This window comes from Marmota monax, unplaced genomic scaffold, assembly GCF_021218885.2.
Source record: "Marmota monax isolate L192 unplaced genomic scaffold, Marmota_monax_Labrador192_F-V1.1 WCK01_AAM20220418_F8-fsc00008, whole genome shotgun sequence".
NCBI lineage: Eukaryota > Metazoa > Chordata > Mammalia > Rodentia > Sciuridae > Marmota > Marmota monax.
In genome coordinates, this window is record NW_026694432.1 from 26,152,633 (window position 1) to 26,290,159 (window position 137,527).

A 137,527-nucleotide genomic window follows, 5' to 3' on the forward strand; every position below is an offset into this window, starting at 1 on the left:
CTCCAGGTACCTATTAGAAAAGCAAAAACAAAACCCAGAGATGACCATGTCTAACCTCAGGGTAAAGTACCCGCTTGGCACCAAAGCTTTGGGGCTGTGTTACAAAGAAGTGGGTTGCTAGTGGTCTGTCTACCTCCCCCTTTCTTGCTACATGTTCTTTCAAGATGCTGAGGGGTGGAAAAAGTTGAGCTAAGCTGTCTAGCCGAGGCCACCTCCTCTACAAACCACACAGATTTCTGTCTTCAAAGGAAATCAGCTTTTTTTTTTTTTTGTCAGCATTCAGTCCTACATAAGGTTCCAATGACCCAAAAGCGGCCTGTGAGCTTACCCAGATGCCTGTAGTGACCATGTTTCTTTCTTTTTTTTTCTCCCCTCTCTCCTCTTCAGCATCACTTTCTTCTTTTCTTGGTGACAGCACCTGGTTTGCCCTATTATCAAGGAAACAGTCCCCTCCCCCATGACTAGGACCTCATTTCTGCCAGCAGCTGGGGTGGCTCATGAGAAGGCTACTGGTCATCGAAGCAGAGACCGTGGATGAGACTCTTAGAGAGTGCGAAGACAGCACCAAGCAAGAGGAGGAGACAACCTGCTATCTGCTGCCAGGCCTGCAGCAACTGCATCATTATCTAGTGGTCCTGGGGAAGAGAAGGTGTGAGCAGGGTACAGAGAAGGTTGCAGACCAGGAGAGTCACATGACGCCACAGACTCCAGTGGAAGGATGTGTCGAGGAGGAGGAAGTGGCCAACCCTGTGGGACACTACCTCAGAGCCACAGGAGGTGAGGGCTGAGAAAGGCCTTTGTTGTCTGTGACAGGGAGGTTACCCGGGACCTTAGGGCAGATTCAGTGGGGGAGTGAGGGAAGAGGATGGGCAGTCACAGCGTCGGGAGGAAATACAGACAATTCTTCAGCTGGGCAAGGCAGGAGATGGGGAGTAGGCTAGAGAAACTGTGGGAGTCCCAACATTTTTTTATTTTAAAAGAAAGTGAGGAGCCAGGCGCAATGGTGCACGCCCAGAATCCCAGCAACTAGGGTGGCTGGGGCAGGAGGATCACAAGTTTAAGGTCAGCCTGGGCAACTTAGAGAGACCCTATCTCAATAAGGACTAAATAAAAAATAAATAGGGCTGGGGATGTGGCTCCGTGGTAGAGCGCCCCTGGGTTCAATCTCCAGGACCATAACAGAAAGAAAGAAAATAGAAAGCACTGGGTCCCCAGTCAGGTCAAAGGGCCAACCCTAAACCAATTGGTATGACCAAGATTATATTTTGGCTTCAGTCAATCAGGATCCTTTCTTCTAGACATGGGGGTGGACTCAACTCCATCCAAACTCCACACCTGAATATGAGGGGTTAAGTGTGAGAAAGAGGAGTCTTCACACCAGGGAGCTCCTCACCACATGGTATTCCTTCCCTCCTGGAACTCGACAGGGGGGAACATTTTCTGTGGTTCTCGAATAGCTCCAAAGTCACAGTAAAATATCTAAGACCATTTTAGATCATTGGGGGTAGAGCTCAGTGGTAGAGCACTTGCCTAGCATGTGGGAGGCCCTGTATTTTGATCGCTAGTACCACAAAAATAAGTAATAAATAAATACCACTTCGAAACTACGATAAGACCCCCAACTCAGGAAGCAAGCTATTCATTAGAGGTGATTTAGGAGCTCAGCAATCCAGAGGCCCTGGGAAATGCATTTATTAACCCAACAGTTCTAGCCATGGGACTTAACTGAAGGAGGAGAGGTTGGAAGGGCATTGGGCAGCCTCAATGCTATCTTCTATAAATGCCCACTGTGATGTTTCTCTGTTAGCTGATGAACATCCACATACTGTGCAAAAGTGTTCAGAGGACCTCAAGTTTCTGGGTGATGCTGTTTTTTGGCTCAAGACTTCCTTCCCACCCTGCCTCAGTTTGGGAAATCTTCCTGGGCACCTGCTATGTGTCAACTGCCATGCTTTGTGCTAGGGGTGTAACTGTGTGTTTCACAGCTACGTATGATCTGTTTGGTGGTTCTGTGAACACTGAGTCAGAAAGACCAAAGGTGAGGATGACCTCATCCACTTATCTGTGTGACCTTAGGCAAATTTCATCTATGCCTCAATGCTATCTTCTATAAAGCAATAATAATTGAAGTTCCTAGCTCAAAGGGTGGTTGGGAGGAGTCACTGAGATAATATACGACAAATGTTTAGCACATAGTAAAGGCTCATTAAAAAGTAGCCACCACTTCAGTAACCTTCTTGCTCTGTTTATAACATATACATCCTAGCATATTGATACTATTATCTTCATTCACATTCCTTCACTGGGCACCTACTATGTTCTGGGTGCTGCAGATCCACAGTGACCAGAAGAAGATTTAAATACAGAGATGAGGGGATCAGATAACTAAGCCTTCAGAAAAGAGGAACAATCAAGGGAAATTCCAAGGACATGTGAAGACCAGGAGAGATGGTGTTGGGAAGGCCAAGATCTGCATGTCAAGGAGGGGAGCCCTGGTTTCTGCAGTATGGAGTTCCCAGGTTGGCTTCAGAAGGGCAATGTCACTTTGTGGGCAGGTGGACAGAGAAGCCTGACCCCTAAGAAGAAACTGGAGACTCCATGGCGAATCAGCTCCTGCAGAGAACTCACAAGGTTGTGATGGGAAAGGGAGCCAAAAGGATCGAGAATGCGAGCAGAGGGACGGCTCTGATGGACGTGAACCCTTCATTGTGAACAGGGAAGTTGAACGTGGGGGTGGATGGGTGCAGAGATGACAGGGCCTGTCTGCTGGACTTGATTGTCTCTGAGAAGTGTGAGGCAAGGTCATCTGCTTGAAGTGAAGGAGGAGTGGAAGGAGGAGAGGAAGGGTATGCGGAGTTTAGTGTGGAGAGTTGACTCTTAAAAAGAAACATGGGGCGGGCTGGGGTGGTGGCTCAGTGGTAGAGCACTTGCCTGGCATGTGTGAGGCACTGGGTTCGATTCTCAGCACTGTGTATAAATAAATAAAGGTCCATCAACAACTCAAAAAATACATATTAAAAAAAATATGGGACAGGCTGGGGTTGTGGCTCAATGGTAGAGCGCTTACTGGCACGTGTGAGGCACTGGGTTGAATCCTCAGCACCAAATACAAATAAAATGAATAAAATAAAGATCTGTCAATGTCTAAAAAATAATTTAAAATATATGAGAGGATTGCTGGGCAGGAGTGAAGCCTCACTTGAAATTTATGGACACCCACTTATGTGGCAGCAGTCACTTTTAATTTTATTGAAATGTTGAGATGTGCTGATTTGGGGGAAATCGGGGAATACCTGGGCTTTGCTAGGGTTGGGCAAGTTAGTTGAAAAGGGAGTGGGTAAAGAGTTTATGGCTATTTGCAAGGAAGTGAGTATAACGATCATTGAATACTTAGGGAGGACCCAATGAACCCAAAGGGGAAGGTTAAGTCTGGCAGGGTCACAGGTTAACAGGTCTTGAGCAGGCTGAAGAAACAGTCCTATGTTGATTCTTTAGCAAGGACATTAAGGTCAGATTTGAGGTCTTTGGGGTTGTTTTCTGAGACAGTGTAATTATTGGTGAGGGTGAGCCCATGGGAGTGGGGACCCAGGAAGAGGGGAAGGAGACCCACTGGTAGGGAAGAAATCAGTGAGAAGTCAATAAGATTTCTGGTGAGGGGCTGGTGGTGGCTCAGTGGTGGAGCGCTTGCCTCACACGTGTGAGGCACTAGGTTCGATCCTCAGCACCACATAAAGATATTGTGTCCAAGTACAACTAAAAAAAATAAATAAAAAAATATTTCTGATGAGTTCAGCTTATAGATGCTGAAGTCATCAAGCAAGGCAGAAGGGCCTTGAGTTTTAAGGGGGGTTGGGTTTTTTAAAGAGGGAGGAAAGAGTATTCAAAATATTATCGCGCCCACACCTCCCCACATCCCCTTTTCAACGCAGCCATGTTCAATGCCACAGGTGCCCGTGCTCACTGCAATAGCTGGTGGGTCTCGGGGTAGATCTGACCTACAGGCAGCCAATCTGTAGAAGGACCCATGACCTGTCACTGAGCTGTCAACATGATGAGCTATGCCAACCAGATTTGGTCTTGGGAACCTCAACCATGAAACACATGAAGTTGTCATTTAATAGAAGCCAATGCAGAGAACAAAGGAGGGACAAAGCCACCAGAATGGACCCCATGTAGAATAAGGGAACAGGACTACATGCAAGCTGAGGATGCTGGTTAGTAGAGGAAAGAGGAGCAGAGGCAACAAAAGAAGTAGAAATGGGGCCTCATGGGCAGAGGTGGTGTTGGGTGCTGAGCCCTCTCATAAGGTAAACCTAAACTTTCAAGTTTTTGAACAGGAAAGCAACATGATCAGACCTGGGTTTATGAGTGTGGATTCCGCTCCCAGATTGTCTAGCACTGAACTCATTAGCTGTGTGATCCGGGACAAGTTATGTAATCTCTGTGCCTCATTTTCTTCATCTGTAGAATGGGAATAATAATGTAATGCCTCCTTAGGTCGTAAGGACTAAGTGAGAAACTACACACAACGAACTTTGAACCATAAGGCTTCCTTTTGATCCCGTTTTCTTCTTGTTTCTTAAATAATTGAAACTAATTTCAGAAAACTTTCCCTTGGGCCTACTTTTCCTTCTGGGAGGGGGTCCACCTTCTCTTGGTTCTCTCTACTCTGCCCCAGGGACAATTTTTTTTTTTGTCTATCTTTTGGTCTCTTCTGTCTACATTCTTTCCCTATGTGAATTCATCCAGCTATCTTGTGCTTTTAAATACCTTTAAATGTCATTTACTGGCTGGTTCTTTCCAGTTTAACCCTAGCTCTGACTGCTTCCTCAACTCCAGACTTCCATATCTGGTCACTTACTGGATATCTCCACTGAAGCCTCCAATAGTCATCTCCAAAATAACTTGCTCCAGGGCTGGGGTTGTGGCTCAATCATACAGCGCTTGCCTAGCATGTGTGAGGCACTGAGTTCGATTCTCAGCACACATACAAAATAAATAAAATAAAGGTCCATCAACAACTAAAAAATATTAAAAATAACTTGCTTGAGTTGAACTCATACTCCCTCTTCCCTGAAAAAACTTTGTTCCCTCTACAGTCTCCATTCAGTAAATGGCAAATCTTTCCAGGGTTGATTCAGCTTAAAAACTTAGCATCCTCCTGGACTTCTTCCTACTTCTCACTTATCACCAATACATCAGCAACCATCTAGAATACTTTGGAGGGGGAGGCTTCTTGCCTCTTCCAATGCTACTCCCCTGGTCGAAGCCACCTTCATCTCTCTGCTGCATGACCTTGAGCAAACTCCTTTTCAGAGAGCCTCTGTTAGGAGGATTCAATGAATTGTTATTTGTAAAATGCTTCACAGTGTCTATTATATAGGTAGACATTTAAAATAAATGTCTATACTATAGAAATAGCTTGCTAAAGCCCCAGTCCCCCTACAGTCCGTCCAGAACACCACAGCTGCACGAGCCTTTTGGAGCCCAGGTCAGAGCTGGTCACTGCTCTGCGCTTGAGCTCCTGCCACCCTCTGCTTACCAGACCAAGGCTGTCCTCTGGCCTCCTTACAGGGTATGTGTGCCTCTACTAGTCACATGGCCCTTCCTTTCAATGGGTTACTTCTCAGTCAGACCCTCCTTGGCCTCCCCACAAACAGCCACACTGTGCTAGCCTGCCTACCTGCTCTCTCACTGATTTTTCTCCACACCTCTAATCATCCTGGACATTATCCGTTCTTGGTAACTGACTGTCCCCCAGTCAGCATTCAAACTCCATGCCAGGGGCTGGGGATATAGGTCAGTGGAAGAGCAAGCCCAGAATGCAGGAGGCTCTGAGTTGAATCCCAGTGGCAACCCCCCAATAAAAGCTCCACACCAGCACAATCTGTTTTGTTCCCAACTGTATTACCTGGCACTACTTGATAAATACTGGTAGCAACTTACTAAGTGCCAGTCCCTTCTCTGAACTCTCTTTAATATTTCCTTTTTAGTTGTATTTGGACACATACCTTTATTTTACTTATTTATATGTGGTGTTGTGGATCGAACCCAGGGCCTCGAATGGTGCATCACTGAGCCACAACCCCAGCCCCTTCTCTGAACCCTTATAATCCCATCTATACCATTCTTTATATGTCGGTGCCTTCACACATTATGCAAGCTTTATGAACTCATTTATGCAGTTACTATCCCCTCAGAGGTGACCCATTTGATTCCAAAGAGGGCAAGAATGCCAGGGAGAGTTGGTATTATTAGCAGGATTTACTTTCCAGGTCTCCTGCATTCTAAACCAAGCTCAACAAATATTTGTTGAATGAAGAAAGGAAAAAGAAGGAAAAAAAATTCTGAGCTACTGTGTGGAGGAAGGCAGTCCCATAGAGCTGAATCTCTGTAGCAAATGTAAAAGGTTGCATATGACCTAGTATTTATTGAGCCCACATTTCTAATCTCTTCACCTGTGTCATCATAACTACCCTGTCGCAGGTGGACAGCAATCTATGTCTTATTCACCTCTATCATCTTTTAGTGCCTAAAACAAGGCCTGGTATATAACAGGTGTTCAATAAACGGTGCAGCCCAAAGCTCTTTGATTCTGGAGACCAGGTTCAGGTGCAGTGCTGGGCTCCAGGTCCCACGAGGCCCCACCGGTAGCAGGCGGCAGCGCTGGGATTCCATGTCGGGTTCCACTCGCGGCGCTCCCTCTCGGAGTTGGGCTGGGCTGGGCTGGGTTGGTCCGCGGTCCTCACCAGTTCCGGGTCCACTGACGGCTTGAACGCGTGCATCGGGTGGGGCGCTGAGGGACAGTCCCCTCCCAGCCTAGTACCTTCCGCATCTTCGCCTGGGGGGTTCTTCGGGCGGGTGAAAGCGGTCCCTCTGCAGCCCCGAGCTATGCAGCCACTGACTAGGGGCCCGAGCATCGCAGCCGCAGGAGACCCCAAGTCCCCGGCCCCCAGCCCGGCGCCTCGCCCGGCCCGCACGGCCCCGCCCCGCCCCGCCCCGCCCCGCCCGCAGGCCCCGCCCCCGCGCGCCCGGCCGGCGCTCCGCCCCCCGCGCCGCGCTCCATACTTGGCGATCGCCGCGGCCCCGCGCGCTCATTGGCCGGGAGCTGGCGGCGTCGGGGGCGGGCCCGGGCCCGGGCCGGGGCGGGGAAGGAAGGTGGCGGCGGCCCGGCGCGGGGGGAGGGGGGCGCTGACCCGGATGTTCACTCCTGGGCACCCGGGGAAGTGGAAGCGCCGGGCCCTGCTGCGGGGGGGAGAGCCACAGACGCCGGGACCGGGACCGCCGCCGCCGCCGCCACCATGGTAAAGGCCCCTCGGTCCCGCCCGCGAGCTCGCGTCCCCCTGCCCCGCCGAACCCCGGCTCCGGAGGGTGGGTTCCCGGGGTGGGGGAGGGGCGGGGTCCCGGGCCCTGGGTGCACACCTTCCCTCCGGCCCGGGAGGGGCTGCGGGCCGCCTGGGTGGCCGGTGACTTTGCCGCCCCCGCCGTAGGTTCCACCTGGAGTCCTACTCTCCCCCTGCAAGTCCAGGAGAGTCTCCCCCAGAGCCCAGGCTGGACCTGGAGAGTCTCCCCCATGGGCCAGGCCAGGGACCCCTCCAGTGACCCAGCCATGGTCCCCCTTATTCTTCCCTTGCCCGGGCTGGGCCCTCTACCCGGGCCCCTGCGGTCCACGCCAGTCCGTCGCTTCTCCCTGCCTTGGCCCAGACTAGGCCCCCCTCCCCTCACACTCCTTCCCTTCTCCGTGGCCTCAGTCCGTACCCGCGACAGCCCTTCCTTAAGTGACCTGAACCTAGATTTGTTTCTCGTCTCGCACATAATTCTTCTTTTTTCTCCTTGGTCTTCAGTGTGGACCTCTCCTCCTCTGCTGTGGCCCCCTCTCGGGCCTCCCTGCCCACAGGACCCCCTCGATCAGGTTTCCCGGACTTCTCACCACTCTCAACGTAGCCTGCGTCAGCCCCCCTCTGTCCCCGGCCTTACCTTCCCATCAGGGACCTGTCCCCGACCCTTCACCTCCAGTGCCCCTTCTCAGCAACCTCTTGGAAGCTGGGGAGACGGGGGTGGACACCCCGGTCAGGGTGGGGGTGCCATCCCTTTTGGGGCTCCAGGGTTGCCTCTTCTGGTGAGCGAGCCAGGGAGGGAAGGATGGACGTCTGTGTGCCCGGAAGGCAGCGCCGGGCCGTTCCTGCGGCCGCCGATTCAGTGTGATGCTAGAGCGCGCCCCAGCCCAAGTGGGAGCAGAAGGGTTGAGGGTAGGGATGAACGCACAATCCCCCTTGTGAGGCCGCAGCCCTGGGGGAGCCACCGGGCTCAGAGCTCAACATATGGCCTGGACACAATGCACCCTAGCAGGCGCAGCCTTCCTTTCCCCCTAAACTGTCAGCTTGTAAGGGTTGGAACTGCTGATTATGGAGGTGCTTCGGATCAGGTGAGCAAAACTTGAAGCAGAGATCTAGCTTCACTCGTGGTGTTTGTTTTGGTAATGAAGGCAGGCGTTGTGGGCTCTAGGCAGCAGGCTTCACATAGGCCCCCACAGGTAGGCCTGCCACTTAACCAACTGTGGAACCATCTGTAGGGGAGACCCAGGTTGGAGGGTCAGAGGGCTTCTGCCTCATGTGGTCAAGGAAGCTTTGAAGAAGGAACTGCCAGAGCTAAGGCCATCCACCTCCTGCATCAGGGTCCTGTGCTGGTGCCTCCTGTCCAGTGCAGGCAGTTATTTGCATGTGAACTTTGGGCCCCAAATGGTTTTGAGGATCTCAGTTCCTTGTTTAATCAAAGGATGTTGCTGTAGAACTAGGGTGACTAATTCAGACCGGCTTAGTTTTTTCTTGATGCTTTCCTGTATATTGATTAAGAACAGAGGCGTTGTCATTTTTAATACTATTGCTACAGGCTGAAACCTGGCCTATGGGGGGAGGGTGGGCCTGGCTCCCAGCTTGACCAAGAAGGATTTGTCCGGGATAGTTTTGGGTGAGGACTTTAACTGAAGTTTTCTAAATGTGCTCTCAGGGCAAATCAAGGGAGGATGGGTGGAGTGGCCAGATGGGGTGCTCAGGGCGGTAGATCAGATAGGGAGGGGCAGTTCTCTGAGTGTGATGGAAAGTGCCAGTAATGACCCAGGAGGAGCATATGACAGAGAGTCCTGGCCTTGGCTCTCATCTGATAATCTGAAAAGACTGGAAGGGGTGGAGGAGAGGGCCTACCTTGTGCCACACACTGCGTCACCTGAGTGAGCTTATTTAATCCAGATTTGGGTATATGCTGTCCCCATTTTACAGGTGAAGAAGCTGAGGCTCAGGAGGAGGAGTCACATTCAGGGCATTGCTATGTCAGTGGAATAACATCTGGCCAGTTCTAAGCTGTGTTTTTTCCCATTGTACCAAGCTGCTTATATGTCCAAAGATATAACGAAATTGTTTAGAAACATAATAATGGGATGCTCAAATGTGGCAGGGGAGGAGCAGCATTTATGGTCTTTGGATTATGTGCTAGATTCTTTACATAGAAAGTCTTATTTAATAGAGAAGTCATGGGGTCATGCAGGCAATTTAGTGTGGGCCAAAACCTGAGCTCCTTGGGGGCCAGGATTTTTGTCTTGTGTTTTCCATGGCTGTATCCCTCCCTGCGGGCCAGAACAGCATCTGGCAGTGAGAGAAATGGTTTGGAAAGCTGGGTGCATTGGCCTGTGTCTGTAATCCCAGCTAATCCCTGCTACTTGGGAGGCTGAGGCAGGAGGATCACTAGTTCAAGGCCAACCTGGGCAGCATAACAAAATGCAAAGCCCCATCTCAAAAGAAAAGACATGACTTGGAATATGTCTGTGTTCATGTTTGTGAACTTAAGTCACTTGGATTTCATAGTCATGTCTTTCAATAACTTGTTCTTGGTGTCCTGTAGGCTCACAAATAGTTTCTGACTGCTTATTTTTAAATTTATTCCCTATTTATATAAGCTGATAAATCAGTATAGATAGCTGGGACAGGACGGAAGTGGTAGTGTGGGTCTGCATCAGAGGCAAATGAATTAGACCAACATGGTCCTGGCCGCCCCCCCTTCACTGGTGGGGATTGAATCAAGGGGTCACTTGCATGTTAGGCAACAGCTCTGCTGCTGAGCTACATTCCTAGTCCTTAATTTTTTTTTTCTTCATTTTGAGATGGCTGGTTAAGTTGTTCAGGCTGGCCTTGAACTTGCTGCAATCCTTCTTCCTCAGCCTCCCGAGTAGCTGGGATTATAGGCAAGAGACACCAAGGCCCAGCTTTTCAGTAGTCTTGATGTTAGAAAAAACAGATCTCAGTTTTCCATTGAGGAAAATATGGGTTTGAGAATCTAAAATGCATTTGATTTGGGGGTGAATTCCATGATTTTTGTTGGCATCAGTTTCACCTTCCTTGTTAAGAATGTATAGGCAAATGAAATTTATTTTCATTGCCTTAATAGGTAATAATCTTACCACTGTCCCTAAGTGCTTTTCAGTTTCAAAGCACTTTTCCTAACACAACTGTAGCTTCTAATTTAGGGATTATTCTGAGAGCTATAATTCTGTACTTGATGGTAGGGCTGGAGGGGGCCACTCCGGAATTGTCATGCCAACCCAGAGGTGGTTTTGCCTAACAGGACCTGATAGGAGAAACCCCTCATATTATTACAAGGTAGAACAATAGAGTTGACACTTGTCTTGGTGGTCTTCTGGTGTGGATAAGATACATAGTTGTACTTAGACAGTCCTGTTAAAGCTGGCCACTTTTTGGTGAAATGCTTCTGAAAGTAGCCAAGGATCAATAGTTTGAGAATAAGAAGATGATAAGCCATGCTTTTGAAGCAGGTCTCCTTATTTATAGAGAAGTCCTATATTTTTACATTCTGCGGGGGGGGGGGGGCAGATAACTGATGGCACAGGGATGTGGTAGCAGGGCAGGTACCTGACCATCCTGAATCCTGCTTGTCAGGCTGGGAGATTTTACTGTTGGCAGATACAGAGGTGCGGCGGTGTGGCGGGGCCTGAAGTATGTATGTGTGAGGTGGCTACTCTGTGCTGCTTATGTGCCAGTGATGAGCAGGATAGACAAGGCTATGCACCCTCACAGCTTCCACGTTGTGGGGTTGATCACTGTCACTCTTACATAAAGTTTAAGGAGGAAAAAGCCCTGTTTAGTGTAACTGCAAGCACATGAGCATGAGCTATGACAGGAAACAAGATAAGGTTGGGGCTTGTGCCAGGCTCCAGTCCCAGGCATTTTGGGGTGTGCCTGCTCTTGGGTCTCCCATTGCAGTGGAAGTGAATTGCAGATGCTTGCAATTGGTTCCTCTGCACATCTCACATACTCTCTCACCAGATGTGCAATCTCGTAGTGCTGGGGAAGTCCCGCCCTTCCAGCCTGGTCTCTGCCATTGACTGAGGATCTGCTGTGATCCTAAACCGTGATCCAGGTTATAACTCAGTCCCTGTTTAACTTAACAAGGAACCTGAAGCTCCAGGGGTTGGGTGACCAGTGTGAATGGCAGGCGTGGGATTCAGATCTGGGGCTACTTGATTACTGTGCAGGACTGTGAGAGGCAGGGCCCACAGTACAGGATCTTGTTCCATTCCCCTTGCTGCAGGTCCGTCCAGTAAGGGTCGGGGTGGAAACCTGAAGGATGGCACTGCAGGAGCACCTGTGTTGGAACCAGCTAAAGCAATGCCATTCCCAGACTTGGGCTTTTACAGGTTAATATTTCCATGTGAGGAGGTGGAGACTTGGCTACTCTGCTGCTTATGTACCATGGACTCAGAGATGAGCAAGACAGAGAAGCGTGTGTGCCCTCCCAGCTTCCATCGCTTGGGGTTGGTCATGTCACTGTGCTGGGTGCTTTGGCCCCCTGGATCATGTGCCAGCCATGAGCAGGATAGACAAGGCTATGCACCCTCACAGCTTCCACGAGCAGCCAGTGAGGAAGGCTCAGCCTTAGGTGGGAGGCAGCATAGTATAAGAAGTTATACTTGGAGTACCTCCTTATGAGGAAGATTAAATGAGATAGCATGTCAAGTGATTTGACTTTACCTAGTGCCCATAATTGTGTAGAGAGTAACTTATCATCATGGTGGCAGATAAGGTGCAAAGGAGTATGTGGTTAGTCCCCCTGTAGCTAATGGAGGAATTGGGTTTTTCAACTCTAGACCCTGGCCCCTTGCCTGCACTCCTTACTGCCAGCTGAAGGCTGCTTTGAAGTGTGCTTAACTTTGGGCTGGGCTGGGTTTTGAACAGAGATCTTCATTAATTGAGCTTAAGACTTTGCATCCACAAAAGATAGTATTCCTTGAGCCGAGTATGCGCTCTTCTCAGTCCGGTGCTGTGTCTGTGCAAATGGGGCCTCTTTTAAGCAGAGGATCCTTGCCCTCTTCCAGTCTTGGAAAAAGAAGAGCAAGACTGGGGCAGAGCAGATGAGCTGTGTGAGAGGAGGGGCCCTGTCTGCCGCACCCTGCACTGGCTACCTGTCACTATTAAGTGCCTCATCAACCCCGAGTGGGTGAGGATGAAGCTGAGAGGGGGCTGCCTTTTCTCTTGTCGCCTGTGATACAGGACATGGGCTTTGGAGGAGGGCATCTGTGAACTGAGTCCTGTCTGCCACAGAAGATCCCATCTCCCTTAACCTCGGTTTCTTGAACTGCAGTGTGAGGATATCATTTTATAGGGATACTGGGAAAAGGAAATTGAAAACTTTAATGTCCTTAATCCAGCCTGGCACACGGTATTAGCAGCTGTTATTACTTGTTTTATTCTGTGTCCTCTAGTGTAAGGGACACAAGTGGAAGATATAATCCCTAGCCTCTAATTCAGGGGGGTGGGGGGGAAGATAAGCATGAAAAGTGAAGTGCAGCCCGAAGGAAGCACTAATGGAAGGGGCTTGTGAAGGTCTGTGTGCATGTAGGCGAGGTTAGCATTCCGCCTCCTTCAGGGATTGCCACCCACCCGTCCCCAGCCAGCTTGAGTGCTGGGCCTGAAGCTTGGGCAGACCTTGCCCAGGCAGAGGATGGGGTGGGGCACAGTGAGAGTCCACTCCACAAAAGCCAAGGTCAGGGGCCGGGTTAGCCTTGTGAGTCTGAGGATTGCAGAGTAGACCAGAGTGAGGGAGTGCGAAGCCTGAGTTGCTAAGCTAAGGAGTTTGCATTTGATCTGGGACAGTGTGGAGTCAGTGACATTTTTGACAGGGCAGGTAGAAATTTGAGGAGGTGGCAGAGTAGTGGTATTTTAGGAAGAGTCCTCTTGCTGTGGCATGCAGGAAGGACTAGGGAGGTGAAAGAGACCGGAGGGAGCAGGCATTCTTGGCCATCAGCCTGTGAGGTTATGCGGGCTCTGGTCCCTGTGGCTGTGGGCTTGGAAGGGAAGGAATAGGGAGAGAGAGATAAAGATAGGAGGCAGAGTGAGACACAGAGATTTGCCACCTCTGGGTTGAGGAGCATGCTTCTGCCCCCAGCGCTCCCCTGTGTAGACGTTCTGATTGGACAGTTTATCGTGGACACACAGCTATTTCTGGTCAGTTTAAATCCTAGATAGTGATGCCTGTGAAGGCTTGATATCTTGTTAACAACTGAATGGGGATTCCAGCCTGGTTAGCCCAGTGATCATCCAGACGCCAGCTGGCTCTTATCTGCCGGTTTCACCATGTCACAGAGCTCTAGTCTCTAGGCACACCGAAGCACCCGAGACCCCCAGTCTGCTGGGGGCGACTGCAGGGCAGCTGTAGGAGTGGCAGGAGCTGGTTTTCCTGGCTGCCTGTTAATGTTATCCCATGCAGCCCTTCGAGACAGATTCTCACACTGTCCCCTTACGCACATCCCCGCTGCAGACTGAGTGGCCTCTGGTGTCTTTTCTGTCATTTCATGCACCTGCCGAGCAGTCAGGTGGACCTCCGATTGGTCTTCAAGTTAAGTAGAGGAGACAGGGAAAGCAGTGCACCTAAGGTTCTGAAAGACCAGGGACAAGGGCAGAGCCAGCATGGCGAAGCTGCACCAGGGGACACTTCCTCCTGCTGCCACCCTGCCTGTTTCTGACATCTTCAAAACCTGTGGAAAGGAGCCTTCACTGCCTCTTTCTAGTGATCGGTTTCCTGTTCCCTAGTCCTCTTTCTTCCAAGGCAGCGTCCCCGGGCTTACCATTCACCTGCCACAGAGGAGTTGTGAGGATTGAGTGAGTTCACAGGTGAGCGGTGTAGACAAGCCTGGTGCCGTGTGAGTCAGAGAGGAGTGTGGGTTCCTTAGTGGTCTTACTAACACGGGTCCATGGCTAGTGTTTTGTTGAACTTCCCAGCCATTCTGGAGGCAGTGCTGGCCCTTCGGAGCCCCCTGGAGGTGAGTCCCTGGTCTGAGAATGGCAGTCTTAGGAGTTAGTCTGGTTAAGCCAGAGTGGAGAAGAACCCAGCCCCATGTTCTTCCCACAGTGGAAGTTACAGGCTGTTGCTTCCACGGGCTCTGAACTTCTGTTAATCTGCTCTGTGACGCTTCCTCTTCTTGGCTCACAGGACCCTAGTGAGTAAGGATCTGCCCTGAAACCATTATCTGATTTCACAGTACTGGGTTTTTTTTGTTGTTTTTTTTGTTTTGGGGGGTGGGTATTGAATTCGGGCACTTGACCACTGAGCCACATCCCCAGCCCTATTTTGTATTTTTTAGAGACAGCATTTCACTGAGTTGCTTATCACTTTGCTTTTGCTGAGGCTGCCTTTGAACTCGAGATCCTCCTGCCTCAGCCTCCTGAGCGCTGGGATTATAGTTGTGCACCTCCACGCCTGGCCACATTACTGGTCTTATAAACAAAATCCAGACCTTACATTTGTGAATTAAAATATCTTTAACCAAAAACATAGCCTGTGTATCACTTAAGGATAGGGACACATTCTAGGGAGAGTCCTTAGACAGTTTTCATCGGTTTGGGAACATCATAACAATGTACTTAGACGAACTAAGATGGCTACGATGTTGCTAGGGGTATAGTTTTATGGGACCACCATGGTCTTTGTAGCCGTCCTTGAGGAGTCATGCGGCATGTGACTACTTGTAAGGATTTGAAAAGATGCTTTTGCTTCTGCCCGTTGTGCTGGGGCAAATGCAGGGCAAGCAGCCCCCAGCTAGAACCGAGCCTGTGGCATTTCTTGGTGGTCCTGAATGCCCTTTTCCCTTCTCGCTGTAGCTGTAAGTGGCAGGTGGGGAGTTCGGGGCTGGCTTGCTCCTGTCGTGCTGCTCCTCCAAGCTTCTGCACTGAGGCTCAGGCCCTGATGTGCGACTCTGGTTTCGTGGGTGCAGCTTCCTGCATTGCAATTTTGTGCTCAGAAACTGGGAGGAGGAGCTCTTGTGTGCCACACCCTCTGGGGGAAAGCACAATCTGAGGGCAGTACAGCCACTGAAGGACCACTCTGGAATTCTCCCTGACCCATCTCCAGTTTGTTTTGATCTGTCCTTTGCTTCTCTTATTGCTTGGTGACCTTGGCAGGCTTGGATCAGGTTGTCCTTTAGAGGATTTCAAATGTGAGTGTCACTGCTCCCTCAGGGTGCACCCCGAAGACAGCACCTCACCTGAAATCTCTCTGAGGCACAGTGGGTGCAGACCCTCGTTGCCCTGTGACTTTGAGCCTCTGACTTTGTCTTGAGGAGTGCGCTGGCGGTACTGGCACTAGCAGTTGCCTTGAAACATCATCCTTTCTTCCAGGGGACACTCCATGTTCACCTTTGGAGTCTCCATTAGTCCCAGCAACATCTGCTTCCTATGCCGGGCGAAGCCTACAGACAGCTCCCCTTCTCTCAGCCCCAGCCCTGGGAGTCTGTTTCCTCCTTTCGCAGATAAGGAAACCCAAGCTCAGAAAGGTGCACTGGCTTGCCCCAGGGCACCAGCCTGGTAGTGCCAGTTACCTTGCAGCCCATCCGGCTCGAAAGCTCATGCTGGTTGAATTCTGTCCTGCTTCACTGGGCTGCTTACTACAGATGAGGAAGCTGTGGCCAGGAGGTCTCCCTGGAGGTCCAGCCGCAGTGGCTGAAGAGGTCTGGATCTGGTCTGGAAGTTTGCTTTGGTTCAGGTGGTTGAAATGCAAGCAGTTGGATCTTGGTGGGCTGCAGTGTTTAGAAAGACACCTGCCGTGTAAGAGCGTTGGCTGGGTCTTGGCCTCCCACCAGAGGGGTGCGCTTGGTGGTGTGGCAGCACAGGTCTTTGTGCAGGAGTGCCAGCATCCCTAGCTTCTGCCTGTGACATGAGTGCCAGCGCGTTGTGTACTCACTGTGACAACCCTTATTGGGGGACTGTTGGTTGACAAAGCCTTGCAGGGTTCCGCTGCCTTTTTTTCTGAAGCCCCGTCTCAGCCCTAAGCAGCTGGTACGAGGCACAGGGCTTCGGAGGGGAGAGGCACGGTGAGCTGCTCTAGTGATCATTGACCTCAGGCAGGTGAAGGGTTCCCCTTCTGCCCGGTAAGTTTGTTTTTTATTATTAGGAGGGAAGTTAAATGATGATTCCCCTCAATCAGAGCTGTGACTGAGGTAGCAATGGCCAGTGTCCCCGGCACAGGCCATATTTCTCCCTTCCTGTATCAGGTTGAACCATGTAGGTCAACCTACATGATCATTTTTGTAGGTCAAAATGGGTTTTTTGTGTGGTTTGATCTAATTGAAAACACTAGCGTGAGCCCCTTGCAGCACCCATGTGTCCTTTCAGGCCTGAGCTGTCCGCTAGATGTGGCTTTTCATGAGGCCAAACTAGTCATAGTGTCGGGTTGTTGGTCAGGACAGAGGAGCTAAGCAGGGTCTGCCGAAGGGATGAGGCCAGAATGCTTGTAGCTGTTTGTGCCACTCCTGGCCTCAAGGACCGTGGCATTGGGGCCTCGGTGGAACCGAGCTGTGGTGACAACAGTGATCCTGAAAGTGGCTAACAGAGTGCTGAGCGCTTGGCCTGAAGTCCTGTGACCAGCCGCTGTGGGGTTTCTCAGTGGTCCCAGGCAGTCTCCATTCCTGAGTCGAGGACAGCAAAGGGAGGAGCTGGAACTGGAAAACCTGGGATCACGTCTGAACCATGCAGGCTTGGGCAGTTCCTTTTCTCCTTTCCTGGTCTCCTTGTTCATGAAACGGTAAGAATAAAAGTGATTGCTGTTTGGGGCCGTGTTTCATGGTAGAGTGCATGCCCAGCGTGAGCAGGGTCCCGGGTTCAGTCCCCAGCACCATACACAAAAGAAGCTATCTCTGATGAGTTTTATGATGATTGAACAAATTAATATATGTAAAACCAGATTTGTGGTGGTATTAGCTATCACTGTTAACACTGATAATAGCACTGTGTTATTACTGGTGACATGGACTCTCTGCATCGAATTAGAGCCAAAAGGACTTCACATGTGAATGCCCCTTTGCTTCGTGCTGGAGGGAGTTTGCCCTGGTGCTGATGCTGTGTGTCCGGGTGAACTGCAAACCCTCGCTGGCTTTGTGGAGTGCATGCCTGCCACTCCAAGAGCAAGCTGTTTGAAATGGGACTTTTGTTCCAGGTGATAAAATAAACCACTCTTTTTGGAAAATGGCTTGATTTTTTTTTTTTTTTCTCCAAGAGCAAGTGGCCAGCCTTGGTGTGCCAGTTGTATTTGGTACCCAGAGCTTTTGAGGGGTCCAAGGCATAGAAATTATGGGACTCCTTGTGACCTCCTTCCCCCATGACGGGACAGTGCTTACTTTGGAGTGCATTTTCTCTCCTTCTGAAGGTGGCAGTTTTCATAGGTGCCCTTGGCTTCTGCTGGCCTGTGTTGTGTTTGTCCACTGTCACAGATTTCCTTGCCTCAGGGGTTTGTGCATTCAAGTTGTAGACATGCGTTTGATTTCAAGGTGTGTGGAGTGTTGGGGCTCAGGTGTATGAGGAGGGGTAGGATAGAGGAAGGCGAGGACAGAATCGGTGCTGTGGAAGCAGTGGGCGCGGGAGAGCCACGCAGCCTGACCGCATCCTTCACCCCTCCAGCCTCAGCCTCCCAGTCAGGCAGATGAACACACTGTGGTCATCTTCACTGGCAGGAGAGAGGATTAAGTAAGAATGGTGTATATAGAGGGCCGGAGCTCAGGCCGCACACATGGACACCTGACATGGGCTCTTTACTGTCCTTAAAAATTCCATCATTTGTCACGTGCAGTAGCAGCACTGGATTGGCTCTAAAAACCCCTGGATTAAGGTACACTGTAAATCTACAGGTCAGCTTAAGGAGAGGCCCTGACCTTCCGGTTTCAGTGTTTGCTCTTGGCCACGCCTCTGCACATTGCCCACAAGGGACTTGCCCTAGGCCAGCCTCTGGATACTGAACATCCTGGACACCAATGCATGGAATCATTGCTGTAGCCTTGTCTTGTCCCCATTTTGCTGATGTGGAAATGGGGGCTTGAGAGGTGGAGAGGTATCTTGGACGAGATGACATAGCTGGTGAGAGGCAGAGGTGGCCTCAAAACACAGTCCCTTCTCATTCCAAACCTGCCTGGAGACTGGTCCAGGAGTGCCTGCCTCGCAGAGGAGGCTGCTTCATGTTGAGGATCGCAAGGGTGTTCTTTAGTGTTTGTTAAACATCTGCAGCTGAAAATGAAGTGTGTTTGGTGGCTGTCCCTGGCTTTGATTTGATGACTTTTTTTTTAAACTATAATTTAGTCTTTTATTGATTTCTTCCAATTTTATTGTTATTTATATTTTTAATGGGCATGAAAATTGTAAGTATTGATAGAGTACCAGATGATGCTTTCATACATTTATATGTTGTATAACATTCAAATCAGAGTAAGCATATCTACTCAGAGGTTTATCATTTCTGTGTGGGTATGGTGAAAACATTCAAAATCCTTTCTTCTAGCTTTTGTGAAACCTACCATACAAAATGGTTATCTTTAGTCACTCTCCTAGGCAGTAGGACACCAGAACTTACTTCTTATACTTGACTGTAACTTAGCACCCATCCACCAGCCTTTTCCAGCCCTCCCTTCCTGGGAGCCCATCTTCAGATTTAGGAAGAATGGGTGTGTTCAGTAGTTGGGTCTTCATTTGAAAGTAGCCTTGTCTTCCACAGTCACCTATGACCTGCACTGGGGTCTGGAATCCCCTTTGAGGCCACGATTCTCTCTCCCGCTCTGCCTTTCTCTTCCTCCTCAGTGCAGGTTCAGGTGCTTCTGAGCTAATGGAGCCTACTGGGGAGAGGGCTGTGGTTGACCAGGCTGGCATCTACACGCGGGACCGACTTACTTCATGCCCTGGCTGTGCCATACTTGCCAGAAATGAGCCAGGGTGTAGCAGGTTCATCCCCAAGGATGAAGCCATCCAGAGGTACTGAAGGAGACCTCTGATCTCAGGAAGCTTGGAGCTCCAGGCTGGATGACCGCGCCTGCCCACAAGATGGTAGGATCTTAGCTCAGTTCCTGGCAGCCTCTGTTACTTCTCTTCTTCTTTTGCATGAGTGATATTCCTGGGAAATAATAGGTCCAGTTGTCACATTTTCTTAGCCACCCTGATTTCATTATATCATCCTTTAAAAACTTGCTTCTGAGGCAGTCATCCAAGGCTAGAATTCCCTTGTTTTGCCTCCCATGAAACTGGTTTTCAAGGCATTCTCGTGTTTCTGAGCTTTCTGAGTTCCAGGTGGGGAGCGCAGAAGCATCCTGGGAATTTCCCCAGGATTCTGCATTTGCTTTGGTTCTACTGTATCCTCGTGGTGCACATTGATTATTGAGAAAAACTGGTCATCATGGCCCCCAAGGAAGGGCCTTCCTGCCATGTAACCAATTGGCAGGACAAGACATAGAGTCAAGTCCTACACCTTTGTACAGTGAGCTCAAAGGACTTGGATCTTACTCCAGCATCTCTAAGGAAAGGAGACGAATGGGGAAAATGGTTTCCAAGTCTCAGATGATGGGGGTTTGGAACAGTGCTGGTGAATACTCACAGCACCCATCAGGCCCCAGCTCTCGGCCAAGTGCCCTGCTCCTGTGCGCTTTAACTAGCGTTTTACATGCACTGAATTCTCCTAAGCATGGGCTTCTGTGAATTTAGGACTTTATCTTATGAATTTAGGAAATTAGAAATTCTCTAAATTTACAGATTTTATGTAATTGCTAACAAATGGCAGTCATGTTTTGAACCCAGCTGCTCTGACTTGAAAGCCTTCCGCAACCTCTGCCATGTCATGGAACTTTGCTATCCTAGAGTGAGGGCTTGTCCAAGAACCCAGTGTAACCCCTAGAGCATCTGGGATTAGGACCTAACCCTGTAGAGTCGGTGTCATGCACTCTTATCTTTTTTTGCCACATAAACTCAGGTACAGGTGAAAGCTCATCTTGGACCTGGTCTCCCCAGTGACACTTGGAAAGGACCACATTTTTCAATGTGGCTTTATGAGAGAGCTGCGTGGCAATTGGTTTGACCAGTCCAGGATGCCAGTGGCTGAGATAAAAGAAAAATCTAGGGACAGGCTTGCCAGGCTCAAGCCTGGCCTCTGTAACCAGTAGTAGCTCCTGATTTGTCATCATGCACCTGGGAGACAGGGACTGCAGTGAAAAGGTTCTGGACAAAGTGGACGTCCGCAGTGGGCTGAGGGCACACTGCACCAGGGTGTCAGCAGCCAGGGAGGTAGCAACGTGAAGACCAGAAACAGCGTGAAAAGCATGTGTGATGGACAGTGTTGAGCAGATCAGAATCCACAGGTGGTCTGTATTCTGCAAGAAATTCACATTAAGAGCACCTGCCTTGGTGTCACGAGGATTGAATAAGTGGAGTCGTAGGCCCTCTACTGTGCAGCTAGTTAGAGCGGCATCTATCATCTCTATATCCCTCTCTGCTCCTTTTGAATCCCTTCCTTGAGCTGAGTCCTCAGGAGTGGTTATAGGGCTAAAGGGAATAAGCATTTTTCTCTCCATTCCTCCCGGGCACTTTGCCCTAACAGGAGTACTCCGCCTCTCTGTCTGTGCCATCCTTGGGGACTCTGAGCTGGTCTCATCCTCCCTCCCCTCCCTAGCTGCACTTCCTGGTCAATTCGAGAGGGCTCCCTTCTTACAGGATGGCCTGTGCTAAGGTTAGCCTTCCTAGTTTTACCTATCCATCACTATGCCAGAACTATCGTCAATTTTTCTTTAAAATTAGCCCCCCTTTGCCTGCTGTCCCTGGAAATGTAACCCAGGTACCCTGGCACCAAGCCACATCCCCAGTCTTGGTCACAGTGTCTTTATCATCTGATTATGCATCACCTGTTGTTGTTGTTGTTTGTGTGATGTTAGGGGCTATTAGGGATCAAACCCAGGGTGCTCAACTCTGAGCTACATCTTCATCCCTTTTTAATTTGGGGACAGGATCTTAGTAAGTTGCTGAGGCTGGCCTCAAGTTTGCAATCCTCCTGTCTCAACTCCTGAGCCACTGGGATTATAGGCAGGGGTCACCGCACCTGGCAGCATAACTTGTTTTATTTGTGTTTCTGTTTGAGGCTGCTTTATTTAATATATATTGTTGATGAATTAATATGGAAGTCAGGGACAACACACTGACACCTGAACAAAGCAAGTATTTTCTAGATAAGTCACATCGAAGCCTTATTGTGCTTAGGGACACTAGGCAGCTGTTCAGAACTAAGCTTAGGTATCACAGGTAAACTAGAGTGGATTTGAAGTCCACAGGAGGGTGTGTATAGGGTACATGGAAATACTAGCTGTGTTCTATAAAGGACAGGCATCTGTGGAGTTAGTCTCTATGGGGGGTGGGATGGAGTGGAGAGGTGGGTGGTTCTGGAACTGATCCCCCTTGGATACTGAAGGATGACTGTATTGGTTTTGGAGTTAAAAATAAGTTGTATCAAGTAGGCGATTTGGAAATACAGAATTTGCATATAACAAGTGTCCAGAAGCCTGTCCTGGGTACCACTCACAGGTAGAGGATTTACAGTGATGGTGCATTAAGCATAAGATTTAAATGGATTCTTCCTTGAATCAACTGGTGTTTTGTGGGGAGAGGCTGGGGGAGCATGATACCTGTATTTGCTTTTCTAGGAAATGCGGGACTCTTGCTCAGAGGATGTTTGGGGAATCACTTTATTCCTGTCTTCCAATAGCCCAGGGCTCCTCCCTCTGGGGGGTGGTCCGGCTCCATGTGGCCAGGAGGACGGAGGTGTCCCTGGTGATCATATGAGGGCTCGTTCCCCTGTGGGCCCTGCCCTGCTGCCTTTTCAGGATCAAGCTCCCATGTCTGATGCAGATGTGGGGAGGCCTCGTGGGATGTTACCAAAACAGTCGTGGTAATCTGGACTCTTGTGAACCAGGACCCTTCGAGGCGGGTTCTGGCTTCTCTCTGTAAGGGAGTTAAAGGAAGAGTGCAGCAAAATACAGTCTGCTGGTGACATCTGAATCACTGAGGCCAGGAAATGGGTCGAACTCTTATTGCTGGCTCAGACTTTGCCGTCAGAGGGAGCATCTATGACAGCTTTGAGATGGGGTGGGGAGGGGGGCCTGGGACCTCGGACTGCTTCCGGACCTCTGAAGTTTGGTCTTCAGAATTTTGGACCTCAGCACATGGGGGGTGCCAGGACTGTCGACTTAGCCTGCACTAGCTTGGGCAGAGGACGGCAGGCACATCCATGACCTGGCTGCCCGGTCTCCTTTCCACCAGGGTGAGGCTCCGCCCCTCTGTTGCTTCCCTCCCCTGCCCGCTCTTCTTTTTCCTTTTATTATTCCTCGCTTTAGCTGCTGCTGGAGCAAACCCAGGGAGTTGCAGGCCATGTTTGCCGACTTGGCCATCTCCCAGCACAGTGTTTGCTGGATTGGTGTGCTCCCTTTATTTAATGTTTGGCTTGAGCCTAGCACCACAATCGACTGTAGCCTCTTCCTAAGCAGAAACATCTGCAAAATCACATGTTTAATGTGCCAGCTAAACTTTATGTGTACATATTAAAAATAGGTAATGATAAGCTTCATTTACCCATGTCCCCCCGAAACCTCTCTCAAACCCCAACAGTCTGTCTGCGCAGCATACCCTGAAAACGCTGCAGGGGCATAGAGCGCACTGTGCAGGTGTCTGGAGCTGATGTGCCGTGGGGTCTTGAACTGTCCCCTCCTCCTCTGCACCTCGATCTCTTCTGCATGTTGGACATGTGAACACCAGGGTCCCTCCAGGGTCAAGAATTGCAGGATGTTCTTTGGTGGTCCCTTTGTGGTTGGGTCCCTGGTTGGTCTGACAGCATCTGGGTCATGAGGGACCTTAAAATTCTGACCTGGATGTGTAATTCATGGCTCAAAAGGTAAGAGATTTAAAAATACTGCAGATCAGCCTGGGTGCCTGTAATCACAGTGACTTGAGGGGCTCGAGGGGCTGTGACGGGAGTAGCACAGGTTCAAGGCCAGCCTCAGCAACTTAGCAAGGCCCTCAGTGACTTAGTGAGAACCTGTCTCAAAACAAAAAGGGCTGGGGGTGTAGCTCACTGGTGAAAAGCATCTCTGGGTTTAGTGCCCCCCACCCCAAACTGCAGCTCAGGAGCAATTTGTACATGTGCTTCATGTTTGTATTTGGGCTTCAGCTGTCGCCACTTACTGGCCAGCAGCTTGGTCCATGTAGAGAGGAAAGGCTCTGGGGCCAGGCAGTCCTGAATCCCTGCCTCCCTTTGGCTCCTCCTTCTAATGTGGGGGAGGGATGACCCTCTTGGAAGGGCTGCTGTGGTGGTGGCAACCAGGAGCTCACATCGGCCTGGTCTGATGTGGACGCCCCGGTCCCCAAGGCTGGATGATGTAGTGGTTGGTGTTGGACGAAGGTGTAAATCATGGTTTCCGGAGCCAGATGGGTTGGGTTAAAATCCTGGTCTCTCCACTTGTAGATGTGTAGACTTGGGCGTGGCTCCCTGGCTTGGGTTCCTCGAGCTCTGACAATGCATGTATGCGCCACACCTGTCAGTTTTATCATTATTAATGAGATAATAATGAGTAATAGCACTTGGGGTGTATTAAGTGCAGAATAAATGGCAGCTTTTCTTTTTCTAACATGGTGCCCAAACCCCAGGACAGGGAGTGCTGGCTTCTGGACAGAGAGCAGATTTCAAAAATACATACGTGTCTTCGTCCCTTTGGACTCTTACAACAAAATACCTTAGATTGAATAATTTATGCATAGCAGAAATGCATTGCTCTCAGTTGTGGAGGCTGGAAGTCCAGAATCAAGGTGCCAGCAGATGGAGGGGCTGGGAGCGTCCCTTCAGCCTCTCTTACAGGGATGTTAACCCTGCTCACGTGCGAAGAGCCTGCATGGCCTCCTCACCTCCCCAAGCCCCACCTCTTAACTTGCATTGGGGGTGCAGATTTAATGTGGATTTTGGAGAGACAGCAACATTCAGACCATAGCATACCTGAACACTGTATAAAGAAAAATCTCCTGACCTTTTTCCCTCCCTCATTGCCTGCCCCAGCCACCCCAAATCCCTAGAGGACCACTGTCAATATTTCATTTTTATGTTTATTTTTAAACATTTTGTTTTCCATTAACATAATAATTACCCTATAAATGTTCCCTCATTATTTTATTAAGGTATTACATAATAAAATCTACGTGTGTGTGTGTGTGTGTGTGTGTGTGTGTGTATTGAACCCAGGACCTTGTGCTTGCAAGGCAAGCACTCAACCAACTGAGCTATATCCCCAGCCCAGATCCACTAGTTCTAAGTGTCCAGTTTGATGAATTTCGGTAATAAACATGTAGTTGCCACCATGATCTAATTATAGAATAATTCCCTTGCCCTAAAACATTTCCTGTTGCCCAGTGTGGTGGCACATGCCTGTGAACCAGCTGCTCGGGAGGCTGAGGCATGAGGGTGGCAAGTTGGCCAGCCTGGGCTACTTAATGAGAACTTGTCTCAAAATTAAAAGGCTTGGGTGTGTGGCTCAGGAGTAGTGTGTTGGCTTCCTGTCGCACCCTTGAGGCCTTGGGTTTGATCCCCGGTTCAGCAAGACAGAGATGGCAAGACCTGTGCCTCCGCACCTGCTCTGCATTCTCTCACCTGCTCTGCATTCTCTCACCTGGTGCTTGACAGCCAGGGCCCGCTCTGTCGCTGTAGTTTTGCTGTTTTATGATTTCATATAAGCAGAATCATACAATGTATGGCCCTTTGTCTTACCCCCCCCCCCCGCCCCTTTGTTGTTACTGGGGTTGAACCTAAGGACGCTCTACACTAAGCTGCATCCTCAGTCCTGTGGGAGACAGTCTCACTGAGTGGCCGAGGCTGACCTCCGACTTTTCATCCTCCTGCCTCAGCCTTAGGAGTGACAGGGATTGTAGGCATGAGCCACTGCACCTGACTCTTCCATTTTGTGTGAATTCTTTCAGATTCAAGTGGCAAGTGTTCATATTTTCTTTTCAACTGTGTTTTATTTTTTAATGGATACATACTAGTTGTAATTATTGGCGTGCCCTGTAATGTTTCTGTCAGTGTGTCCTGTGATGTTCATGTCAGGGAGCTCATCTGTCTCCTCAAACATGTATCATTTCTTTTTTGTGAAAACATTCAGAATCCTTTCTTCTAGTTTTTTCAAAATGTGCAGTACATTGTCAATATCTATAGTCACCTTACTAATACAGTAGAATACCAGAACTTATTGATTTACCTAACTCTTAAAACCTGTCCACCAACCTTCCCCATCCTTCCCTCCCCTAGTTCTCCAGGTATTAGTATTGTTTTTGTTTTATTATTTTTTGGTGTTTCATGATATGAATGTATCACTTAGCAATTGGTGAACATCTGTCCAGCAGTTGATGAACATTTGGGTTGATTCCAGTTTTAGGATATGATGAAAAATTTTGCCATACATCTTCATGGCTGATTTTGGTGTGGACACGGATTGCTTTTTCTTTCCTCATTTCTTAAAGCATAACAAGCAAATACAAATGAAGTCTCTCTCCCCCTTTGTTGGGTAGAGTGAAATATTTCACACCTGCCTCTTTACCTTCTGTCCTTTAAAGGGCCTTTCTACTAAATGAGAAGATGCATTTAAGTCATGTATCTTAGAAGGAGCCAAGGTGCCAGTGGCCTTCTGGCTCCTGGAGGGGGGTGCCAGGCTGCTGGGACCCCAGAGGAAGGTGGTGCAGGTGGACATGGTGGCCTCGTGTCCTGGCAGAAGGCATTGCTTTCTGGGTCATGTTCTAGCTAGCAGGGTTTCTTGCCTTCCAGGCCATTAAAAGGGTGAGGATGAGGCTGTGCTGGTTTTAGGTGGGGTGTAGGAGTATTTTTTGGCATCAGAATTCAATTGTAGAGGAAATTAGCTTGTTTACCAACTTCTAAGAAGTCACATCCTGTTGCAAACCACAGGTGCTTTGTAGAGGTAAGAGATCCAGCTTCTTCGGGTACTTTGATGGCAGCAAGTCTTGGTGAGAGAGTGGCTGCCCTGGCTAAGTGTCCAGTGTGCTGATGAGGAGAACAACAGTGCAGGGGCTGCAGAGAGGACATTTTATCGGTGTCATATTGACTTTCATCCGTCCTCAGTCCCCACGGCCTTCTAGACCTCAGCCAGTCTCCAGTCATAACGCTATTTTGAACTTTCTGAGGGAGGTTGTACCTGGCAAGAAAATTCAGTTTTGTATCAAAAAAAGAAGGCCAGTGAGGTCTTACCATTCTTGTAGTACTACTAATGGGCAGGAGGATTTAGGAAACCAAATCTGTTGTTTTTAATTACTAGGCACCGTGGCACACACCTGAAGTCCCAGGTGACTTGAGAGGAGGAGGCAAAAGGATCACAAGTTCAAGGCCAGCCTGGGCAACTTAGCGAGACCCTGTCTCAAAAAATACAAAGAACTGGGGATGTGGCTCATTGGGAGAGTGCCCTGGAGTTAGTCCCCTATGCCAAAGTGGGGTGGGATGGGTGGAGCTGTTTAGTGAAATCTTCCCTATCTGTAGCCACATGTGGCCCTTGAGCCCTTGAAGAGAAGCTCATATGATTGAGAAATTGAATATTTTGTTTTATTTAGTTTTTTTCTTTTTGCATTACTGTGGCTTGAACCTAGGGCCTCCTGCATGCCAGGAGCTGCTAACACTGAGCTGCTACACCCCTGACCCATTTTTTAAAATTTTGAAACAAGGTCTAAGTTGGTCATCTGGCCTGGAGCTTGTGATATTCCTTCCTCAGCTTCCCAAGGAGCTGGAACTACAGGCACTGTGTTCAGCCTTAAACTGGACCTGTTTTTAATGATTTTTTAAGCATATTAGTTAAATATAAATGTCATTTTCCATTGTGGTATTTTATGTCGCATGTACTGTCTGGGTCCTGCTATGTATGAGGCATCATGGTAACTGCTTCCTAGAGAAGCGGAAGTTACCCAGCATACTTACCTTCCCTAGGCCTCAGTTTCCCCCTTTGTCATGAGGATATTGGACTAGATGGGCTTTTTAAAGCCGCCTTGTGTAGTAATTTTTATGATATTGCCTTTATTGGAACTAACAGACACAGCATCTATTGATTGATTGCCCTGCGTGCCCTGAGTAGTACTCAAGACACTAACAAAACCATTAGCTCATTTAAATATACTGATTTAATCTTCATTCACCCTAATGATCTAGATGGTTATTCTAATGTTTTAGATGAGAAAAATTGAGGCTCATTGAGGTTACGTAATTTCCTTCTAACGTTGCCAGTTGACTGTCAAGTTCATATTTCTACTCAGGTTACCTCAGTTCAAGCTCATCTTCAGTTAAGTCTTTCTTTTTGCAGTGGCTATTTAAAAAATAGGTTGTTTCCTGAAACATTTGAAAGTCTTATTTTAAGTAAAAATTCACTCAGGTTTTTATTAAAAATAGACTGACGACCCAAGTGCTCAAGTTGGGGGTCAGGGTCCCGGAGGGTTTGGGATTGGGAATGAGGTGAGCAGCAGGCCAGCTCAGCTGACACGGAGGGCTGCTCTGTGAAGCACACCCACAGCCACCACCACCCCCTGCCCATGCCCCCTAGGTGCCAGTGCCCAGCTCAGATGGGGTGAAGCCTGGCTTCTGTCGGGAGCTTTGGGGAATGGGGGAGGGCTGGAGGAAGGAAGAGGCAACACTTGATCTCATAGGCTTCTCTTGTTCCCCGTGTGCCCAGAGCAGCAGAGACCATGGTAAACCTGACTGTCGGGCGCCTGAATGTCGACCCTGCTACCTGTGCTTACTGCCTGGGTGACCTTGGTGCGAGTCACTTCACCTAGGAGCCCTGGGGATTCATTCTCATACCCACTAGCAATTCTTCGAGGCTTGTGCTGTGCTGGGGCCCCAGGAGTGAGAGAGAGAAAGTGCTGCTTGCTGGGTCAGTCCAGTGTCAAGTGCTACCTCCTGGGACTGTTTGAAGAAAGAATGAGGTAAAGGCCAATATAGCTCCTGGTGCTCCCCTCCAGAAAGACCAGTAATGCATTTCAGATCACATGCTGTACAGATTCAGAGCACTGTGGACATCATTGACCAACAGTGGGTCTTAGTCAGGGTCCTTGGCCGCCTGCAGATGGCTGTAGAGGCTCTCCTGAAGGAGGGGGCTATCCTGAAGAAGTAGCATGTCCGTCCCCTGAGAAGAAGTGTGGCTGGCTGTTAGGTGAGGCTCTAGTGCTTTGCTCAGCCCTAGTGTGGGTTTTGAAAGCAGTGGTGTTTCTCCCACCCTTTCCTTTTTCCAATGAACTCTGCCACTTGGGAATTGTAAAGTAGGTCCTGGGAGGCTGAGCAAGGGGTGGTAGGGAGCTTAAAAGAATAAATCTATCAAAATAGGTCTCTTATTTTCTCTTTTAAAAAATACTCTAATTTCTTTATAGTGTTTCTGACTGCAAAAGTAATATTTAGGTGGGCATAGTGGCACACACCTGTAATCCCAGCGGCTTGGGAGGCTGAGGCAGGAGAATCCCAAGTTCAAAGCCAGCCTCAGCAATTTAGCTAGGGCTCTGAGCAACTTAGTGAGACCCTGTCTTTAAATAAAATACAAAAAAGATCTGGGGTATCAGGAAAAAAAAATAATACTTATTCTATTTATTTGATTCCCCCCCCCCCCCAGTATTTGAGACTAAACCCAGGATACTACCGAATTACATTCTCTTTCCATTTTTTTATTTTAGATAGGGTCTTGCTGAGTTCCCAAGCTAGTCTTGAGCTTGCAATCCTCCTGCCTCAGCCTCCTGAGTCATTGGGATTACAGGCATGCGCCACCATGCCCAGCATATACATATTCTTTGTAAACCTTGGAAAGTGGAGGACCCTCCCCCCACCCCAGTTCTATCAGAGAGATGGCTAAGTGTCTGATGCACGTCTTCATCCAGGTGTTTCTGTGTATGTGCTAATATTATAAAGAGATTCCACCCAAACAGATAGATGTTTATTCAGCCTGCTCTTCAGTGTTCCTTCCTCTCTTCCTCTAAGCCCCTTTTCTGGGTACCAGGAATCGGGGTACTTCATTAATAAAATTAGTCTCGTCTCACAGCCAGAAAAGGAAGTGGACTTCCTCTAAGATGCTGGCTTGGAAAAGTGGGACCTGGTTGAAGATTTGAGGAGGCCTTTGGAAGAGCGGGCAGAAGTGAGAGGGAAATCCTGTGGGTAGAACTTCCCAGGTGGCGCCCCCCACACGCTGCTCTCTGGGCTCTACGCGCTGGCTCTTCTGTCCTGCTGAAGAGGTTCTGCCCTTGGGATCTGAAGTGTGGCGATGCCACCTCCACTTTGTAGCTAGTGGAGCCTGTGCCTTTCAAAATTGGGCTTAAATACTGTGTGGTGCAACCGACTTTCACTAGCTGTTTTCCTATCGGCTACTTTAAATCCTTTTAGCAGGATTTCTCTACTTTTTTGGATTACAAAATTCTAAGGATGACTTTAAGACTGATTGTGTACCCACGTGTATGTGAGGATTATGTTAAAGAGTGGTGGTGATATACAATAAGGATGAATTCTATGAAAGCCTGAGGTTATCAGAATTATTTTAATTATTAAAATACTAGGTTGAACTACACAAAATTGCCATTTTTGTAGCCAGAAGTGGTTGACCACTGGCAATTTCATATGATTCATCTTAATAAAGCTTCATTATAAAAAAGCTTGGGTCATGGAAGGAAAAAAAAAAGTTGTAACAGTTTGATATTTTATAAGTCCTTTCATTTCTCATATACATGTGGTTTTTGGTTAGTTATAGCCATAGGCTCTATCTAATTGCTTCTTTCTTTTAAAAAAATAATGTGACCCCAGACTTCCCCGGTTATTAGAATTCTTCCTGGCCCTCTCTCCTACCTGCTGGCTCTCCTCAGGGTGGGATCGAGCAGCCGTTCCCGTGATGCTTGGCCTTGGGGTTGCCCCCTGGAGCTCCACTGTGCACAGGTTTTCGGTGACTGTGGTTCTTTCTGCGGTTTTCTCTATCTTTGGATTTTTTTTTCCTAGGACGGATGAATAGAAGTAACATCACATGTCAGGGTGTGCACACTTTTCCAGCTCTTGACAAACACTGTCAGGTTGATTTCCGGGTGTCCTGCCCGCTCACAGTGCTCCTAGCAGCATGTTAGTTCATTGCTTTTTTGTCAACATAGGGTGATTTTCCCCAAAACTTCTAATTTACTAAGCAGTAAATATTTCCTCGTTTTTCATTTTTATGTGTTTGGTTAATAAGATTGAATATTCTTGTTCACGAATGGGTTTCCTAGTTGTACTCAGTGTCATTTCTCCCCACCTTTGAGCCGTGTGTGTATATATGCTTCTACCCAATTAGGGAATTAAAGTAAGACTATAAAAAAGAACTCCTGTGCTGGGTGCAGCAGTGGCGCACACCTGTAGTCCCAGCGACTCAGGAGACTGAGGCAGGAGGATCACAAGTTTGAGGCTAGTCTCAGCAATTTAGCAAGACCCTCAGCAACTTAGTGGCACGTGTCTCAAAAAATCAAAGGGCTAGGGATGTGGTTCAGTGGTAGAGTTCCCCTGGGTTCAGCCCCCACTACCAAAAACAAAAGAAAAGAGCTCTGTGAGGGTGCAGAATGCATTCTCCAATGTCCTTTCAGTGCTGTTGCTTGGGGAATGAGAGGTGCCTAATTAGTGCAGATCAAGACTGAAGCATACACGAGGGTCCTTGTCTGTAGTCCTAGGGGCTCACTGTGATTTCTGTGCCATCTTCCACTTTGAACTATTCTATGAATTTGGTTGAAATTTGATCACATTACAATATGGCTGAGGGCCTAATTAGCCATAAACCTCAGGAAGTTCAAAAATTAAGAGTCCATTAATCCTAATGCCCCTCCCTTTGTGAGTGGCTCTGATTCCCCTTTGGTTTGCTTGACTTTCTGCTGAGCTGCTTTTCTGACAAGACTTGGGTGGAAGGACGGCATTTTGCTTTGCTATGTGCCCTCTAGTCCTCACGTGCTGACCCCGCCCCCTCAGGGTCTCCTTCTAGTCCGAATGCTGGTTGTAGTGCCCTGTCCAGGTGAGCATGGGGTCCTTGTCAGTGCCCGTGCCTTCCATAGTGCAGCAGCCCCTGCTGTCACAGTCCTGTTGGAGGTGCAGTGGCGTTCCCTGTTGGGTGGCAGATTCCCGTGGCCTGAGCAGTTCCCCTTTCCCAGGCAGACCAGCAGGTACGCCTTAGGAAACAGTCCGCAGGTGTTCTGCAGCAGGGGTGGCCTGTGGCTCAAATGAACCCCTGCGTGCTGGGGCGCCTTGTCTGAGTAGGGGTCTTCTGTGTTCCTTCCGGGGCTGCCCAGAGCACCTGCATTAAAGAACGCAGGACTGCGCGAGACCAGGGCAGCAAGGTGCCAGCCTTGGTGTGACGCCAGCCTCAGTTGGTGGGGTTTAATTTTCTTTTTAAACTGGTTTCCAGCAGGCCACCTGATTTGTCATTTGACTTGGACCTGCCCCTCTTTTTCGAGGTGTTGTTAGTATTCAGGGGTTTGTTTTGTTCTAATCATATTGTATTATCTTATCCAAAGACCCCTCCATCGAGTCACCTCGAACCCACTGCTTTCTTTGGGTGCTTGTCTCTCTCCAGCAGTGGGGAGGCTGATTCCTTTTCCTTGGGGAAGAGAATCTCTCGGTTGTTGCCTTTGCCAATAACAAAAATGTTGGCGAGCCTGGTGGCAAAGCTTTTTCATTGGATTTTTCACATGAACCACATCAGAAACGCCAGGACTTCTCTTTGTGTCCGTGATCACACCAGTTCTTCCCAAGTCAGCACCTCCTCATCACTCTCAGGTTACCAGTGTCAGTCTTGGTGAAGTCAATAATCTTGCCAGGCTCCACATCAGTCTGGAGGGTGTCATTCACCTTGACCAGGGCCAGGCAACGAAGGGCCTAAGCATTGGGGTCACCTGATGAGGGATTCCTTTGGTGCCCATAGGATCCTTCACACTTTGCAGAGCTTGTAGTTGACTTTCTCAGGGGTAAGATGATGAGGAGCACAGGATCCCTGGGTGTCAGCGGTCAGGTGGAAGCTCTCCCTGGTCCCGTCAGTGCTAATGACGTCCATATAAACCAGCAGGATAGCTTGCATCAGCTCGGCCCTGGCCATCCATCTTAGCCAAATGCTGCCTGCGAGTCCTGTGCTTCATCTCCGTTGGGGCATACTTGGGTCTGTTCCTAAAGACAAGGATGAGAGGAAGCCATTCTCTCATGTGCCTTCTCCTTTACCTGGTTCCATTTGTACAGCTGCAGATTGTTGTTTGCTGTTAGAATTAAGTGCCTTGCATTTAAGAACCCTGTGAAGCACAGGAAATTGGTCTTTATTTTTCCCACATAAATAACTTGCTCTGAGATTGTGATTTCTCTTCCCTGGGTAGCTCTCCAGGACTTTGATCAAACAGGATTGCTGATCTAAAGGCCCACAATGGCTAGTAGATAATAGGAGTAAGTCGGCCAGACCAGGGGCCCAACATGTGGCAAGCCTGTGACACAGGAGGGCGCCCGTCATGGATGTGCTTCTTGTCATAACCACCACTGTGTGACAAGATGAACTAAATCATGCATATTGAGGAATAGTGGCCCCGGCCATAACAGGGTGGGGGGTGGTCAGCGAGGGAGGTCTGCTTTCTGACCCTTTAGTGGCCATGCAGAAATCCTCTCAGATTGCCTTATAGAAAATAAAGCTTAGTTTCATTTTTTGAGTTGAAAAATAGGGCCGGGCACAGTGGTGCATGCCTGTAATCCTAGTGGCTTTGGGAGGCTGAGGCAGGAAAATCAAAGCCAGCCTCAGCAACTTAGTGAGGCCCTAAAGCAACTTGGACTGTCTTTAAAAATGAAAATATAAAAAAGGGCTAAGTGGTTAAGCACCCCTGGGTTCAATCCCTGGTATCCCTAAAAAATGACTGTCACCGTAGTCTGTGGTGACATGAGCCTTTGGGGATCCCAGCTGTCCTGGTGTTAGCAGTTGGTGGGGTCAAGTCTTTGGATGCTCTTACTCTCTGGGCACAGATGGGCCTTCCCTATTTTTCTTTTCTCTCTGGAGCTGGGGTGGAGCCTGGAGCTCTCCACTGGCTACACCCCAGCCCCTCCTGTTTCTTAGGTGGATCCCTGTGTTCCCTCTTGACCTGGGTGCCCTTGCCCTCTCACCAACAAAGGGCAGATTTGCCTGTGGGTGCTGCTGGGCTCCGTCCTTGCCAGGCAGCCTCCAGTGGAGCTCAGCTGGGCCCTGCCCTCGCCACTGCTTCACTGCGGCTTGACTTCCTCTCTGCAGGATGGACGTCCCATGATGTCAGCGCTCTCCAGCCTGGTCGGCCGATCTTCCCTTGACCAGAGTTTGGCTTTACCCTCTGGCTCCCGCAGATGCCACCATAGGTGCTGTCATGCCCTGGGGCATTTTAAACACCATCTAGAGGACTGGGCAGTAATTTTTCAGGTGCCTCATCCAAAAATGCTTCTGCCCTTGACTGCAGCTCTGGGGTTCTCCTTCTGAGTGAGTGCATCTGAGTAGTTTTGAGAACTTGGTGACAATGGTGTTCTGCAGTGAAGCTGCTGGCTTCTTGGAACAGGTTGCAAACTTGCAGCAAGGCTGTGGGCAAGTCCCCTTGAATCACAGAGCCTCCATCTCCTGGCTGTCAGTGGGGGCCGCTCACTAGTGTGGCACACAGTGAGCACTCAACTAACAGTAGTCCTGGTGACCCCACCCAGTGCTGGGGTGGAACTGGGGGCTCTACCATGGCGCCACCCCCTCGCTCCTTCTCATTTTGTTTTCAGGCAGGGTCTTGCTGACTTGCCCAGACTGGCCTCTCATTTGCAGTCCTCTTTTTCCACCTGCTGTGAGTGTAGCGGGAACCAGGGGTGCCGCAGAGGTGTGCTGCTGCTGGTCCTGCCCGCCTCTCCTGGGGCTTTCCTAGCTGAACTTCTGCACTCCTTAGTTTACTCCTGATTTTTTATCCAGGACCTCCCACTCGAGTCCCTGGCCCTAGAAATCAGTGTATCTAAGACATGGGGCCTCTCCTCCAGGATCCCCTTCCCATTCTGGGAGAGAAGTCTGCAGTCCAGCGAAGCCATGACAGCAGCTTGGTGGTGTGTGATTGTGGCAGGAACACAGACTTGTGCTGGCCGCCTGGGTCTGAATCCAGCGGCCCTGCCCATCAGCCTCTCGGCCCCTCATTTTCCTCCTCTGTGAAGTTGCAACAGCAGGTTGTCGGGTTCAGTTCGCCCACCTGACTTGCTGCCACAGGGGCCAGCAGCTGTTTACTGTTAGCACAGGAGGAAGGTCAGTTTAGCAAGTGCCCACTGGTCCAGTGAACAAGACCAAGCCCTGCTTTGGTGGGTGAGCACCACCAAGTGGATGTGCGTCTTGTACCACCACTGTGTTTGTAAAGAAACACCCTCCCTCCTGGTAAGTGCCCCGAGGGAATAAAGCAAGGTGACATGACCGGACTTGGGGAACTCTTCCAGGTGTGACCATTAAGCCAGCCCTAGGGAGGTTCAAGGAAGCTTGGGAGGGAGCAGAGGGGAGACCCCAGCGCAGAGCCAGAGAGCCTGTCAGGTGGCCAGGGCCAGGTGCTCGGGGCCTTATGCATCATTTGTAATTCTGATAATAACAGGAAGCCCAAGGCTGGAGCAGGAGCATACCAAAATCTTATTTATGTTAAAATAGGTTATTTGGACAGCCAAGCAGGATGCAGAGGCTGGAAGCAGGACCCGTGTGGAGGAGGGCAGAGCCGCCGAGGTGAAGGGCAGAGGTTTGAGTGGGAGTCACGGGGCCTGTGCAGTAGGAACAGCTGGCAATAATGAGAGGAACAATGGAGTACATTGGTTCCCAGGGGACGACATCTGCCCCTGGGGTTTGTTTGAGGTTGAGGAGTTGCCAGAGCAGGACTCCAGAGTTGGACCAGCTGACTCCCTGTCCAGTGCGCTTCCCACCCCACCCCTGCAGTCCCTCAGTGTGAAGGCCAGGCAGAAGGAACAACCTCAGCAGAGCTCTGGCAGGAAGGAGCTTGGGAGGGGTCCAAAGAACAGGAAGTCTGGAAGAGCTGGTGTAACAGGGTGGAGGGGGCAGGCCCTCCTAGGCCCAGGACTTAGGTTCAAGGGTGGACAGGGGAGGGGTTGGGACTGCTAGGGGGTGGCTGTGGTGGGGGGGGGTAGTGGGGATTGGGATTAGGGTGGAGAGATACAATGATACAGTAATCACCACAGTCGATTAAAATGTTTTGCCGTGTTGTATCTGGCACATGGTAAGGGCTCAGAATGTGGGCGCTGTGTGCATTGTAGCTGCTAGGTGTTGGTGGGAAGACCCAAGTTTGGTTTTGGATTTGTTGAGGACCAGGCCCTTTGAGTCATCAGAAACAGGCCACAGGAATGAGATGATCTGAGGACACATTATTTGCTAACATTTCCACACTGCCAGGTGCTGAAGTGTCCTCTCCCATAGCCCCCACCTTGCAGTGAGTGGCCTCCAGGACTCAGCTGCCTCCCTTGCCTTATGGGAACAGCAACGTCCTGGGGCAGCTTGGTGAGGGCCAGGCTGTCTAGGGTTCACTGTGTCAGGTGATGCGGCATCTTGGCACCTTCCTCTCCGTCCTCCTACCCCATGCTGGATGACAACAGGAATGGAGCTTTCACCATTTGCCAGCCACAGGGTCGTCCATTTCCACCCAGTGCCACCTGTGCTGCTGATCTCTCTCTCCCTTCCAGTCTTCCCTTCCCTGTCCTGTCGTGCCTCAGCCTCTGCTTTCTGTCTGTGACTCCCATCTCCAGGACCTGCCGTGGGTTCTCCTTGGCCTTTTACAGCTGAGCTTGCTGCAGTCTTGGGGTGAAATGCCTTTAAAGCCTTCCCGTGCAGTAGGAACAGCTGGCAATAATGAGAGGAACAATGGCAGTCCCTCCGTGAGGTATTTGGGTTTGCCCTGGAGGGTTGCGAGCATTGGTCAGCGATGACTTTTGCAAGCTTTGTAATTCAGCAGGCTTTCCTTGGCAACAGATGAGAGCAGCCCTCGCAGGCAGGAATGAGTCATGTAACAGCAGAGATAATTCTTACAAATAATAAACATCTCTCTCTGTCATTCCAGAGGCAAACATTGGTGGTGGTGGTGCTGGGGCTTTTCATGACCCCTATGGACTCTTGACTGGTCCTTTCCAAAACAAGTGCGGTCTGTGAGTCTGCGTCGTAGATGCTTTTCCCCTCTGCAGCTTTGTCCTTCAGAAGCACAAGACTTTCCAGTACAAGCCTGGATATCAGGTGACGCTGCAGAGGGATCATTTTAAGGGTTTTGCTTCCAAGGGCTCTTGTGCCAGCTTCTCTTCTGGATTCACTTTTCCTGTTTGTGAAAGGATGAGTGACCCTTATTGGTTTCCACCGGCCCTTCCTCTGCCTGCTTTACGGTGGAGCTACTCAAGGCAGCCTTTGCCCTCAGACTGACCAACTGACCACGAACACCACTTACTATATGTGCGTGAGACCCACATCTTTTTTCTTTGTTTTTGTTTTCTTTTTTCTTTTTGGTACTGGGGATTGATTTGCCACTGAGCTACAGGGTCTCACTAAATTCTGAGGCTGACCTCTAACTTGTGATCCTCTGCCTCAGCCTCCTGAGTTACTCGGATTACAGATGTGTGCCACCATGTCCAACCATACCCACATCATTTTTTTTTAATATCTTTATTTTACATTATGTGGTGCTGAGGATCGAACCCAGTGCCTCAAGCATGCTAGGTGAGTGCTCTACCACTGAGCCACAACCCCAGCCCCCATACCCACATCTTAAAGGACAACACAGTTACCTTTAAAAGCATTCCAAAAGGGAAACATTCTCATGCCACATGTGATGGAGCCTAGCAGGAGCGCTTGGGAAGTGGAGGGACCAGGATGCTCATCAGTCTGGTTATTTAGAGCAGGATCTAGTTCTGCCCGTCAGGACCATCATCAAGCATGTCCTATTTTGCTAGGGTTAGTGTCAGCCTCTGTAAGAGCACCTGTTTACAGGTGTGCTGGGGTCCAGTTTTGCAAGTGGACACTTGTCCTCCAGTTGTCCAGATTCATCCATAGAGGTGCTACTGTCTTTACTCACTAGGGCCTCCTGAGGTTGAGCTTTTGGCCCGTCTTGAGAGAACAGTGCCATTGTCCCCCATCAGAATGCGCTGTTGTAGACCACCTTAGCACACTTACCTCCTGGATCGCACATGAAGGTTCAGGGAAGCAGGATGGACCAGCTCCAAGCTCTGCTGCAGTGTGCTGTAGGCAGCAGTAACATACAGACCACGGAAAGGCCCATCTAGGGGGCAGGTGTCGGGATAGGTGGTCCTGTCCCAGCAAAACAAGAACAAAACCCAAACTGGACAAAACAAAATGGCTACCACAGTGATCTTTTTCTATTGAATTTAATGCTGAAAGGGGAGGTGATCTTGCTCCCCAGATTATATCAGTCTGCTATGAACTTCTCTGAGCTGAAGATAGTTGGGATAATTGAACCAGGAGGATCCGCTTTCCGGTATGAGCAAAGGTACAGGCCCCACGTTGAGACGTAGTGAAGTGAGCGGGCTCCTTCCTCCAGGCTCCAAGGAGTCCTGCAGCCCGTAGAAAGGAAGGGGGCAACCCAGACGGAGGAAGTGTTGAGGAACCTGGCCTGTCTTTGCCTGCAGCTCCAGCTGGAAGGGAAGCAGGCTTGGTGAGGGAGTGGGCCCTGGTGCTGGGCAAACCTGGCTTGCATCTCATTCAACCTCTTCCAGGCTGGTGACTCCAGGCAAGTTCCTGAGCTCAGTTCACCTACCAGGGAGTCAGTGAGAGTTGACTGTATTTTAACTGTCTATTTTAAGTGTCTAGAGGGTGGCCTTAAAGCAGCAGCTGTTATCAGGATGAATAATGTTTTTTTTGGGGGGGGGGGTGTCTCTGGAAAGGGTCATTGTTTGATGCCAGATTCTCACTGGGAGTTGACCAGTACCTCAGCTGTCTTCACAGTTCCTGGGGTTCAGTGGTGGCGGCATGTTCCCTTCTGCAGCCCAGAAGGTGTGTGTGCCTGCTGGCTGGGCCGGGTTAGCTGCCCTGCAGCAGTTTCCTGAGACCTGCCCGGCACTGATGACACCAGCCCTGATGCCAGCAACGAGTGCCTACCTGTTCCTGAGGACTTGAACTTGTGATAGTGATGGTCTCCCTCAGATTTTATAAGTTGTAGCAAATTAGGAAAACTAGCAGTGCGTGACAGAGAAAATATTACCTTTTTCCCATGACCTAAACAAAACATTTATTTTAAGTATTTCTCTTTCACCTTTTGTTATTATTTATTTTGGTGACCGTATGTACACAAAGAAAACATTTTTTCTCTTTTTTTGTGTTGCCGAGGGAAAACCCAAGGCCTTGCACATACTCGCAAGCCCTCTGCTGCATATTGAGGACATAGATAGTGCTTTTCATATTTAAACCTGTATTGTGGGTGGCAACACAGCAGGTCATATTGGTTAGGATCATGGCTCTGGAGCGGGCTGCCCAGGTTTATGTTTCAGCTCTGCTACTCGTTAGCTCTGTGACCTTTGTAAGTTCCATAACTTCTCTGTGTTTCAGTTTCCTCATCTGTGAACTGAATCAATACTAGAAGCTGTGTTCCTAGCACGGCGTGAGGATTGAATGAGGTAACGGACATGATGTGCTTAGAGCAGCACCTGGCGCGGGAAGGCCTGGTATTGGTACAGCTGCTCTTACAGTCACATCACCATCTTCATGTGTTTCTGCGTTTCTTTAGGAACCTGATTTCAGCTGTTCCATACTCTGCCATTGCAGGGACATTCCCTGAGGCCCTCTTGCTTCCCTGAGCATGCTAGTGCAGGGTGTGGAGCTGAGGCTGGGTACATGATATCCTCAGTTTCAGACAAAAGACGGAATGTTGAGGACCATCTTCCTGTTCCTCGATGCCATACCTAAGGGTAACTCCTGGGTTGTTTTTGTTTTTTTCTGGCTGTCAACAGAATTTCCAGGCATCGAGACCCCACTTTGTTCCTGTAGCCCTAGTTCCGGCTTTGGAAGGTGTGACCTTTCAGTTCTGCTCGGTGGTACACAAGCATACTTTGTGCACATCGGCCTCACAGAGGCTCCCGGGTCAGGAGTTCTTGTGGTGGTGGAGCCGCTGGGGTTTCATCTGCAAATGAGAACCACCTGGCCAGCTGCGCGGGTCAGATGGAAGCCAGATGGGAGAAGTCAGGAGGGGGTAGGGGCAGCCTAGGGCCACATCTGAGTGGCCTCTGTCCGCTTCCCCTCATCTCTTCAGCCTGCAGATGATTGCTTTTAACCCTTTGTCTCCTCCAGTGCCAGATATTTGCAGGATACAAGGCTCTCCCACCCAGGCTGTGGCCAGCCCAGATGATGTGACCCAGAACCTTGAAAGGTGACACACATATCAGATCTGATGGGAGTGGAGGAGCAACAGGTGGCCAAATGGCCATCAGGTTAAAAATGCTAATTGTCCCGGTGAAGGGAGATGGGAGGAAAAGTAAATAGCAAGCTGATGGAAGCCACACGGCCAGGGTAGGAGTGATCTTTCGTATGTGAGAAGGCCAGTGATTAAAGACAGACTGAGAACAGTCCCCCAGGAAATGTGTTGGCCAAGTGACAGATTGTTGTCAAACTAGGGAGCAAAGTTGGTCTCGTCACCAAGCAACTTCTAATGTGAGTTATCTGCTGTCCAGTGGGGAGAAGACCGCAACAGCGTTCATCATAGGTGAGAGGGTAGGACGCTTTGCATCTTTGATCTGAATGGTTGCAACTGCAAAGGTTTGAGTCGTGGTTTAGAGAGGAAAGAGCCTGGGAGATTCGGCCTCTGGACGGTGTGGATCAAGGAGGCTGTCTGTAAATACTCTTCCACTCAGGGCAACTAGAGTAGAAAAATATTAATCAAATGCTTGCTTGTAGGGTGCAGGGGAGAAGGAGATGGCCCATTCACATTGATTTACAGCTGGGAGCAAAGTTGTCCCCCTTGGAAAGGGAACCCCCATTCCCGGTGGGAGGTGCCTGCAGAAGATAGGCCTTCTCCACGCGGGCTTGCCCTTGATGCTGCCCAGGTCTACACCGCCCATTTGCTCCAGGCCCCTGTCTTTCTTGGTTACTGAAAGAGGTTTTGGCTTCCATCTATGGCCCCTTGGTGCTTGATTGACAGATAGGTTGGCTGGCTGTTTATTCTCCAGAGGAGAAGCCAGCCCACCCCAGACCAGTGTTACAAGCTGGAGCTTCCCAGGTCCCGAGCGGTCTACACCCCTCCTCCCCATATTGAAGAAGCTTATTAGAACTCAGGGGGGCAAGAGTGGCATAATTAGAGAGCAGCACCCGCTCTGTTCTGATTCTTAATCCACGCTGGATGCTCCACCTGCCGTTAGCTATAGGTGCTCATCCATGCAGGGGCATTCTGCTGAGGCCACTGAGATGGGAATGGTAGCTTGCAAGTGGCTGCAGCTGTGTTGGACGGGGCCAGTGAGCCCTGCAGAGGGAGTTGTGGCCCTGATCTCGGGGAGGCTTCCCTGGGGGCCCCTCTGTTTGCTTAGCCTGCCAGCTAAAATTTTGTCGCATCCACAGAGCGCTTCTGAGCACGTGCGAAGGCCTATGATTCCTGCTTCCCCCTAGACAGGGCCAGCTCCCCTCAACGGTGAGGTTGAGGGCTGCCCAACCACTGTCCAGGCCAGCTTTTCAACTTTTCAGTAGTTTTCCTTTATTACTTTTAAAACAAAGCATCCATACTACACAGTCCTTTTCCCAGGATGGCAGGTGTTTGACAATCTCCTACCCAAGGTTGCTCATAGTGAGGGCTGGAGTAGGGCCCACTTCCCGGGCCCCCCAGCACCTCGAATGTGGCGGTTGTCATGTTCTGGACAGTGGTAGTCTAATTTGGGAAAACATACTCAGAATTTTATGTCTGGGAAATAAAGTCTAAGTTTTTACACAACACAAACTCTAGAGGGTAAAGTTGACAAAATCCAATTGGCATATGGATTATGGACTTTCAGAGGTTGAGAAATGTGACAATAAAAGAAACTTGAAGTTCAGAATATATATGTTAAAGGAGGAAAGAAAACCAGTCTTCCCACCCAGAGGAAAGCACGGTGAGCATTTTTGCATATGTTCCTCTCCAGGATCTGGGCTTTTTTTTACTCAGTTGAGGTTAAATTGTTAGATTCAGTTTTGCTAGTTTAGTATAAAATAGATATTTCCTCTTTTTGCCCATGTAATGGTTACTGAGTACCTGGTCGTCTCCCTGTGTGGCAAGGCCAGTTCCAGGATGGCCCACAGAGTGGGCACCCAGCCTCAGCCTGGGACTCCGTAGGGTGCATGCTGGCAGGGAAGGACGTTCTAGAGCTGCTGATAATGTAACTGCCAGTTTCTTTCTAAGAGGATTGTCACAGTGTGCACCTTTTCCAGGCGCAGGTAACCTGGCTTCCTCTCCCACTCCCCCCAGGTGCCTGACTGCCATGGTACTCATTTGAGTTATTGCCTGTGTTCCCTCCTCCCTTGTGCAGCGCTGGGGGTGGAACCCTGGGCCTTGCACATGCTGGGCAAGCGCTCTTCCACTGAGCTGCAGCCCCGGCTCATTTTTTTTGAGACAAGGTCTCATTCCCCAGCCTCCGGTGCTGGGGTTAGAGGCGTGTGCCGTGGCGCCTGGCTGTCTTTTCCTCTTTGAGTACTTGCAGGAAGTAACATCTTGTCAGGGGTGGCAGGGGTGGAGAGCAAAATGTTCCGTTTTTCGGCAGATGGAACATCCGGAGCTGTGTAGAACAGTTGGGCACTTTGGCCAGTGGTACCACTTGCAGGGAGCCTGGCAGCTCAGCAGCACCTCGTAAGCGCCCCCTTCTGCACCCTGGGTAGAGTGAGCTGACCTTCCCACCCACTCGCCCAGGTACCTGGCAGCATGTCCAGGGCCACTGTCCTGCCCATGACTGAGTGGCTGCCAGCTTCCCACGTTCCCACGACATGGTCCTGCGTGTGCTCTGGGGAACAGAGGTGCAGAGTCCCCGGCTCCTCCCTCAATAGCTGTCCCTCTCTGCCTCTGGTCCTGGGGTTGTGTTTTGTTTTATTTTTTCAGCTGCTTTTTGGGCGGTTGCTGGTTTATTTATTTCCCCAGGTTAAGCGTCCAGTGCAGTTTGGCACGTTTTTAATGAAGGTAGAGTCCACCATGGCCCTGACCTGCTTCCCCCTGCAGTTACTCCTCACCCCACCCCTGCCCCGCCCAGCCTGGCCTGCCATGTCACATGTGCCGAATTGTGCAGATTGTTTTTTAAAGAAACTGATTCTGAAAGCAATGCTTGTTGGAAAACATCTGGAGGCCTGGGACTACGCGGTTACCCACGGGTGTCTTTGGAAAGTCTCCGGATGGCATTTGGGGCATTTTTGTAATGCCTGTTTGTCTTGTTTCCTGGCTGTTTTACAGAGGGCATGCCTGGTGTTGATGATCAGGGAAAGGGGAGGGGGCATGTGTACTATCCGTGGAAATGATGCTGAAAAATACAAAGAGAAGAGAAAAATAAGCCACTCAGAACTCCCCTCTTGGATAAAGTCCCTTTTACCTTTTGTGGGTTTTTACCGTCTTCCCTGAGCGTGTTTCTGAAACACGGCCTTCGTTCTTCACGTTCGCCCCTGCTGCTTCCCGACAGCGCCACGCACGGTCCTTTGTGAGCCTCCGCTGACAGTTGTGCAGTCCCACATTTTATAGTTGGACTATAATTTACAAATGTTGGACTTTACAGTTGTTTTTTTCTTGTTGCTGTTATAAATAATACTAAAATGTCTTTGTGTCAAAACCTTGTGTAAGACCTTTGCAGAATTCCTGGGTCCAAGAGTTTGAGCCTTTTAAAAAAGTTTGTTCCCTCTCAATTTGGAATGTTTTGCAAAATTTCTTTGTAGATGCCTCTCTGAATTCTACCTGCTCCTTGAAATGACTTGTTTTGACTCCAGGATTGGGTCTGGGTTTCCAGGAGGTGGCTGTGTTCTGTCACATTGAAGTATAGAGTAGATAGTGACAGGGCATAAGCAGAAGTGCCAGACCCCAGGGGTCATGAAGATGAAGGTACCCTTAGGAGCCACTGTGGAGTTTATTGTCACAAAATCTTACCTTTCAAGTCTACAGGGTGTAGGCCTGTTTGTTTTATATAAACAATCCCTTTGTGTTCATCATTAGTTTCCAGTAAAGTTTTGTTTACAGGGTGAGAGGATTTTTAGTTGTTTTAGGGCCAGCACAGAGAGATTTTTGATCAGATTCAATCCAGAGTTGTTCAGATAGAAAAGACGGCAGCACGGGTGTCAGTGATGCTTAGGTGCTGGGGTTGCAACCCTGTGGACGTGCAGCTTGCGGGAGGAGATGGAGGCCAGTTGCGCCTGCCTTTTCTAAGGGAGACTCTCCTGCCGAAATTCTTCAAGGATAAAAAAACCCTGAAGTTTGTAACCCAAAGTGTTGGTCTCTGAACCCACTGTTTATTCTGACTTTCATAGGGCCTTGCATTTCTTTGAGACCATAGCTTTCATTACAAAGTGCCCTGGGGCCTTGGGCAATGTCTGGCACATGTCCCCATACACTGTCACCATGTGGCCTTGTCGAGTGACCTGGCCTTTCTGCATCCCAGTTTTCTCCTTCATAAACAGCATAACAGTGCCTGACACATTGGAGGTACTCAGCATCTCACCAAAAGTACTTGAGCACAGTGGTGCACACCAGTAATCCCAGCTGCTCGGGAGGATCTCAAGCTCAAGGCCAGCCTCAGCAACTTATAACCAGACCCTGTCTCTAGATAAAGTATTATTGTGAATTATTATTTGAGCCTTGGCTTACACAGTTTTGCAAGGAAGTGCTGGTCCTGAGACTTCCCCAAGTGGATCTGTATCTACTTAAAGTGAAGCCCATGGGCTGGGGATGTGGCTCAAGCGGTAGCGTGCATGCCTGGCATGCGCACGGTGCTGGGTTCAATCCTCAGTACCACATACAAATAAAGATGTTGTGTCCACCGAAAACTAAAAAATAAATAAAAAGAAAAATAAAAGTGAAGCCCTAAGTCAGGTGCTTCTGTCATGCAGTAGGGTAGTGTTTTAAAATAAAGAATGAATTTTAAAAAATACTTTCTATAAGACAGGCTTTTTGAATTCCTTAGCCTTTCTTATGATTGAAAGGGTAGGGCTATTATACTTGGGAATCACAAAGGTTTAAAGGTAACAAAGCCTTTCCTAATCCAACTGTCAGCAACACCCTGTGGGGATTGGAAGGCCCCTTGCCTTTGCCCCCTGTGCTTTTGAGCATCGCAGTGCAGCTGTTTTCTGCCTTGTGCCCTGGGGCCCACACCCAGCCTCATGTGGGGATGGTGTGGAGCGCCCTCTCTGCAGTTCCTGATTCTGAGCACTGGGAGCTACTACTTGTGTAATGTGCAGAAGGGGTGGAGCTCCCCATAGCCACACCCACCCTCGCTGGACCAGACCAATAGAGCCTTCCCTTTCTGCCTTTAAGACTCTTCCCATGCTGGGCTGGCAGCCGCTGGATCCCAGTAAATGCACTGTCCACCTTCACACTCACTTTACTTCCAGGAAGAGCCCACAGGCATGAGTTCCTGAGGTGCTCAGGCCATCAGTGTGCCACATGTCTCCTCCCTGCAGCTGTAGCTGGGACTCAAACTGCAGTGAACTAACAGGGACTCATCTTTCAAAAGCGTTTTCAGCTCTGCTTATCGTTATATTATTTATATTTTCTGGTTTTTAGTATAATAGTGTGTCTTAAAGGTGGAGGGAGTTGGCAGAGTGGATACACCACTAATGTCCAGTCCCAGATGGCCTGTCCCCCAAGGGGTCCTCCGCAGGGGTGTCTGTAGATGCTTGCCATCCATTGCCATAAGTGTACAAACAAATGGCAGGGCTGGCAAAGTGGCGGCTTCTTGCTTTGGGTCCTGTGGTCGCCATTCAGAATGATCTGAAATTCATCTTTCCATGCTAAGAATGAGCCAGAAGAATTGGATTTCAAGGAAAATGCTTGGTCGTCTACATAAAGAGCCAGTTGTCTTCCCATCCTCCCTGCCAGTGTGTGTTTTTAACGCAAACTCATCACAGAGGTGTCTTATAAGATGCTTATGAGTGTACCTCCCAGTACTGCACAGGCAGTTTATTGGACTTTTCAGCGATGCCTGCATGTTTTACTTCAGCTATGGGAAAAAAATCAGTGTCCCCTGCCCCCCACACCTGGCCGTGCTTTGGCCCCGACCTGTGTGGCTTGTCATCTGGGCCAAGAATGTGGGTGGCAGCTGGAGAAATTACTGCGGAAGTACTGGGTGTTAGGAAGTTAGGACCTGATTCCCTCAAGACACACACACACACGTGCACAAGAAACAGACCGCCAAGAACTGACGCTCACAGGAGTCAGATGTGGTTTCTGAAATGAGTGACGCATGCACCTGGGAGCCAGTGGATTTACCTGGGAGCCGCCCAGTAGGGAGTGGCCTGGGTCTTGTCATATGCAGGATCAGGCAGAGCTGGGCATGCAGGGAAGTCCAAGGTGGCTGCTTTGGACCTTTTGGGAGTGCCATGTGGCAAATAACTGGCACATCTTGGGCACAGCCCTGGAAGTCAGAAGGCCAGTCATTGGGCGGAAGGTGCACCTGGAAGGAGCCGCTTGGACAGGTGCTGGGACACTGTCAGCAGAGGCCGAAAGGCCCAAGCCTGCAGGGATTTTGAGGGAAAGTGAACGCCAGGCTTGCTAAACTTGATAACGTCTAATTCTTTAGGAACAAACCCTTTCAACTCCGAAACTTGACTATTGATTCTTCTCTCCGTACAGATGTAAGTGTTCATGGTTGTTCCACAGGAAGGGCTGTGGCTGCCTACAGTGGCTCTGCATCTTCCTGTAATATAGGACGTTCAGGGAATGGGGCAGTCCTGCACTTCCTGGGGAGTTTGGGTCACCTTCCGAGAGGCACCTTGTTCCTTGTCTCTCGGATGGGCCAGCCCAGGACCATAGGCTGCTTTGGCAGGCAGCTCCTGTCCAGGATGTGCCACCGCCCTCCGTACTGCCTTGAACTTTTGTGGTCTGGAGTGGAACTTGGTGATTTTTACAAGAAGCAGGAATGAGTCCCTGCTGATGAGTAAAGCTGTTTTCCATCATTGATTGGACACGGATTCCTGCTCCTGCCCCTTGCTCTGGATTTAATCTTCCTATGAGAAGGAACTAAGCTATTTTCCTCAGCCAGAGGACGTCAGGGAAACCAAAAGAAAAAGTGAACAGCCCTTGCTGACGACCGTGAAGGCCTCCTAGGCCGCCAGCCCTGGTAGGGAGTCCAGCACTGTACCTGGGGAGTGGGGGTGCTGACCTGGGCACCCGGCCCAGTACTAGGGTCCTATGCTGAGTCTCACTGGAAGTGGCACAGGAGACAGGGCAGACCAGATCAAGCCAGAAGGCTTCTGGGGCCTTCTGAGCTTTGGATGTATAGAGCGGTGGCCAGTTTTCAGACTACCTTGGTGTATAGCTCCACCGAGACGCTTGGGAAAATATTCCACTCAGTACGCTCCAGTGGTTGCCTTAAGTTTGTTTCCTAATTGAATTTTCTCCTTAAAATCTGTTTTCCCCAAACTGGTGGGCAGCCGTACACTCTTGAGGGCTGGCTCCCCCAACGCCATGAGGGTTATAGAGGCCGCTCGTGGCAGCGACCGCCTGCAGCATCGCCTCCCTGCTTCCCGGGTCAGATCCTCCCCTCCCTCATTTCCAGCTCTCCCTAAGCGGCCATTCCAGCTGGCCGAGCTGTGACAGGGGTTTCCGTAAGCATTCCCACGATCCTGTAAGTGAGGAGCGTGACCTCGGAGCCATGTGCCCAATCCATCCCTGTCGCAGAGGTGGTGGGAGGTAAGAACAATACTTGGATGGATGGATTCCCATCTGGCTGAGCATCTGTAGGCCATCCACACACCGTGTTCCCTGGGGACTGTTGGGTTAGAGGGGAAAGTGGATTGATTTCCACCTTCTTGTTAGAGGAAGGAGCCTAGCAAAACAACCTCTGCTTTCCTGAGCTCTCCTACGGTGCCTCCCATTAGTTTTTGTCACGGAACTTATGAGCAAAGTATAAAAAAATTGGCAAACTAAAGCAGAGATGTTTTCTCTTTGTGTCATGAAGCTCTCCCGCTGGCGAGTTTTGAGACTGGCTTTGTTGAGGTCCCCCGTAAACAGTTTCTCTAGTTTCCTGGGCTGGGGTTGGGGGCATCCAGGGAGAAGCATTTAGTCTCTGGAACACTGCAGAGGCTTCTCACTGCGACAGGGCTGGAGACAGGGCCCAAGTAGCCTCGCTGCCCAGTGTTTGCATCCCGATGGCTTTTCCCAAAGAAGAGATTCCCTCCTCCATCTGGGTCTTTCTGACTGTGTGGAAGGTGCACACGCTTCTCGGGCTGCCCCGGCCTTCTGTACTTCCATGAGCAGATGATCTATCAATGGGGTGCATTTTCTCCGTTGGAAATTTGCAGGTTCCCACTCAGACACCTGTTGGGGAAGTGTGTCTCCTGGGGCCCAGTTATATACTGTGTGTGGCCTTGACCATCGTTTTTGTCTGTGAGAATGTGCTGCCTGGAGGTGATCAGGGTGACCGTACTGAGCTCTTGAGCCAGTCAGCACCTTTTCCTCCAGTGTATTCCGCTCCTGCTCTCAGGTAGCTGTGAGGGCCTGTGACATTTCTTTTGTTCTTGGAAGGCCATGCTAATTCAAAGTCCCTTGCCACTGGCCTGTTTGACTTATTGAAAGCTCTCAGGCCCTTGGATGACAAACATCATCCACCACAGAATGAGAAAACGCCATTCTGAGAAATTGAGCACCGGGGTTGGTAGAGGTGCCATACAGGCCCTGCCTGCGCTGCGGGGAGGTGTGTGGAGGTCTGCGGGGCCCAGGGGCGCCCCCACCCCTTTGGTGGAGCTCTGGAAGAACCCCTGCAGCCTTGCGCTCTCAGGCCCTTACAACACTGGCCATGCCGTGACAAGAGCGGAACGCTGTCTCCAGGGTGGGCAGCAGGCCGGGGGGCTTTATCTCAAAATGTGAGATTACGTATGCTTTTCTCTTTTCTTCTTCCTCCCTGTGGACTTCACAGGTAAAATACACAGAGCAAAGTCTTGAGTCCCAGGAGTGTGCTAGGTGCTAGGTAGGAATTACCCCTACTCAATCTTTAAAATAACAGTACAGTTTATGTGCCATTAGGACCCTCATTTTACAGATGGAGAAACCTGAGGCTGAATTTAGTGACTCGTCTGAGGTCCCACGTGGGGGCGTGGTGGGGTCAGGATCCATGTGCAGATGGTCTCACACCTGCACCCTCACCTGCGGTCAGCTGCGGGGATGAGTAGGCTGAGCAGCCAGCTGCTCTTCTCTGGAGACTGTACCACAAAGAATTGGCAGCAGCTCTTGGGACAGGAGTGGACAGTGGCAGCACCATGCTGTGGGATCAGGCACAGAGGCTTTGGAGCAGGAACAATTGCCTTTGAATCCCAGCTCCATCATGCTCCATGCCTGTTTCCACAGCTGAGACTCATACCAGCACCCCAGGGCCTTACACATGCTAGGCAGTACTCTGCCCCTGAGCTCCATGCCCACCCCTAGGATCTTTTTATTTTTAGATTAAACATGGGACTCGGGGTGCGACTCAGTGGTAGAGTGAATGCTTAGCAGGTGAGAGGCCCTGGACTGGATGCCCAACACCAAATAAACAAAGATTAAATGTGATATGGGCATGTAAAAAGGACTTAGGGACAGTGACTTTAAAATTTTGAGCTGGTATTTCTCACGACCCTTCCTCAGCCGTGGAGCACCTGCCCAGGAAAAGCTGTCAGCAGTGGCCATGTGTATGCTGTCATTGCAGGGTCTGCCGCAGAGGGGAGTGATACCTGGTGGCCATCTGCTGACCAGGGCCGGGTGCAGTCCCTGGTTATCAGAAAGCTGTTTGGGGGCTGGCACCTGTCTGTCACATCCCTTTCTTTAGTTCCCTCTGCTCACCGAGGATGTTAGGGTCCTTGCCTGGCCAACCTTCTTGAGACATGGCACACAGCCATCAGCTGAGGCTAGGAGGGAAGCACGTTCTGAGCTTCTGGAAACATGTCTAGTGGGCAGGACAGTCCCCAACTTGATGGAGGAGTAAATTTCCGCTTGGAAAGATGACTTCTGTCTAGCCAGAGAGAACCCAAAGGAATGGCCTCGACTCCTTGGATTTTTAGGCCTCTTTCATGGCTCCCCACTTGGACGCCTTCAAGTCATGTCCACTATTATCAAAGGGTGGAGGGAATTTTAGTTCCGTGCAGGAATGTTGAGCGCCTGTGCCCTCTGCAGCACAGCTCTGGGTGAAGAGATGTTTAAGAGGGTGCTTTTTATTGAGCACTTAGATTGCTTTAGGAACTCTGCTAGTTTCTTTACATGATTATGATTATGATTATTCCCAGTAAACAGGTGAAGGAGTTAAGGCTCAGGAAGGTGAGACTGCCTGCTAAGATATGGCAGGTGCAGGTTGGAAACCTTCATATGTTTTAATTTCAGGGACCTTTCTGCCAGTCAACAGCCTGTAAAGTAGTCTGTCTTAGGTCTTAAGAATACAAGCCAAGAGTTGTCTTTTTTCTTTTGGCATCTGCCTGGCAGGGCCTGGTGATAACTAATAGAAGGGAGCATTGTGACAGGTCTTGGATCAAGCTTGCAGATGTACTACAGATTGGTAATATGTTGCATTGTACGTTTCTGTCACCAGGTATGCTAAGGCTTTGGTTACATATCTGAGGGTGTTTGGGGTGCACACTCTGCTGTACCTTGCTGTGAGCATCTGTGGTTGACAATGTTGTGTGGCATCAGGATAGAGTTGCCCTTGAGCTGAAAGGGGCAGCAGACAGGGATGCACAGAGGCTGGTGAGGTTTTCATATTTATTCACACATAGCATCTGAAATAGAACCCAGGAACCCAGGAAAGAAATAGCCAAGTGCAGGGGTGCCATTGGCTAGGAGGAGTCTAATCATCTAGAGCACAGGGACAGCTGTGGTTGTCCTGAATATTTAACTGAATATTTCAAAATATCCAGTGGAAAAGATTTTGAATATTCCCAACATGAAGAAATTTTATCTCTATCTTATATATATAGTGACAGATATGCCAGTTACCCTTATTTGATTATTGTACTTTTTATACATGTATTGCAATGTCACACTGTACCCTATAAACATGTACAATTACTGAGTTCCAATTAAAAATCAAAAGGTATTTTAAAAGAACAAAACTGGGCATGGTGGCCCACGTTTTATAAATTCAGCAACTCAGGAGGCAAAGAAGGCAGGGGATCACATGTTGGGGGTCAACCTGGGCAACTTGGCGAGACCCTGACTCCGAATGAAGCTCCGTGGTAGAGCACCCCTGGGGTTCAACCCCCAGCACAACAAAAGAACAGAGAAGGCAGAACTCGCTGTGTGCTTCATAAGCACCCTGTGCTTTTCCTCAGGCCCCCCTGTGGGTGTACTGCAGAAGCATCCTGGCCTCTTTCAGATGAAATACTTGGTTTGATGGAGGCTTAACTTGCGCCCCCACCCCCAAATCTTTCAAGTCTTGCTCTTTTTCATCAAGACTTATCCTGTGTGCTGTTTGCTGGCAGACCCCTATCTCCCCACCTCTGGACGCCATGCACAATGCTTTGGTGGAGGGAACCCATGCCCAGGTGTTGCAGATTGCATCGAGGCCATCTTGGCAAACTGGGAGAAAGTTCATGTGGGTTGGCTGCTCCTGCTATGTAAAAAGTTAATTCTCTTGGCCAAAGAACATGTGGATGACATTTTCCCAAACTTTTAGAAGATCGTTACTTGGAATATAGGGACACTTTGTTCTAATTGTCTTCAAATTTTGAGAAAGGCTTCTTGAGTTTATTGTGCATTGAGGTGGACTTGGACAGCACGTATGGCACCCGTTGAAGACATCTTGGGATTGCCCCTAATTATGTGTCTAACTGCCAGTTGACAAAGTGGAGGGATTAGTTGCTTGTTACATGAAACCAGCCAGGATTGCTGCAGAGGCAGCAGCTGTGGACATCTGTGAAACATGAGTGATCAGACCATAGGTGATGGTGCCTTGCAGATCTTCTAAAGGGGTCCACGAAACCATCACTTAGAGAAACTGTGGGAAAAGGCTTTAGTATTTTTGAGAAATCCACCTATAAGTGGTAGTGCTCATGAGGACAGAGTCTGTAATTCAAGTGACAGATTTTAGAATTTGGTGGCAGAAGGAATTGCCCATAATTTACCCAGCCAGGGAGGAGACACACACTATGCCCCGATTGATTTTTGTGGCTAAGCAGGTTGTTCCCAAAAAGGAATTAAAAATTAGTTTCATTGTACTTTAGGGTGTTTTATAGTCTCTGGAGGATGTTTGGGCATGGAGGCCAGCCTGTATCTTTCAGTGCTGTGGCTCTGGGCCAAGTTGCCTAACATTCCTGAGCCTCAGTTTGCCTACTTCTGAAACTGGGGTTAGTGGCCATGTGAAGCAGCAAACTCCTTCTGGAGTTTGACATGGAGCCATATGTAGGTTGCTAAGTGTCCCTCAGAACAGATACGCTGGGGAGAGGCACATGGAAGCTCCTGGCTGGGTGGTGTCGGGGCCACTTGGGCATTCTCCTGGGACTATTCACTTTGTCTAGTTTTGATGGCCTCAGTGGATTGGGAACATAGGGAGAAGGCTCAGTGGGGGAACTATTCCTGGTTGTGTCCTAGGCTGGGAAAGTGGATTTAAGAGTTTCAGAAAGCAGCTGAATGGGGGGATCCCTGGAGCATAGAAAATCCAGGGGACGAAGACCTTCCATGGATGAATAAGGAGTTGCTTGGCTCTTGCTGGTCTTCTGTCCCTCTTCTCACGTTGGCTTGAGGGGCCTGGGACCTGTGCTCTGTGGCCCTCAGGGTGGGGGATGGTGTCGTAGGGTGCTGTGGAAGGCCCTCCTTTGCTTAAAGACGGTGAAATAACACCCGCCTACCTTTCTAGAGACTGCGGCAGCCTGAACGGAAAACCTGTGTCAGGTGGGGAAATCACGGAGCAGCGGGCCTCCAAGCACCCAAAGAATGTTATATAACAGGCCAGGCAGGAAAGCCATGTGCTGTGGCTCTGGGAGAGTCCTGCTACACGGAGAGGATGTGCTGTGAGGACATTGCAGGCCGGGCATCAGTCCCCATTGTCAAGAAAGCTGAGGCTGCAAGGGACCAAGTGGTGACCTCCTCACTTCCACCTTGTAGGCTATATGTGAAAGGAGGAATTATTATTATACTGTGTCTTAGAGTCTTAGATTTCTTTGAGATAAGGATGAAAAATTGTGTGCCTGCACACCAGTCTGAGTATTGGGTCCAGGTATTTAGAGACTGGCCGGTGAGTCTGGGCCCCAGGTCGTGCCCTGTTTTCTTCCTGTCTCAGTGTTCTTGTTGCAGCAGGAATGGTCTCCCAGCTTTCTGGTCTGCTGGTCCAGAGCAGGTTAGAAGCATCGTGTTAGGTGAGGAAGTGTAGCTCACAAGGCCTGGCAGAAGAAGCAGAAAGATTTAAAACCAGAGGTCTGTTCTGGGAGTGGCCGCTCCAGTGGTGCTTTTGGGCTGAGGAGAAATGGTTTAATTGTGTCCAAGGCTTTCTTCATTTGGATTGGGTAAGAACATGGAAAACACTGTACTTTTTAAAGAGACTGCTCTTTTAGGATTAAAGAAAAGTTAGTACTTTGGTTACCATCTTCCATGGTCGGGGGAACTGGGGAACAGGTTGTCCAGGTGTAGAAGGAGCGTGGCATAGTTGTCCTTTCCTGCTGTTTTCTGGCTTTCATCTCCCTTGAGCCATCTGCTCATTGCAGGCAAGAACAGGGTCTGCTGACCAGCAGCTGTGCCTGCCTGGCACCCTCCCAGTTGCTGGGTGGGTGAATCCAGCGGGGAGATGGCAGGGCGGTGCTCGGAACCCCATCACCCAGGCACAGGATCAGAAGCTCTTCTTGCTGGGTCTGTGACCTTCAATTCTTTCTGTACACCTGTTACTCATCATAAGATGGGGGGCAGGACTGAGATGAACTTGAATGGCCCATCCAGGCCTCGTTTTTGTGATCCTGACAAGGTTTTTTAAAAGAGAGAATTATAAAGCAGTTGTTTTCATGGGGATCCAAATGACATTGACACAACCACTATGGCTGTCGCTTTAAATGGTCCATTTCTTCCCCCAAGTGAGGCCGCAGCTTGCTTCCTGCACACCTGGTCAGTGGATCATTCACCTTCTGGGCCTGTCCTTGTCTGCGTGGGCACAGCCAGGCCTAGCAGGATGTATTTATGTTGTCTGGTTTCTCTTCTAACTTCGGTGGTAAAGAATGACGTTGACCCAAGCTCTGTGACACATAGAAGACCCTGACAGGTTCAGGGAGGCTCTGGAACTGTGACTTTGACCTGCTGGAGGATTCATGGGAACGAAAGTCATCTGGAGGGTGCAGGCACTTGTGCCTCTGCCACTGTCTTCGCTGTGCCCTTCCAGAGGGCGCTCAGTCAAGGGATGGACTTTTTCTTTTTATTAATATAAAATGGGCAGTTTTCTGGAATGGCCTAAAGAGGAGTTGTGGCTGGGCTTGTCCTCACATCTTTCCCCAAATAGCCCTCAGCACAAATTGTTCCCAAGCCACAGGCAGAAAACAGATTGGCTTTTTAACAATAACTCATTTGGGTCACAGATGATACGAGACAAGCCGAGGCTGAGCTAGACTCCCCGAGTTTGTGGTAAGCCAGTCCCGGCTCCAGCAGAGTTTACCTTCCTGCTGTGTGTGGAGCGAATATTTGCTAAGCCTCTTGGGAATGTAAACCTTCAGAGGCCTTGGTGAACCTCAGCACAGACTGTAGGCCCCAAGGCCTCAGAGCATTGCAGGGTTGTTTATGTATGGACCCCCCCCCCCATGGAGTTTAGATCTGCCCTGACCAGTCCTGGGGCAGGCCAGGCAGGGCTCCTGCTGGGAATATTAGCATTCTGAGTTGCTGCGTGTCCTTGGAATTACAAACACTGTGTTTTAAAAGGATAGACATGAACCACATGCACCCTGAGAAGGCCCCCCTTCAGCAGGTGGCCCCAGCTAGGAATCCATTCTGGCCCTCCCCTCTCTGGGAAGAACCACTCCTCTCCATTCTGCCCCCTAGATTGCCCCTCCACCCTTCCAGCCAGAGGCTCCCGTGCTGGCCCTCCTGCTCCAGTCTCTTCTCTAGTTGAACTGCCTTCCCAAGGTCGCCACAGGAATCCTTCTGTGTCAGTCTCTGTTGCCATCTAATAGTCACCCCAAGACCTAATGACCTCAAAGGACAGGGATGGTTTTATTGCTTCCATTAGTTCCCATGCTCCCACCCCCCACAGTGTACTCCTCCCATCTCTCTCTCCCTCTGCCCCCAGTGAGTGGTGTGCTCTGACCAGGTGCCCTGCGTCCTGAAAAGGCCCCTGGCACTGCCTAAGGCACAGGGAGATGGTCCAGATCCTGTGCCTGCTCTTGAGAAAATCTCCTAGGCTTCCCTGTCCCCTCGCCGGGTGCCTGTATAGCAGTGCTCATCAGTACGCGATGGTGGGTCTACCCTGTTACGTCGAGCTCATCACGGCCTTGGGTGTGTTCGCACCCCACCTAGGAGCTGAATGGGGTTTACCTGCTGGTGGTTTCTGTGTGGGATTTGTTGCATAGACCTGGGTTTGCTGTCTGTAGATGATCTGTGGCTTTGTCCGGTGTCTGAACTCTTCAGCAGATATTTTAGCCTGAAGCATTTTACTTAATTTTGTTCTGAAACATTGTTCTGGTCCATGTTAACTGTATTTTACTTGTCACAGGATGACTTAAGCAGTTTTGTGCTTTAAGTCATATGTAAACCAGCAAAAACAGAGCATTTCCACCTGTGTGCGCTCAAGAGGTTTAAGGTGGGGAAACAGCCTTTCTCCCCTGCACACCCGCACATGGACTCGCCCTTGAGTTTTTTCCCTATTGACTGTGACCATATCAGAAGCTCTGGTACACCATAAGCTCCAGGGACTTCACGTTCCCCACTCAGCATCAAGCACAATGCTTGTTACCTAGGAAACATTCAACAATAATTATCGAATGACTAATTGAATGGGCAGAGATCCTGGAGGGTGAAGTGAAGTGGCCATTCCTATACTGTTTTTCAGCCCAGGGCACCAGTGGGAGGCAGAACTACAGGAGCAGTTGACATTTTGAAGAAGCTGTCCTGATCAAGGGGTGACAGTTTACAAGATAAATAGGAAGCTGGTTAGGAGGAGTGACCACAAGGGGGACCCTAGGAAAATGGTTGCCAGAAGGAAGTGCAGATGTGACTCCCTGTCTCGGGGCCTCCACATCCTGTGATGTTCCACTTGTCCACATCACACGGCCTAGTGACTGGTGATCATTTGCTGTTTTATGGCTGATCGGTTCCTGGAGGGTCAGGATGTGGCCTGAGTGTAGCACTGAACGCCTGGTTGCTGAATTGTCAGCTAGTTGCTGGCCTGCAGGAGGTTGAGTCCAGAACGATGGTTTTGTTGAAGGGATGATGTTTTTAGCAGTGTGAGCCACTGCAGGGCGGGTGGCACCCAGTGGTGGGCACATTTGCACTCCCTACAAGATAGAGGGCATTGCCCATCTAGAAGGAACCTTAGAGGCCATTGAGTCCAAGTCCCATGTCACACTGTTAAATGAAGCCCAAATCACAGACATCTAGTGACAGGAAAGACCTCCACCCTGGACTTAACCTAAATCCTGCCCTCACTTGATCTTGTTTGTACTTTAAAAAACATTTAGACCTCTGATAATGATGTAGGAACATACTGGTGTAAGTTTTAAGCATCATGATATAATGAGTACCCTTGATTTTACCATTCCATGTAAGACCCCGGCAGAATAACCTTCGTCTTCCCCTGGTGGTTTCCCTGGTAACTTCTCGTTCTTCTGAATTTTTTATTTATCATTCCTTTCACTTATCTTAACAAGAAGCAAGCTCTGCTCTGTCAGTTGAAAGTGCACATGTCCATCTAAATAACAGAGATCACCGTCGTTTGTTTCTGAGCCTCGTAAGAGTGGTGGCATCCCAGGTAGTCTTCCCGAAGTCCTGTCACCGTCCCATCTCCAGGCTCGCCGTGCCATTGCGTGTGCTGTAGATCAGCCGTGTTTTCTCCATGCTGTTTCCCGTTAGGACCCCGTAGGGTATGAGATGACTCCTGAGCAAGGCTGCAGTTGACTCTAATTTTAAACTTTTTACAAGCTGCCACTAAGCCTTCCCATGTTGCTTCACTTATGGGAAGCATTTAGTCATTTCCTAATTTAATGATAGTTAAACATCCTTAGCCCTAGAAATTTGTTGTGAAACATTTCCAATTAAGATTAATTGGGATGAGTACAAAACATGAGCTCAATGGCCCTGGGAGTGTTTAGTGCTGCCAGCGAGGCGCAGCCAGACCGCCTGGAAGGAAGCCCTCCTGCGCCAGCACCCTCGCGTGGGGGCCTATTGGTGTGGGGGCTCGGGGTGTGAGGCGGGGACCCCCAGAGAGAGGATTAAAATCATGTTCCTCTGGCATTGACCTTCTCTGGTCAAGATGTGGCTTTTCCCTTTCTGAAGAACACTGCTAAATTTCCAATTGCTCCCTCCCGAATCCCAGCATGTTCTGGATTACAGTTTCAAGTTAGCTGGGCTTGCTTCTAAGTTTGCCTAGGAGTTCAGAGGAAGATTGTTAAGATCTGCTTATTTTCCAAAAACCAGAAGTTTTTAGGTCTTATGAGTGGTATGTGAATTAGAACTGTTATAAAAGGTTTCTCTCGTGCTGGACAAGTTTTTTTTTTTTTTGACCAGATTCTAGGAACCAGAAGCCCCTGACACTCCAAAAAAGAAACGGATTATTTTTGGAATAGGGTTTTTCAGCATTGACTCCTTTAACATTTAGGCCAGGGAATCTTTGTTATGGGGAATCTGTCCTTTTCATTGTTGGGTGTTCAGATCATCCCTGCCTCGTTGAATGATGGCAGCTTCCCCTTCCCCAGTTGTGACAGTCAAAATGTCTCCCTAGTTGGCCCCACATCTCCTGGCAGCAGGTTGGCTAGAGGGGTGTGTGCGTAGGAGGAATCATCCCGAGTGGGAAGGGCTGGTTTATAGCTTTTAGTGAGTTCCGCTTGACTTGAGAACTTGGGGTTTTCATTCTTGCACAGGCAAGAGAACGCACAGCCTTTTGTGGAGTTTGACTGCCTAACTCTAGTTCAAGGCCACAGGAGAGGTCAGGCAGGGTAGGTTGAGTGTATATTGGGAATATTTAAAGTACTTACTTTAAAAAGTATTTTTAGATCTTTAAAACCTGTATGTATATTTGCATGTGGTCCCCAGTCGTGGACCACATCCTGTGATGTTTGTTACTTTCCACATGAATTATCCAAGTCACTGTAACTCTCCATGAGAGAGTCATCCATGGGCTTGCCCCCGTCCTATGGGTGGAGGCTGGCAGAAGCTTGCCCCAGGTCGCCGGGTGATAAGTGCAGCCCTGGGAAGTGCCTTCTCTAGGGACAGGTCAGCTTACCTGTGTCTCCCTAGACATGGTATTAAAATTTCTTTCTGAGCCACCCCATGCCCCATGGCCTCAGCTGACACCTGCTGGCATAGGGCCGAATTAGGCAGAGCTGGTGGCCAGGTTTCTAGCCTGGGGTTGTTTTAGGTTTTGCAGGGTAGCCAGATTGTTGCATGTCCTAGAATAAAGTGTCGCTGATAACCACCTTGAGCAAGGGACAGGCCTTAATTTTGACCATCCTGATGCACATGCCATGTGAACATGTGAAAATGGATTGTGTCTGCCGTGGATATAAAATGGGGCCTGGCCCCACGGCCTGCTGATGGTTAATAGGCCTTGGTGTCTGTCGTACAGCCAAACATGGCATTTTGAGGATTACTTTGTATATTTTATGAGACTCTTAGTTTATTGATTTAGGGCTTTCAAAAGTCCTGAAATTAGTCTGAGCAGTGCAAGCTTCAGATACAGGTCAGACGGTGCCTCTCTGGTGGCAGTGTCAGGGACTCCACCTGCCTTGCTTGCAGTCAGGGGTCTTTGCGTTATTCACCTGGCCCTTCTTCCTGCTCCTCCTAGAATCTGGCCTCTTGTGCTGCAGTGCCAGCCATCATCACCCCGCCCGCCACCCAGCCTTCACTGTGCACTTTGCCATCTGCCCGCCTTCAGGCCCCGCCCACCTGCCTTCTCTTCCCTTATCGTTTTGTGTATGTTTACGGTGACTGGCACCTCGTGGCGCCCCATAAGTCTTCACAGTAGCAGTATTAGGAGAGGCGGTGTTGGGAAACACACCATGCTTTAGAAAGGCGCCCAGGGAGTGAGAGCACTGCCCATCTCCTGTCCCACAGCTCACGGCACTTGTGCCCTCCGCGGGGGAGTGCAAGCTCTTCTCTGAAGCTTGCTTCAGGCCTACTCCAGTGCACACAGGACCTGAGAGGACTGGCTGAGTTTCAGTTGGGAGAATGAAGCACTTTGACTCTCTCTGTGCCTCTTGCCACTCACTGATTCCTCGCCTAGTTTCTCCCCTGACTCGGCTCCGTTACCTGCCACTCATATCTGGGTTACAGGCAGGGTGACCCTAGCCTGCAGCCTGCCCTGCTCTCCACAGAACCAGCTGGGAGTTGATGCATCTGCAGCTGCCAGGTCTGCCGAGTTGTTGGAGAGCCCTTGGGGGCTCTGCACTGGAAGGGGGTGACACCCTGTGCAGTGTCTCCTCTAGCCTGCAGGCTCAGGAGGGCCGGGCCACTGTGGGTCTCTCTGGGGCTTAGAATTCCCCCAAGCAAGCAGCAACTGCAGGAATGGGTTTTGGAACGAGTTTTTGATATTGACAAAAATTACTTAGTGCTTCTCTTTTCCTTCCACAGAGTGATCAGCAGCTGGACTGTGCCTTGGATCTCATGAGGCGCCTGCCTCCACAGCAGATCGAGAAGAACCTCAGTGACCTGATCGACCTGGTACGTGCCTTCTTCATGTGGTTTCATTTGAGGCTGTTGCTCGTAATTGCCTGCTTTTGTGTAACTTTTTCTGTGTGGAATTCAAAACACAGGAAACCCTTTCTCTCCTGAGCCAGACAGCACCACTGGGCTCCCAGATTCTTCCGGACAGAGAGAAGATGAGTTTCATATGGTGGTCTTCCTTTGAGACCATCTGTTGATAAAGCCCATGATAAGCATTCTCAGGTTGATTACGGCCTGACCCCTTCCCCTGCTGCCTTGTCTTAACGTTTCTAGAAGTTAGACACCCTGAGGAAGAGGCTGCAGGCCCAGCAAGGCGTCTGCCTTTTTGGTATCTCCAGCCAGTGCCTGACCAGCATCTGCCCTGTAGAGTCCTGTAGCAGCCTCACTCCTGTGAAAGAGCTCAGCACGTCTGTGTGTCAGATATTCAGTTCATCCTTGAAGCTCATTGAATACTCCAGTGATTGGTCTCAAGATGATGCCTCTGAATAACTGGTACTGTGACATGAGCTGAAAAGGCAGGGATGTTAGAAAACATTTGTAAGGAAGAATTGAAGAGAAATAAAATGAGATTGAGTCTCAGGAGGCCAAACGACCCTCCTAGACCACTCAGCCCTCGGCCCTGGCTCTCACAGGTCGGGAAGCCAAGTGTACTCTCTTTCCCTGGTGCCCTGGGTCTTCCTGGGTGTGATCCCCAGCAGCCAAACAAGGCTCATCAGCAAGGTCTTCTAAAATAGGGGATTAAAAACTCGTTCTTCTGCTGTGGCACTTTATTTAATTCCAGTGCATGGATTCAGAACAGTTTTGGTAGGAGACTGTGCCCTTCACAGGCAGCACTACAGTCTGAAAGTCATCCACGATGCTACTAATGTAAACTTATGGGCACACGAATTCCCAGTGAGAGGCAGGCATGCGACTGAGAGGAGCTGCAGAAAGACCTGTGAGCTTGCCGTAGTTCACTTGTAGATGGGCTTTGGGAGATCAGGAGGACGAAGGTCCTGAGATTGTGGCCCTGTGGTATAGAAGTGACAGTCCCAGGTTAGTCAGAAGCACATTTTAGAGGAGCATTGAAGGATGGAAGATTGAATCGTGATGCAAATGAATCACTGTAAGCCCAGGGCCAGACCAAGATACAGACCAAGAACCAGCAGGGGAGGAAGTCACTGAAGTGGACATGCTGTAGGGAAAGGGTGGCAGAGTCTGGGGACAGGCCTCACCTGGGAGAGCACTTGTGCCCTTTTGGAAGCATGATCTTCTCACCTGTTGCTCATTTTCAAGTTTTCTGGAGCCATGCATTTGGATCGTTATGCAAGATATCCTGATTTGTAAATGTTGGCGTAAGCACTGGGTGGGCTGGGTCTGATGTGTGAAGCCCTGAGCCTACCAAGTGGGTGGACTTTGTTGAGAAATAACGTAAAGGTGGGTGGGTAGTGTCCTTGGAAGGTAGGAGGGGGACTTGATGTAGTGTAATTGTCCCATCCACCCACTTCTGAACTTGGTGTGCAGTGAGTGCTTTGTGCTAAGCTACTCTCCTGGCCTCCAGGGCCCCAGGATTCCATAAAGCAGCACTGCAGCGCAGGTCTGGGAAGCACGGCACGTCTTCCCTTCTTGGTCAGGAATCTGGCTGCCTGTGGAGAAGAGGTGGCTCGGAAGTAAAGATGTGCTCGGTCTCTGCTCGGCTTGCCTGCTGGGGTCTCTTTTCCTGTTAAACTCAAGTGAGTGTGTGCTTGGCTGAGTCTCTTGTTCAGTTATCCCTATTTCAGAAATAAACTAAACATAAGGCCCAAGGAAGGATAAGCACATTTTTTCCCCTCAAACACTTGGTGTCGAATGGGCTGCTTTGTTCTGTGGGCAGCTGAAGCTTTGTACTTTCTTCAGGATTCATCACTCCATCTCCTTGAGATTTGTGTGCATCTGCTTTTATGGCAGTTTTCTTGGGCTCACAGCATTGACAGGAGAAAAGGAGAGAATCAGAAACGGTTTTGCACCAAATACTGGATAGGAGAACTCAGCCTGCGGTTCAGTGTGCAGGCTGGTGCAGGCTGGTGCTCGGGTGCAGGTTGAAGTTCCCAGCTGCATTTGTCATGGATGCATGACTATAGCCTGGGGCATTCTGTAGGATGCTGTCAGAGCACACCGCTTTTCTCTTTTCAGCTCTCCAGAATGTGTACCCCAGAGTACACATTTGTTGAATACATACCATTACAGTTTGGATCTAAAATGTCTCCCAGGGGCACATGTGTTAAAGGCTTGGTCCCCAGCCTATGGTGCTGTTGGGAGGTGGTGGTACCTTTAAGAGGTGAGGCCTGGTGGGAGGAAGTGAGGTCATTGGGGGCATGCCCTGGAAGGGGATATTGGGAACCTGGCTCCTTCTCTGGGCTTCACAGCCACCATGGAGTGAGCATCCTTGCTCTACCATGCTGCGCTCCCCACCGTGAGATTTTGCCTTTCCACAGGCCCAGAAGTAGCAGGGCTAAGACCCCATGAAACGAACCCTCTGAAACTGTGAGCCTAAATGAACATTTCCTCTCTGAAGGTTGATTATCTCAGGTGTTTTGTCATAGTGACAGAAAACTGACGTACCTTCTGTGTGCCCTCTGCCTGGCACTTCTCTTTGTGTTCTTAGCCCATCGGATTTTCCCAATACCCATCCACCTTTTTTTAGATGATTTAAATTCTAAGAAGGAGTTGAGATGCCCTGCAGCCCCCGGAGCCCTGTCTCTGCTGCCTGGATGGCTCTCTGTGTGCTCGGCTGCTCTGGGGAGTCACATTCACAGCAGCACATTGAATATGGTGCCTCGTGGTGTGTCAGTTTTATCTGTTTGAAGAGAAGGTGTTAAGTAATTTAATTCACTAGTAATCTGAGGTGCTAGAGTATAGATAGGAATGTTCTGAGGATTTTTTTCTTTTTTGTACCAGGGATTGAACTCAGGGGCACATGACCACTGAGCCCCATCCCCAGCCCTTTTTTGTATTCTATTTAGAGACAGGGTTCACTGAGTTGCTTAGGGACTTGCTAAGTTGCTGAGACTGGCTTTGAACTCCCAATCCTCCTGCCTCCCACGCTGTTGAGATTACAGGTGTGCACCCCTGTGTCCAGCCTGAGGAATAATTTTAAATTCACATAATAGAAAAACAAAAATTAGGGACATAGAGGAAGTTTCCTTCTTAGAGTCAGGCCATTCACCTGCCCAGGTAGCTTCTGGGCGGCTTGAAAGGCACAGGCTTCACCTGGCTGGAAACAGCCTGGGGGCCATCTCCCTCTTCAGGCTGAGCGGGAGGCCATGGGAGATCCTGTTGTGGAATGGGTTGGGGAATTGGGACTCATTAATTTTTTAATTGAAGTATGATGTATGTCAAAATGGAAATGGAGCATGGCCGCTCAACAAATTAGGACCTGGTAGAGCACGCCTCATTAAAAGCACTGACATGCTGCGAGAGCCATCTGATTGATGGTGGCCGTCGGGCCTGGCTGCAGCTGGCCTGTGCCGAGGGCCGTGGGGCGGCCTCCCGTCAGACCCTGGGACAGACCTGGAAGCGCTGGCATGGCTTCCTTTTCTTATTGCAGTTTTTCTGCTGTGACACTCAAGAGAGCAGTTTTCCTTTCTTCCATAAGTGGACCCGGGCCGAGTGTCCTGTGGTGGCTCTGAGTTCACACACAGTCTTAGTCTCTTCCCACAAAAGTTGTGGTTTCGGAAAATCCACTGTGGAGCCTGCGTCCAGCCTGGGTTTCCCAAGCGGCTGAGGCCTCGCCCCGCGGGCATCGGGCCACTCCTCCAGGGTTCACCTGCCTGGGTAGAAGAGGAAGCGGTTGTTTTTAAGAAACGTCTCCAGTTTTCAGACTGACAGGAGTGTTAGGATTTGCCAGCCTTACCCCTGAGGGGAGTGGCCTCGCTTAGATGTCAGAGCCAGGGAACCGCAGGGGGACTGAGCCGGTTCACCCGCGCCCCGTTACAGAGCCGTGTCAGCGAGCACTGTGGTGCGTGCTTGGCAGCCGGGCCAGGCTGCCGGTTCCCCATGCCAGGGCAGCGTGCTTTTTTCTTTCGGGCATCAGAGCTTTTGCTGTCTTGGGATTATGATACGTGTTCTGATTGGTGGGGAATGACCGTCCTTTCCCGATGGCCAGAACATCATTTTATTACATGTTCATCCCACTGTGCTGGCGGGAGCCTGGCTGCACTTGCTGTTAAGCTGTTTCAGAAATACCCACTGGTCCTTCTGGGCCGAGAACCGGGTGATGTGAAGGTGCTCCCTTGGCTTCCTAAACTCTGACCTGCTGTGGCCTCCCTCTGCACACTGGCAGCCAGAGTCAGGACATCTTGGCTGGGGTATATTTTGAGCCCTGAGCTGAGGAAGGAGTTTGTTCCTACAGATTGGCACCCAGCGGGCCATCCTTTGCCTTTTTAAGAGCAGATCAAAAACAGCCATAAATCCGTTTAACCAGGCTTGGGAAGGTTGGTCACTTCAGTTTTTGATTCCTTCTCTTCCTTCCCATCATTCCCTGAAAGCTTGCCTCTTAGGTATCCCCTGGCTTTCCTCCAGCAGAGGGAAGACCTCAGAGCTGGGAAAGCTGCCACTCCTCCCCAGCCAGGCCGTGGGTGCAGGTGGAGGAGGCATCTGATGCTTCATCAGGGAGTTGACCACTTGATCCGTGTTGGTTTCTGCGTATCTCCTTTAGCAGCAAGATGGGCCTCCAGAAATAGAAAGGGCCAGCTGGGCACAGGGGTTTGCCCCACCAGCCTCAGCAGTACCTGAGTTTTGAACAGCTCACAGAAAGTGTCCCCCTAGTCCATGTAGCATGACGTGTGTGGAGAGCACAGTGTGACAGTAGGAGGCTGGAGCACAGGTGCTCTACCCCCCAGACCTCAGCAGATGTGAGCGGAGACCGCCGCCCGCACCTCAGGCCTGCTGTCCATGGGGCAGCCTGTGCAGCAGCCCACACACCTCTGTGACTGGTGGTGAATGAAGGCTAATACACTATTAGTGGTTCATTAATAGTGTGGATTAGCAGAACAGCCAATATTTGTGCTAAGCACTATTATTCAATTTCTGATTTCTGGTAGTTTAACCCATAAAATCTGGAAATTATCTTTCCAGTATAGCTGTATGGGTTGGCGCCTAAAATTCAGTTCTGTCTCTAGGTGTTGAGGTGTTGCTGCCATGAGGACCCCTTGTGGCCCTCGCCTTCTTGGGGGCCAGCATGATCTGTTTCCTCTGTATTCTAGAGTAGACTGGCCTTCTTCTTGCTAAGTTTTTCTCTTTGCATTTAAAACAGCATTTTTCCTCTTTTATCTCACAGTACCTTCTCCTTCCTGAAGGGATCTTTAATGTAAGTTGAGGTGAAAGACTGATGGGTTTGGTCAACACGGATCTCAGCATCTCCTAGGACTTGGGCACTGTGTGCCTCCCCTTCCACAGGGAATTCCACAGCTGGATCACTGAAAAGTGTGAGGCTGGTAGGATTCTCTGGGACCACTGGTCATTCATCAGTTAATAAGCTCTGAGAATGAGCGTGAGCGTTGAGGACTGCAGAACCAAATGGGATCCTAATTAGAATAAGTTATTCTCCGTGTACGTATAATGTGGCAAAATATACTCTACTGTCATGTATATCTAAAAAGAACAAATAATAAAAAAAAAGAACTGCAGAACCAAATGATTCTTTCTGCAGCTGTTTTTTTAACATCTACTATGTACCAGGTGCTATTCCAGGTTCTGAGGTTACAGTGGTGACCAAGATGAAAGGCTCTGCTCAGTAGAGCTGTGTAATGGGGGATTTCTGGAGGACAGCTTGGCAGTGCTCAGCTCTGCCCTCCTGTGTCTGTTGAACAGGATAAACAATAGAAGCCTACTTGTCTTTACTCTTGTGAAGGTGTTTCGGCTGTGATAGCCATGCCACCTCTTGTGTGTTTGTGCCCACTCTTTACTTCCTGCCTCCACCTTTCAACCAGACTGTAGTGACATGCACCTCAATGCTTCCCAGCTTCTGTGCCCAAAGTTCCTGACAGCATAGGAGATCAAACCGAAGCTTCTGCCTAAGGGAGAAATTTTTCTGTTAGTCCGTTTCATCATAACATGCTCACACGAACAGGCATCTGAATATGAAATCACGTCTTCTCCACCAAGTCCTTGAGTCTGGCTGGTGCTCCCAGGGTGGGCCCTGACTCCTTGGACCTTGTTCTGCCAGCCTAGCACTTGGCTTTCTCCTGTGCCTAGGGAGGTTCCCTGGGGGCTTAGGTCTGGGGTGGGAGAACCTGGCTTCCACTGTCCTATCCTTGTTAGGGTCTGCCAGGAAGTTTTCTCTGCTGGACCTGATGCTGTCTCTGGGGCAAGGTCAGGGAGTAGATGGAATTATTGCAGCACGCATCAGCCCTGTCCAGGCTGGCTGTGCTGACGTTTCTCAGCTGATTCTGGGCTTTCCTGCAGGTGACACTGTGCTGCAGTCCCTCTTTTACAAGGGAGAGAAGCATTCCGGAAGGCCTCCGGCAGTGCTGTAATGCACTCCACCCCTGGGGGGTTGTGGTCTGCCTCTTCACCCCGGGGTCCTGCTTTCTGAGCAACTAGGTGGGGTTAAGTGAGGTGGGGAGGACAAGAAAGCAGACGCTGGCCCTCTCTTCATGCCAGGGCTGCTCTCCAGAGGACAGTGGCCTCTAACTGCTGGCAGCCCTTACAAACCAGGAAGAAACAGCCTGATTTGCTTGGAAGGACCAGGACTTCCTGGGGTGCCCTGCCTGCTCTGCTCCTCTACAAATGTGGCTGGAAGTGATTTGGAGTTCTGAGGAGTTCTGGGTGCAGGACAGTAGCCCCTCATCCAGTCCCATGAAGAAGAGATGAGTTGCCACCTTGAAAACTGAAGAGTTCAGAGGCTGCTGGCTTGTGGGCCCTCACGTGCGTGTGTGTGTGTGTGTGTGTGTGTGTGTGTGTGTGCGCGCGCGCACGCACGCGTGGTTCATTCCTCCGGGAGCATACAGGCTTTCTGGGAGCCCACGATATGTGCATCAGTCCTGAGCAGTTCTAGAACAGTAACAGGTTCTCATCACGGCCAGGGATTCAGAGTTCTCCACAGCCAGGTATTTTAAAAGTTCACTGTCCCCCTTCACCTGAATTTCAGATGACCACCCAGAATGCTTTTGTTGTTTTTCAGATTATGAAGTTCAAAATAAGAGCTATTTTTGTTGGTCTCCGATTTATAATTTGACTCTGCCCTCTTTCATTCCCCATAAAAAGTCTTTGTACAATGAATGGCATAGAAAGATAAATGTCTTTAATGGAGGTCTAACACCAGGTGTTAGAAATGCTCATATATAGGCTTTATTATTAATACACACATTCCATTTCCTTCTTTAATCTTCACAGCTGCTCTGTGAAGGTGACCAGGAGGGTCATAGATGGGGATTGAGGCATAGAAGGCAGGGGCTTCCCAGAGTTCCTTACCTGATACTGATGGGTATGTCCAAACCAGCTGTCCACTCCTCTGAACTGCTCTTTTTTTTTTTTAATATTTAGTTTTTAGTTGTAGTTGGACCCAATATCTTTATTTATTTATTTTTATGTGGTGCTGCGGATCGAACCCAGGGCCTTGCACATGCTAGGGTGAGCCCTCTACCACTGAGCCACAACCCCAGCCCTGGACTGCTATTTGAAAATGAAAATAGGCTGGGCACAGTGCCACATGCCTGTAATCCCAGCCACTTGGGAGGCTGAGGTAGGAGGATTGAAAGTTTAAGGCCAGGGCTGGGGATGCAGCTCAGTGGTAAAGCACTTGCCTCACATATGTAAGGCACTGAGTTTGATCCTCAGCACCTCATAAAAGATATTGTATGTCCATCTACAACTAAAACTAATAATAATAATAAAAAGACCCTGTCTCAAAATAAGAAATAAATAGAAAAGGGCCTGGGAGTGTAACTTAGTAGTAGAAGGACTATGGTTTCACCGCCTAGTGCCACAAAAGAAGAAAACAAGAAATTATAGAGTGCTATTTCTTATGCATCCTGCTAAAATTAAATCAAAGGCAGGGAACTTCTAAGTACCTCAGGGTAAAGGACTTTTATTCTGTTACTGGGAACTGAACCTGGAGCCTTATGCACATGCTAGGCAAGCCTTCTACCACTGAGCTACATCTCCAGCCCTTTTTATTATTTTGAGACAGGATCTCACTAAGCTGACCTCAAACTTATGTTCCTCCTGTCACAGCCTCCCAAGATGCTGGAATTATGTGGATGCCTACCATGGGGCCTGGCTGAATGTAATTGTATTTCTAATGGACCAAAGAATTAACTATTAAATGAACATGAAGGAACCAGAGAGAAAAATATAATTTTAATATTGACCTAGGGGAGCCCTTTATATAAGGCATACATGCTAATGCCAAAATGATAGCTTTGACTACATGCAATTTTTAAAACATTCTTTAATTTTAAAATAGGCACAAAATGAAATTAAAGGGCAAAGAACACATTTGAAAATTTTTTGCACCTTTTGGCAAAGAACTTCTCTCTTGAAATGGTCAGAACACCATCTGAGGTCAGTTCTGTCTCTGTCCACAAAAGAAGCAGAGCAGTAGCAGCTTGGCCAGGGGAGCCAGGCCTGGGGCCCTCCTAGCCTTAATCCCCTGGGAGGGTTTTTTTAAAAAGAGGAACACAAAGAGCTGGTCGCCAGGGGAGAAACATGGACATCTAGTACACCGGCGCCTCACCTGCAGCCGTGGTCAGAGTGCAGGATGAGGCCGGCAGCGGCTGGGGAAGTGACTCAGGGTACTGCCCTCCTGCCGCAGGGTTCTGCTTCCTCCTGGACTGTGGCCTGCAATTTCCTGGCTTTCTGATGATAGGGGTCCCCTCCCCTTGGCGTTGAGTCTCCTGAGGGATAAGGACAGTGAGTGGCACTGTCTCTCACCATCTAGGAGCTTCGTATTGGCTTACTAAGTGTCTGAGAAGTCCTGCAATTAGAGAAAGGGAGGAAGGAGAAAAGGAGAAGAACCCGTTTCCCCAAGCGTTGGTTTCCTGGGAGGTCTGTAACCTGCACTTCTGGTGAAGTAGATTCTGGGCCCTTTTTGACAATGGTCCTAATGTGATGTTAGCTGAATGTTTTGTTTTCATAACTCTTGGGAAAATGGGGAGAAAAACTTGGCTTCCTTGGATTTTTCTTTTTTCTTTTTTTTCCCCCCCATTTCCTTGCAAACAGAGAACTGCTTTGAAACCCTCTGTCCTGGTGCCTTGGATCTGGCTTCCTCAGCAGGAAGGAGAAAGGCAGGCCCTGTGTCCGATAAAATAACGCTGTGGCATGTCTAAAGGAAGGTCCGGAAGCACGGGCAGTACCCTTGGGTCTGCCTCTAACTTATCTGTGCTGGCAGATCTCTGGGTTCGTTCTCCTCTGTGAAGTGAGGGCCTAATGGTCTCTCATCGTCTCAGATTCTGAGTTCCATGGCCTGGAACTAGAGCATCACCATATGCACCTTTCTATGAGACTAATACTTGCAGGATCCCCTTTGCTGGCAGAAGAGGCAAGCCTGTTGATCTCTCTCAGGTCTGTGACCACATAACCTCCCCTTGTGGTGAAGGAACACAGGCAGCAGAGCCGGTGGGCCTTCAGCAGCCATAGCGAGTACACCGTGTGCACATCCCACTCGGCCTCCACACCTGCTGACGCAGGAAGACCGAGGCTGACTGGGACTCGCTGCTGGTGCAGCACCTTCCAGCTTGAGACCCTGGGCACATCACTTCACCCCAAGTTTACTCCATCTGAAAGATGGGGTAATAAAACTGAATCCAGGGGGTCGTGGCTTGGGAGTGCACATCGAGTGCTGACAGGTGCACAGCAGACAGGTGCTCGGTGCTGCCAGCTCATCTCTTCTGGCTTCCTAGGACCCTTGGCTCACCCCTTCCCTGTTCCCGGCCTTGGGAGTATCTGATAACCCAGTGTGAGATGGTGAGGATTCAGTGTATTTGACCTGGGAGGGACACTACAAGGACTTCCAGTGAGGCCTGGTAGACGGTCGTGAAAGCTGTCCGCCCTCATTTTCCCTTAAGTGCCAAGTCAAAGAGTGGGAAGCTGCCCCAGCCTCAGAGCTTGCAGAGGTCAGAGGTCAGCGTGGAGGCTGCAGCCTGCTGGTTTTCGTTGTGCAGAGATCATGTGGTCACACCGAGCGCCTGGTGGCCTGGGTCTTTTCCCTGCTCTTCCTTGGTAGGCACTTTCCCCCAGGGAACTTGTCCAGCTTAGCAGCTCCCTGGATGCGCTGGGGCAGGGCAGCTCAGAGTAAGTGGGTGGACGGTCGGACAGGTGGCAAGGGGTCAGGCCCATCTCAGAGTCCGAGGACGAGCTAGCTGACACTGTGGCCTCATAGGTCATTTGCCTTCCCACCTTACCCCCCAGCCCCTCTAGGTACCAGGCCACCTGTGAGGTCAAGACCTACAGGATGCCTCCTGCCACATCCGGGCCCGCCTCCCGCTTCCCAGCCTTCTGCAGCCTTCCCTCCCCCCTTTCCAGGGCTGCTAATCTCTTGCCCCATTATGTCTTCCACATCTCTCCCTCTTGAACCCGTATCACTGATCTCCCCACCCCACCTCCTGCTGCCAGTGTTACCCCCTCCCCTAGCTGGAGAATCCCCAAGTCCAGTTCTGAAGGTCTCTCACAGTTGCCCAGCGATGCTCCATTGGTAGCTCCCCCCACCCCCCATCTCTCTGTTTCCCACGCAGGTCATTTGAGCAGCTCATCCGCGAACATGGATGTGGAACATACCTGTAGGGGCCACTGGCCAAGGAGGGGACCCAGACTCGACTCAGGGTGCCCATTTGTTTTGCACCCAACCTGGGAACAGATGGGCTACCTAATGGTTGCCCTCCACATACTCCACTCCTGAATTTGCTAGCTAGTGAAGCCTGCTGGGCATGCTTGGGGATCAGGCTAGGCTGCCAGTCTGAGCCCGGGTGTCTGAGGTGTCCACATAGGAGCACTGGGTGTGGGATGTTTGGCTGCCTTGACACTGATGGGCCAGTCGAGCCCGCTCTTATCTTCACCATGTCTTAACCTGGTGGCCTCTGAGCCTGATGCTGACCTCAGGAACCAGAGGTTGTGGACATAGAGCTGCTGGCGCAGCACTTGGCTTGTAGTAGCCAGAGTTTCTGAGGTCACCTCAGATCTGTCCACCACGCCCTGCTGGTCTGCTGGTTTTCCACTAGCAGACTGCTGTCTACCAGGTCCTGTTCCAGACCCTTTACGTATTAGCTTATTTAAACCACGTACCAGGGCTGGGGACGTAGCTCAGTGGTTGAGTGCTTGCCTAGCACGTGAAAAGTGCCCTGGTTCATCCCCACTCTGGCGGGGAGTGCGGGATTAAATGACTGACCGCACACCACAAGGTCAGTCTTCATTTCACAGTTGAGGAAGCAGACGCTTGTTTCATGGTTGGTCACAGCCTCATAGATAATTGCTAAGTAGTGGGGTCGGGGTCCCCAGGCCAGGCGACTCTGAAGCCTGTCCTTCTCCAGCCTCCCCCTCTGGACCCACAGCCCCTCCAGGAATAGCTTTCTCCTTGGTCGGCAGGTCACCAGCGAACTGCTGACTCGGAACGCGGGTATCTTCACAATAATTAGTGCCAGCAAGAAGTTATTCAGTCTTTGTAGGACGTAGTTTCCCCTTTCCCCGCTGCAGGGTGTCCTGTTCTGGCCTTCCATCCTTAAAGATGAAGTGCTGATGGAGATGAAGGCGTCTGTGGTAATGACATGGGACCCCGAATCCAGGTGCCACTCCATGGTAAACCCCGTGGGGGTGGGGGCACACCCAGAGGCTTTGCATTGCATGTGGAAAGGAGTCTGGGAGTTCAGAGGCACAGGGTGAAGGGTGTCTGCCCAGTGAATCCACCCTCCTCCTTTTTTGGGTCATTAGACCCCATCAAGCCTGACACTTTCTTCACTGACTAGGCGGTTTGCCGTTGCCCCTTTGCCACCTCTGTTACTACCTTTCTGGGCCTGTTGAGCTCACAATTAAGGCTCATGAGAGAGCCTGTCAATCACGACACACACACGTCCTGCCTCAGAGGCCTCAAGGAGGCCAGAGTGGCCCCCATGGCAGGGGCTGTCCAGCCCTGGCACCCCTGGAATTGGTCTCTTTCCACATGTTTACTGGCCACATTTTGGATGCCTCCCGAGCAGCTCTCAACCCAGGCCACCAGGACCTGTGGCCCATTGCCATTTTTGTAACTGAAGGCTTCAGGTTCAGGTAGTAGTGGTGGGAGTTTTGTCCTGTGGAGGTTCTGCATGAAGATCTGACAGCAGGCCGCTCCCAGGAGAGGTCCTGAGCCAAGAACAGAGGAGGTTTGTCCACGGTCTCCCTCTCCCCTCTTTCTGGAATCTGTCCGACACCTAATTACTGTGGACTAGAAGCTGAAATCACACTCCTGGTTCAAAACAAAACCCCTTAGGAGCCTTGCCCCAGGCTGGAAACGAGGACCCTTCGTCAGGTGGATTCCCCCTCTTTCTGACTGTGGGACGAGACTCGGGTGGATGTGTTACTGTGGCTTCTTGCTCTTTCACCCACGTTTTTATACCTGCTGCACCAGCCTTCCTGCTTCCATACCACTTGTGCCAGGGGCAGCCATCTTCCCAAACTGAGTCGCTCAGAGGGCTTGGTGTAGGGCCCCAAATGACTGGCTCCTGAGCCCCCTTGGAAGATGGTAACGCTTGTCCACGTCCCTGACCCCAACACACTGCCTGGCCACATGCCAACCTCAAACCAGTCTAGTCGCCCCACACTTTGGGAGGAGGGGTATCTGCGCTGAGCTTCCCAGGCTGTTTGAGGACCCGGATGCCTCGTGTAACTGGGCTATGGCTCTGGAGACCTCTGCCCCCAGGTGGCAGTACATGGCTGGGCCCTGAGCTGGGTCCTTATCTACAGAATGGAAGGATGCAGGCCTTCCTTGTTCCCAGAGGGGCCATTGTGAGCCCTGAAGGAAGCTGCCCTGGCGCAGCAGTGCTGCCTCCTGTGGTGGGGACAGAAGTGCTGGGAGCTTGGCTGGCAGGTTTGCGTGAGGGGGGCGGGGGGGGGGTGTTGGGGGGAGCCCAGCGGGGCAGCACGAGCAGCATGTCTGTTCCGCTGGCCTTACAGGCCCTCTTGAGCCTCTGATGCACCCGCCATTGGCTTTGATCTCCCTGGGCCTAGGCCTCTGGCTCTGCCTGCGGTTGCCCTCCCAGTGCCTGTCGCCGCCTCTGCAGCTCTGTGCAAGGAGGTGCTGTCTGGAGGGACTGAAGCCCTTGATTTGCCCTCTTTTCCAAACTTCTAGATTTGGACAGAGGAAAAGTGTGGAGGGTGCAGGCCTTTGTTCCCAATCCTGTTGCCTCTGTAATCTAAGATATGGTTACCCCTTTCATATCTGGGGGGTGGGGGCATGTGTTGCACAAGGTGCTTTCAAGAATAGAGCTAAATTAACCATTTTAAAGAGAGTGCACCAGGGATTTCACTGAACGTGGTCATATCCCAGAAAGAAAAAGATCATAAGGGTGTGTCAGCTACTTGGGGAAAACCACTGCTTCCATTTCTGCCAGCTGGGGGACAGACAGGGGAGATGTCCCCTCAGGACTTGCCGAGCAGGGGGAGATAGAATTTTTGTGTGCCATTACAGATCATCTGCCATGTGTGGGATATCAAGACTCACTGGAAATAACATGTGGGAATGCCCCGTAGCACACAGCACAAAGTCCCGCACGCAGATGTGTGAGGCTGGTTGGTCTCCCCGAGCTCCTTGTCTGCCTTAAGACGTCACACAGCTCTCCTGCATGCCATCTGCAGTGCCCGAGGAGAGTCTCCAGCCTGGCTGCTCCCAGGCCAGGCGGTCCTCCTGCTTCCTGAGCGATCACCTGGGCTGCTGAAAGGTGGCAGGGCAAGGACTTGTGCCCCGTTCTTGGCAGGAGTGCCCAGCAGAGCCTGACTTGTGGACTGCCTGTTGGTTTCCACATTCTTTCCGTTCTGGATTTGCCCACGCTCCATGGGTTTGCAAATCTTTCCCCAATTAAAAGGCCTCCCAGCTGTGTGTGCAGGGCGCTTCTGCCTCCCGTCTCTGCCCTTCTGTGTTTGTGTTTAAAATTCCATCTTTCCAGCATGTTTACCACTCAGCAAGTCTCCTTGAAAACCCCCACTTTTGTTTGGAGCAAGTTTTTTTCCCTTTGGTTTTTATTCTGCTTATGTGTGGGAAATTTAAGTTTGAGGAATTCATCTCGTTGCTGCATTGTGAGGTGGCTGGGGGTGCTCCATGTGTCCCTGCTGTCTCAGCTGGCATTGAGGAGCCTTTAAATGGACATGGAACCAGACTAGCATTTTGGCAAATGAGCAAGAGAGCTTACCCTTTAGTTCGTGGGCAGCGGCAGAAGGGATCTGTTAGGAAGGAGTCGCTAGGAACAGGTGAGAATCGGGGTGAGCAGCAGGAGGCCACCGTGCCCCAAGGTGAGGAAGGTCCCGTTCTCGTCACCGAAGCCAGGGTTCACCTGCAGTGCACACAGAGCCGCCTTGAGCCCCGCTGGTGGAGTCTGCTCAGGCAGGGTCTGCCCGGCTTCGGTTCAGGAACTTCATGGAACCTCTTGCTCTTGGAAACCAAAGGAACCGTGTGTGGCTTCAGCTGAGGAGCGGCTGGCAAATACTCCTTTTGGCTGGGTTCTGTCTCTGGTTGGTGAGGAACATGGAGAGAGCTCCATTTCCCAGGGACCAGGGGGCAGGCAGCATTTCCTCCCCAGAGCTGCCAGTGAGCCACCATCTTCCAGGTGGGCAGGCACCGGCCCTGGGTGGGGAGGGCCTGGGTCCCCTTGAATACATCTGGGTTTGGAAACAGGTTAAAAATATGTGGGGAGAGCGTGGCACACTGCCTGCCTTCCCTGGTGTTGAACCAGGCCCTGAGCCTCTGTCCATGGGGGCTGGAGCTGGACTGTCTGACAGGAGCCCAGGGCTTCTGGTGGCTCCCTCCTACCCGAAAAGCCGACATGCTGACTGCCAATGACTGGGTGCACCAAGGGCATCCTGGAATTGATAAAGACTTGTGCTGTGGGCAGTAGGAAGACCAGGCCTCCCTTTAGAAAGAAGGATTGACAGTGGGGACTTGGGACCAGGGGCTGGGCAGCAGATCTGTCCTGGAGCAGAGAGAAGGGGGGGTGGTGTGGATTTGTGTACCAACCTCGAAACTTTCCAAGAGGCTTTTTTACTGATGTTCGGGAGCTTAGGTGGTCACAAACCTCCCCTCCTTCCCCACCCTAGGAACAGTTCCCTGCAGTGCTAGTGCCCGTGTCCCACTGCTGGGAGCAGAGGGCAGTCATCCCAGACCTCACAGCGCCGTGTGGGGTAGAGCTTTCATTTTAGGAAGAGTATCATAAACTTCTGATCAGCTCTTAAAGCCACATCCTGGGGGATTGAGAACGATAATAAGTAAATTATCTAAATCTTGACCATGATTTGTGGGATCCCAAACTGAAGTGAGCCTTGCTGATCACCTCAGTTAGTGGACCCTTCTTTTCAAACAACCCTAGGCCTGGTCAGGGTCTCAGAAAGGTGTGGGCCTGGCTTCCTCCCCGCTCCTGCCAGCCTGCGCCACCACTGTGTGCTCACAGCCACAGCACATTCCTCTCCCTCCGCTTCAGAGAACCTAAAACCCATCTTGCTCTGTTCATTTCATACACAAGGAAACTGGGGGGCTGGGGCTTGTCCAGTGTTGTGAGGTTTCCTGGCAGAGCCAGCTCTGGTGTCTCAGCCACAGGTAAGACACAGAGACTTCCTGTGACACCAGTTTACTCCCGTGCTGCAGTCCTGAGTCATCAGGGTGAACAGTCAGGTGGCTGCAACTGAAAGTGAAGAGGAAGATGACCCTGCCTGGCCACTCCCACTGTCCCAGAGCTGGCCACATGGCACACTGCCACCTCCCCTGCGTGAGCTCAGTTCCCCGCATAGCCCTGTGCTCTCGGGTCTGGGCTGGCCTACCTGGAACAGCCTTCTCTCTTGACTTACCCTCCCCGTAAAATACCAGCTCTGTGAAGATAAAATTCATGTGCCGTCAAACACAGTTTGAGGGGCACAGCCAGTGGGGTCATGGTGTCTCCACGGGTCGTGGGTGTTCAGGTTCTCCCTGCCCTTCTTGACTGGCAGGCGCTCCTCCCGCACCCTGTGCCCATGGGCATGCTCTGTGGCTGCACTGCTGTAGCGCAGCTTGGGTGTGAGCTTCCAGGACACCCCTGCACCTGCGCCACCTCCAGAGCAGCTCCCCGGGCTGGGACCGCGTCCACCCCCACACCCAGCACCTTCCTCCTCTCTCTCCGGAGCACTTGTGATTGTTGACACTCCACTTGTGTCCCTCTTTCGCCTTAGACTGGGAGCTCTTTGGGGTGGGGACACTGACTTTATTTTTAATCCCTAGTAAATGTAAGTGGAATTTTTTCTTGAGCTACAAATTTGGGTTTTACTTCCTAATGAGCCAGAGTGAAGACACAGAGGAGCCCTTGGTGCTAGAGGTAGGGACACATGACTTGCCCCTGAGTGGAGTTCACTGCATCCCCAGCAGGAAGAATTATGGATGTTTTCTTTGTCTGATAACCGCAGATGAGCCACAGGTGATCTTAGGGAAAGGACAAGACCCAGGGAGACACCTTCCAGGGGGGAATCCAGCGTGGGATGTTGTGTCCAGCTGGGACAGTTCTGTGCTGAGGAGGGAGGACAGCCACCCACCTGTTCCCTGCTTGCCTCTGTGCCTGCTTCCACCAGACTTGGGCACAGATGCACACACAGTTCTGCTGGGAAGGAAGCAGAGATCTTGCTGGAATGTGGAAGGCTGTCGTCATTTAGAAGTCCATGGTCTTGTTCCTAGTAAGGAGGACAGGGATAGTCCCAGGAGGCTCGGGGGACAGTCCCTTCCTGCCTGCCTGCTGTGGGTGGCTGCAGGCAGTCCCCAGCACTGTCAGACCACCTACGTCCTCTTTGGGAACTCAAAGGTGCTTGGGTATCGTGCTTTGTCCTCAGACACCATCCATAGTTCTTAGTAAAGGCACAGACACCTTAGAAAGGCCCATGGCTTCTTCCCCCTCAGGCGGCGACCCACCCCTGCCCAGGAAATAGTTAACTTAATTGTGCTCCAATTCCTGGGCTGTCCCCGGGGAAGCCGAGGTCTGACCGTGGACAGCAGGAGCTTCGTGTGGACCACTCCAGTACACAGATTTTAATTTCTCCTTTCAGTCTGTGTTCCCTGTGTCCTGCCCACTCTTGACCCTTCCTTCAGAAAGCTGTTCTAACCTCTTATTCCAGTCTTGGGTGTGAATGGCTGGAACTGAGCCCAAGGGTTTGGCCTGTTTATTTAATTTATCTCAGGGATGGTTTGGGGCACCTGCCTGAGAAAGGTGGAGGGGGCTTGATTATTTCTTGAGAAAGTTCTTGGTTGTTAATGCCTCGTGAAAAACTCATTTCTAAGTAGAGTAAAAGATTTGTTGGCCCAAAACGATTTCCCGGTGTTGGCTCTGTTGACCAGCTTTATTTGTGTGGGACCCTCAGTCACAGAGCCCCAGCCCACGACTATGCCCCCCAGGAGCAAGATGGCCCTGCCAGGTGTGCTGCGAGGCCACCTCAGAGCCAGGCTCAAGACGAGTGCACTTGCTGATTTCTCTGAAGTGGGGAAATTGCCTTTTACACTTAACAAGATTCTAAGTAATGGTGTGTCTCACAAGTCACAGTCCTCAAATGAAGAGTAGGGCCTGAACTTCGTACTCACAGATGAGCATCCCCAGAGCCCCGCGGTGCCCTGTGAGGGTGGAGGCTGGGCCCAAGGAGCCGGGGCGCCCCTGCTGCATGGCCCAGGTGCACCCCGGGGGCCAGGGGCCTGTTTCTTGCCAGGTTCTGCTCAGTGGTGGGTATGTGCCCCTGCCCACATCCTGGAGAGCCCAGCCCTGCTTCCTACAGCCCCCGGCTTGCTCCAGTCTGCTCTAGTTGTACCCCCCACAGAGGCAGCTCTGGTCTTCAAAGTCCCGCAGTGCCACCCCACCCCACATACATTCCCTTTTTCTCTGGTCCTCTGAGCCCAGCTGGGGTGGGAGCCCCTTGCCTTGTGGGCCCAGAGGGTCCCGCACTTTGGAAGAGCTGGGTGGAGTTCAGAGTCAAGGTCTTGGTCCTCGCCACCTGGGGAGAGCTGGGCTGGCATCCACCCTGCTCAGAGCCATCACCCGCGACTGAGAGGGTGCCGTCTGCCCTACCTCAGCAGGTGCTGGATTCCACCTGCAGCACCTGCCCGTGTGGCTGTCATCCCACGTGATGGGCTTCTGTGCCTGGGACCCCCGCTGACTCAGGCCCCCCACTTCCTGGATCACTTGGCATATCTGCTTCCCAGCCCAGGCAAGTCTTGACCTCTGGGTCCACAGACAGGCCAGGGTGGCCAGGCCTGCAGGCCCTTTCACAGCAGCTTTGGGGGAAATTGGTCACAACCTCCGGACAGTTCACAGGAACACTCGCTTCTGTGGCAGCATTTCTGCCTCAGACTCAGGTGCTTGTAACCAGCCCGAGTCTCCTTCCCACTGAGCAGTGGCACGGGCGTCTCCTACCCACCCCCGTGATGGTGCCCACGAGCCGGCTGGTGAGGGGCCCCCCACGTCCTCTACCCCTGGGTGGGAGCAGCCAGACTGTGGCTGGGAGGCCGAGCCCAGCGGCCGGCCGCTCTGCCCTGTGTTCCCTTCCTCCTCCAGCTCCCACTGCAGGGTGCTGCACACTCTCCCGCCCGGAGGGCCATTCCTGCGCAGAGATGGTGGGCCCCTCCTCCTGGAGCACCCCTTATTTCCTCCCTGTCAGGCTGTCATTCATGTAACCCCTGCCACCTCCTAGGTCATTGGGGACATCGGTATCCTCGGGTTCATCCCGCACTCGCCACCCTGAGATGTCTGTTGGACCTGTGCCTGCATGTCCACCTTGTCTGTGGCAGAATCCTGGGACTGAATTTGTCTTTGAGGCTGGTGTTGTGACACCCCCTCCAGTCCCTGGGATGTGGGAGGGTTACATTCCACCAGGAGGTGGCAACCGGGGTTTGATTTTACACCGAGTGTTGTTTCTGATACTGGTGTGTGTGCCTCTAGGAACACTCTGGTGACTTTATTTTTAACACAAGGTAAGTAAGTTTGAGGACTTGGGAAAAAAATGAGACTAAGCTGTAAACAGAGCCCTCTGCTGGCCAGCGGAGTCCCTGCAGCCTTCAAAGCTAAGACAGCTGTTCACCTGGGGCCCTGGGACCCTCTGCCCATGGCTTCACCAGGTTACTCACCTGAGCGTCACCAAGTGAATGGGGCTGTTTTCGATTCTTATCTCTCAGGTGGCTCTCGACCAATGGCCGATCAATGACCATTTTTTTAAAAAACGAAGATACTGGGTGTACTTCTTAGAGACGACTCCATTGGTCGGATTATCCGTGGAGCTGAGTGGGTCTGGCTTTTGTGCCTTTTTGTTTTTTTTAAAGGGTTCATCTCAAGTTTCTTTTTTCTGGTTGAACAATTTTTTTCAACATTAATAACTAATGGAGAAGAGGAAGAGGCAAAGTAGAACCATATGGCAGCACAGACACAGCCTTCCTTGTGGCCGGAAGCTTCTGATTTGTATCTCCTTTCATGTGATCAGCTCTTGGGTTAGATAGTTTGTGCAAAAGAAGAATGATTTTTTTTCAATCCAGCTGGACTGCATCTCTCATGTCCTTTCCAAGCTTGGCTGGTAGCTGTGACTTTGGGTGACTTCTCTGTGGCCCTCGTTTCCCCTGCTTTACAATAGGACCTGTGTAGAGCGGTCTGCAGGCTGGAGGGAGTGGGCGCAGGGAAACGTCAGCTCTGTGCCTGGCACTCGGCTTCTGCTTCTTGTTATTGTTTTGGAGATGGGATCTCACCATTGTCCAGGCTGAATTTGAACCTGTAGCCTCAAGCCATCCTTGCGCCTACCTCCTGAGTAGCTGGGTCTACTGGCGCATACTAGATAAATGCAGCATTCTTTTAAAAATATTTTGCGGTGCTGGGGATTGAACCCAGGCAAGTGCTCTCCCCCTGAGCCACACCCCAGCCGTGCTCATTGTCAGGAAGTGTCATGGAGGCCTGCCCTCTTGCTCGCCTTTTGCCTTCTGGCTTCTTCCTCCTTAGCCCTTGCTTGCTCTATCCCCATCCCCCTGTCATTCCAAGGCCCCGCCCCAGGTATCAGGAAGCTAGGTGGGCATGCCAGTGGCGAGGCTGTGATGGCCCTGCCCCCTTGGGTGTGTCCGTGATCCCTGGTGGCAGTGAAATAGACCCAGCCCTGGACTTGCCCTCCAGAAAGACAGTGGGCACTGTCTGGCCAGCGTGGTGCCGTCCAGCAGCCTGGGTCAGCCTGATGCCTTTGGTGTTTCCTGACTGTTCCTTACAAAGGCCAGGAAGCAGTTCAGAGGGGCGCTTTGGAGAGCAGCCCAGCCAGAGCCCTGCACACCCAAGTGTGGACAGTCAACTTTGCTTGGACCTGTTCTTTTCAGTTAAATCACTGTAGAAACTCTGGGTCCATGACACACACTGTGATTTCTTCCGCCGTACTAAGCCTGCCACAGTGGAGGGTGGGGTAAGCCTGGAGAAAGAGTTGTTCGTGGTGGACTAGATGACAGGGGGGTAAACTGCCATCGTCTGGTTCCCAGTGATACCTCAGACCACAGGGGGATCATCCACCCCCGGGGAATAAACACAGACTGAACACTGGGGCCGCATGTGGGGCATCAGGGTCTGCAGAGCCTGCCTTGGCTTCTGTGGACGCAGAATCAGCTGAGGATGAAACGTGAGAGGCACTGGGCAGGAGAAGAGTGCCTGCCCACGGCAGCGAGGGGAAAGCCACCCGGGAGCAAGAGGGTCCCTGCAGGCGGCCTGGTGGAGAAGTTGGAGCCTGGGCTGGGTCAGTGACACTGGGGTTCAAGAGGCAAGGGGCTAGGTCGCCAGATTAGCAAATAAAATACATGTCCCATATGACATTTGGGACATCAGGTTAAAGTATTCATGTGTATCTGAAATTCAGATTTAAACTGGCCGTCCTGTGTTCTATGCATCAGACCTTAATGGGGGAGGGTCTTTAGGTGGCAGGCGCATGTGCACACCTGTACCATTGAGTGAGCAGTGAGTGGGCCGGTGTTTGGCCAGAGCGGAGGGAGGGCAGATCGTAGGGCAGGACTGGAAGTTGGTGCCAGGTCATGATGGTGCACCTTTGGGTACCTGCTCTGGCACATATCTGTGGGCACACCACAGGTTCACACTTTCTCTTCCCCGCAATGATGATAGCATCGTTATTCAGAGCAGGAAAAGAAACGGGACTGGTAGCAATGGAACACCAAAACGTGGCCCAGCTTGAGCGTTTATGCTAGAAGTGATACCGTGTGGATGGAGAAGAGCCAGCGTCCTTTTGATAGTGGGGCAGATCATAAGCCATTCATGAGCCCCGGGCCTTTTCTGTGTACTGCCACAATCTGGGGGGTTTGTGTAAATGTCTGTTATGTCTGAGATTTGTCTGAACCTGGCTGTGGACTCTCAAAAGCCTAGGCTCAGATCTTCAGGGGTGGTTAGTCTCTGGTGTGGCTCACACTGTGTTTGACGAGTTCATAAGCCGAGCAGAGGCCAGAGCCCAGGTCTATGAGTTCTCAAATCTTTGCACCATTGCTGTGGCTGTACCAGGTCAGGTATTTAAAATGCCAGAGTTGATCCACGCACGGCAGCATGCACCTGTAGTCCCAGCTACTCTGGAGGCCAAGGCAGGAGGATCATCTGATCTTGGGAGTTTGAGGCCAGCCTGGACAACATAGCAAGACCCTATCCCTTTAAAAACAAAACCAAACCACCAGCACCTGGGCACAGTGACTCATGCCTGTAATCCCAGCTGCTTAGGAGGCTGAGGCGGAGGATCATGAGTTCGATGCCAGTCTGGGCAACTCGGTGCGACTCTGTCTTTAAAACCTACACCCGGGTCCGCTGGCCCCCGCCCCAGCCCCCGGAGCTTCAGTGAAGGCTCCTCTCTGCTGCTGTCCCGCTGGGTCAGGCCTGAGGATGCCCAGCTAGAACCACGGGTGGAATCGGTTGTTGACATCCATCAAAATTTTAATTCTTTTTTAATTTTTTTAGTTGTACATGGACGCAGTACCTTTGTTTTATTTATTGTTATGTGGTGCTGAGGATCGAACCCAGGGCCTCGCATGTGCTAGGTGAGCGCTCTGCCACTGAGCCACCACCCCAGCCCCCAAATTCTTGACAAGTAAATTTTAGTTCTTTGGTGTGCCGTCTATTAATTTAAAAATAAAGCCAGTCAGAGCTTAGGAGGCCGCGTGTGGTAGAGCTCCTCCCGCTGCCTGCCTGCCCGTCTCCCCCTGTGCCCGTGTCACATATAGTGTGGGCCCTGGGAGCACAGCAGTGAACAAACCCGCAGTCCTTGCCCAGGTGGAAGTTACAGCCCAGTGAGGGAGACCAAAAAAGAAAGACCAATAAACAAGTAGTTTGAGTTCGTATAAACGTTAGGAAGACATTGCTGAAGTACCTTTCGTGGCTTCCCTCTTGGGTGGGAGTGGAATCAGCCTCTTCTATGCCAAATCCCATGTCTTGTCGCCTCAGTGGGGAGAAGGGGGACGGCCGCCTCTGGCAGAACCGGGTGAGGAAGCAGCCAGGGGTGGAGCGGAGGGACGGCTTCTGCCACGGTCGAGGCTGGTGTTGCCATCTAAGGATGGCAGCCAGGGAGGGCAGGGGTATGCCCTGTGTGCTCACCCCTATGACCGCCACCGTCCTGAGGACTGTGAGCCTCTGAGTCACCCTGTGGTCTCAGTGGGAAAGTACATTCAGTGACTTGCCCGGGAGGGAGGCCTCTGTTCGGTGGTGGAGTCGGAGGCCTGTCCCCAGGGCCTCAGCCTGGTGGAGTGACCGCAGTTCCAGGCACCAGCTGGGGCCCCAGGGGAAGGAAGCTTGGGCTCCAGCCTGTGGTGCAAATGGGGATATTAGGTTCGGGCTGTGACATGACAGGTGGACACCTGTGGTGGTTTTGCTGGCCCTGGGACAGAACAGCCAGCCCCCCCTCCAGACCTGCTCCTCTGAGGGAAGCTGTTAGACACCCCCTCCGCAGCCAGGACTTCGCAGGCCGAGGGCTTTGTAGCCATAGCTGAGCAGCAGCGGGCCTGTGGGGGTGCTGTTGGTGCCTTTGGCATGTCGTCCTTCCCCTTAGAATTCAGGGGTACAGAGTGGGAGGAGCAGGGACTTTGGAGTCACGTAGCCCTGGATTTAGTTTCTGCCTCCACCCCTTACTTGTGTGGCCCTTGGGCAACTTAATGATTCTGGGCCTCAGTGCTCTAGTCCATAAAATGGGGGTGACATACACACTTCACAGCACGAGTGTGAGATTTCAAGTATGCAGAGCACCAGCATGGTGTGTGGCACGCCTGGCACCTGGAAGTGGCAGTAGGGGGATGTTGTCTCCAGACTTGACCTTGAAAGTCACGCCGTGTCATCAAGGCTGGAATCCCTATGAACCTCAGGGCAGGCTCCTGGCCTCCAGTTTTGCCAGGTAGTGCTTTGCACTCTGGATTTTAATGTACCTCGGTGTGGCTGGTGGCCCGAGGCCGGTTGTCTCAGGTGGCAGTAGTCATGGCCTGTCTTCAGGGGGCAGGGCCTTCAGGAGGAGCACGGGAACCACCTGCTGTCGGTGGCTCTGCTGCTTGTCTGTGCCCCAGGGTTCCACTTTTTCACTGGGAAGGGTCCTGGATGCAGGGTCATGGTCATCGTTACCACTGCGTGGTAAGTGACACGGTGAACCCCCACAAGCCCACCTCTGAAACGAACCTGAAGGAAGCTGGCTCTGCCCAGCAAAGTGCTGCCCCCCAACCCCCACCCCCAGAAAATTTGGGTGGAAATGGATGTTTGGGTTGGAGGGACAGCCAGCGGCCTCCGCACCAGCAAGGCCCTGGTCAGAATCGGCAGCACGTGCCCTGAGGTTCCTTCCTGCCTGGCCCCGGCCATGGGGTTGTCCTCAGATGAGCCAGCTGCAACTCCGCCGTAGGAGGCCACTGCGAAGCCACCTTCCCACAGCTAGGACTGACTGCAGGAGCCCGTCGGTGGTGCTTGGCCAGGCGCCCGGAAAGTGTTGGAAACCCCAGCCAGCACGGCCCGTGGGAGTGCTCCAGCAGCCGGGGCTGCTCCTCTCCGCGTTCTTTGGATTCCTGTGTGTTTGAAATGTTTACCTTCTTCTCAGGACTTGAGCTTGTGCTTTGCCCACCAGAGACCAATACCACGCAGCCACACGCTGCACTTCCTAGACCACCCGGTGACCCGGTAATTAAAGCTGCACAGGGCTTGTAGAAGGAGGTCTGTGTTGGAAATCACGCTCCACTGTAATTCAAGAGCAGGTTTCTTTATAGAGGGACACAGTTGGTTTCAGGCACATGTGGAAAAGAAAAAAAAAACAGGCCTGTAATTTTGGCAGGGCACCAAGGGCCAGATGTTAAACGTACTGACCACAAGATGGCTACGGTTATTGCTCTCCCACCTGAATTCAAAGTATTATTTTAACCACTGTTGCTGTCTGTTCCTTTCTTTCTGCCAGGTCCCCAGCCTATGTGAAGATCTCCTGTCTTCTGTTGACCAGCCACTGAAAATTGCCAGAGACAAGGTGGTGGGAAAGGATTACCTATTGTGTGACTACAACAGAGATGGGGACTCTTATAGGTGAGCTTACACCCAGGAGTGCCACAGGGCCTCCATCGCCACCTGCTGCTACAGCTCAGAACCCTGGACTCCACCTGGCTGGCTGGGGCCCAGCCACCCCTCTCTCTGTCTGTCTTTCTGTCCTCTTATTTCCTCTCTTCCTTCTCCCTCCCCCCTCCCTGGCTCCGTCTGGCTCTTCATCCTCTCAACAAGCAGGTGTGTGCAGAGTGCCTCTGTGATCGCCTCACGACTCTCACAGTCTGATGGGAGAGGGGTGGTGTGCAGGTGATGGGTGCCCTGAACTTGGGGTCCGTGTTTAAGGGATCCAGCTCTGTCAGATACGCACCTCTCCCTCCTCTTCCCACCACCAAGCTCTGGGCTCTAAATAGCCAAGTTGACATTAGCCCCTGTCCTGGGAGACACAGGCAGCCTCTGGTGACTCTGTGGGTTGACCCTGTAGCCTGTCCAGAGATTGGAGGTGGCACAGAGGAAGCCATGGTCAGCTCCAGGAGAATTTGACAGCTCCAGGAGGACTTGTTGAAGGAAGCGGTGAGCTCTAGCCTTCTTTTTGGTTTTTTCAGTGCTGGGGATTGAAACCAGGGCCTCAAAAGCACTCCATCACTGAGCCACATCCCCACCTTTTTTAGTTTTTATTTTGAGAAAGGGGCTAAGTTGCCCAGGCTGGCCTTGAATTTGTGATCCTCCTGCCTCAGCCTTCTGGTTGCCAGGATTGCAGGTGTGCTGCATGCACCACCATGCTTGGCTGATCTGGGTTTTTAAGGGGATGTGGAAGTTATTCCTAAGAGTAGGAATCCCTAACGCAGTCCCGTATCTCCATGCTTCGAGAACGGTGGAGGACACAGTGTGCTGCAGTTTTAGTAGAGACCACCTGGCCTCAGTACTGGGACTTCAGCGTAGTGCTGTTGCTGGAGGGAGTGCCAGGGGTGTAAGTAGAAGCAGGAAGAACGACTTGCAGTCAGCCTGTGTGGGCTCCAGGCCAGCACTGCTCCCCAGGGCACCGGGACTTTGACAAATCAGTTGTTGTCTCTGGGCTGTTTTCTCATCTATAACACAGTAATAGTTTAGTACTCGTGTGTGCAGCAGAACGAGTGGTGGCATCTTTCTCTGAGCATGTCCTGTGCACCAAGCACTGCTCTGAGTCTCTCTCCTGTGGCGTGTGGATCCTAGTGAGGAAGCCAGACAGCACACGCACAAGTAATACAGACTCTGAAATTGCTGCCAAAGAAAGCAGAGGACAAGACGGCTGCAGAGGGAAGACTCACCTGTAAGGAAAGAATTCAGTCACACACAGGTCAGCCGAAGAGCTCTGCTGGCATTAAGGCCCTGGGTGGGGCTGGCAGAGGACCCAGAGGCAGTGAGGGTGGGAGATGAGATCAGAGGCATGGTGGGGCAGGCACACAAGACCTGGAAGGCAGGCCGAGGCTTCTCGGGGAAATCAAAAGAAATAGCACACAAACTGTGGATCAGCGTAGAGCTCATCATATATTTAAAAGGTTTAATTTATATGTATTTCCTTCTTATCTTCAGTGGAAGTGAGTCAGAGTGTCAGTTGGCCTATTTCAGGCTCCTGATGGGGAGCAGGATGCAACTGAGATGGGTGCCATAAGGTGGGCAGAGGGTGGAGAGGGTGAATGTGAAGGGTGGTGCCAGGCTTTGGGCCTGGGCAGTTGGAAAGTGGGGCCACTGTTGCTAGAAAGAAAGACAGCTCAAGCAAGAACAGGTCTGGGGACACTTCATGCTTGATGTGACCTTGGATCGAAGTGGAGATGCCAGATGGGCACACATACACGGTTGAGTTTCCCGAGAGGGTTTGGGGCTGGAGAGAAAACTGTAGACGTCCTGCATAGAGCTGGTGACGTAGCCCTTGGCAGGTAAGTTCACAGCACAGTGTTCAGGGGCAATCCTCGGGAGCCTCCAAGGAGATGGGAGGAACAACCCTTGGAGAGAGACGTCCAGCGGCCGTGGTGGGTGGTCTGAAAGGCCGGGGAGCGTGTGCTCCCTGGCATCTCCTGAGCCCTGGCACTGGGCTCAGAGACTTCCTGGGAGAAGTGGTCCTTGAGCTGAGTCGTTTGATGGTTATGTATGTTTCCACCGCAGAGTCCTGCATAAGGTAGTGTGGGAACCTGTAAAGCATGGGGTGGTGTCCGCTCCCAGCTAGGCTCCAGCCCAGCAGCCCCTCCAGGGTGCCCCCCATGAGGCACCAGTGGGCTCTAGGGAGCTGAGCCTTCATAGAGGCTGTCTTTCCTCTCTCCCCTTCTCAGTTTGAAACTTCAAGGTCTTCTGATTTTTCTCCACACATTTCCATCCTGTGTTTGATCGTTCGCTTAAATAAGATCCTTATGGTGTGGCTGCTGCCAGCAGCGCTGTTTGAAACCTGTTAGCTGAAACAAAAAGCCTTCTCGGGGGGAAATGAAAGGCCTGACTTTTGAAATCTAAGCGTTCCTGTCCATCTGTCTTTTCTCAAATGGCCTCCATTTAAGCTCTTAAATGTGTTCTGAGTGCCCCTTCCACTAAGAATATGCTGGGTAATGTTATGATTTTTCCCCCAGCTACAATTACCCTGGCTCCAGGACTGACGGCTTGAAATGCTGTCGTCTGTGAGCCGCAAGAACTGTGAGCTACAGACCTCTTGAAAATTGCAGGCCCCCGTCTGCAAGAGGATGGGCTCTCATGTCTCCTCACGTTGCCATAGTGGGCAGGTCTTCAGGCCCAGGGACGGTGACAGCCCTTTAACTGTGGGAACACCCAGTCATGAGGAGAGTCTCAGAGGAGCAGGCGGAAGTGGGAGTTCAGGCTCCCACTCAGGCTCTCGCCCGCTGTGCCTCCTAGGGGGACCAGGCCTCGTTTCAGGCGAACAGTGGTGGCACTGACAGCTTCACCTGCACCCTTGTCTCTGAGATCTGATAAGAGGCTTTGAGAGAGGCCTCACAGTGTTCCTTGGCTGGTCCCATCCTGGGCTTCAGCCATGGGCATGCGCAGCCATGCCCAGTTTTGTTTTGTTTTTAGATGCGTGTGTGTCCCTGAGCAGAACAGATAGCCGCTGTCTCTGTTGGCTGGGGGACTGTCTGCAGGGCTCTGCTACAGGGATCTGGCAGCCTTCCCTGAAGCTAATGCAGTGGTGGGTGCTGGAGCAGACATCCCCTGCCCTCTTTCTCAGAGACTCCTGCGGTCCAGGCAGGGCAAGGGCCTCAGTGACAGTGACAGTCCACATCTGGGTGGAGGGAGTGGTCCCATCTGCTTTTCAGGGGAAGAAAGTGCAATTCTTCTATTAATGCTTTTTAACGAGCATGGGGTAGAGGCCAGGCGTGTTCTAGGTGCTGAGAAACCAGTGGAGAACAGAACAGGAGAGGCCTCCCCCTCGGAGCTGGAGCCCAAAAGTCAGCTATTAGATTTAAGCTCATTCAGATGGAGATGCAGCCCCCTGGTATCACCAGCCGCGTTTCCAGTACTTGGAAGCCTTGTGTGGCTCCTGGCTGTCTTGTCGGCCAAGGCCGATATAGAACATTCCCGTCCTCACAGTGGGCTCCATCTGGTGGCAGTTTTCCAAGGATGAACCAGCAAGTCCCAGGACAGGAGCCAGCATATCCACCCAAGCTCAGGAAGGGAGAGGCGCCGTCCCTGTCCAGGCCACCTGGGCCCCGGCTCGTATGTGCACATCCAGTGTGACCGTTAGCTCGTGCTGGTCGTAGGGCTGGTCCTGGGGCAACCACGGAGTTTCCCATTGTGCAGAGTCTCCACCAGCTCTGTGAGCAGGGCGGGATCGGCAGCCCTAAGGCTCTTGCTCTGGGTGGTCAGCAGCTGCTGCCTGGAGACCCTTCTCTTATGGTGCAGCCTCTGAGAAGGCAGCGACTCTGCCTGAGGATGCTTAGTCTAGTTCTGTTTTCAGCAAGATTTGCTGACATAGCTTCCTGGCAGAGCCTCAGTTACCAGGAAGAAAGACTTGTACATAGAATTCCTTTTAACTGGGGCTCAGAGGTGATAACACCTTTCCTTCAGGCATCAGACCCTTCCCACATCGGCAGGTGGACAGCGTGGTTCCTGGTGGCAGGAACATCATGGCATTCCTGCTCAGGAGCTGAGAGGCTTCTCCCCAGCTCCCTCCTGTCGTCTCCTCCTCCTCCTTCCTTCACCTTTCTAATTCCATTCCTCTCAACACCCAACCCTGTGAATGCCACCTGCAGGAACCTTTTCCTTAAGCCCTCCCAGGTCTCTGTCTGACTAAATGCTTTCCTGATGGGGCAGAATACATTCTAAGAAGTGCTGTAAGTCTTTGGACTGGGAAAAGAGAGGCTGGCTCTCATTTCATCCAGTCTTCCTGTGTGAGTAGCCCCTGGGTGCTGGGAAACTGCCTCTGCCACCAGGCAGCACCTGCGCCCAGGTTTTCTAACGTCTGCAGCATTTCCCGGTTGGATCTGACTCTCTTGCCTGCTGCCACCTGACGGCTCTCTTCTTACTACTTACTCTCTTCTTACTACTTACTATGTAAGAAGGTCTTGGGAGCAGTTTATCTAGAGCCGCCAGCAGGTCAGGGAGGAGGGTTTGTCCGTTGATGAACAAAAAGGAAACTTAGTGGGAAGGGAAAAGCTGACAGGTGAGCACTTCCTGTAGGCCAGGCTGCCACCCAGGTTTGACACTGAGAGTCCCTCGCAACATCCCTGTGAAGCAGCCCTGGTACGTGAGGGATGAGGTTCAGACCAAGTAACATGCTGCTGTTACGCAGTTGCAGGGGGGCCTCCCACTCTGGGCCTTTGCTCTGCACACCTCTGGAGAGCCCTCTTGGATGCCAGGGCCTGGAGACATCTTTGCTGTAGGTAATGGCTTTGCCTCTGAAATTTCAGGCAGCTGGGCAATGGCAACTTCTCCCTGGACTGATCAGTGACCACCCCTCCTTTCTTCCCTCCAGGTCACCATGGAGTAACAAGTATGATCCTCCTTTGGAAGATGGGGCCATGCCATCTGCTCGGCTGAGAAAGCTAGAAGTGGAGGCCAACAATGCCTTTGACCAGTACCGAGACCTGTGAGTGCCCCTGCCCTTGCACCTCACTCTCAAGGTTAACAAGTGGCCAGGTCAAGCCGTCTCCCCTGGGTCTTTTGCCTAAGTGAAGGTCAGGACCACCCATGGCAGGGTGCGGGCACCATATTTTTTTAATTGAGTCAGCTCTTGACCACTCACCACAGAATGCCACCTTCTGCAGACTTGTGTGTCACTCTGTGTCACAGTTCATAACCACAGCAAGCACCATTGAGATATACCTGTTGCGTGCAAGACACAGCCAGATGTTTTGCATACATATGGTCTCAAGACCTCACAATGTCACAGCTGTGTTAGTCCCCATGTTTCAGATAAAGAAACTAAGAGGCAAAACTGTTTAGGTACTTGTCCAAGGCAAGTGGCAGAGGCAGGACTCATCCTTAGATGCAGTTCCAGAGACCTGCCTTTTACCAATCGCATGCTCAGGGAGCTGGGAGGCCTGCTGCCATCTTGACTACTGGGCAGTGGAGCTGCGGCATCCCACTCCAGACTGACAGCTGAACCCCACTCCAGACTGACAGATGAATCTAGCCTTGGCCCCTGCCTTGAGAAAGTGTGGTTGCTGATCTGTTTAGATTCCCTTCTGCTCCTGTCTGATCTTTCCTACCACCACCACACCACCAGAACGATGGGTCACTTAATCAGGCTCCAGAGGAGACTGGCTGTCCTCTCACATGGTAAATTCTATACCAAAAATATCATGAAACCGTACAACATGCAGCACTAGCTCAGTCCCCGTCCCTTCCTGGAGGATGGCGGTCGGCATGCTTCCTCCCGCAGGAGGCTGGACAGAGCCTTCCAGGCTTTGTAGGACACCAGGGTCACTCTTTGTGTTTTTTTTTTTTTTATAACCCATAATAAATTTAAAAATTACCTCCGTAGCTCTGAGGAGGGTGGGATTTGGCCCTGGGTCTATAGTTGACTGACTCTGGTCTCAAATGTAGGCAAGAAAATGAAAATAAGAGAAATGGTACATCGGAACAGCTGAACCTGTGTCGGCGGTTGGGGTGCTGAGGGCTGCACCCAGGGCACGCTACAACTGAGCTGCACCCGGTCTTTTTTCCTTTTAATTTTTTGGGGGTATTGGGGATTGAACCCAGGGGCACTTGACCCCTAAGCCACTTCCCCAGCCCTATTTTGTATTTTATTTATAGTCAGGGTCTCACTGAGTTGCTAAGCGCCTCAGTGTTGTTGAGACTGCTTTGAACTCACTATCCTCCTGCCTCAGCCTCCTGAGTTGCTGGGATTACAGATGTGGCCACAGTGCCAGGCTAAAAAAATGTCTTTCAGAAGCTAGTTTGGGATGGAAAGGGATACTTATCAAGATCTGACACACAGGCCAGGTGTAGTGGCCTACGCCTTTATTCCAGTCACCCTTTCACATTGGCAAATGGGCTCAGGCAAAGGAAAAATCCTTCTGAGGGAGGAGGCAGCTCATCCGATGCCGCCTCATGCCTGCTGGCCATGGTCACTCTGGGCAGCTACATGAGAGCCAGGCCTGGTGGGAGATGCCAGATCCTCAGGCAGACTCACCCTGCCAGAAAGAAAAGGCATGACTGAGAGTCACCGCCGCTGCCGGAGCAAGACAGACCCAGTGCTGTGTCACGAGGGCTAAGCAAGCGAAGCTGCTGTTCCCAGGCCAGCTCCAGACTGAAACTGGCCTGCGCCCCACCGCCTGGGACAGTCCCAGTGCTTTGGGATCCCTGGATCTTGTAGATTAACTAGAGTTAAGACCACGCATGGCTTGTGCTGGGCCCCTCGACCACCCATCAGATGATGGGGAGCAGCCAGACTCAGCCCTGCAGGACTCAGAGTCCTTCTTGAGGGGGAAGGGGCTGCATGTTTATGGACTACACTTCCCTTTCAACCAAAAGGCCACACTGGACTTGCTCACAGAGACTTCGCATGCACACGTGCCCCCCTCCTCCCCCAGACAAGCAACAGCAGCCCTGACCCTGCTGTCTGTGGAGATGGCGGGGGTGCTCCAACAGCATGTTGTGTGCACAGTGGAGTCGAGCTCCAGGCCTCTCTCCCTGTCCCTTATCATAAGCCCTTTAACCTTGTCTTTACTTGAGGTTCTCTGTGGAAGGAGGTGGCAGTGAGCCCGGGAGACATGGGGGGGAACCACGATGCACACCAGGCAGCCTCGGCCCACGCCACCCCTCAGAGACAAGGGCTGCTTGCTGTCTCCCCGATGGCCTCGCTTCAGGTCCCAGCTTTGATCTCTGTCAAGGCTTTGACTTTGCAGGGAATTGGAGCCAATAACCCGCATGTGGAATCGGTATGGTCAGTGACGCGGTTGGGGCTGGGGACAGCTGGCTCTCAGGCCCTCTGGCTTGTAATTCCTGTGGGGATTCCTATGGATCCTCCTCTCAGCCTGTGCACAGCATTTTCAGTTGTGGGCTGAGGCTGGCAGCTGGGAGTGTGGCTCTTCCCCCAAGTGGACAGGAGGCAAGTGGGAGCCCAAGAAGCTAAGCCGGGTGTCCAGCATGACTCCTTTAAAGCCTAGGAGTTCTGGGTCTCCGTGCACCTGGTGCCCCCAGCTCAGTCAGTCCCGGGCAGAAGGAGCACATGGTCCTTTCCCCGTGAGGGCATCTGTCAAGCAGCTGTTGATGGCACTCCTCAGTAAGAGGGTCAGGTTGTTCGAAGCTGGGAGACGATGGGTGTATTTTGTAGAGGGTGAGGCTTGGACAACAGAATCGCCTACTCTGAGTCGTCTTGAATTTTGTTACTTCCACCCTGGTCCCAGCATCTCTGCTGTTCTCACCCTGTCCCCCCAAGCCCCAGGATGGCTGCCACATCACAATTTGCTTGTGAGGTCCAAGCATGGTGTAGCCCCTTGGTTGTGGAACCTCATGCTGTGACCTGAGTGAGGGAGAAGGACCTAGAAATGGAGCTTCCAATGCAAGCCACGTGCTCACAGCTGCCAGAGAAACCAGAGGTGAGCCACGGGCCTGCTACGAGCCCCAGGGTCAGCACGTGGACACTTCCAGTTCCAGGGAAAGCAGGGAGCCCGGTTGCTCCAGCTTGCTCACTGGGTCTCTCCTGGCCTCTGTTGGCCAGGTTCTGCCTGGGATCAGATATTCTAACCCAAGGGGCTGACACCGCTCTCTTCTAAAGATGACAGCTGCCATCCTTGCCAGCCATCGTGCCCCATGCCCTGCAATCCTTGGCCCTTGGCTTGGAGCAGATAATACTTTGAAACATGTGGATGTAATTTATTGGCCTTCTGAGTTAATTTTAGTGGGTGTGTGTGCAATTGATTGAAATCAAGACTTAATGAAGGCCAGAGTCTGGGGGTGGAGGAGCAGGGCGGGGAGGCGTTTGGTGTGGGGTTTGAGATAAACTTCAAAAGCTTTAATTAGCTTTTCTAATCTACCCTCCTTGTCTGGAAGAAGTTTATAGAGTAAAACAAAGCTGGTATCCCTGGGGCAGTCCCAGAACCGGGGTCTCTCAGGAACATCCAGGTGCTTGGTAAATGGGCCTTCTCAGGCTTCCACCTCTCTGGTTTAATGACATTTGAGCTACCCTGGCCCAGGAGAGGTGGGACACCCATATTAGTATGTGAAGTTTGTCGTCTTGGTCTCGCTGGGTCCCTGAAACTGTATGTTCCCAGCCCCTGGGTACCTAGGGGTGACATGAGCACTGTTTCAGGACTGTGCAGAATTGCAAATAGTGGGTGTTCGGGGAAGGGGTCTGAGGAAACCTGCAGAAGCGTGAGAGGCAGTAGCTGAGGTGCAGAGGGCCTCCCATGCAGGAGGTCCAGACCCTCACCGTGATCTGAGACCTGCCAGAACAGGCAGGACCTTGGCTTTAAAAGAGATTTGGACTTTAGGCTATTCTGCTGAGTGAGTGGCTTTGGTCACCCTCTCTGAGCTGCTTCTTGCCTTTTCTGTGAGGCTGGAAGGCTGTCGTGAGGTATCTGCCACTGTAATCCCTCACAGTCAGGTGGCACCCTCGGGCTGCCAGGGTGGCAGCATCGTGATTCCGCAGCAGCTATCTGTAGAGATGTCCCCCTCTCTCTGCTTACAGTGGTGGGTGTGGGGCTGTTTGGGCAGCAGACTTGGTGAGGTGGGCCACTCGTGTCGCTGGCCGTGCTGGAATGCCGTGTTGGCCACCAGCCACAAGACCTCGAGTAAAGCTGTCCAGAGACTGGAGTTCTGATTCCTGCTGGGTCCACCCTGGGGCACGGTGAGGACGCCTGCAGACCGCCATGTGTGGATGAGGGGAGCCACCTTTCCGTAGACTCTCGCAGGGACGGGGCCCCACGCTGCAGGTGCAGCCTCGATGGCATCGACCTGGCCCTGCCCTCCCAAGGCTTCTCAGCAGAGCTGAAGAGGCGTACGGAGGAGAAGAGCCAGTGGCGAGCAGGGGGCTGCGGTAGGAGGAGCAGTCAGGGCACGGGGGAGGCGGCTGAGGTGGCCCCACAGGTGAGAGCGGGCTCAGCAGGCCTGGGACACTCCTTCCAGAGGCCTGCGGGCAAGGCCTGCCTGCTTGATGAAAGTGGCTCGCAGATGGGGGTCAGTCTGAACTCGTCTGCCTTCCAGGCGTCTCAGGGTTTAATGCATGCGTAAGTTAATACGCAGAGTCCTGGGCACCCGCCCTCCACGCAGCCTCTGCTGCATAGCCGTAGTGTCACACGCACTGGGTGGCTCCTGAGGAGTGTGCACGCTGGTGCCTGGGTTCTCTGGCTCCTGCCTGGGTGTGCTGTCCCTCAGCGGATTTGGCTTTGTGTCCTTCATTTCAGTTTCTTGGCCCTGAGGACAGCACCGTGCTGGTCCTGTGCTTCCTTATGCATCCTCAAACCTCAAGCGCTCTTGAGGCCACACAGCCACAGACCTGGCGGGGGTGGCCAGGGCAGTGCTCTGGGCAGTAGAGAGCCCACGGGGATGGTTCTAGGTGGTTGTGGTCTAACAAGTAAGGCCACAGCGGGGCTTGGGTAGTGGGAGACATACAGACCTGGGTGACATTCTGAGGCCTCAGGTTTGGTGCTAATGTCCAGAGCCGAGAAGCCAGGGCAGGAAAGAGTGGTTGGTGAAGAGCTGAGGTTTGAGGCCTGAGGCTTTCCACCTCCAGGGACCTTCCATCTTGGGAGGCAGAGCCCCACCTGGGTGGGGGAAGCCAGGAGCAGTCACACCAGCCAAAGGAGAATATGCGGGAACGTTCTAGAGCTGGAGAGTCCACTGGGCATGGCACATCTGCCCTCCTCTGCCCCTCACATTGGCATGTGTCCTTTCCTAGCCCAGAGATGGGACCTTCTTTTGGATCTAAAGATCTCCAGAGCGATCTCATGACAGGTACCACATGCTGTCCCCTTGTGCCCCAGGGACAGCAGGTGGAGCCCGTCGGGTCATCTCTGGCTTTCAGCTTGTGGGCTGTCTGATTGGTGGTGGTTTGTCACGTGCTGTTGATCTCCAGCCATGCAGAGGCCTCAGCACTCCCTGCCTGCTGTGGGCCTCTGCTTGTCTCAGCTGTGGGCCTGCACAAAAGTCCTGGAAGCAGCGGGACCTCAGACTCACTGCACTTAATGTCAACTGAGCACGGAGACCATCCAGAGAAGCTCCCGGCCTGGAGAAGTGGAGGGAGCCTGCCTCCCGCTCTCCAGTGAGCTTCAGCTTAGAAAGTGAGCAGCTGCTGCGGTTCCCAGAGCTAGAGGGAATCTAGGCAGGAGAAGCCGCGTGTTGCCCTCTCTGGGGACTAGTGACAGCACCCACTGTAGCCTCCGCAGCTGGCGTCCTGAGGCTGCCTTGGCTGCACTGTGTGCTTTTCATCTGCTAAAAGAAAGTTAAATGGAAAACAGGAGTGAGGAAAACAAGTTCTCTTGTAAACATGGTCCCCCACATCAGCAGGACGCGGATTTCTCCAGGATTCCTGGGTTCCTGTGATCATATGGCACACAGTCGCGTTTGGGTTTCTGCAGTTTTATGTGCTGTGACAAAAATTCTTCCCGGAAGCAGGGACCAGTGCCCTCCTGTGATCAGGTCCTAGTCCTGCCAGAGCCGCTGCAGTCCCCTAGCTAGGCTGCCTCCCAGACTCCTGTGATGAAAGGCCACTAGGTGGAAGTATCAAGGTCTTGCAGAGGCTTTTTGAGGTGGAGGCTCTCCTGTCCAGAATTTCCAGTGGGGGTCAGTGGTGTGCTTGGCTTCCTGGCTACCCAGCAGACTCCTCTTCCTCCTCCTCAAGGCCATGGGCGTGCATCGGCTGTGTATGCACATTTAACTTGCAGGCCGAAGCTGTCCTGTTGCTATGGTGTGCCCTCCACTGCTGGCATGTCTCACAAGGCGGCTCAAGTGTGGGGCTGGTCCATAGGCCTTGGTCCATAGCCACACCAGACGCCCTGTCCCAGCCGCCTGCTCCTCAGCTCTCTGACTTGGGCAGGTTCCCTTCTATCTCTGGCCTACAGTTGTCTTAACTCTGAAATAAAGTGTACATGGCTCCTGGTCCAACATAGGTCCTCAAAAGTGGCAGCTTTGGATGATAGTGATGGTTTGAAGCCCCAGAAGTCTTCCCTGTGGACTTGCTGATGGATGGCTAAACGGGGCCAGAGCCTTTCCACGTGTTGTCCACGTACAGGGCGCTTGTGGTGGTGCTGGTGCTGGGTGTGGGTGCTCAGGCAAAGCACAGAACCAGAGACCAGAGCAGAGCGACGGCCCGTCCAGCCCTGCCATTGTTTCCAAAGAGGCCTTCATTTTTTTTTTTCCTTTAAGTAAAAAAAGCCTCATAAAGAGGCTGTAAAGAGCGACAGCCGTGGTCCAGATGTGCGATTCTAAGTGCAACTGGCATTAAAGTCGCACATGCCTAAGCCGGTCGGTATGTTTGCTCAAGGGATTGTTGCACCTGTGTGCGCTGGAGGAGTTCTGCACAATACCTGTCCCGTGTACATGGGCAGCCTCGGGGGCACGTTTCCTGGTGAAAACAGCTGGCCTCAACACACACACAAGGGTGATCAGGTTTCACCCTCAGGTGTGGACAGGGCAGCCCGAGGCCCCGTGTTGCTCTGGCTCTGTTTGTGTGGAGCCACGCCTGGCCTCCCGCTGTGGAGATGGGGACCCTGCTCACCTCACGCAGCACCTTGGGTTTCTGATGGACACTTCCTGGCAGTTCAGAACACGTCAAGGCTGTCGGTGTCCCCCACCCGGCCCGGAAGGAATGAGCCTGATGAAAATAGACGGGCACCAAGGCCAGCACTTCTTGGTCACCTCCCTCCTGTCTCAGGGAGCTCGTTTCCTGGGTGCAGCCCTTGCTCGGGCACCTGCACAACCAGCATAGGAAGAGAGCCCTCCGTCCAGCCGTTTGTCATCGTGGCCTTCTGCTGGTAGTCAGTAGCCAGGCCTCAGATGCCTCTCCAAGCAAGTTGGAGGTTTTTCCCTTATGTTGTAAGGGTGTTTAAGATGATCAGAAGAAGCAACTGCTGCTGTAGCCGGAGGCTGGGAAGGCACCAAAAGGTACTGTCTGAGCCAGAACCTCAGCCCGCAGTGGGTGGCACTTTCTGGGTTTTGTTCTCCCTCTCTGCTATGAAATTGGTCCTCAAGCCTGGGAGTTGTGCCTGTGTGACCCTGTCCTCACCATGTCCACAGTGAAAAGTCCTCCATGACCACTTATCACGGGTCTTGCTCCTGCTGTTTGTTTAGGGAAATCTCAGAAACAGAAGAGACCACATCCATGACCCAAGGACATGGATAGAAAATGGGGCAATCTCATGGGATCTCCCAGCTTTAGACCTCTTGAGAGCTGGGACTGTGAGCTTGGCACCGGATGACAGAGGGTTCCACTCGTGTGGATTTTACTGACAGTTTTAGTCTGGACTCTTGGCTGGCATTTCAGGTAGCCCACCTCATCTGTTCCCTGGTGTCTCCCTGAGGCAGCCTGGCAGCCCCTGAATCCTGTCAACTTGAAGGAAGTGCGGAGGATCCACGCTGCCTGGACGTGGCTGTATTCTTTGTCTTGACTCCTCCCTGCACCTCTGTTCCTGAGCCCCACAGCCTGCGAGGAAGGTGGCCCGGCTAGGGTGACAGCAGATATGGACAGAAGACAAGTAGAAACGGTGGAGCCAGGTCTGTGAGAATGATGTGGAATGGACCTGCGTGGAGAGTGATCTGAGGTCCAGTCCACCAAGTCCTTAAGTTGGGATGGGAGACAAGTCCCTGGCGACACGTGGGGAAACGTTCCAGGCTCGGCGTGTTGCGTAGGCCGGCTGTGGCTGCAGGAATGCTATCTGGGCCGCGTCCGAGGAGCAGCAGCACCCCCTCCAGCCAGGTGCTGGTGCGCGAGCTTCAGGTGTGAGGGCGGTCCTTGCCTTCTGTCACCCTGGAGGTGCTGAGGAGGGAGAAACCAGAGTAGGCACTCACTGTCCTGGCTCATGAGGGGTGACAAAAGAGTAGGAAGGTGACAAAAGTAGTAGAAAAGAAAACTCTTGGGGTTTTTATAAGCCATCTTTAGATATCTGAAGAAACCTTTGAGGAAAGGGCGTCAAGTAGTTTTGTGTGGCTCTAGAAGACAGAAGGTAGAAGTTGTCATTCAAGCCCAGCGAGAACTATTTGAGCTGTTCAAAACAAATGTTTGCCTTAGCAATGTGACGAACTCCCCATTGCTGGAGGTGAGTGAGCAGAGTTCTGACAGAGGCTTGATTAAGATGTTTAGAACCTGCCTGTGGCGCTCAGGGTCTGCTCATATGGCCCCTGGTGCAGCCACAGAGCTTGGTGGGACTCTCTGACCAGCTCCTTGATTTTATAGATGAGAAAACACGAATCAGCCCTTGTACTTACCTCTTGCTGTGTTTCATAAAGCTGATCCCAGAGGAGACCCCTGTCCAGCATCTGCAGAAATTACCTCCCATGTCCCCCCCTTGTCTAGGTCTGTGGGCCTCTGCAGGCAGCCTAGATGTCAGGCTGGCGGTCCAAGTCTACAGAGCCTCCTGGCCTGAGCCCAGCCTGTGATGGTGGCCCAGCCAGGTAACAGCTGAAAGGCTGCGTCTGGGTGAACCCCAGAACTGTGGGGTTGGATTCTAGGCCAGTGCTCTAACGTCCTTCCCAGCACGTCTGTCCCTTTGGTTGTCTTGTGGCGGCTCTAGCATTGCACTTACTACCTGCCAGGAGCCTTTTTATGCAAACCTGGAATCCAGCCTGTAAGTACCCCAGGAGGCAGCTTAGGGAGGAGTGGAGGCCAGCTTCCAGGCCCACTCCAGGCCCATCCATCCGACGCATTTGCAGCCTGGCGTCGGCCAGGTCTGCAGATTGGCTGATCCCTGATACAGCTCAGGTTCCCAAAACGAGTTTCCATCCAAGGTCTCCACACTCCTCGGCTGCAAGCACTCCATAAAGCTTTTGGGGCCAAAATATTTTCTTCTTGCTTTTATGAAGTAGGTAATTTAAGTGTGAGGTATTATGTTTTGCTTTTCCCTCCATTCCCCACAAGTCCTGTGCGGGAAGAGCTATGGGCATGGACTCTCTATAACATTTGACTGGCGTTAATCAGCTAGAAGAGCGATTTTTAGGGGAAAATGACCCAGTCCTCTGTTGTTCTTATTGACACGTCAGGCTCTTAGCTGTTGCAGGGCCAGGGATCTGGGGATGGTGGAGAGTGAATCCAGCCCAGTGCCTAGCAAGGTCTTGCCTTGTGCCCCCAGCCCATCTGGACAGAGGAGCCCCTGGTGACCTGCTCTTTGGGGGCTTGTGAAACCTAGTTGTAATCATCGTCACAGTATTTTCAAGTGGTGGGACTTAGAGCTGCAACCCCAAGTGGCTGGTCTCCTTCATCCCAGCTCCTGAATCCTCTGCCAGTCCGTTGCCTTAGCCGATGTCCATCTTTGCTGGGGAGGTCTTGGGAGTCACCAGGACTCTGCGGAACTAATGACGCTCGGTTGGTGGAGGTCACTTTCTGTGGACAGCAGCAGCGGGTGGCTCTGCATTCCACTTCCAGTTGTGCCCGGCTTGCGCTGTCCTTCACCACTTGGGGTTTTCCTGGAACTGTCTGAGGCCCCCCACAGTCTGCTCCAGTCCAAGGTGACTTTTCCGAGGTCTTGTGAGATTGTGCTGGTCGTCCTGCTCACGGCGAGGAGGTCCTTTGAGAAGGTCCTTCGCCCTGGACTCCAGCCCTGAGCTCCCTGACGTGCCACCAGGAAGGGAGGCCAAGAGCAGCCCCACTTTCATCTTGGGCCTCCACGTCAAGCAGACGTCTTCATGCCACCCACTTGAGCAGAGACCCTACTGCTGGAACTCTGGGCTGTCCCCGCAGGCCTGCTCTACTGAGCTGGGTAGTCTGCCCAGGGCTGTGGGGAGCTGGGGATCCAGAATTACCCACCCAGGGCAGAGCCACACGGCCTGCTCCGCGCCCGGCCACATCGGATCCCTCATTCCCGTTGAAAGGCCCCAGAGCAGGTCGCTGGCAGTGGCAGAGCCACCTTGTGGAAATAGCATGTTAGCATTTAAACAGTACTAATGCTGTTTGACTCATTAAAGACACAAAGGCCAGAAAAGTGCCTCCATGTGTGTGCTGTTAGTTCTGGCGAGCGACTCCTCAGATGGCTTCATGTGGTTTCAGACAACATTTTAGCACATTCTTAAAATACCCACAAAAGCCTTTATGTAAAAACTCATAAATGTGAACCACATAAAAATTATTTTTTTCCTTGTTTCATGTCATTGTGATCAAAGTACAGTAGGTAAGAATAAATCTTCAAAACCTTGTTGAGGTCCCTCTTTAATTAATGCTTCACGCGCAGAACAGAACCATAAACTGTGTAACGGGGGACGTCTGTGCCCTGCAGACACCCCACCCCGCCCTGCCACGCAAGGAGCCGCCCGGACAGTTCTCGCCAGAGAGGCTGGTGTGGCCCTTTCTGATCCCTCTGTCCTCACTGCTTTGTCTTAGAACATCACGTTGAGACTTGTGGCTGCTGGAGTCCCTGCAGGTCCCTTTTGGTACATGCACAGGTCCATTCCTGAATTGTTGAGATGTTCAGGCCATAGCTGAGCGGGCTAGGTCCTGGCACGCCTGCCACCCCCACAGAGCGCGCCCGATGCACTCAGGGAGGGTGCACCTTCAAAGGCAGCGGCTAGCAGCGTCGCCTCCACCTCCGCTGCCATCAGTTCTGTATTAAAAGTCAGATGTGCTGTAACGAGGATCCTGCCGTGGATACTGTCCCAGCTGTTGCTCACGCAGCTCTGTGGGAAAGCACTAGTGATGAGGTGCCAGGTGAAGAAGGCCGAGCTTGACACGGTGCCGTGGCCGTGCGGATGTCATGGAAAGATTAGGCCATGGACAATGACTGGAAGGGACTGTGGAAAAACCAGGTTTATGGGCTTGTTGATTTACGGTATTGCGGGTTAATTTTTAAATTAAATTTTGTAATGTGCTTGTAAAAAGTATTTTGGGGGATGGATAGTAACCCACAGGCGGTCACAGTTGGGCTTGCGTGTCACCTCCTTCATCTCTGGCATTTGGAAACGAGACCTGGTCTCTGTGGCCCACAGGGAAGCGGAGGTTGCCGGAGAGAAGCTGCCCAGCGCGGGAGCCGGGCCACAGGCTGGGGTGTTGGAGTGGAAGTGGCCAGTTCCACCTTATCAAATATTAATGCTGCTGTTTCATTTTTTTCTGGAAGAAAGCAGAACACTAAGGGATGGGTGGAGGGGACAACCTTAGGCCACCTGGTGCTTTTTAACTGGTCACCAGATGATGTGAACAGGGCTATCAAGCCACCAGGGTTCCTCCTAGTTCCCTTCAAGGGCAGCCCGACCCTGCCACTCCGCAGTCCCCAGCACACAGAGGAGCGGCCCTCCCTGAAAGCAGATCTGGTGGGGAAACTGTTAGAACCAGGCCACTTGTCACCAACAGGAAGGTTCCCAGAAGGCTCCCTCCTCCAGCCTCTTGAGTTGTTAACTTCTGACCCAGGAGAGTCACCAGAACGCAGGGGAACAAGCCAGAAGATCCTAGCGCATGCTGCCCGAGAACTGCAGAACTTCTTGTCCAGCAGAGCTCCGTCTAGAGCAATCTCCACATGACCCAGGAGCATTCCAGAGTGGCCTCGTGTGTGCCCATTGCAGAGCTGGTCCCAAGGAGGATGGCTCCACAGAGGGAGAGGGGACCTCAGCCCTGAACCACAGCACTTCTCTGCTTGATTCACCCACTGGGGAAGGGGAGTTGGAGAGAGATTAGGAACATTTGTGTTCCAGAGCAGGGTCCCTGTGCGCCCAGTGTGGGCTGGTGTCCCAGGCTTTGTCCCTGCATGCTGTACTTCTCCCAGCCCACACTGTCTGAGGCCTCCTCCGCGGCGCAGCTAGCACTGAGCTCTGTGTCTGGCACCTCAAGGTACACCCAGTGGGTGCTCACTGAGGGGACAGGCCTGCTCTCTTCCACCCATGCCAGTGGGAGGCAGGCCAAGAATATGACCACGTGACCCCACGCAGGAAGTGGGATGAAGAAGTAGTGACAGGATGTGGTCCTGCAAAAGAAGGCTGGCCTCTGTCCTGAGGGACTCCAGAAGGGAGGGGCAGGTTGCCCCCCTGGGCAGGAGGCTGTGTGGGCACTCACAGGTCAGCGAGGCGCCCTGTGGTGTGAGCATGTGCAGGAGGTTCCCGCCTGGGTGGAGCGGCTGCTCCCTTGGTCTGATCTGCATCTATTGTGTGCTGACCTGTAGAAGAAACATTGTAGTTAGAAATAGTTTTACACTTAGGTAAAATTGCAAACAGTGTAATGGGCCCTTGGTGTCTGCAGTGGTTTGGTTCCAGGACACCCTCACCCCACCCCACGGAGTGCTCATATGCTCGTGTCCCTCATGTAAAAGTCCATACATCTCAGTACAGATGCAATTTTTCTTTTTTTGAATATTTTCAATCCAAAATTGGTTGAGTCCAAGGATGGGGAAGCTGTAGCTACGGAGGGCGACACACCAGAGCTCTGCACACCTCCACCGCTGCACTCTGCACACTGGCACTTGCCACATGCGTTTCTTTATTGTAGAACAGTGAGTCGGGGTGTAATTCACAGATGCGTGTTCAATTTGGGTACTTTTATTTTAACGTCAGAAACAACAGTGATTATTTGTCGGTTATCTACTTTCCTTTATTGTTTTGATTTCTTCTCTCAACAGTTCTGTAAGTAGATGTTTTCCCCATGGTCCAAGTTCACATAGCTGCTCCCCAGTCGCCCTCAGCAGGTCATTGCTTGCTGAGCACCCCACAGCTTTGGGCTGTGTCTTGTGCCTGCTGTACACCTGCGGCCAGCCTGTGGGCTGCCGGGCCTGAGGTCCCGTGGTGGTGCCACCCCTGCTGGCCTGCTCCCCGAGATGCCTGCTCTACTGTTCTCTCAGGGCTTCTGTGGTCCCACAGGCCCTGGGCTTTCTGGTAAAAAGACCCGTGATTCTGACTTCTCAGGACAGAGCTGTTGGCTGCAGAGCTTGCAGTCGCATGGCAGCTGGTTCCGCCCTCCAGATCTCTTCTCAGGGAGCTCCTCAGCCACAGCAGTGGACGTGGGCCCTAGGGCTTGGGATCCTGGCTCATTAGCTGTCCTCCCGGCCTTTTCTTTCCCTCTTCCCTTTGGTCATAATTAGAGACTTCCCATATTGACTTGGAGCTGAGGAGGAAGCTCTTGTCCTGAATTTAGCCTTCGATTCTGGTTGGGGTTTTGTAGCAAGTTGTTTTAAAGAACTGACAGGAGAGCCTGGGGTTTGGCTCAGTGCTAGAGCACTTGCCTGGCATGTGCCAAGGCCCTGGGTTCAATTCCTAGCAGTCATACCAAAAAAAAAAAAAAAACCCACCACTACCACCAATAGGAGCCTTGGCCTGCCTGGCTGTGGAGGCAGGGGTGGCTGTGTTTTCCCATTTTCCTTCTCAGAGAGCCTTCCCATCGAATATCAGACAGAGTCATCTGCAGTAAGCAGCAGTGGCTTCCATTGATGGTGTACTGTGATGAACCCTTTATCTGGGCAGAATCTGAAGCCCAGAGACGTTTAGTAAGATTAACAAAGACACAGAGCTCAAAATCAAGTTCATCTTTATGACTCCTAAACCCTTGCTCTTTCTGTTACCCCATTAAGGATGCAGCACCCTCTTCTAACTAAAGGATGATCAAGATACATCCAAGGATGGGCCCTGGAAGCATTACAGGGAGGGTCCTTAATCCCAGACAGTTGTCTAAGTGTGTCCTTGCCAGGTGACAGCCCAGGACTCAGGCTGATGATCTGTTTCTCAACCTGGCCTCTCATGGGCACACGGCTGTCTCTTGCAGGTATTTTGAAGGCGGTGTCTCATCTGTCTACCTCTGGGATCTGGATCACGGCTTTGCTGGAGTGATCCTCATAAAGAAGGCTGGAGATGGATCCAAGAAGATCAAGGGCTGCTGGGACTCCATCCATGTGGTAGAAGTGCAGGTACAGCCTCCCCAGCAGCTGGCAGCCAGGGCCTCAGCACAGGTGCCACTGCCGGCAGTACAGCCCCGTTGTCCAGCAGGTGTTCCCCTGAGGGGCCTGCTGTGATCCATAACAGTGCCTGGACGGCATTTAGTCAAGATTGCAGTGGTCATTGAAGGTAAAGACCCTGAAAGGACCTACTATGTGAGACTGTAGGTCCTGCCCTTCAAAAGCCATGTGGGATTTTTTTTTAATATATTTTTTAGTTTTAGGTGGACACAATATCTTTATTTTCTTTTATGTGGTGCTGAGGATCGAACCCAGTGCCTCATGCATGCCAGGCGAGCGCGCTACCACTTGAGCCACATCCCGAGGCCACCACTTGGGATTTTTAAGGAAGGTAGTGCTGCAGCGGTGACTCAGAAAGTGGCACATTAGGGTGACCCTGAATTCAGGGGCCACTTGAGGCCCTCCTCAGCTTGGTTTGCACCCCAGTTCTGATCTCTGTCTCATCCCCCCAGGAGAAGTCCAGTGGCCGCACTGCCCATTACAAGTTGACCTCCACGGTGATGCTGTGGCTGCAAACCAACAAATCCGGCTCGGGCACCATGAATCTCGGAGGCAGCCTCACCAGACAGGTAGAGTTCCTGTTGGCAACCTCTTGCTGTGTCCACGGTGGCCAGCCTCAGAGCTGACCTTCTGCGGGACAGGCAAGCAGTTCTCACTTGGGTTGGGCGGATTTGACCAGCTGTAAATGCTCGTCAGTTTGCAGATCAGCGCTCAGAGCTACATGCACCGCACACTCCTGCCCTTTCCCAGCTGGCTCCCTGCTAGTAGGACAAGGCTCAGCCATGGTTTCTTCTCACTTACCAGGGTCACCTCACCCTGTGCTCCAGGCACATGTTGTGCTCTGAGACGGGGTACACTGCTCCACTTGGCATCCCTGTGGTCAAAACTGGCCACCAAGTCAGGTCACCTCAGCTCTGAGTCACTCTTCAGCAGCCCAGGGTCTCTGCATCTCGCTGTTCAGTCCAGTCTGAGGACCAGCATCAGTGTCATTGAACAGCTTGTTAGAAATGCAGGAATCTGGGCTGGGGCTCAGTGGCAGAGCGCTTGTCTGGCATGAATGAGCCACTGGGCTCAATTCTCAGCACCACATATAAACAAATGAATAAAATCAAGGTCCATCGATGTCTTAAAAAAAAAAAGAAATGTAGAAATCATGGGCCTCATCTATACCTAATCACCTCAGGATCTGGCATTTTAACAAAATTCTCCAGGGAATTCTTTATAAGCAATAAATTTGAGAAATGCCTCTTGTCCATTTCTCTCATCTCTTTTCTTTGGGTATCACTAGCAACCAGGCCCCAGCCTGTGTCTAAGGTGAGCTTGGAGCCTGGACTACAAGGCCCCGCCTGTCCCTCACACCGGCTGCTCTCAGTGTCAGCATCAGACACTGCTGGAAGAATCTAAGTGGGTTAAGACTCTACGTCCATTCGAAGGGAAATTCCATTCTAACTCCTTGACACCTTCAGGAGCCTTCCATGTCTGTCCCAAGAGAGGACTTCACCTGGGCCCATGTAGTGCAGCAGGAAGCTTTGTGTAAAGGGGAAAGAGAAGGCCCATGGGGAGCACAGCTTGGCTCAGACAGGTCAGGACTGGCAGAAGCACAGCAGCCTGGAGGGCTTCTGGAGGGAGCCTGCTGCTTCTCCCCTCCCATTCTGGAGCTCCTGACTTTTCAGTGTGAGGATCCCCTCAGCATCAGGAAATTTTCTATCCATAAGAAAACTATCCTTGGGGCTGGGAATGTGGCCCAGTGGCAGAGCACGTGCCTAGCACCCCACATACACAAAAGATAATTAGATTTTTAATAAGTTTGGGGGCGGGCAATACTAGAGATTGAATCCAGGGTGCTCTACTACTGAGCTAGGTCCCCATCCCCTTTTTATTATTATTCTAATTAGTTACACATGACAGTAAAATGCATTTTGACACATCATACAAAAATTCTTCTGGTTGTACATAATGTAGAATCACATTGGTCATGTAGTCATATATGTACTTAGTTTAATAATGTCTACTTCATTCTGCTATCCTTTCCACCCCCATACCCCCTCCTCCTCCTGTACTCCCATCTGCGTAATCCAAAGTACCTCTATCCCCACCCCCTTATTGTGAAATAGCATCTGCATGTTAGAGAAGACATTCAGTCTTTGGTTTGGGGACATTGGCTTATTTTACTTAGCATGATATTCCCAGCTCCATCCATTTACCTTCAAATGTCATAATTTCATTCTTCTTTAAGGTTGAGTAATATTCCTTATTATTTTGAGATGAGGTTTCTGTATGAGTTGCCCAGTCTGGCCGCAAACTTACAATCCTCCTGCCTTAGTCTTCCAAGTTGCTGGAAATACAGGCATGTACCACTTATTTTTTCCCTTATTTTTTATTGGTTTATTATAATTTTACATAATGGGAGCTTTTTGTTACATACCCATACATGTTTACAATATAGCAATGTAATTTGGCCAATATCATTTCTCAATATTTCTCCCTCCCTCCCCTTCTATCCCCTTCCCCCGCCCCCACTTTCTTCCTCTATTGGTCTCCCTTTGATTTTAATGAGATCCCCCTCCCCCCACACACCTCTTTTCTTTTCTTCTCTAGCTTCCACATAGGAGAGAAAACATGACCCTTGACCTTCTGAATTTGGCTTATTTTGCTTTACGTAATGTTCTCAAATTCCATCCATTTTCCTGCAAGTGACATAATTTCATTCTTCTTTATGGATGGAATAAAAACTGACTGTGTATATATATCACACTTTATTTACCCATTTATTGGTGGACCCCTAGGCTGGTTGCATAATTTGGCTGTTGTGACTTGTGCTGCTGTAAACATGGTTGTGCTTGTTGTCACTGTGTATGAAGAATTTAATTCTTTAGGATAAATACCAAGAGTGGGGTAGCTGGGTCATAAAGTGGGTCCATGCCTAGTCTTCTGAGGAACCTCCGTCTGGATTTCCATAGTGGTTGTTCTGATCTACAGTCCCAACAGTGTAAAGGTGCTCCTTTTTCTCCACATTCTCTCCAGCATTTATTATTGTTTGTATTCCTGATGGCTGCCATCCTGACTGGAGTGAGATGAAATCTCAGTGTAGTTTTGATTTGCATTTCCCTGATCGCTAAGGATGTTAAACTTTTTAAAATATATTTATTGCCATTTGTATTTCTTCTTTGGAAAAGTGGTTAGTTCATTGTGTTCATTGGGTTGGTTTTTCTGCTGTGAAGTTTTAGTTTTTTGTATATTCTGGGTATTAATTCTGTCCAAAGAGTAGCTAACAAAAGTTTTCAGCCTTGGTTTTGGGGGATTGGCTTTGATGCCATCCTGTTTATGAACTCTTGGCATTATATCCTGAGCTTTGGGGGTCCTTGCCTCTCTGCTGGAGTGTTCACCCTACGTTTTCTTCTTAGGGGGTTGCATAGTTTCTGCTTTGATTGCGAGATCTCTGCTCTATTTTGAGCTGACTTTTGTGCAGGGTGAGAGGTAAGGGTCTGCTCTCCTTCCTCTATGTTTGGGAACCAGTTGTCCCGGCCCCATTTGCTTTAAAGGCTGTCTTTCCTCCAGTGTATGTTTCGGGCACCTCTGTCAAGGATCGGAAGACTGTAGATGGATGTGTTTGCTTCTGTGTCCTGTTCTGTTCCCTTGGTCTGGTGTCTGTTTCACACCACTGCCGCGTTGCTGTAGCTCTGTAGTACAGTTTGAAGTCAGGTTGTGATGCCTCCAGCATTGCTTTTTTGGCTTAGAATTGCCTTGGCTATTCTGGATCTTTTATTCTTCCAAATGAATTTTAGGACTGTTTTTTCTAGTTCTGTGAAGAATGTCATTGGTGTTTTGATGTGGATTTTATCTAATCTATATATTGCTTTTGGGCGTATGGCCATTTTAACAATATTGATTTTGCCTGTTCATGAACTTGTGAGGTCTTTCCTTCCATCTTCTTGTACCTTCTTTGATTTTCTTTCTGCAGTGTAGTGTTGTATGTTTCCATTATAGAGGTGTTTCACTTCCTTGGTTAATAGATTTATTCCTAGGTTTTATTTGTTTTTGTTTTGAGGGTTTTGTGAATGAGATTGTTCTCCTGGTTTCTTTCTCTGCAGATTTATTATTGGCGTATAGTAACGGATACGTTGATTTTGTTCCCTGCTGCTTTGCGTTATTAGCTCTAGCAGACTTCTGGTGGGGTTCTTTGGATCTTCTAGGTAGAGGATCATGTCATCTACAAACAGTGATACTTTGACGACTTCCTTTCCTGTTTTTATCCCTTCTCTTGCCTAGGTGCTCTGGCTAGAATTACTAGAACTGTATTAAATAGGAGTGGTGAGGGTGGACAGCCTCATCTTGTTTCAGATGTTAGAGGAAATGCTTTCAGTTTTTCTCCATGCATTATGACATTGACTTTGTTTTGTACGTGGCCTTCAGGATGTTGAGGGAGGTTCCTTTTTCCCTAGTTTCTTCAGTGTTTTAATCATGCATGGGTGCTAAATTTTTTTGAAGGCTTTCTCTGCATTTATCGAGATGACCAAGTGATTTTTGTCCTTAATTCTAATTATGTGATGAACTTCATTTGTTGATTTGCATATGTTAAACCATCCTTGCATCCCTGGATAAAACCAACTTGGTTGTAATATACAAACTTCTTAACATGTTGTTGAATACAATTTGTTAATATTTATTAAGGATTTTCTCATCTAAGTTCATCGGGGATATTGGCTGTAGTTTTCTTTCCTAGATGTATCCTTATCTGGTTTTGGTATCAGTGCGATACCAACTGATGGCTCTTGATAGAAAAAAAATATGGCAGAAAGGGTCAGTTTAGTAAATCTTATAAGCAAATTTGTATTCTGGGATGGGGTTGTGGCTCAGTGGTAGAGCGCTTGCCTAGCATATGTGAGCACTGGGTTCAATTCTCAGCACCACATATAAATAAATAAAAAATAAAGGTCCATTGACAACTAAAAAAATTTGTATTTTACTAGTGACAACAGCTTCATTGTGCTTTTAAAAAGCAATGGCAGTGTAGAAGCTGGCCGGCACTCCCAAGGCTGCACATGGCCCTCAGACCACCTGTGGGCTTCATGCAACCCCCGCCACACACTCACACCCCCACACCCCCCGCTGTGTCAGGGTGTTTGCTATGTTAGGGAACCAGAAGCCAGAGGGAGCTTGGGAGCTTGGGATATCCTGGTCTGGCCTCTGGGCAGGGCTGTCCCCACCCGGTCCCAGCAGGAAGCACTGGTGTGCTCTGGGGTGGAGTCCATCTTGCTGCATGGAAACAGACCTTTCCCTTCCAGGAGCCACTTACTGGCAAAGCCAGTAGAACCCCCAGGGAGCCAGCTCCAGCACAGCCTGCCTGCCTACCCCGCCACTTGGGGAGTGGGTGGGAAACCCTAAATCTGTAGGAGACTGCTTCCTGCATCACTTACCGCTCTGAACCGTTTATAATTCCACCCGGTATACAGTGACCTGGACAAATATTTAATCCTCAGCCTTCCTAATAGTCTCAGTCAGAGCTGTCAGCCCATGGCCAGCGTCTGGTTCCGGCCTGCCTTGTGCAGGGGCTCGTGCCAAGCCACACGGGCCTGATGAGTGGCTGTCCTCGGCACACCTGGGCGGGGCCACAGGCCTTGTTTGCATTGCCTTTTGCTCTTGGGGCTTAATGAGGAAATGATGCTTCTGTCATCATTCTTACAGCCAATCCCATAATTCATCTGGGTGCAGCAAAGCTGGGGCTCCTTTCCAGTGTAAGTAACTATGAAAGGGGGGAGGGGAGCAGTGAGATAGACAAATCTAAGTTAATGATGTGCAGCTTCTGAGCAAGCAGGGAAAATAAGAGGTGAGGGGTTTAGCTACAAGTCCCGGATGAACCCTGGAAAAATGTCTGCAGTTGCTGTGGATGCGAGATGAGGGGTTCCAGGAAAGTTGAGCAAATCAGTCATTCATAGTAAACATGCGCGGTTGTGCAGGCTGACTCTGGTTAGACTGTAAGCAAGGTAGAGTTATCCTTCCCATTTAACAGATGAGGAAACTGAGGCTCGAGCTGCTAAATAGCTTGCCTGCCATGGCTTGACCAGTAGTAGGCAGAGAGAGGATTCGAACCCAGATTGGTCTGACAAAAAAATCCATCTGTGCTGCTTTCTACCACACCACACTCTTGCTGTCAGTCTGCCCCCCGCCCCCTGCCTGCCATTCATTAGTTGCTAAGTAAACACTCAGATGGAAGCATGCTGAGCAGTGAGCTCAGTGTGGGCAGGACACTGTCCTCTGGGCTTCTGAGAAACCAGTTGACCCCAGGAGGTGCGCTTGCTGCTGGAGGGAGTGAGGAGGGAGGGGGTTAGCATGAACAGATCTGCGTTTTCAGGCCGTGGCCCTGCCAGTTGACATGGAGGCCAGGTTGACAGGAGAGGGTGATGGCCAGACTGGGCACCCCTCAGGGGGCTGGAGGAGATGAGCCTATGGCAAGGAGGTCAGTGAAGAGGTGGGTGGCAGCTGGAGCCAGTGATTAGGCCACGGAAGGAAGGGGGTCAAGGAGGAGCCTCAGGATGGGAGGTGTTGGGAGCAGAGCCGTCAGGGCCAGGTGACCCCCAGGGTGTGAGCAGTGGGGTTGAGGGGGCTTCCTCATTCCAGCACTGCACAGTCCTCAGTGACCAGGCTGGGCCCCGTCCTCCTCAGCAGCATCCCACGCTCAGCCCCCATCAGAGAGAGGGAGGCCCTGTGTTTGGGGAGCTGCCTCACCAGGACCTTGGTGCTGGGCAAGGGCCTACAAGCCGTCCTGGTCATCCGTCAGAAACACCCCAGAGTACGGCCAAGCAGTGTCCCCATCCTCCTGTCACACTCCTCCCCCAGCAGCAGCGGCAGCAGCAACCTGTCCCGGGCCCTTGCCTGTAGTGTGACCCAGGCACTCCCAGCCCTGTCTGCAGCTTTCCCATTAGATGGCTTATGGGGCGCAGGTGAATGAACTGAGAGCCACCCTCAGTGGTGCCTGTCACTGTGATGAATGGCAGCTCATTTCCCAGCTGGCCAGGACACTCCGAGTGGGAGCTTGTGCCCAACCCACCGGCACAGTGGCCTTTCGTTACCTCCACCAGAGACATCTCAGGGACATCGGTTAGAAAGTGCTTTGGCAAGTCCCCGCAGCTGTGGGCTGTCAGGGAAGGTGAGCTACAGGCCTCGTGGAGGCTCGTTACGGCCTCCTGGAGCCCTACTGCCAGGGCCCGGGGGCGCATGTGAGGGCAGGTGGGCAGAAGGAGCCCCTTGGCAGGCTTCCAGAGGCCCCAGCAGGAAGTCGTGGAGCAGGTAAAAAAAGTGTTGGCTACAACAACAACAAAAAATTTTTTTTAAGTGGGGGCGGCTGGGGTTGTGTCGGTGGCAGAGCACTTGCCTGGCATGCATGAGGCCCTGGAGTCGATCCCCAGCACCACATAAAAATAAATAAAGATGCAATGTCCATCTACAACTGAAAAAATAAATAAGACAGTGTGGGGCGCCAGGTACCAACGTGGTGAGCAGGAAGCTGCACTGAGGGACCCATGTGACGGCAGAGACGTGGGAAGGAGGCAGGCTGAGTCTCTGGAAAGAGATCCACAGTCGCCCATCTGGGGAAGGGCCTGCAGATGTTCAGTTGATATTTTTTTCAGATTGTAAATATTTAGACACAGAGGTGGGATGTTCTGTCAGATGGGGCGACCAGGTTGGGCGTGTGCAAGCAGCAGCCCTAACATGTCTTTGGGACAGTAAAACCCAGCTGTGGCACTTGTCTCTAGAGCCCAGCAGGAAAGCCCTCCCAGACTTGGGCTGGTGGTTAAGCCAGGCGTGTGGTTTCATAAGGGGGACAAAGCTCCAGTCCTTCCTTTCAGCTGGAGGGAGCCCACGGTGAGCCAGGCCAAGCTCAGGGCAGGTCTGGGAGCTCGGGCTTGCTGGGGTGCGGCTGCAGCAGCTCCTGTGTTCATGAGGTCACCTGGGTGGTGACACTCTAGCAGGGGGGCTTCTGAGACTGGTTGGGCATTTGTCCAGTGGCCTGGGTGGGCTGACCCAGCCCCAGGCTTCCTCCCTGCACCCTTCCCTGACTGGAGGACAGGGCGGGAGTGGATGAGGTGGGGAGAGTGGATGAGGTGGAATTTCTGAGCCCAGCTTGTGGTTTGCTCTCAGCTCTTCTGGTAAAGAATGTAGATTAAATGGCAGCAGAGGGGTCTCTGGGAAGGTAACGGGCTTGGGAATCATCCAGACTTGCGTTCAGGGCCTCACCCTGTGCTTTCGAGCCATGTGACCGGATAAACCACTTCACCTCTCTGAAATGCAGGGTTTTCACTGTAGAGTTGGCGATTCTACTTTGAAAGCTCTTACCATGTCAACACATTTTCTACTCAATAAAGAGCAGCTCTTACTGCTGCTGCCACCAGTCTTCTAGAATATGTGTAGTTTAGACTCTAGGTTTTCCTACACTGGGCAGTCCTGGCCTCCAACCAGTCTCGTGCCCACAGCACAGCTTGGCAACCGGGAGGACACCAAGGGCCAGAGGGTCGGGGTAAAGCTTTGTTCTGACGGGCCCTAGAGCGGCCACTCCGCAGGCTTGACTCTGTTTTCTGTGGTGGCTCTTCGTGTGAGGTGAAGGCGAGGAGGTCAGAGCCTAGACAGCCAAGGCCCCTGCTCTGCGCACTTGTCCCAGGGGCCTCCTGGCCTGATGGCAGCCACTGGGACTGAGGGGAGCTGGCTTCTTGCAGGCTCTGCCTCCGAGTGTGCTGGCTGAAAGGTGCCTTGCGACAGAAAAAGACTGTCCCCCCTTTCCAGGAGAACAGCTATCATGGTCCGAGTGCTTGCCTGTTTCATCTCCATCTCAGGCCACGGAGCAGAGGGGAGGGTCTGGTTGGGGTTAGGCAGCCTGGCTCTGACTCCAGACTCAGTTGGAACCACCTTGTGGAACATCTGCGAGGCCACAGCACATAAAAATGTTTGCCTTCTGGCAACCACTTTTATAAGGATGTAATAATGTGTGCATTACAAAAATAGGTCTGTTTGTGGTGGTCAGCACTGCCAGCAAGCCGACCCTGGCCAGGTGTGGAGGGGCGTCAACGGGGTGGCAAGGGGGCCATGGAAAGAAGTCTGTGTGCCAGGTCCCGGCCCCACTGCACACCATCCCGCCGCCCTCCCCTCCCCCAGGCCTCAGGCTCAGGTTCCCAACCTAAGTTTAAGGGCCCCTCTTGTGTTCCTGGGGAGTGTATCTGTCCCCCAGCCCAAGCCTTATATTTCCTTTGATTGTCCAGTGGTTTCAACTTTTGTCAGAAGGTCGCTCTTGAATCTGAAGCACAAAGATGGGAACCAAGAGTCTGAGTTGCTGGCGTGACTGGACTTACCTGGTGATGAGCTCTTGGCCCTCTCCTTGGACTGCTGGTTCTCATTTAAAATGGGGCCTTCAGGCTGGGCGTAGTGGTGCAGGAAGATCGCAAGTTCAAGATCAGCCTCATCCTCCAAACTAGACCCTGTCTCAAAACAAAAGGGGGGCTAGGGATGTAGCCATTGGAGAACACCCCTGGTTCAGTCCCCAGTACTCCTCCACACACACACACACACACACACACACTGGGGCCATCAGTGGCTCAAAGCCCTCACCCTTTCCCTGAGGGGCAGGGAGAACAGGAATCTGCCCTCTGTGTAGAGCTCTGGGGCAGGAGAAAGATGAATTTGCTGGAAGGACAAAGTTCATTTGGATCAGTCCCCTGCAGGCTGCTCCTGAATGGAGCAGCCCCGGATCTGGGCAGTGTAACCATTTCCATGTGGAGAGAGCAAGCGCGCATCCAAAAAGTCCTGTTAGAAACAGGTGGAAGGACACCCTCCTTCCTCCCGAGTGAGCTCCCAGCTCCTGTTCAACAGAACACCCACCAGTTGTCCTGGCAACAGGCTTTTTCTGAGAGAAGATGATCCAACAAACGAGGCTGCCCAGGTGGAGTGTGTATCAGACCTGAGGCCAAGTGGGGGCCCGTGTCGCCTTCGAGTTCCCCTGCACTCACACCGCCCCAGTCTTAGGGGCCCTTTGCAGTCTCCCAGGATCAAGACCCCAGGATCACTCACCAAAGAGTGCCCTGGACGGTTTGGAGCCCAGCAAGGCTGGGAAGCTGATCATCCTAGCGTTCCCCTCCCTCTTTGGCGTTTAACCGGCCTCGGCAGCCGTCCTCCAGAACCAGCCTCTTTGTTCTGTAGAGATTCCGTGGCGAAATTTTGGGAGGGCCCTGCCAGGCCACAGGGTCCAGACTGTCACTCAGTAAACTGGGTCCTTCTCTGATAGCATCCTGCTGAGTGAGCACCCCATTTCTCCTCTTAAACCACTCAGCTTTTAAGTGGATGAACTCTGTCCGAGGCTCTCTTAAAAGCCAGTGCCTGCTGGCTGCAGTGACACACCTGTCACCACTACTCAAAAGGCTGATGCTGGAGGATCACAAGTTCATGAGCAGCATAGCGACACCTCATCTTGGGAAAAAGAATACTAAAATTAAAAAAAAAAAAGTTTGTATCTGGATCAGTTTCTAAGCCACATCCTCATCCCTTTTTGTTTTTTATTTTGAGACAGGGTCTCAACTAAGTTACTGAGCCTGGCTTCGAGCTTGCAATCCCCCTGTCTCAGCCTCTCGCTGCATTTACAGATGGACAGGAAGATTGCAAGTTCAAGATCAGCCTCAGCCTCTGAAGTAGACCCTGTCTCAAAACAAAAGGGGGGCTAGGGATGTAGCCATTGGAAAACACTCCTGATTCAGTCCCCAGTACTCCTCCACACACACACACACACACACACACTGGGGCCTTCAGTGGCATATATACACAGTGGAATATTACCACCACCTTGCCCTCCCATCCCTCAGGTCTTGTAGAGTAGTCAGGTCAGCACTGCCATCCCCTAGTGTCCCTGCTCCTCTGGGAGCAAGTATGCCATCAGCCGTCATTTTCAAGGACTGCTGTGAGGGCTGTCGGGTTTATCTGTCCTTGAAGCCTGATGTCTGAAGTGCCCGGTTCTTGGCTACCCTCGGCTCACCTGTCTGCTTCTCGGCCCTGCTTACCTGGCTCTGTTCTGCCTTCCCAGCCTGCGGTCACTGACCCTGATGAAGACAGGCAGGAGCAGGTGGGACACATAGTCGTGGACCCCTGAGCACACCGGCCCACCCCTTCCTGTCCTCGGGAGGTGCCGGCCTTGGCTCTGCTCTGTGGCCGTCCTGACTTTTTTCTTTCTGTTTCTTAATTAACTTACTCCAGCTCTCAGATTGTTTTCAGCTGGGTGCAGTGGCACACGCCTGTAATCCCAGCAGCTCGGGAGGCTGAGGCAGTAGAAATCTCTCAGAATTCAAAGCCAGCCTGGGCAACTTAGCAAGACCTTCCCTAATAAAATATAAAAAGGTTGGGAATATGGCTGAGTGGCTAAGCCCCTCTGTCAGTCCCCAGAATATAAAAAAAAAAAATTTTTTTATTTTAACAGTGTGTCCTTATCTTCATTCTAGTGACGTTGAACATTTATATAATTATCCCTTTGCTCAGCAAGGCATAAAGCATAAGACAGGCAAATCAGACAAGTGAGGCTGGCCACAGGGAAACCCACAGTTGGTGGCCAGGTGCTCCGGTCAGGCTGGCCTGTTGTCATCCCCCACCCCCAGCACTTGGTGTTGCTTACTGGTGAGCAGCAGCTTGTGCCTGTACCTGTTAGTAATAGTTTAGAGACAGATAAGAGTGAGCCTCTCCAGGTGACCCTGGATGAGCCAGTACCTGGCAAGGGTGGTCCCCCTCTCCCTCCCTGCTGTGGCATGGGAGGTATCTGCCTGTCCCAAGGCAGCAAAAAATGTTCTCCTGAAATATCATGTCAGTTTTGCTGGCTGGGCTATTGATGACCCGAAATTTCAATCGTTTTGTATAGAAATGTGCCCTTATATAGCAGCACAGTTCAGTAGATGAATGGATAAAAAAAAATGTGGCATATATACACAGTGGAATATTACTCAGCAATAAAAGAGAATAAAATGGCATTTGCAGGTAAATGGATGGCGTTGGAGAAGATAATGCTATGTTAGCCAATCCCCCCAAAAAACAAATGCCGAATGTTTTCTCTGATATAAGGTGACTGGCTCATAATGGGGTAGGGAGGGGGAGCATGGGAGGAATAGACGAACTCTAGATAGGGCAGAGGGGTGGGAGGGGGCAGGAGGTTAACAATGATGGTGAGATATGATGCACATCATCCAAAGTACATGTATGAAGACACGAATTGGTGTGAACGTACTTTATATACAACCAGAGGTATAAAAAACTGTGCTCTGGGGGCTGGGTTGTGGCTCAGCAGTAGAGCGCTCGCCTGGCATATGCGGGATCCTGGGTTCGATCTTCAGCACCACATAAAAATAAATAAGTGAAATAAAGGTATTGTGTCCAACTTCAACTAAAAAAATAAATATTTAAAAAACTGTGTAATATGAATAGTAATTCATTCCACTGTCATTTATTTTTAAAAAAATCAATTAAAAAGGGGGGCCCTTATACCTGTGGCTGGCTCCACAGAGCTACCAGCGGGGACTGTGGGCCCTTTGCGAGCCCTCAGAGTTGGGCTTTCTTGGAGCCCCTGCCCTCTCTGATTTGCAGGAATGCTTCTGTCTTTCAGATGGAGAAGGATGAAACTGTGAGCGACTGCTCCCCGCACATAGCCAATATTGGGCGCCTGGTGGAGGTGAGTGGGCCTCTGGCTCCAGGACTCTGGTGGGTTCCCTCGTGCTCACCAGGAGTGGGCTGGTGCCTCTCTCTGGAGAGAATCCTCCACTCTGTCCCGAACTCCGCCACTTCCTGCCGCCCCGCCTGAGGTTTTCAGAGCCTTGTGATTTGGATGCGAGCTCTGGGAGGACTTGCTCTGTCCTTGGCTCTAGGAAGCGCCCAGTCCTGTCTCTGCAGTGAACTGGGTGTGAACAGAGACCTGTGCTCAGGAAGGAAGCAGGCCTGGAACGCTGGCGGCCTTGGAGCAGCTTCCATTGTGGCCGCCTTGGCCTCACCTGTCACCAAGTTGTTTGAAGAGGGGGAAGTGCTCTCCAGTTTCATTGAATTGTTCACAGAAGTGGTGGCCAGGCTGAGGGGTGGTGATGTGGTTTCAACGGCTCCCAGTCATGGTCAGAGTTGGCCGCCAGCCCTAGGATGGGCTTCCTCCAGGACAGGACTGCAAGGCCAGAGCACAAGTCATAGGTGGGGTCTTGGCAGCCAGAGTGGGCTCCCTGTGCTGGTGCGGTGGTGCGCCGCCCCCCTGTGGCCATAGTGGGGACTGCAGGCTGAGCCGTTGGCAGGTGGGTGTAGGCCTCAGGCGTCCTTCCTAACTGCTGGCCATGCTGGCTCCCCTCTCTCTCCCCCTCCTCAGGACATGGAAAACAAAATCAGAAGTACACTGAACGAGATCTACTTTGGAAAAACAAAGGACATCGTCAATGGGCTGAGGTAATGTGCCTAAAAGTACAAGTTTTGGAACCAAAAGACACGGGTTTGAGTCCTAGGTCTGCCAGCTGGGCTGGGGATAGAGCTCAGTTGGTGGAGTGCTTCCTCAATGAAAGCCCCAGGTCTGCTAGTGAGTAGCCATGCCATGGGGGGCCTTCTCTTCCTTCACCCCCTATAAGATGGGGCAAAAGTACCTCCCTCTGGGATTGCTGTGCTTGTTCCAGAGGGCACTGCACCCTGGGTACTTTGCACACACACTGACTCTTGGTTCTCGCCTCCACCGTTTTGTTTCTGGACTCACCTTCCTTAACAGCCTTTGGTGCCCTCATCCCTGGAGCCGGGCTCCTCTGAGTGTCTGGCCCATCTAGAGCATGTCCAGGCCCTTGGGTGCTGGAGCCTGAGAGAGCTTCAGCAGCCACACCCCAGGACACGGGAGGGAGTGCTGGCGGTCGCCTCTGGCTGACCCTGGCCCCTGGCTGCAGAGCATGGCATTTGGATAGAGCCCCTCCAGCCTGCACAGGACCCTGGCTGCTCTGTGCTCTGCCAGGCCCTGAGCTGTTCCCACCCATCTCACACCCTGAGTTGTGCCATGTCAGCCAAGCAGAGGCCGGCAAGCTCTCTGGAGACTCGGGGTTCACGGTGGTCTGGGCAGGAGACAGATCCCAGCTGGTGCAGGGGCAGCCATGGAAGAGGGAGCTTCTCCAGACCCCGTCAGCCTGAGCTGTGTGACCTTCCACACACTGCTCAGCACCTCCCAGTCAGGGAGGCAGGGTGCAGGGTGCTCGTGGGGTCAGATGAAGTCTGTGATGGATTCTGCAGCCAGCTCCAGGGGTGGCTGGAGGGTGGCCTTGGTGGAGCCCTCAGCCCCTTTCCCTGCCCAGACCTCACAACCCCCTCAGGGGCCAGCTGCCCGGCCTTATGAATTTATCTGGGGGGCACATTTAAGTTGTCTGCTCTGCAGTTTTAAAAAGAGGAGGAGTCCCCTTTGGGCCCTCACCTTTCCTTCCTGGCCTGCAGCACGTAGAGCCCAGTGGTCCCGGGGGTCAGACACAACAGCTGATACTGGCCAAAAGACCGAGAAGCAGACTCCCCAGGTCACGGCTGCGAAACGAGAAGTGGCGCAGTTGGTGTTGTGGGGTGGTTGGTGTGAGCCCCGAGAACCAGGACCACTGCCCGGGTAGACCTGCAGTGGGGACTCCCGAGGCCCCTCCTGTCCCTGCGTTTCCCTGGCTGTTACACCGTGTTCTGCGTTGCTGTGCTCTCGCCCCCTGGCTTCACCCTCTCTGAACACTCTCTGTAGATCTCTTGATGCTCTCCCCGACAACCACAAGTTTAAACAGTTGCAGAGGGAGCTTTCTCAAGTGCTGACCCAGCGCCAGGTCTACATCCAGCCTGATAACTAAGCCAATCCAGGTACCCTGCCTGAAAGGCGTGAGACCCCCACTAAACAGGACTCACCAACCCGCCAACACCCGCCGTCCAGCTGCTACGCACCCCTTTAAACCACCACTAACTTCCGAGTCCGCTCACGGCCGTGAGCAGCCACATTAACGTGCAGCCTCAGCCCCACGTAACCCGGACACGTGTGATGTGCGTGGCGTGTGTGCACTGTACTCTGGGCGGAGGCCAGGTGTCGGGGAGAGGTGTGATTTGGGTTTTTGCTCCTAAAGAAGCCCAGTCCGGTGACTAGCAGGCCCCTTGTGTGCGCCTGTCTCACCAGCTCAAAGCAGGGGTCTGTGCCCTCTTCTGTCACCTCATGCAGTGTCTCTGGCTCTGTCACCTCGTGCAGTGGGTGTGCAGCAAGTCCTCCCTTTTCCTTTCCCAGGACCAAGATAAGCCCCAGTCTTAGTGGCACATGGACCTGGAAAGGGTGGCCTCCCTCCCAGTCCCTGTGATCACTTGCCATCCTGGCTACCGCGGGAGCCCCTGGGCACCAGTGCCTGTGGTACCTGGGGTGTCTGGGGTGCCTGGCAGTGTGGCCTCCGCCCTAGCGAGCCAAGGCTATCCTCAGCATTGCGCTGTTGGAAAGGAAAATGGTCTTCTTGTTGGTTAATGGCCAGGAACCACAATGTGTGACAGCAGCCAGCACCCTAGAGAGCGGGGGCGGGGAGGCTGCCACTAGAAACAAGAGCAGGGGGCTGCGGAGCCCATTTGGTCCAGGGCTGGACGCCGAAAGCCTGGCCCAGAAGAGGCACAGGGCTGCCAGCGGGGCTGGCCAGGACGTGTGCGTGCCAGAGGGGCTGCCCTCCTGCGCTGAGGCCGTGGGCACTGGCTTGAGGTTCATGGTGGCCACAGCTCCAGCCTCAGCTGGGGCCTTCAGGTGGCCTGCTGTGCTCCCAGGAAGCCTTCCATGAGGGGCACCACCCAGTGCCCTTCCCTGGCCACCCACTGCTGGCCTCCTGGCACAAAAACCTGGTGGGTGGTGGGCACCGGGCACCCGACTGCCCAGAGTGCGTCCTCCTGCTGAATGCTCTGCCTAGGTGACTCTCCCCAGCTCTGCCTGTGAGATGAGCCCCTGCTCTTGGTGCCTCTCGCCTTCTGACTTCCCGTCTCCCATCTGATCCTCCTCTGTGGGGTGGGCCTGGAGCACTGAGCTCCTCCTCCCCAGAAGAGCCGGCCGCGCCAGGCCCAGGAGCCCGCACTGCTGCTTGGCCTCCTTGCCCTCCCACCCCCGCCCTCTGTCCCCGTCCCTGCTGTGAGCTGAGGAAGCCCTTGGTACCAGCTGAGCTTTGGAGACCCGGGCCTGCTGGGGTGGTGCCCTGCCCCGCCCCTGGCTGTGGCAGATCCCGAGGCAGTCCAGGGCGACGGGCAGCATCGACCAAACACCAGCGTTTCTCATGGGGACTTTTTTCAGTTGTGTGCAGATGGCTTCTCTTACCAACGCCCCTTCCTGAGGACTCTTTGATTTTCTAGGGTTCGGTAGCCAGAACTCGGGCCAGGGTGCTGTGGCCTCCCGGCCCTGCTCCACCTGGCTACCCCTTCTCAGCACACTCCCTCCCCACTCTGTCACGGTGGGTGGACTGCAGCAAGACCCTGGCTGAGCACACTGTCCCACGCTCGCTTCCTCCTGTCCCCACTGCTTCTAAACTATTACACGGTTGTTAATAATTAGTTAGTTACTAATGTTGGGCAAATTTGACCAAGTGCTCACCCAGGGAATCACTGCGGGGGGGCATTTCTTGGAGCTCAGTTTCCTTGTCTGTAAATGAGGGTTAATAATGGTGAAGACTCCAAGATGCGTGTGAGGATCCAATGACATGCAGTGTATGAGCAGCACTTTGTGAATCGTAAATGTCTAAATCCCTGTTTCTAGCTTTGCTGAAGTTTCCCCACAGATCCAGGATTGACAGTGGGGGGCCCAGGGCACCCTCCCCCCACCTCCTGGAGCTTGGGTGAGGGCTTTTCTGGGCCATTAACAGCCGCAGTGCCTCCCAGCAGAAGCCAGAAGCCCTGCCTTTGCCGTGTGCCCTGATGTGACCGCAGCACACACAGACGAGGGTCCCTGGACACCTGTGGGTGCTGCTGCGCCCTGACTTGCCAGGGGAGCATCCAGCCTCCTGCAGGGCTGGAATGGAGAAGGGGGAGGCGCTGTAGAGGGCCTCGTGGCCCCTGGCCTGAGTCCGCCTCCTGGGGCCGCGGGTCTGAAGCCAAGAGTCTTCACCACATGGTGCTTGGAAGCCGCCTGGTTCCAGAAGGTGTTGCAGACTGGGGTTCTGGTTGCTAGGGCCAGGTCACCCATGGCCCGGGGCAGCGGTGACCTGCCTGTGCAGGTCTCTGGGGCCCAGCAAGGAAAGGGGGTGCAGGTCCCGCAGCTCTGCCCGCTCCGCGCCCTCCAGGCCTGGTCCCTTCCGCATCCTCCTCCCATTCCACCGCTCACAGCACCTTTCCTCCCTTGCAGGTCTGTGCAGACTTTTGCAGACAAATCAAAACAAGAAGCTCTTAAGAACGACCTGGTGGAGGCATTGAAGAGAAAGCAGCAGTGCTAAACCTCCGCTTTGCTAACCGGACACGCCATGCACTCGTTAGATTCCTTTCTTAGAAAACTCGTTTTCTGCTCCCTTTCCTTGTCCCCTCCCTCCCGAGCAGGTCACATAACACCTTGCATCATCGACCGCACAGCGCCATCTCTCCCTGAGAATAAAGCCCGATAAACACCCTCCTCTGGCTCCGAGGCCTGCTTCCCACCACATTTTGCTATCGAAACTCTCGATGTTTCCATAGAGACCTGTGTTTTCTGTTCACCTGGGCCCCGCCCCCCCCATTTATAGGCATAAGATACACTGTCTGTCGGCCACCCCTCCCACCTTTTTTGTTACATTGGTGTAAAAAATGTAAAACAAAAAAATTTTATGAAATAACTGTGGTGTGTGAAAGATAGAAGAAAAACTGGAAATCTGATTCCATGTGTGTTTGGGAGTTGCTTGGGGCTGGGGGTCGGGGGACAGGGCCGGCTCTGGGAGGAGGGGGAGGCGGCCTTGCGTCCTGCGCAGATCTGCCCCTGTCCTGCAGAGACCACGGTGTGGGTGGGGCGGCCGTCCTGCTCTTCTGGCCAGGTGCTCTTCTGTCAATTTTTATGGAATGCAAAAGGAGTTTTTTGTTTTATTTTGTTTTTTTTGTAAAGCTTAAACAAACAAAAAATCTACATCTTATACTTGAGCCTCCATACTTAAAAAAAAAAAGGAAAAAAAGAACAAAAAAATAAAAAAGAAACTGGGACGCAGTTCACACTGGCCTTGTTGTGTTTTTTCATCTGCGGACTCCTGTGGAGACCTGGCGCCTGTGGGGGCAGAGGTGGCGAGCACAGTGGGGACTCACACCGGAGCACTCCTGCCCCACCCCAGATCAGCCCTCAGCGTCCTGCCTTCTTGGGAACACAGCAGCTACAGGCAGCCAGCAAGCCCCTACTATGCGCAGGCGACTCAGCCGTGCGAGTCACACTGTGGGGGAAATGCCCCTTTTGCAGATTCAAAGAAATAGACTGTAAAAGTTGAGGGCTCTCCCCTCAAAACCCCACAGCGCTTCAGAACCCGGCTCTCTCCTCTGCGCTGCCTTCCACCCAGTGCCCTGTCACCTACCTTCCTGGGCTTTGAGGCCACTTGATCCTCGCCGCCCCTCATCCAATAAACCCTATTCAGGGCCTGTAGTCCTCAGTCTCGCTAGCTTGACTTAGCTTGTTTTATTATTATTATTATTATTATTTATTCTTTTGGTTCTGAGCACTGAACCCAGGAGCACTTCACCACTAAGCTATCCTCAGCCCATTTTTCTTTTTTGGGACAGCGTCTGAGTTGCCCTCCTGCCTCAGCCTCCCGAGTCACTGGTTACAGGTGTGCGCCTCTCACCCGGCTGCTAGGTTTTTAGCTTTTTTCACAGCAGCGGGAAAAAAATGAGTAACTGTGAGATGATGAATCCCAAAATGTGTTCTATGTATACCTCAAGTACCTTAAGTGTGCACAATGGCTTCCGGGCCTGGGCTGGGACTCTCCAGCGAGCCATTTCCTCCTGTGTCCAGTAGGGGGCGGCAGCCTCCGGGGTTGTATTGACACAGTGCCTGGCACAGACGAGGTGCTGAATAAATGGGTCTTCTTGTTTATCAGGTGTGCAGCCTTGTGACCAGACATTAGAAACCCAGAAATTGTGACGTATGACAGGACTGATCTTGCTCTGCCTTCTGGAGCCTTCCAAGGAGCCACCACTGCTAGTTTCTTGAGGCTAAATCAAGTTTGTGAGATTGTGGACAGTGGGCGCTGATAAAGGGTTTCTTAGATGAGGGGCAGCAGGGATCGAGTAGCCAAAGAGGAGAGTTTGTAGCCTGGCCTAGGGCCACCTCTGCTACCTCCCGGCCGCTCCTTTCCATGCCCCTTCCTTGGTTTCCTCAGTGGCTGAGGTCCCAGCGGGAGCCATCCTAAGAAATTCGTTTTAAGAAAATGGCCTGTAGCAGCTGGGTCCATGGGCTTAGGGACAGACTCCTGGGACTTAGCAGCAGAGGCATGTCCTCCACCCCATGGGTCACTAGATAGCGCCTAGAAGTGCCCCGGTGGCACTTAGCAGAACAGGAGACAGCCTTGTCAGGGTGTGGTGGCAGGAGCCCTGGCCCTGAAGCCAGCAGCCTGCCTGCACCTCCGGAGGGGTGAGGGCTCAGGTAGATGGCCCTGGGGTCTCCAACCCTTCCCCTCCCGCTGCAGCAGCCTAGACAAATCAGCCACAGGGGCCCTATCTGGGGTGGCCCTGAGGCCTCGGGCCTCCCTGGCTCTGCACATTCACTAAGCAGCTGCTTTGTGGCAGCTCTGGCTCCACCTCCAAGGGCACGGGACCCTGGCTGCTGGCAGGCCTTAGACATTTTGCTGCCTGTGCACCATGTCACCTCCACACACCGCAGAGGAGAGAGTCCTGGAGCCTCCTTGGCTTCTGTCCTTCCAGACGTGGAAGCCTCCCCTTCTGCCACCTTCTGTGACAGTTCACAGCCCATGTAGCTTCCTAGGCTGTTTGCTGAGTGAGGGGCACTCCAGTTATCAGGGAGCTCTAGGGGACTGGGGGAAGGAGTGTCCTGCCTGACCACCTACTCTTCGCTGTCACAGGGCTGGAGGCTGGCATTGAACCCTCACGAGCCAAAGAGGCACACAGGACTTCTCCCTGTGAACAGGTCCGGGGCAGGTGGTCAGAGGGCAGCCCCCGCTGCTCCATTCCACAGCCAGACTTGCCCCACACCTGGCTGCTTGCTCAGTGCCCAGCAGGCCCCTCATGCCCACTTCTGAGTTCCAAGAACTGGCTGTTTCTTTTCTCTCTGTAACTGTTGCTGTTTTGGTGCCGGGGATGGAACCCAGGGCCAAACATAAGTCATGTAGATATTTGTTTTAGCTTTCCACTGCTGTGACTAAAAGAGCCCAACCAGAACAATGTACAGGAGAAAAGGTTTATTTAGGGGCTCACAGTTTCAGAGGTCACCATCTATAGGCAGCGGCTCCCTTCTTTGGAGCTTGAGGTGAGGCTGAACATCATGGCGGAGAGTGTGGAGGAGGAAAACGGCTCACATCATGATCAGGAAGCAGAGAGACTCCACGCTCATGTATACTCCCAAGCCACGGCCCAATCCCCACCTCCCCAGCCACACCCACCACCCAGTTAATCCCATCAGGGGACTAAGTCACTGATTGGATTAAGATTCTCACAGTCCGGTTATTTCTCCTCTGAACCTTCTTGTACTGTCTCATGTGAGCTTTTGGGGGACACCTCACATCCAAACTATAACAATATTATAAATATTATAAAAGTTAAAATAAGTTTAAGCACCCTGCTTTATATTCTCAACAGAACTAAGATTTTTAACACCCGCTGCAGGAAAACCACATTACTTAATCACAGGCTGTTAAATCTGTCAAACTGGACCAGTTAGCTACAAATGTTTTGAGAATTTGTTACTGATCTGCTTTGATTTATTTATTTATTTATTTTACTTTTAGTTGTAGATGGACACAATAGCTTTATTTTATTTATTTATTTTTATGTTGTGCTGAGGATCGAACCCAGGGCCTCATACATGCTAGACAAGCACTCTGCACAGAGCCCCATTCCCAGCCCCGTTGTTTTAAGTTTTTGAGGCAGTTCTTACTATGTTGCCCAGGATGACCTTGAACTCCTAGTCTCAATGTCCTCCTGCCTTAGCCTCCTGAGTAGCTCGGACCACATTCTCACAGATGTTGCAGTTTACTGTGAAGTTAATGATCAATTTATTAAACAGATGGTTCTTTAGCCCAAACTAGTCTGTGCTATCGTTTTCTTGATTTACAGTTTGATTATCATTTCTCTCTCTCCTACTCTATTCAATTACCTTTTTAAAAAGACAAAGTTCAGAATATCAGCATCATTTTATATAAACTTATAAATCAAGTTTCTGAGCCAGATGTGGTAGTACATAACTGTAATCCCAGAAATTCAGGAGGCTGAGGCAGGAGGATTGCAAGTTTGAGACCAGCTGGGTGATTTAGCAAGACCCTCTCTCAGAAAACAAAAAGGGTTGGGAATGTAACATAGTGGTGGAGTATCCATGGGTTCAAGCCCCAGTACCAAAAAAAAAAAAAAAAAGGAAAAAAATACATTCTGAAATATACTTAAATGTGGTATCATATTTTAAAGGTCTTATCCGAATTTCCCATTCTTATTTTCTGTCATTTAAAGTATTTCTTCATAGATGAGCACTATCACTTCATAGATGAGCATATCACTGTCTCTGCCTCTTTTGTGAAACTTTTTAATCTGGAATAAGTGCTCAATAAATGGTCTGTAGAAGTCAGGCTTGGTGGCACACACCTGAAATCTCAGCTATTCTGGAGGATGAGGCAGGAGGATTGCAAAGTCTGAGGCTAGCCCAGGCAATTTAGTGAGATCCTGTTTCAAAATAAAAAAATAAAAACGGCTGGGTGCAATGACACACACCTGAAATCCCTTCAGCTTGGGAGGCTGAGGCAGGAGGATCCCAAGTTCAAGGTGAGCCTCAGCAATTTAGCAAGACCCTAAGAAACTTGGCAAGACCCTGACTCAAAAAATAAAAAGGGTTGGAGATGTAGCTTATTTGTAGGGCCCCTGTGTCCAATCCCCAGTTATGTAAAATAAATACAGCTCTGTAGAATGAGTAAACTATATCATATGTATGTATCCCTTTGAGCTTTTAGAAGTAAATGAAATCTTTACTTCTCTCTAGCAACTAATTGCCCGCATTCTTCTGCCTACATAGCTGGCCTTCAGATTACTTAGGACTGTATCTGGGTAGAATTGTCACAGGAAGTAATTATATTCTCATTATCCTGAACTTCTTACTCAAATACTTTGATGGACTGTTAAGCATCCACTTATTCACCATTTATTGAACACCTACTAGGTACTGGGGATACAATGGTGAACAGGTTAGATGGTCTCTGTACAGTCCTGTGGGGGTAGGGAAGTGGGCACAGTGGAGGTAACTGTGTCCTCCGGGCTGTCACAGGGTTGAGGGACTAATCCACACTGACAGGCACCCCACACCGCGCTCAGGGCTAATTGCGATGCCGACTGGCTTAATGCTCTCTCGTCTAGCTCAGGACCTGGCTGTTTCCCTGAGAACCTCTGAGGTCCTGCCATCCTGCCCTGATGAAGCCAAGTCCCACCAGAGAGGGGCAGAAGGGGGTGAGTTGTGGACTTCCGCCTTCCTGCAGAGTGGGAGAGCTGAAGGCCGTGTTGTCTTAGGTGTCCCCAAAAGTTCTCAGGTGCCATAGATGACCAACCAACAGGCCTCATTCCCCGGCTGCTGGCCAGCTCCTCCTGCCCCTGACCCCACCCAGGGACTTGGGGGAGGCAGCAGGCTGTGGAGCACAGGGCCAGACACTTCCACAGACCTAGCCTGCCAGGGTAGGGACATGCGGGGTGACCGGCCTCGCCTCAGGCTCCCACGCACATCCTGAGGGAGACCCTCCTCGACAAGGACCACTGGTAAGGACGGTTCCAAGCCTGGCCTGAAGTCAATGCCCACACGTCTGCCTGGGGATTTGGCAGGGAGTGGGGGCTCTTGTCCCATCAGGCCCTAGCCTTGCCCAAGGACAAGAGGAGAGAAGGGAAAGCCACGAGGGTCGGGCTCTGAACTCCGACCCCACGGCGGTCAGCAGGGCCACAGCAGCGTGGAGGTGTCCCACCAGCTGGGCTGGCCTGGGAGGAGCCGGGAGCTTCCAGGATGGCTGAGCTGAGGCAGCCTGTCCACCCCGCTCCTGCGCAGGCCAGGCGCTAGGCAGCTCACAGCGCGGCCCGTTTTATCATCGCAATTGTGTTCTGAGGCACAGGGCGTCACAGCTGGTCCCACAGGATGAAGCAACCAAACTTTGGGACGTCTTTCCAGGTCACAGGCCATAGAGGGGCCTGCCTGGGACTCAGGACGTCAGACCTCAAAATCTGTGCCCCACACTGCCCTGCCACTCGCGTGTCACCAGATCCCCCCACCAGGGCATGGAACATGAGGCCCTGGGGCAGGTCACCAGGCTCCTCCAACCCCAGAGCCAGCTATATACCAGGCTTGCTTTCTTTTTCTTTTCTTCTTTTTCTTTTTTTGTACCAGAGATTGAACCCAGGGGTGCTCAACAATTGAGCCATATCCCCAGCTCTTTCTTATTTATTATTTATTTATTTAGTTAGTTAATGCACACACTTTGTTTTTTAGTTGTTGATGAACCTTTATTTTATTTATATTCAATGCTGAGAATCGAACCCAGTGCCTCACTCATGCTAGGCAAGTGCTCTACCACTGAGCCACAACCCCAGGCCCTGAGCCCTTTTTCATATATATATTTTGGGAGGGGGTACTAGGGATTGGACTCAGTGGCGCTCAACCACTGAGCCCCATCCCCAGCCCTATTTAGAGACAGGGTCTCACTGAGTTGCTTAGTGCCTCACTTTTGCTGAGGCTGGCTTTGAACTCATGATCCTCCTTTCTCAGCCTCCCGAGCCACTGGGATCAAAGGTGTGCGCCATTGCGCCAGCCCAACTGCATTCGCTGCACTGGAGCAGCAAATGAGGCCTCCAACGTTGAGGAGGCCAGTTGTGCCCCAGCTGCCCACAGGGGCAGGGATAACGCCTCCTCCATCACACAGGGCACTCCCCGGGGACAGGGGCCACCCCTCCATAAGACTGGGGCTTCCTGAGCCGAGGGAGCCACAGCTCTCAGCAAACTGGACACCTGAAAGCAGGAGCGCCCCCATCAGCCTGGGCACTTCCCAGAGGAAGGGACAATGACGCTCCCACTAGACGGGGGCTTCCCGAGGCCGGGCTGTGGTTTCATTTTCTCTCCCCTGCCCAGCTCTAGTCGGGCCTGCCCTTGGGTTCATGCTGCTACACTGAGCACCGGGTCTTCAGGCCGACAGGGTGCCACCTGGCCCCAGGGGAGTGGCATGGAGCCCTGGATGGAGCCACCTGTCCGGCTGGCGAACGGTACCTGAAGCAACCTTGAGCTGTGGCCAGCAGTGGCCGGGAGCACCCTCCCCTGGGGTCCAGAGACTCACGGAAAGGCCGCCCAGATTGGAAGGGGGACTGAGCCCAGCAGAGTAAGGCTGGAGGGCACCGCCACACCAGGACCCCCGGCCAGGGAGGGAGCGAGAGCCCCGCTGCAGGCCTCGGCTGCAACCGGGTGAAGAAGGCCACTGTCAGCCGAGGGCCTAATGTGTCACCCAGGGGACACTCCCAGCTGGGCAACCTTAGGCAAGTCACCCAACTCCTCTTTCCCGTCATTCCATCTGTCACAGGGCGCTGTGGCATGGACTGGGGGCTGTGAGGGTGACATCGAGGCACGCGGCCTGGCAGTGCTCAGCAGACCAGCTGCATGGCCGACGGCACACTAGCTCCACAGCACCTTCAAGATGGGGCTGGGGACACTGGCCATTCCCGCTCTCACGGCCCACCTGGACCCCAGTCCTCTCCTCACTCTCCCCAGCCACAGAGGTTCTCCCCAACCAAACCCTGTCCACCCACGAGCTACCTGCACAAGCCCTGTCCCCAGAACCTGGTCCTTGTCCTCAGCCTAGGTCTGGCCTTCGTTCAGGAAGGCTCTTGGTAGGTGGGAGCGGCCCAGGCCCCAGCCCCAGGCCTTGCACCTGCCCCCGCCCCCGGAATTGGCTTCAGCTGGAGGCCGGGTGCAGGGGCGCATGCCTGTAGTCCCAGCTGCTTCGGAGGCGGAGGCAGGAGGGTTGCAAGTTCAGGCCCAGTCTCAGCAGTTTAGGGAGACAGCCACAACACCCTGCTCTTCCCCTGATGCCTGTCACCACCTCCAGGAGGCCACCCTGTCTCCAGAGAGACCTGACTGTCCCTCTTTTCCAACTGAAAATCACCAAGGCTAACCTTTGCTGAGCAATTACTACATACCAGAGTTTGGAGCTAAACTCCAAACTACACTATCTCCTTTAATCCTTAAAAGGACATATGAAGTGGTGTCACTGTCACCCCATTTCACCGAAGAGGTCACTGAGGCACGAAAAGCTAAGAGGCCAACCGAGCTGAACCCTAACTATTCTGCTTCTTCTGAGCACCAGGAACAAGGACCCCACTGACATGATTCTCACTCCTGCGTCCCCACTATCAAGGTGGGGTGGGTCACAGAGAGGCCCAGAGATGCAGGTTAAAGGAACAAGGGACCCCCAGGAGGCTGGGTCAGGACTGTGGGCAGATGTGTCCCCTCCGGCCCAGCTCATACTGGGTCCCCATCCACCATGTTCCTCAGAGCAGCCCAGGCCCCTGGCACCTGGGGAAGGAGCAACAAAAACAGGTGGTTCTGGGAAGTACCGTTTACTAGGTCATCTTGAGTCAACCGGACTGTCCCGGGTCCACCTGCTGCAGCTGTGGCCCCAGTGTGCAGGCAGAATGAGGTAGGTGGCTGGAGGGGCGACGCGCTGTCTTCTGAGCCCTGAGCTCTCTGCGCAGCCCCTTCCTTGAAGCTTCCTGGGACAGCTGCCTTGGACCCGGGAAGTGTGTTTCCAGGGTGGCTGGGCGGCCCCGGGACTGTCTTGCTTCTAGAAGAGTCCGTCAATCTGGTGGGGAGACAGTTGGGCCGGGAACTCTAGGCCTCCCCCAGGCTGTCACCAGGGCCCAATACAGGGGCAGCAACACCTCTCACTTCCTGGGCGTGGCACCTGGAGGTCCCTGTCCTTCTGAGGTGCCGGTCAGCTGGGGAGGAGGGGCTCATGCTCTGAGGAGGTGGGGTGGTTCCTGTACATCAAGAATTGGACAGAGATCTGAGGGCTGGCGTCAAGGCTAACGGAGCACGAGCTGTGGCCCATGTCCCCTCTTCTCACCCTCCCTCGGTACCCCCTCTCGCAGGGGAGGGGCCAGGCAGGACCCCCGGCCCTGGCTCTTGCTGTACCCTCCCCACTGCCTGCTGTCCTGGCTCCCAGTGCCCAGCCACACTCCACTCGTCTCCGAGTCCAGCCAAGGCCTTCCTCAGGTGGCCTCGCAGGCCCAGGACCTGCTGTCCAGCCACCCTACAGCACCCTGGGGTGCACCAAGCGGCTGGGCCATTTGGGGCCACTAGAGCTTGATTTTTTTTCCTTATCACATCCTGCAGGGACTCAGCAAATGTTAAAACAAGGCCCATGTTTCCTTTCTCCCAAATAATGTCCTGTTCTGCCATTCAGCAAATATTCACTGAGCACACACTGAGTGCCAGGTCACGTGGGGAGTTTTCAGATACCTGACATCATCACCCATTATCCTGGTGAGATAGCAACTGTGAACTTAGATGAGGATATGGGGACACAGGTGGATGGTCTGTGCTGTGTCACACAGCTATGAAGTCGTGGAGGAGGCAGGATTTGAACCCAGGGTTTCTGACTCTAACTCCCGTGGGGCTCCATGTTCCAGCTTGTATTCCCCTGGCCTGGATGGAGCCCTCTTTTCTATTCCTCAGGCCCTTTGCACAAGCTGTGCCTGGAACTCTCCTTCCACACCTCTGCCTGACCGACGTCTCCTCCCTCAGGCCAGCTCAAATGCCAGGGCAGTCCTGAGGAGAACACTCTTGCCATCTTTCTCTGCAGCTCTAGGTATCACTGCAAGGAAGTAACTAACTGACGATCCTGTGTGTCCTGCCTGGCTCTCCACTGAGCTCTAAGGGTCACCAGGCAAGGGCCATTCTGTTCTTGCTCACTAATGAACCTGGTGCCTGGCAGACAGGAGGTATAAGCTCTAGAATGGATTAATACGAGGAGGGAGGGAGGGATGGGTAGATGGGTAGGTTGATGGTAGGTGGGTGGTTGATGGGTAGGTGGGTGGATGGATGGGCAGATGGGTGGGTGGGTGGGTGCCAGGTTGCCCAGGTAGGTGGGTAAATGGTGGGATGAATGGCTAGGTAGATGGGTAGACAGGTGCTGAAGCTCCGCCCCCCGCTGCTCCCCAGCCCTGGACACCTAGAAGGATATGACAGTGTCAAGCAGCAGCACGCCCAGGCTGCCCACGAGCCAGGGCAGGTGGTGCAGCAGGTAGCTACCCTCGCTCTGGCCGACCTCGGGGTTTTTGAGCAGCACACTCAGTCCATACAGCGTGTTCCCCAGCATCACCAGCGCGAACAGCGAGTAGGAGATGCCCTGGGTTGACTTCCGCAGGAACTGGGGGCCAAGAAGGCTGGGGTTAGAGACATCAAAGACGGCTCTTGTCACTCTAGACCGTAACTGTCCACGTGTCGGTCTGCCCTGTATTACGACACTCTGAGCGGGTTTTTCACCGTGTGCCCAGCACCCAACATGCGCCTGGCATACAGACCAGCCATATCCAGGGCCAGACACCTCATCCTCGCTCCAACCACTTGACCCAGACCCTACCCGTGACTGGCGGCCCCAGGTCCTCACTCTCCAGCCCTGCCCGGACTCCTGGGGCCCGCCAGCCTCCTCACCACTGCCCTCACCTTCTCCCCTCAGCCTCCAAGCCTAGCTCCTCCCTCTCGTGTGACCTCCAATTGCCCTGGGACACACATGGGTCTCATGCAGCCCTCCATGGCGGCCCTCACATGCCCATTTTCCAGAGGCAGAAACTGAGGCAGAGAGTGGACGTGACTCGCCCAAGCCAACAGTGAGGCTGGTCCCAGACCATCTGAATAAAAATTCCTGCACCAGGCTCCTTCTTAACCCAGGAGAGCTGCTCCGTTCCCTGGCACCCGCCCACCCCTACTCGGGGCTCACGTTGGTGCGGATCTGGGGCAGCCTGGACAGCAGGTACAGCACGCTGGAGATGGAGCCGATAACAAAGCCAATGATCTCCTGTTTCGTGAAGGGCTGGGTGGGGGCAGAAGAGACTGCTCAGTGGCTAGTGGGAGCTGCAGGTGCAGAGAGATCCCTCCCAGAGGGTGATCCCCCACCCCACTTGACCATGCAGTGGGGAGCCCACCCACTGTACCACCACTAACCCCACCTCACCTTATTGCCTGGCTCCACAGACAGGAGTGTCCTCCCCCGGAAGACCTCCCTCTGGGCAGCCACAGGGCTGGTGCCCCTCAGTAGTGGCATGGTACACACGGTCCCCAAGATGAACAGGAGCACAGAATTGATGGGCGCAGATACTGGTCATGAGGCAGAAGAGAAAAGCCAAGGTTAGGGATCTGAGTGGCAATAGACAGACTGGGATAGAGTCCCAGCCTCGCCCCTAAGCTTTTAGGTACTGGGTGGCCTTGGACAAGTGACCTAACCTCTTTGAGGGTTTGTATTTTTATTTTTCTTAATACCATTGAGCTATATCCCCAGCCTTTCTTATTTTTTATTTTGAGACACAGTCTCATTAATTTGCTTAGGGCTTTGCTAAGTTGGAAAGGCTGGCCTTGAACTTGTGATCCTCCTGCCTCAGCCTCTTTTTTTTTTTTTAAGAATTTGACCTTTATTTTATTTGTTTTTATGTGGTGCTGAGGGTCAAACCCAAACCCAGGGCCTCCCTTGCTAGGCAAGTGCTCTACTCCTGAGCCACAACCCCAGCCCTGCCTCAGCCTCTTGAGTTGCTGGGATCACAGGCACGTGCCACCACTACCAGCTAACTCACCTTTTTGAGTTTTAATTCTTCATCTGTAGATTAGGTAGAATGACAGTACCTTCCTCAAGGTGAAATGACGGTAGCAGGGGGCGGGGGGGGGGCAGTTAGCACAAGCAGAGAGGCCAGTGAGTCTCAGTGCCCTCCTAGGCGCCTCCACTGTCTCCGTAGTGACCTGTCTATAGTGCCTTCTGAGTCCTGCTGGGCAGAGGCAGCCCGTGTGACACGTCCTCAATTCCCAGCTCTAAGGCTGGGGCCAGCCAGGCACAGAGGAGCGAGGCCATGTTTGCTGAATGAGAATTCAGTGAAGTGACCCTCCCTGTGGTCTGGGCCGGATGTGTTCGCGCCCTGACCTTCCATCTTGTTTCATTGAGGTCCAGGCTTCTAGATAAGGCCTGTGTGCGGTCGGTCAGTTTTATCAGCCTGCAGTGGGAACCCTGCTTCCTCCCCCGCCCCGGGCCCCCTTGGCTGCCAGCAGAGCTCCTGACCAGAGCAGCCGCTACTCACAGAGAGAGGGCCGCTTCTTGAACTTGTAGTGGAAGTACAGCGTCAGCATCATCAGGTCGGCCAGGACGTAATAGATAGCTGTGTAGGTCTGCAAGACAAGGGGCAGGGCCCTGGCGCTGGCTGCGGTCCCAGGAGACTGCTGCAGCCCAGCTGGGGGACCTGACTGCGTCACTTCACCTCCCTGAGCCTGTTTCCTCACCTGGAAAGGAGTCACCTACCCTGGCAGGAGAGAGCAGGCCGGCCGCGGGACCCTCTAAACATCCAGCCCCGGCAGGTGCCAAGGATCCACGGCTGGCGCTACCAGGACAAAACAGAACTCGGGGGTCACGTGATGCCTTGGTTTAGCCATGAGAGCATTCGAGGCTTTATGGTCCCTCTTGGGAAGACACTGTCTTCCTGTGATTCCCAGTTCTACCTGGCCACAGGTCATGATGACATCTGGGGTTCCCAGAGACTTCATTTCCTCAAGGGCCCCACATCCAGAAAACACGAAGAGCCCTGGGTTTGGTAAACTCATACAGCAGATGGGGAAACTGAGGCCCAGAGAGGGCAGTGACTTGCCCACTATCACACAGCACGGCAGGCAGAAGGCTCTGTCTAGGTGTGGGGTCAGGATTCTGAAGCCTGGACCTCTTCTGCTAGCTGCTCCCAAGGCCTCTCTGCCAGGGCTGTCCTTAGCTGCCCCACCTGCCCAGGGACCTGCCCACCTGCAGGGGCAGCTGGTCAGCCAGAAAGGAGCCGATGAGGTTGCAGGAATCTCCGCCAATCCAGCCGAGGAGGAACCACAGGGACAGGGCCTGGTCCATGTTGCCGGTCTTGCAGGCCTTGATGTACTGGCTATGGAAGAGGAGGGGACACAGCTCAGAGGCTGGGGGCTGTGGAGCCGCCTTAGAGGGCCAGTGAGGGAACCTTCCCCAGAAGAGGTGACTGACCGTGGTACAGGGAGGCAGGGGCAGCAATGGCCAGGAGGCCGCCCAGGAGCCCATCCTTCCTTCCTTTCTCTGCCCTTCAGAGGATTTCCACGGGGCACCCTCTTCTGGCCTGAGAGCCCTAGGGCTGCGCATCTTCTGGAGAGACCCCAGCACTTCTCAGGATCCCCTCCACGGGACCCTGGGGTCCCTGGGAACGTAGGGTTCTAAAGTTTGTGTCAGGCCCTAAGGACAACTTCATAGGTTCCCTGGATGCTCTGTTTTTTGGATCAGGACAGGGGGGTTGGAAGCAAGATGGCATTGGTGGCCAGGCCCAGGACCCTGGAGCACTTGATATGACAGGCCAGACCACAGCCTGACTGTCCTCAGAGGGCCAGCGAGGAGCGCAGGCAGGGATCCTGCCACTCTGGAACAAATGTCCCAGGCTTTTGCTTCCCTGGATGTTTTCCCAAAGGTCACTGGTGTTGGGACCCTTTCTCTGGAACTGTGATCGGGTGGTAATAGGAGCCCAAATCCCAGGGTGAGCCAGTGCTGCCACAGAGGGTCACAGGGCTCAGAGCCCTTTGTGCGTATTAGCGCCTCCAGTCCCCACAGCCCCCATGAAGTCAGGTCTATCATGGTCCTTGTCCTGGGGACCGCGGAGGTCATGTCACACGGCTTGGATTCCCACCCCAACCCAAGCCATTTGCTGCTCAAACTTCCCCTACCCGCCCCCCCCCCCCCCCCCCCAGTGCTCGGGAGGGACCTGGGGCCTCCCACGTGCTGGGCAAGACCGTCACCGCCTCAAGACCTCAAGCTTCTTTTGAATCATCTGCAAAGAGGAAAAAAGGAAGGACCAGCAAAGAAGAGAAGAGGGGGCTCGGGTGGCTCCATGACGGGGCTTGTGCGAGGCCTTGGGTTCCATCCTCAGCACCAAAAAGAAAAGGAAAGAGAGAAACTAAACGGCCTCTCATCCACCCGCTGCCCAAGCCCAGACCAAGAAAGCCGGGCCTGGGCCTGGCCCTTGCCACCCCCACGTCTCTTACAGCCCCCACTCCCCCCAACTCTCCAGTTCTAGCCAAGTCGGTTCCCCTCAAAGCCACCCTTCCTCTCGGGGATTTTTCTAAAACCCCAATCTTGCCAAAAGCAGCTGTCCAGTGTTCTGCTCCTCAGTAAGGACCACCTCCTCTGGCACCTCCCTGCAAGGCCCTGGAGGACCCCACCCCGACTCAGGGCTGCCTTCCCTTCACCTCAGGATGGCCTGCAAGCCCCCTCGGGGAAGGGACGGGAAGGGACGGGACTGGACGGGACGCCTCTTCGACTTTCACGTCTCAGAAATAGCTCCTCCCTGGGCTTCCTCCTCAGGAGCCCTGCAGGCCCCTTCTCCTCCCTCTTACCCAACAGCCCCATCCCTCCTGGACTCAGGGGCAGCTGCCAGCAGAGGCCCAGGAGGGAGAAGGCCCTGGATGAAGGCTTACCCCCTGACCCTCAGGCGCCTCCTAAGATGCTCTGACTCGGTTGTCTCATAAACTGCAGGAGAGTGACTTTGTCCACCCAGGGGACCCAGAGTCCTAGGAATAACTAGGAGGTGGCTGCCCTTCCGCTGTCACTTGGGGCTGCCTCCACAACCTCCAACCCCCTCACTGGTTAATCAGCCAGGCCCAGGCAGGAAGCGGAAGCCCCAGGAGCTTCCCAGATACTGCTGGGCAAGTTCTCCGGGGGACAGGTGGCCTCCCCAGCCCCGTGCAGGGTTCCTCCTGTGGCCCCTATCCACCACCACCCCCCCCCGCCCACTGCTCACTGAGCTTCCTGGCCCCCAAGCTCCAGGCTCTCCCATCCTACTTCCCTAGATGCTCTGCAGAGGTAAGAATGTGTCCTTCCGGCTTCCCATGCCGCGGGTCACATGGCACCTGGGAGCAGGTGACTCAGCAGAATGGAAGCCTCCAACAGGGCACTGGGGTGATTCAACAGGGAAGGGACAGTCTGTTCAACACACAATGCTGGGACAACTGGAAATCCACAGGTGTAAGAATGAAGATGAGCCCCTACCTCACACCATATATGAACTGTAACACAAATAGATCAAACAACCAAACGTAGGTCACATCTGGAAACCTCTTAGAATAAAAGGCCCAGTCTTTGGTACTTGGATTAGATATGACACCAAAAGGAAAAAAAAAAAACCAAAAAAACATAAAGTAGACATCATCAGATACCACGGCACACGCACGAGGACGGCTGTGATAAAACCACACAGTGCCGGGTTCTGAGGAGGATCTGGAGACAGTGGATCCCAAATACTGCTGGGGGGAATGTGAAACGAACAGCCCATTGGAAAAACAGTCCAGCAAGTCCTCAAAAGTTTAAACAAAGTTAGGCTGGCCACGGTGACAAACACCTGTGATCCCAGTGACTCAGGAGGCTGAGGCAGGAGGATCGCAAGTTCCAGGCCAGCCTCAGTAACTTAGCAAGGCCCTCAGCAACTTAGCCAGACCCTGTCTTAAATAAATATTTATTTATTGTGGCCCAGCACAGTAGCACCCTTGCACCCCGCCCCCCCCCCCCAAAAAAAAGATTAAACAGTTACTATTTGACTCAGTAATTCTAATTCTAGGAAAATTACTCAAGAGAAGTAAAAACATAAATCTCCACTAACACTTGTATATGAACACACATACAACAAGAATCACAGTAACTAAAAAGGGCAATGATTCCAATGTTCATCATGGATGAATGCATGAACAAAATGTGGTATGTACATAGAATGGAATATTATTCAGCTATAAAAAGGACTGAAGTACTGATACATGGTACAACATGGATGACTAACCTTCCTTTCTTCCGTCTTTCCTTCCCTCCCTCCCTCTCTTCTTATCTCCCTCCTTTCAGCTGAACCCAGAAGTACTTTACCACTGAGCCACAACCACAACCCTTTTTATTTTTTATTCTGAGACAGGATCTCACTTAGGGCCTCACTAATTTGCTGACGCTGGCCTTGAATTTGATCCTCCTGCCTTGGTCTCCCAAGTTGCTGGAATTGAGATTGCAGGTATGTGTCACTGAGCCTAGCTTCTCTCTTCTCTTTCTCTCTCTCTCTCTCTCTCTCTCTCTCTCTCTCTCTCTCTCTCTCTCTCTATCCATCTTCCTCTGAGACAGGGTCCAGCTATGTTACTCGAGCTGTCCTTGAATTCCTGGGTTCATGTGATCCTCCAGCCTCAGCCTCCCAAGCAGCTGGACAAGAGGCAGGCACCCCTGCACCAGCAACACGGATGAATCTTGAAGACCTTACTGAGTGACAGAAACTAGTGCCAAAAGTCACACACTGTATGATTCCATTTAAGTTAATGATGAAATGTCCAGCTCAAACATCTCCGTTTGCATCCTAAGTATTGTTGTATTTTATTGACTTTTAAAAATCAATTTGTTCCTCTCTCTAATATTAGTGACTCAGCACATCAATTTAAAAGGACTGTGTCCTGGGGCTGGGGCTGTAGCTCAGTGGTAGAGCGCTTGCCTCACATGTGTGAGGTACAGGGTGGGATCCTCAGCACCATATTAAAAATAAATAAATAAAGATATTGTGTCCATCTACAACTAAAAATGTTAAAAAAAATAAAAGGACTGTGTCCTGATGGATGGAGAGTTTAGATCTCAGCAGGATTCTCTTTCTACCAGATGCCATGAATTGAGAATGAACATTAGGATTGGAGCGTGGGCTGGGGAGAGGGTGGGACACAAGGGTGAGGGATTGCCAG

At 51.9% G+C, this 137,527-nt stretch overlaps 2 protein-coding genes across 6 annotated transcripts in view; one reads left to right on the plus strand and one right to left on the minus strand.

Moving 5' to 3' along the window:
• Positions 1-7,196: 7,196 nt before the first annotated feature.
• Positions 7,197-121,245, plus strand: Capzb (capping actin protein of muscle Z-line subunit beta). Of its 2 annotated transcripts, XM_046469083.2 has the most exons (10): positions 7,197-7,304; positions 59,205-59,294; positions 83,850-83,971; positions 88,875-88,988; positions 103,227-103,368; positions 103,869-103,985; positions 116,036-116,101; positions 116,774-116,850; positions 118,148-118,260; positions 120,746-121,245. In XM_046469083.2, the coding sequence occupies exons 1-9, from the start codon at positions 7,302-7,304 to the stop codon at positions 118,248-118,250; spliced, it is 834 nt and encodes a 277-aa protein (XP_046325039.1). In that variant the 5' UTR covers positions 7,197-7,301; the 3' UTR covers positions 118,251-118,260; positions 120,746-121,245. The 2 variants fall into 2 exon arrangements, with proteins under 2 accessions (XP_046325039.1, XP_046325040.1); XM_046469084.2 differs by lacking the exon at positions 118,148-118,260.
• Positions 121,246-129,125: 7,880 nt separating this feature from the next.
• Positions 129,126-137,527, minus strand: part of Slc66a1 (solute carrier family 66 member 1) — a 15,196-nt gene continuing 6,794 nt past the window's right edge. Inside the window, exons 4-10 of one of the 4 annotated variants that reach the window (XM_058571099.1) lie at positions 133,797-133,931; positions 133,572-133,701; positions 132,865-132,952; positions 131,757-131,899; positions 131,523-131,615; positions 130,765-130,952; positions 129,126-129,585 (exon numbers count right to left, since the gene is read on the minus strand). In XM_058571099.1, the coding sequence (XP_058427082.1) occupies positions 129,516-129,585; positions 130,765-130,952; positions 131,523-131,615; positions 131,757-131,899; positions 132,865-132,952; positions 133,572-133,701; positions 133,797-133,931 (847 nt within the window). In that variant the 3' untranslated portion in view covers positions 129,126-129,515. Of the gene's footprint in view, positions 129,586-130,764; positions 130,953-131,522; positions 131,616-131,756; positions 131,900-132,864; positions 132,953-133,082; positions 133,162-133,571; positions 133,702-133,796; positions 133,932-137,527 lie in introns of those variants that run through there. The other 3 variants (XM_058571101.1, XR_009224377.1, XM_058571100.1) reach the window with 3 other exon arrangements.

What these genes read in the sequence shown, in the direction of transcription:
- Capzb (XM_046469083.2), top strand. An exon ending in TCAGTGACCTGATCGACCTG is followed by an intron (nt 59,295 to 83,849) that starts GTACGTGCCTTC and finishes TCTTTCTGCCAG; the next exon opens with GTCCCCAGCCTATGTGAAGA. An exon ending in TTTGACCAGTACCGAGACCT is followed by an intron (nt 88,989 to 103,226) that starts GTGAGTGCCCCT and finishes TGTCTCTTGCAG; the next exon opens with GTATTTTGAAGGCGGTGTCT.